The sequence below is a fragment of the Rattus norvegicus genome, chromosome 5 (genome assembly GCF_036323735.1).
Source record: "Rattus norvegicus strain BN/NHsdMcwi chromosome 5, GRCr8, whole genome shotgun sequence".
In the NCBI taxonomy this organism is placed as follows: domain Eukaryota; kingdom Metazoa; phylum Chordata; class Mammalia; order Rodentia; family Muridae; genus Rattus; species Rattus norvegicus.
The window spans coordinates 152,286,809-152,429,742 of NC_086023.1; the positions used below are offsets into that span (position 1 = coordinate 152,286,809).

The 142,934-nt window shown below is 46.8% G+C and overlaps 3 protein-coding genes and 1 long non-coding RNA gene across 10 annotated transcripts; 1 reads left to right on the top strand and 3 right to left on the bottom strand.

The window, feature by feature from the left end:
* Nucleotides 1-9,298: 9,298 nt before the first annotated feature.
* Nucleotides 9,299-71,876, bottom strand: Maco1 (macoilin 1). Of its 2 annotated transcripts, none has more exons than XM_039110045.2 (11): nt 53,911-54,032; nt 52,821-53,087; nt 52,372-52,498; nt 48,771-48,894; nt 46,734-46,912; nt 44,935-45,436; nt 21,439-21,597; nt 20,034-20,216; nt 17,940-18,060; nt 14,921-15,095; nt 9,299-11,190 (listed from the first exon to the last, which is right to left on the bottom strand). In XM_039110045.2, the coding sequence occupies exons 2-11, from the start codon at nt 52,887-52,889 to the stop codon at nt 10,988-10,990; spliced, it is 1,842 nt and encodes a 613-aa protein (XP_038965973.1). In that variant the 5' UTR covers nt 52,890-53,087; nt 53,911-54,032; the 3' UTR covers nt 9,299-10,987.
* A 12,475-nt stretch (nt 71,877-84,351) lies between these two features.
* On the top strand, nt 84,352-118,588 carry Rhd (Rh blood group, D antigen). 4 transcript variants are annotated; one of them, NM_022505.2, is given in 10 exon segments: nt 84,392-84,571; nt 93,959-94,145; nt 97,586-97,748; nt 103,219-103,381; nt 104,835-104,998; nt 107,730-107,867; nt 112,942-113,069; nt 114,695-114,774; nt 116,593-116,666; nt 118,374-118,588. In NM_022505.2, coding segments are annotated over 10 exon segments (1,269 nt in total). In that variant the 5' UTR covers nt 84,392-84,426; the 3' UTR covers nt 118,401-118,588.
* LOC134487008 (uncharacterized) lies at nt 93,679-96,844 on the bottom strand. The gene is made up of 2 exons (XR_010066676.1): nt 96,460-96,844; nt 93,679-94,233 (listed from the first exon to the last, which is right to left on the bottom strand). It is a non-coding gene; the product is annotated as an uncharacterized LOC134487008 (long non-coding RNA).
* A 1,955-nt stretch (nt 118,589-120,543) lies between the features above and the next one.
* Tmem50a (transmembrane protein 50A) lies at nt 120,544-135,731 on the bottom strand. Of its 3 annotated transcripts, none has more exons than NM_001127525.1 (7): nt 135,621-135,731; nt 133,718-133,822; nt 130,616-130,728; nt 127,765-127,832; nt 126,004-126,096; nt 123,744-123,804; nt 120,544-121,011 (listed from the first exon to the last, which is right to left on the bottom strand). In NM_001127525.1, exons 2-7 carry the CDS (start codon nt 133,808-133,810, stop codon nt 120,966-120,968), a joined length of 474 nt encoding a protein of 157 aa, NP_001120997.1. In that variant the 5' UTR covers nt 133,811-133,822; nt 135,621-135,731; the 3' UTR covers nt 120,544-120,965. The 3 variants fall into 3 exon arrangements, with proteins under 3 accessions (NP_001120997.1, XP_038965568.1, XP_063143524.1); XM_039109640.2 differs by lacking the exon at nt 135,621-135,731 and adding an exon at nt 131,888-131,916 and having other exon boundaries at nt 133,718-133,828; XM_063287454.1 differs by lacking the exons at nt 133,718-133,822; nt 135,621-135,731 and adding an exon at nt 128,095-128,165 and having other exon boundaries at nt 130,616-130,717.
* Between the last annotated feature and the right edge of the window lie 7,203 nt (nt 135,732-142,934).

Below are 142,934 nucleotides of genomic sequence, written 5' to 3' on the forward strand. Positions count from 1 at the left end.
GATGGGTTCCTGACTGTGGCTCGGAAACAAAGAAAGCAGCTGTGTACCTGGGAGCTCGTTTAGGGAAGTGGGCTTTAGCAACGGGGTGAAGGACTGGCCCTGATACCTCTAGTCACGTCCAAAACTGGGGCTTTGCAACGTTTGTTCATCCCGATGCAAATCAAACCTGTGACTTTGGTATGCTGCCACCAGGTGGCGGTATAATGTGGCTACTCGGAAACTTGTTAAAAAGAAAATTTTTCACTTAGTGTTTAAGATAAAGTCTTTAAAGACTTTCTGACTGGGGAGATGGCCCAGTGGGTAACATGATTGCTTTACATGAAGTTTGATTCCCCAGAGCCAAATGGGCTAGTGTGCCTCTGTAATCCCAGAGTTGTTACAGCTAGTTGGGAAGCAGGAGACTCCAGATGCTTATGGGCCAGCTAGCCTGGTATACACGGATTGTCCTCTGACCTCCTCAGGTACACTGTGACATGGGCACATCCACAGTCACATACAAGATCATGCATGTGCACACATACACATATACATGATTTTAAAGGATTATTTGATGTCTCTCTGGGTGTGTGATGGAGATGGGGGAGTAATATGTGTGTAGGTATCTATCTGCATTGGCCAGAAGAGGGTGTAAGATCCCCTTGAGCTGAAGAGACAAGTGGCTGTGAGCTGCCCTGAGTGGATGCTGAGAACTGAACTCAGGTCCTCTGTAAGAACAGCCAGTGTTCTTAACCATTGAGCCATCTTGCCAGCTCTGCACTGAAACATGTTGGTTTTTTTTTTAAAAACTAAACCTATATAATTCTTATTGCTTAATTTTTAAAGATTTAAAATTTTTACATGTATGAGTGTTTTGCATGCCCAGTATCCATGGAGATCAGAGGAGAGCACGGGATCTGCTGCACTGGGGTTACAGACAGCTGCAAGCTACCACCGTTTAGTTGCTGGGAATCAAACTCAGGTCTTCTGCAATTGGGACATTTTTAAGGGAATCCCCTGTGATACAAATGCTTCATTCTTCCCATTATTTTTTTAAGGATTTATTTTACTGGGGTGGGGGTGGGGGTGGGGCTGGAGAGAGGGCTCAACAGGTTCAAGTGCCATCACTCCCGGGGGGGGGGGGGGGGCTCACAACTGTCTGTAACTCAGTTCTAGGGAATCTGGTGCCCTCTTCTGGGATCCACGAACATCAGACACACATGGGGTCCATAGACCGACACACAGACAAAACACCCATATACATAAAATAAAAATGGTAAAAGTTTTGTGTTTTTAATTTAATGTATGTGAGTACACTGTCGCTGTCTTCAGACACACCAGAAGAGGGCATCAGATCTCATTACAGATGGTTGTGAGCCACCATGTGGTTGCTGGGAATTGAACTCAGGACCTCTGGAGGAACAGTCAGTGCTCTTTTTTTTTTTTTTTTAAGATTTATTTATTTTGTATATGATTACACTATAGCTGTCTTCAGACACACCAGAAGAGGGCATCGGATTCCATTACAGATGGTTGTGAGCCACCATGTGGTTGCTGGGAATTGAACTCAGGACCTCTGGAAGAGCAGTCGGTGCTCTTAACCACTGAGCCATCTCTCCAGCCCCAAGTTTTTTTTTTTTAAGAATGTCATTATTTCTCTCTCTCTCTCTCTCTCTCTCTCTCTCTCTCTCTCTCTCTCTCTCTCTCTCTCTGTGTGTGTGTGTGTGTGTGTGTGTTTATGCCATGTATGTGAAGGTGCCCACGGAGGCCAGAAGAGGGTAACAGATCCCCTGGAGTTACAGAGGCTGAAAGCTGCCACATAGGAGCTGGAAATGGGACTTGGAACCTCTGAAGAGCAACCAGTGCACTTAACCACTGGGCCATCTCTCCACTCCATAACCTGAGGTAACATCTGTCTTCCTGTTTCTGACTGAGCCTGGTCAATACCTGGTAACTCATCTCGACTGGCAACCTGACAGGCAGCCTCTGTCCCTCACTTGTCACCTGAGGTTGTACCCCTCCCCTACTCGCCCTCCGACCCTGGCTCTGACAGGCTTTACAGCTGAGGGTCTTCCCCATGGCCTTACTAGTGGCCTGCTCTTGTTACAGTTAAAGACTGAACCAGAGCCTCACACATGTAGGGCAAATGCTCTGCCACTAGGATTACCTCCCCAGCCTCCCTTCCCTTTTTAAGTCGCCGGTCACTCGAAGCTGCCTGGGCTGGCTGAGAACTCAATCTGTAGCCCAGGCAGGCCTTGAGATGGCATCTTCCCCCTGCCTCAGCTTCCTCCCAGTAGCTGGGATCATGAGCCCTCCAGCCTGCCTGTGAGAGGCCCTCTCTTTTGTAAAACTCCTAGTTTCTGGATGCTTTAGACTCTCCCCTCCAGGAAGCTGAAGTGTTTGGGTCCCGCCCCCTCCCTCCGCCCAGACTGCCTGACACATGGAGAGTCCAGGAGGAAAACATCCCAGATCTGGTGTCTGGTTAGAGCAGTCCTGTCCCCACCACCCCCTGTCACTCCCCCTGCTGTCCTGAGAACAGGGCAAGTAGGTCCAGACTTACTCACCTATTGAATACCCCTGGCGATGCCATCACTTGGGGGCTGGATGCCACCATAGGAACTAGGCAGAGACATGCATATTAGGACCTTGGCAAGGACCTCCCTAGGTTCCTGATCTCTAGCCTGGAGTTCAGAGGGAGCAGGGGATCCGAGCAGGCACTTTCTCTGTATAAGTCCTTTTTGCTGTAGTAACAAGCAGCCCCAGATCTTACTGACACAGGAAGACAGTCTCACCACCAGACCCGAGAGCTGGCTTTGACTTACTTCCCCAAACTGTTGCTCCTCTTGACTGGGGCTACTGTCCTCTTAACTGGGACTACTGTCTTAACTGGGACTACTGTCTTAACTGGGACTACTGTCCTCTTAACTGGGACTACTGTCCTCTTTTTTTTTTTTTTTTTTTTGGTTCTTTTTTTCGGAGCTGGGGACCGAACCCAGGGCCTTGCACTTCCTAGGTAAGCGCTCTACCACTGAGCTAAATCCCCAGCCCCGGACTACTGTCCTCTTAACTGGGACTACAGTTCTTACTGAAGAAAGCGAGAAGCCAATTTGACACTTCTGCTCTGGGCCTCGAATCATGTTACACCCCACAGCTAGTACAGGTCACAGTAGGGAGGGGTAGAGCTATTATCCCAGCCTGGTAGGATTGAGCCTGCCGCGGTCCCTGCAGGGAGCCACACCCATCTATTTGGGCCTCAGAGGCGGCTCTGACTCTCAACAGCTCCTGCACAGCAAACGGCTCTGCTGGCTGCTGGCTGCTCTCTCTCTCTGTCCCTCTGAGCTTCTCCTGGCCCCGGTCCCCATGATTTATTATGGGAGAACTTGAGATGAGCCAGTTAAGGTGATGTGTGCTTGTGGTCCCACTACTTCAGAGTCTGAGGCAGGAGAGTCACTTGAACCCAGGAATTTGAGGCCAGCCTGGGCATAGCAAAGGAGACCGAGCCTCAGATGAGACGCCGAACACCAAATCAGGTGATGTTCACGGAACTTCTTTGAAGAAATTCTGGGGTTAACTGACATTGGTAAACTTCAGTGTAAGAGATAGGACCAGGAGAAACTGAGGCAGAGGCCTGGAGAGAAGCCCAGTGGTCACAGGGAAATGAGACTGAGTCTGACTCTAACTTCTCCAGCTCCAGCCACCAGAATTGATCTTCTCCGAGGCCCCAAGTCATTCGGATAGAAGGTCCCTCTGAAGCCATGTCCCCTATTCCCAGTTTTCTAAACCTGCTGCCAAAAACCAAACAGCTCAGTTCAGCCAAGACGTCTGGGTGGCCAGAAACTGGCATGTTGCCAGGACCTCGGTAATCCAATATGCAGGGAGGGTGGGAGCCATGGCCCCGCCTGTTCCAGGGCCTGCAGGGAGTACAGAAGGTGCTGGAAATGCAAAGACTTCCAAATCCTTGGCGGGTATGGTACGAGAGCCTATGGTGCTAGCACTCAAAGGCAGAGGAATGGGGATTGTGGCTAGCCTGCTCTAACACAGAGACCCAGTTTCAAAAACAAAACAAATCAGGTATCATGTATCAAATCAGGTATCAATGGCTCAAGACTGTCATCCCAGACGTTGAGATGCTAAGGCCATGGATGACAGAGTTCATGGCCAGCATGGGCTACATGGCAAGACCCTGTTTCTGAATGGATTACAGATAGATAGACAGACAGTAGACAGACAGATGATAATTAATACATAACAAATACATAGTTGACAGATACATGATTGATGATGATGGTGGTGGTGGTGGTGATGTTGGTGATGATGGTGATGATGGTGGTGGTGATGATGGTGGTAGTGGTGGTGATGATGGTGGTGGTGGTGATGTTGGTGATGATGGTGGTGGTGATGATGGTGGTGATGATGTTGGTGATGGTGGTGATGATGGTGATGATGGTGGTGATAATTTTTGGTTATTTTAAGACAGGCTTTCTCTGTACAACAGCCCTGGTTGTCCTGGAACCTGCTCTGTAGACAAGGCTGGCCTAGAACTCACAGAGCTCTCCCTACCTTTGCCTCCCAAGTGCTAGGATTAGAGGCACTTGCCACCACCACCCGGACATTTTTAAATGTCTGAGATTCTATGCAACTCAAACAGTACATCCACAGCCACAGGAGCCTGGGCCAGGACGCCCCTGAGGTTAAATACCTTGGCCAGCTCCCGGCCACTTGGCTGTGGTTGCTCCCAGTATTTCAGAACAGCCATGTCTGCACAGGATTGGATCGCTGTCCCTGGGCTGGGAAGCCTGAACCCAAACACTCTGGACTCCAACTCTAGGGAGTCTGCTGAAGCGATGGGACAAATCTTCAACTATCTTGAGCACTCAGACAACTGTGACCCCACTAACCCTCCTCCCTCAGGCAGACACCTCAGGAGAACCAACAACTGGGGCTAAATACCAGGGAGGCTTTCCTGAAGGTGTGCAAGCTCCTGAGTCTACTTTCTTTCCCTTTTCATCCCCCTCCTTCTTCTTCCTTCTCCTTCTCCTCTTCCCCTCCTCCCATCATGTGACCGCAAGTGCACAGGCGCCATGGCAGGCATGCAGGTCAGAGGACAACAGTCCGGAGTCCATTCTCTGCTTCTACCATGGAATTTGGGGGATCAAACTCAGGTCCTCAAGGCTCGCATAGCAAGTACTTTCACCCCCCGAATCATCTTACCACTTTCTTTTCTTCCCTTGATTTGTCTTTCAATTACATTTAAAATGTCTTAAAATTTATTTCTTGTAAAAGTAATCAGAATTACTGTTGGAAAATTGGGGATATATACAAGGGCCCAGAGAAGAAAGCAAAAAATCACCTACCGTTTTAACTAGAGGAATTCCGAACAAAGGTCTCCGTCTAATGGGAGGGAGGCCAGGGAGTCCTTCCCCACTAGTATCCAGAGCCTGGCCACTGGCACCCTAGGAGGTGACGTGGTGCTTGTCAGTGACAGATTCTGAAAGCCATGCGGACAGGGGGTACATCTTTAGGGAAGAGCCTCCTGTGCCCTGTGGTGCTGGTGGTTGGGGAGAAGCCAGGGCCTCCGGCTGAGATGGCCTGTGCCCTCTGCTGGCAGCTGGTGGGCATGGCCTCAGGCAGCGGTTCAGGTCAGCTCTCAGAGGTCCTCAGCCTCACCTGGAGTGTGTTCAGGATGCATTTTGAGGTCTATCCCCTGAACCTTGTGTGAGAGGGGATGGAACTTGGGAGTGTTTCAGTGGACTATATCAGGCTGTTCCCATGAACTCTACATTTGAGAAGCACCTTTCTAAGTCAGCATGGGCCCAACACAGGCTTTGGAGAGTAAAGCGCCATCTCCGACTGAGACTACGAAGCAATGGGAGTGGGGGATGGGGCTGAAGGGGAATGGAAGAACTAAGCTGTATCAGCACAGGTTTAGAGACCAGCCCTGGTTCCATAGGCAAAGAGCCTGTGCCAAACCTGGTTGGTACCTTGAGTTGACTCCTGCAGCCCATTGGTGGAGGTGGGAAGGGACTCCCGCAGGTTGTTCTCTGACCTCTACACATTTGCTGTGGCACACTTCCTTCTGCCCCATCACAGAAAATAAATGTGAAGGGAAACTAAAGGAAAGTACAGGTTCCAGGTCAAACTCACTAAAGGTCCTGCTACCCTCAGCTCCACATCCCTGTCAGCTCCAACGTATCCAGCCTGCACCGCAGCTAAAGAGGACAGAGCAGCTTCCAGAGGATGTACATCTTGGCTTCTTGGACAGAGAGCAACTCCAGGTCTAGAGATCCCAATCCAAGGAGTCCTGAGCTTGAACGGCAAGCCAGGGCAGAGGAGCCGAGATGGGGGAGAGCCAGCCAAGGAAGGAGGGAGACAAGAAAAGTGTGGTACTCTTGGGAGAATGAAGATCTCTGGGTTGTGTCAGCCAGAGCTCTTCCTGGATGAAGGAACAGGAAAAGCCCCCAGAAGACAATGGCTTCCCAGCCTGAGTTGTCCTCCGAGCACCCAGCTGTCGAAGGAATCTTTGCGCCTGGCTAGAACAAGGTGACACTTGTGGAGGAAATCTGACAAGAAACATGAGGTTTCAGCAGAAAGCAGACAGGCAGATGGGAGACGTCATGATAATAGCTCCTTCTGCTCTCTGCCTGTCCTGAGGCAGTCTGTTTAGACTTGTCTAAAATCCCTCAGAACAGCACTGTTACAAGATGCTCTGATGGGACAACACGCACTTCAGATCACACTTGCTGGCGATTACCTGACCTGGGTCAGTTGGTGATGCTGACCTGCTTTGATCAGCCATTGCTGTGTAGCAAAGGAGACTCCATCCTCCTAGCCTGGGATCCCAGCCAGAGGGAGGGAGGGAGGGGGCAGACATGGAGGGAGACAGAGGCAGGAACTCTGTGTTCCACTTTGGTCTACATAGCCAGTTCCACGGGCCCGTCAGCGCTACATGGTGAGGCTCTTACCTCAAAACAAGAAGCAGGGTTTAGAGGTCTTCACCTCCGTCACCCATCAGCGGCTAAGCTCTTCATTCTAAAATTCCAAAAGCCTGAACTAGAAGCGAGGGGATGACACAGTCTTCGGGTTGGGAATGCCACTCAGGATGGGCTATGCAGCGGACCTTATTAAAACACAGGGTCAGGGGGTTGGGGCTTTAGCTCAGTGGTAGAGCGCTTGCCTAGGAAGCGCAAGGCCCTGGGTTCAGTCCCCAGCTCCAAAAAAAAGAACCAAAAAAAAAAAAAAAAACAAAAAAAACAAAAACAAAAACAAAACAAAAACACAGGGTCAGATGACTGTAAGAGCCTGAGCCGAGGAGGCTGTGAGTGGGGCTGAGCTCATCTGAGTCCCTGTCACACACACAGCTGTCAGGCCTGTCTTTCAGCGACTCCTTGCTGATGTCAGGTCAAGACATTGCAAGGAGGCCCTGGAGAGTCCGAGCACTCTGAATTTTGTCACAGATTCAAGAAGCAACACCCAGAGGGCTCAGGGCAGGGCCAGCAGCAAAGCGGGGGGCTAACGCCCACCATGTGGTGGGCATAGCCAGACCACAGGGCTCTCGGTGGACTACAGCGGAACAGGGCCACTGGACAGAGATGGTTTTCTTTGGCAAGTGCTTGAGAGCTGGGGATGGCTCAGTAAAGTAGTTACAATACAAACTCTTGTTAGATCAAGAGTTGGGGTCCCCAGAATCTATAAATACCATGCGGACATCTTCAGTTTCAGCCTCTGAAGGCAAGGACAGGGAATACCCCAGAGGAAGCTGGCTAGCCATGGTGAGTTATCAACTCTTCCTCAATAAGGTAGTACGACTGAAGATAATTCTGGGCCTCAACTTCTGGCTTTCGGATGCACGTATGTGCAGGTGCAGACACAGAGACACAAAACAGACAGACATAGACACACACACACACACACACACACAGAGGATCAGGGATAAAAACAGAACAGCGAGGAGAGAACCTGAGGAACGCGTACCCCAGCCCTAAAGGCCAAGCATTTCAGGTCTAAGACCCTTAACCCTGGTTCCCATCCTTCCCCGAGTTCATCCTGAAAACATCTTAACTAGTTCACCTCTGGGGCAGTGTGCGTTGTCTCCCTTAGTTCCCTCCACGTAATCTGAATCATTTGTTTCTTTGAAGCAGGGTTTTACAGTATAGCTGGCCTCCAACTCACCGGACTTGGGCCTGCAGTCCTCCTCAGCGCTGGGTCACAGGCAGCAAACAGACAGCAGCTGTTCTGGGTGGCATGGGGCAAGGGGATGACAGGGTGAAGGACAGCCCCTCCCCACAGGTTTGAGCACCAGCAACTGTTCTTTCTCGATTTTAGGATCTCTTGGAAGGACTGCCGAGGGGAGGAGGGACACGGAACAGCCATTTGGAGGATATCAATCCAAGAGGGTTCTTGGCCAGTCACAACACATTCAGCCCATCCTTCCTGTAAATACTGAACCCTCTAGAATGGCAAACATTGCTTTATGACATGTGATAAACCAGAAGTCCTAGGACGTCGGGCTGCTTTAGGCTAGGCAGACAAGACAACTGATTACTAGCAGTGAAGACGCCAGCGAGAGCACCGTGGGCAGAAACTCTGTCAGGGGAGGCGAAGGCTGGCCAAGCCAGGGGTTTCCCTGGGGAACTGTGCTTACGGTAGTTAAGTGTGACGTGCATACACCTTACTGGCCAAGATTCAGATGCCTCTCTGGATAGGCAACAAGGATAGAAGGTAAGAGGCCAAGAGTAGAATTCTTTAGAAACTTGAGCCAAGATCAATTGTAATAATGGCAAGATGGGAGAGCATGGGCCACCAGAGGCCGCTGGTTCTCAGATGAAGACAGACAAATCTCTATGACAAGCATGCAGTGGTGGCTGTGGGGCTTTGGTGGAAATGCTCACCTTGGAGGCTGGCTAAGCATCCATAGAGTGGAAAACTAACAGGGCATTGGTCACTAAGTAGCCAAAGTAGCCTCTAGAAAGTGTGAGAGGGCAAAGTACTGGGAAGAAAGCTTGCCCTCAGGATTCTCCTCCTCAAGCAGTCACCCCTCGGCCCACTCTGGCTGGGGCTTGGGAAAGGAGGTTACACAGAAAGATGGCTTTGGTTTGGAAGCTGGAGAAGGGAGTAGGGAAGTGGATGAGGGTGGACCACTGGAGCTCCCGGATGTGCACCTCTCTGACCCTGTGCCTGTTTCCCTGCCCGGTGCCATGTGTGTGGCCACCATCCCACCTGGGGCCGAGACAGTTGAAAACAAACTGGCAGCCATCACAGCGGCACCAGCAGAAGCATCTACTTCGCTGTGCCCTCCAGGAATGTTGAAAAGGCGGGAAACTGGTTTCATCAGTAAGAAAATGTTTATTCTTTTGAACCCCACAGGGGAAAAAAAAGAATGCAGCCAAGACCAAGTTTAACGAAAACAGTGTCCCAAAGGCAGCAGAATGGGGGAAACCTCATCAACATAGTGACAATTTTCCATGTTTTAGCACAAAGATGGAGAAAAAAACCCTCTGACAATTCTGAGTAACACTTTCATGGTGACATTTACACAAGATGACTCAAAAGTGCAAACGGCAGCAACATGCACGCACACCTGGCACGCACACCTGGCACGCACACCTGGCTAAGCTAGAAGTCGCTTACTCCAAAATAAGCTCTGTGATTAAAGGGATGACTGTAACACTTCTAATTGTACTGACTGGTTTGTCCTACCTAATTTGCTTTAAATGAGATATACATGCCAATCAACAGGAAATTTTAGAGCCATGACCTTCCAGAACACACAGTATGGAAGCCAAGCCAATCGATTTGGTTTAATATCCCCAGCTTTCAAAACACAACTCTGCTTTGCCCCTCCTCTCCCCTGCCCTCCCACTCCCTGATTCTTAACACACTTTCAAAGGTCTGTGCAGACACTTTCTACCAACGTATAATACAGTTGAACCGGTATCTTTGCGCAGAGTTTAAATCTTCAAAACAAACAAACAAACAAACAAAAAAAAACCAACAACCACTCCTCCTTGGCACAAGAGCTGAGGAACTGTCAGGCATCTGTAAACCATCGGACACGAGATGAGGAGGGCGAAGAAAGCAGCAAATGGCACGTGGGGGCCACTCCTAGACCACGGCTTCCATCAGCCATCGTTTGGCCTCTCTCACACCCACCAGGCTGCCACCTAAGGTGCCTGACTGGCGGCAAGCGCAGAACCCTGTGTGCTTCCCATGGAAAACCCAAGTGGTGGCGTGGTGACCAGCAGCCGAGCCACCAACCAGCTGAGCAAAGGCTCAGCAGTGACCGGGACAAATAGAAGACAGATGACAGGGGGGAGGGGACAGAGTTGACAATGATCAAGCTTCCTCTTGCAACATCTTTTCTCACGGTAATGCAAAGACTGCCCTGGGTGTGCTCTGGAGCTAACAGCAATGGGAATGTCAATACTCCAAACACACGGCCACACGCCTGCAAGCCAGCCTCACCCTTAAGTCTCTCTCAGCTTAAGTGACATTCTCTCAATCTGTCTGGTTCTTGGAGGGGCAATCGCTCTTTTTTCTGTAATGGAGACAATCATCTTTAATGCAGCTATGGAACCAGAGCTGCTGGGCTACTCCGCCCTCTCGCACTAGAAACTACGCCTTTGTTGTCGTCCGTGAATACAACGTGCAATTTTCTTGCTTATTTAAGAACAAAATAGGGTTGAAAAGCAAAAAAAACTCTGCTTTTTTTTTCTTCAAGAGGAAACTATGTAAAAATACATAAAAAGGCAAAATTGGCTACTTGAAATCCAAGAATGGTTTTAATGTGTTGGCCAAGAAAAATAAACTGCAAAGTCCTGTGAGGTCTTCTAAAAACTTCCAAGAACAACTGATGGGCGGTTCTAATCAGACTTGGATGTTATTTCCCCCCTTTAAAAATGACAACATATACAGTCCCACAAAACACAATATCAACTTTTTTATCTTGACTGCCAGAGACGCTGCTTTTCGAAGCCTTCTGGTTCCAAATGTTGGGCAAACACACAGTTGGCCTTCATTTCTTCAGGGGCTGATAGACAGAGGCATTAGGATCAAGTCCAGAGGGGCTGGTCTCCACAAACTTGGAAGAGTAGTGGGGGGACACAGGGCTCAGGGGACTGGTGGCGGCACTGTATGTTATGCTGGGCATGACGGCCATGACTTCAGCTATCTTCTGTTTTAGGTCCTTGATTTCCTGGTCTTTCTGAAGGATTTGCCCTGCAAGATCAAAGACCTAGCATTAGTGAGGAGGGAGAGCTCGCGTGATACCCCCAGGCCAGCCATAACCTCACCATTTGGTAAGAGCAGACAAACTTCCTAAGTACCTAACAACAGGGCACTTTTAGGCACATTTGGTCATTTTTACTTTCTAACAATGGAAATTCTGATCTGCTCTAAGCAGGTGTGAGAAAGTGGCAGTGACCCAGCAGTCTGAGGCGGGGTTTTAAAGCTCTACCTCCTGAGCTGAGGCTCCCTTCTGGGACACTGGGCTCTGAAGGTTAAACCAAGGAACACAGGACCAGGACCTTCGATCGGTCACAACAGGTTCTCAGACAGAAAACAGATCACTTTCTGGGACTGGTGCCTAGCTTGCTGGCACGATGCCCTCTGACCTCTGTCCAGAACTCAACTGGCTACATCAGCCAACTCAGCCCTTCAAGCCCACCGTGTCACTGTGTGAAGCTAAGTTTTCCTGATCAATCGCAATGTACAAGGGCCTAGATTTTCAACACACCCCAAGTGTCCCCTTTCATTCTGTATCTTATGACAGCAACTAAGGCCCAGTGTAGCACAGCGGTTCTCAGTGCCTACAGACACTAACCCTCTTCTTCCTCACAACCAGAAGAGGTGAGTATTCTCACCACCCACTTTACCATGAGAGAATAGGGTATAGGAAGCAGTACCACACGCTTAAGGTATCCTGACAGTTTCAGAGCTGGGAGTTGACTCCATGAGCTCTGGGAACAGCATCTACACATACTCCCCATGGCACTCTTCCACTTCCTTGGGTGATGGACCCATCATCTACTGCTGGATCACGGGCTCTGTGAGGGCAGAGACTGACTCCTAACTTCCCATTGCTAAGTCCCTGCATCCAGCCCAGGGGAGAGGCAAGGCTTCACAGATTATGCATGTTCAGGTCATCTGTTATTAGGACACAGAGCAGGACTGAAGCCAGGACCACCCTGTTCCAGTCCATGAAGTCTTCCTCCAGGCTCTGCGCCTCCTTGACCTCCAAGGAAGAGGCTGTGTGTGTGTGAGTAGCTCTCACTGTGTAGACAGCAGTCTGTCTGTGAGGGAAAGCTGGGTGGCATGTCTCAGAAGGGTGTGGTGGAGATGAAGAATCAATTTGGAATCAGGATGAGTAACCAACAGCATAGGAAGGAACAGGTGTGGATTTAAGTTATGAAGTTGGACCGGATCTGGAGGGAGACAGTGAAAAACCAGGAGCCATGAACCGTGCTTTCACTTCCTTAGGGCCCCCAAATTTCAGGTAAGCACCAAAGAGCCACAGTCTCTTTGAACGCAAGGTGCTTCAAATGAATTAAGTCCTTAGTGGCACCTGATACAGAGCCACTGTGTTTTCCCCAACAGACGTCAGTTTGATTTTTTAAATTAGTAACAGGAAAACACCTCAAGAGTTTCAGGATGAACCTTTCTGTCTTCCCGAACATTTGTGGGCTAAGAGTGGAGTGCAGCCATGCCAGAAGGCCCAACACCCTGGCCCCAGGGAGCAGGTGCTGTTTCCATGCCAGGATGTTTCCATGGATCTTCTCCAAGTGTCCAGGTCCCAGCAGAGCGGGTTGGTTAAGCAGAGGTGTCCATTCCTCAGTGCTGAGCCAGACAGGAAAAAGGGCCAGTGGGAGGTGTGCAGTTTCAAGGCAGGATCCCCAGAAACCTTTTCAAGCACCTGTCCCTGAGCCCACAGACAAGGGAGCCTCTGCTCAGTCACCTGGGTCACCCCAAGCCTCTTGGGTGGCTTTCACCAACTCCTTAAGTTCTCTATTTTCTAAACATCTCCAGGCCAGGCTGAAGTTCTCAGTGACTAAAGGTCGTGCCTCACCTGGGTGTCTGAGGAGCACCTACCAATCAGTGCCCCAGAGAGATTCTTCCTCCTCATACCCAGGCCCTCTTTGCCCCTCTGCCTTGGTTCCAGTACCCTGACCTCAGCTCTTCTCCATACGCCACCCTGCCTTTCTTGTTGACAGAAGACAACACCAGTTTCCGAGCTGGCCTCTCTGCCTCTGGTCCACTGTCCTTGTCTCTCATGCTGCCATTGGAAAAGCCGCTCTCCCTGAAGACCTGGGAACCGACACACTTCAGAACACTACATTCACAGTGCCTTTTAACTTCCCCTCTTTTCTTCTAAGGCCTCCAGGCCTAGGGCTACCAAATCACTGGCCTGGACAGCCCCAGTGCTTTCTCTCCCCACTATGTTCTGATCTCAGGTATCACCATCCCGCCAGCTACTCACTCCTGCTGGCATCACATGCTCTCTGGTCTCCCATCCCTGCCGTCCTTTCTCCCTGGTCTGCCCGCCCTAGTGCAGTTATCCTCCAACGAGGCAGCCTCCACAGGTTCACTGTGCATAAGAGTACCAGAGCAGCACTGCCCTCTGCAGTAAGCACTGTGGGGCCTTCGGTAAACTCTGCGTACAGTGTAAGTCTCACAAGATGAACGGCAACACAGAGGAGGATGCAAACATTTTCTATTAAGTCAAAAAGTAAATAAATACAAGACAATGACACTTTTCTCGCTATTTGAAGATAGTTACTTTCATAAAATGACATTATGTTAGTATGTAATATTTTACCTCATTTTAAATAGATTACCAGATGTTTTAAGTTTTAATTTACAGTTAGGTATCACAGCTATATAATCTATGTGAATAAGTTCTCCCAGCATGCTCAGTAATCTTAAGCATCTAGGCTGCAATACCCGAGTAGACTCTGGGCTTTCGAGGATGTCAGTTTCCAGAGCTTGGCTGCTTGGTGAGTCCCTGCTCAAGAACCCTTTCCATGCACTAGGCCAATAGTGCAAAGGTTTCCTCAGTGTTAGTCACTTAAGTGACTAATCAGTTCTATGGACAAAATCCAATTTTCTCTTCATCAGGTTACGGCACCCTCTTTGAGAACTCCCCCACACGCCTCCACGTCAGTTAGAATCAAGTCTGAGCTTTTCTCCTGGGGTACTACTACAGAACCTGGCCGCTGCTGCTGCGATCCCTGTCTCACCTGGGCCAGCAGACCGGCGAGCATCTTTCATGCCATGGGCTTTGCCTTCATTCACTGCTCCTGGCCTCAGTCTCTGCTCAAACTCTTTGTATTCAAGGATGTCTTCTCTTCCCGTCTCCTCCCCATTTTGCCTACTGACCTTTCCCATCTTATAAATACAATAATAACTTGCTCACTGTTTGTCCCTGCCAGGGTGTCTATTGGTTATCAGAGATACTAGCAGGTCCCAGCAACTCTCTGCTGAGTGGATGGCCTGGTTCTCCAGACTCCTTTGTTGCACTGCCCAAGCCACTCCCAGCCTGCTGCAACTTGGGAGAGCCCTGCACCTTCTGCAAGGAGGCTTCTCAGCCCTCACCTCATGCTCCCAGTCCATCTCACTGCTCAAATACCAGCTCCTGTGATGGGACCCAGCCTCCTGTGATGGGACCCAGCCTCCTAGCTTGCTCTAGAGTCTCCACAGGCTGCCTCTCTCTGTCTCCACAGGCTGCATACGCATCGTAAAGCAGTTTAGACTCTTCAACACTATGCAACTTCTCTTGTCTTTAAGTCCAACACACTCTCATCTCAAAATACTCCTGTAGCACCAACTGATTTGACTTAGAATCTCAACACTAGTCAAGCACCAAACAACATAAGGAAAACTCTGAGGTGCCCTCTGGTTCATCACTGTGGTCTCTAGGTCCTGCCATCCCACGTGGGCCCGTGCTTCCTACCCTGGGCAATCTCGAGCTGCCGCTTTGCATCACCGAGTGCAGAGAACAGGTCCAGCTTGATCCTCGTCTCTGCACTGAGGCTGTTCTCTAGGTGTTGCGTTTTGTCTTGCATGGCAGAGAGGGCTGACATCAACACCTCAGTGTCCTTCTCGTTTTCTTTGTACTTCCGAAGCTCCTGTCAACAGGGGACAGTGATGTTATGGGGCATCAATATAAACTGGCTTCAGCTCACAAAGTGAACTCTCATCCTCCTGACCTGGCCATCAGAACAGAGAACCCTGATACCTTGTGTGTTTACATCTGTTCTTGGAGAATGTACATGTAATGCCCAGACACGATCCAGATCCTCAGAGGTGTCCCGTGGGCTGCATGGGCACATGGCTGGAAAACAGTGGTATCTGCTTCCAGGTCTCTCTTGCGAGACTTATTCAGAGCAGACAGCTCTTCTCAGCTCCTTGCAAATGGTGCCTTATACTATAGTTACATTTGTATAAACTGTCATGGTTGTTATTTTGACAAGGCAAACTGTAGGGAAGCCCATTTATAGTATTTGTTAATACAGTAAGTCAGGGAAGATTGAACTTGGTTTGTTTGCTTTTCCTTTTAAAATATGGTTTCCCAGCGTAAACAAGGCTGGCTTGCATCTCACTGTGTAGCTCTGGCTGGCCTTGAGGTCACAGAGACCTGCCTGCCTCTACCTCTAAGTGCTGAGGTGGAAAGCATATGCAACCATGCCTGGCCTACACTGTTTTTAAAGACAGAATCCAAACTTATTCCAGAGAATTAAAAAATACAGAACAACTGAAAGTTACCCAGAATCCTTTAATATAGATGAAGTGTTTTAAAAAACTAAAACAGACCATTTCAACTATTCAGTTTCCCAAGGGCTGGGTTACAGGCAGGTGCCACTATACCAGTCTGAAAACAGACCTTCTCATGGCTCGATGATATTCCTGTTTTGTGTAGATTGTACCTTAAGTAAATGCCCGCCCCGTTACTAACTAAGACTGTTTCCAGTTGGTGGTGGTGGCGGCTGCAGCACATGCTTCTAATCCCAGCACTGGGGAGGTATAGGGAGGCTGACTTCTGTGAGTTTGAGGCCAGCCAGGACTACAGAGTGAGTTCTAGGACAATCAGGGCTACACAGAGAAACCTGTCGCTTAAAAAAAAAAAAAAAAAAAAAAGACTTTTTTTGTTTGTTTGTTTGTTTTTATTTTACATCCCTAGACCACTGCACTGAACATGGTATCAGGCGCTGATGAGATCTTGTCTCTTGGCTGGCTTCCTAAAGAGGAATACTCCAAAAGTGTGTGATCTTCTGTACTCCCGGCAATGCTATTTTAAATGATTGCTAATTTTTATATCCATGCCATTTCTTAGCAATAAGAGTACACTTAAAATTTTTACATTCATTTTAATTTTTAAAAGTATTTGAGGGGGCTGGAGAGATGGCTCAGGGGTTAAGAGCAACCCATGGTGGCTCACAACCATCTGTAATGGGATCTCATGTCCTCTTTGGTGTGTCTGAAGACAGCTACAGTGTACTCACATACATTTAAAAAAAAGTATTTGCTTTTATTTAAATGTATGTGTGTCTGAGTATATGTGTGTGGTGTATGTGCTTGCAAGGAGCATGTGGAATGAGAAGAGGGGTCAGATTATTTAGAACTAGAGTTACAGGCAATTATGAGACACCATATGGATGCTGAGAATGAAACCTGGCTCTTCCGAAACAGCAGTAAGAGCTCCGAACCACTGAGCTGTCTCCAGCTGCTACTTTGACTGTGTATGTTGTTATGAACCTGGGAGTCAGAGAACATGAGAGTTGGTTCTCCTGATTACCAGGTGGGTAACTGAGGTCATCAGGCTTGTCGGTGAGCATCGCTCCCTGTTAGTCCCACTGTCACTGGTCCTAAAGATCCATTTTTAGCCCTTGTTTCTCTTCTGTAAATGATCTGTTTGTACACTTTACTTCACTTTACCAGCTATTTATATCCTAAAAGTGTGTTTTTGAAATTCTTTGATATCTATATTTTTTTGTTCGTTTTAGACAGGGTCTCACTCTATAGTTTTGGAACTCATAACAGAGATCCCCCTGCCTCTGTCTCCCCAGTGCTGGGATCCAAGGTGTGGACCAGCACACTCAGTAGGTATCTATCTCTCTTTTTAAATTTTTTAAAAAGATTTATCTATTTATTTTATGTACAGCATTCTGCCTGCATATGTGACTGCAGACCAGAAGAGGGCACCAGATCTCATTACAGATGGTTGTGAGCCACCATGTGGTTGCTGGGAATTGAACTCATGACCTCTGGAAGAGCAGTCAGTGCTCTTAACCACTGAGCCATCTCTCCAGCCCTCTCTTTTTAAATTTTATATCTCTCTTTTTATTGTGTAAATGTTTTGCCTGTGTGTGTATCTGTTTGCTACATGTGAGCCTGGTCCCTGTAGGGGTTAGAAGGAGCCAGACTCTCTGGAACAGGAGGCATCTGTGGGCCACCTTGTGGGTGCTGAGAATTGAACCCAGTCCTCTGCCAGAGCAGTCAACACTCCACTGCTGGGCTGTCTCTGCAGCGCTGCAGCCCCCACTCCAAGTTCTCTACCTTAGTCACTTCTTGGTTGTTCTCTGTGACTTTGTGTACTGATTTTATGCTTAGAAACTCTCCTTGTATCTCAGGATGAAATATCAGGGGATATTTTATTCCCCTAATCTTTTATTTTTGCATTCCCCTTCCTATGTTACTAAACTCTACTTTTCTTTCCTCCCATTTATCTGTTCAGGATTCCAAACCCTCTGACTGCTTATCCTCCCCTTGCCTGCTGACCCCTGAAACCACCTCTACATCACCACTTGCAGCCTGAGTTAGAGCCTGGCTCCATCAGACAGGAGACAGGATTGAATCCCCTTCCCTTTGGATAAGGAAGCGTAGAGGCTTGGTGTGGAGCTGCTGTTCCACACTGGAGCACAGCATGGCACTGAAGGTGCCCCGTGGTGGGACCTCCCCAAGCCACTCCTCACCTGCACCTTCAGCTCCAGTTCCCTGATCTGCTCCTCCTTCACCTTCAGGTCCATTGTGAGCTTCTTGCCCTCAGCTTCTAGCTCTCTGATCCGACTCCGTAAGGTTTCGGTGCACTCTCCCCTTTTGAAAAAAGACAGGAAATAAGGTTTATAGTTCTCCTTCCATCGTGGGAGATTGGTTGGAAGACCACAGTGCAAACAGAATCTGCATATGCTCAAATTCCTCAGACAGAGTCGTAGCTTTTGCATCAACTTTACATAAAGCCATCTCTCATCACTAATGGGCAGTGAGTGCCCTCACGCTTTATGTAGTTTCCGGACTGATAACAAAAACTGTCTGTGCATGCTCAGTACTTGTAATTTAGGTTTTTAAATGTTTTATTTTCTTTTCCATTTTTACTTTTCAAGACAGGGTTTAATCTCTGTAGTCCTGTCTGTCCTGAAATGCCATCTTTAGATCAGGCTGGCCCCAACTCAGAAATCCACCTGCCTCTGCTTCCTGAGTGCTGGGATTAAAGGCATGTGCCACCACCATGAAGCTTCATTTAGCTCTTTCTGAGACAGAATTTTAGTATGTAGCCCAGGCTGGCCTTTGATCTTGCAATCCTCCTGTCTCAGCCTCTTATTACAGTCATACCTGTGACGTCCAGCTTTTAAATACTCTGTGTAGTTGGTTGCACCTGAGAGCTGACGCATAGGCCCCGTATGCTTCCCGCAGGTGTACACTCTCTTCTTAGGTTCCAGGGTCTGCCTGAGCGTAGCACCTGTCTCAATATGCCTCTCACTACTCCTTGAAATTTTCAACAACAATCTAAAATTGTTTGTTTGTTTGTTTGTTTGTTTTGAGACAACTCTGTAGTTCTGACTTGAAACTCTATTTAAACCAGACTGGCCTTAAATGTATAGAGATCTGTCTGCATCTGCCACCTGAGTGCTGGAATTAAAGGCACGGCCACCAGCTATTTTTAGATTTATATTTGTCTACAACGCTACAGAGGCTAGTGGTCAACCTCAGGTGCTCTACTCAAGAGTCACCCAACTTGTTTTCTTAGACAGCATCTCTGGGAAGCTGGTTAGTGAGCCCTAGGAATCTACTAGTTCTGGACTCCCTCCCCAGGGCTGAGGTCAGAGGCACGCTCTACCACACCTGCTTTTACACAGGTGCTGGGCACCACCAGACCCTATGTTCACACTTCAAGCACTGTGCCAACTGAGCCATCTCTTCAGCCTCTAAAAGAAGCAGGGGTTGGAGCTGGGGAGATGGCTCACGGGTTAAGAGCACTGACTGCTCTTCCAGAGGTCATGAGTTCAATTCCCAGCAACCACACGGTGGCTCACAACCATCTGTAATGGGATCCGGTGCCCTTTTCTGGTGTGTCTGTCTAGTATATATGTCAGTGTACTCACATACATAAAATAAATACAATCTTTAAAATTCATAACAACAATCGAGTTGAGAAGATGGCTTAGCATAAGAGCCCTTGGTTCCCAGCACCCACACGAAAGCTTTTTTTTTTTTTTTTTTTTTTTTTTGGTTCTTTTTTCCGGAGCTGGGGACCGAACCCAGGGCCTTGCGCTTCCTAGGTAAGCGCTCTACCACTGAGCTAAATCCCCAGCCCCACACGAAAGCTTTTAACCATCCATCACTGCAGTCCGAGGAACACTAATGCCGTCTTGCTTCCATGGCTATTGCACACATGGAGCACAGAGACATACAGGCACACGAAATATTTATGATCAAATATTAAATAAATTAATCTAAAAAATATTTTAAAGGCCCTTAAGGCCACCCAATCTGTGTTGGAAGCACGGAGAGCTTTGTGAGGACTGACCGCGGAGGGAGGGAGACCTCAAAGCACTTAGAACTCAGGTGGACAGTGGGGTACGGTGACCCCTCTGCTCTGTGGGTGGGGTTGCTGAGAGACACGCTGCATGCAGGGCAGTGTGAGCTGCCTCAAGTGGAGCGGAAACAACTAATCAGCAATCCAGAAAGCAGACCACCCACCCTGATCACTCTGCCTATCCCCCCACATCCATCCCGGGACAAGGAAAGCCCACCATGGCTATTTCAATACTCTAGTGGCAGGGACATACCTAGATGCAGCAGCAAAGGCAACAGCCCGTGCAGCCGTGGCTTCTTCTAGCTTCTTCCTTTTTTTCTCCTCCATGAGCTGCTTTTCTACAAAGCCTCGGGCCTCCTGCTCAGCTTTCAGCCTCTTCTCCAGCTGGCTGATGTTCTGTTTGTCTTTTTGCTTCATTTGCACAGCATTGTGTAGCCTGTATGGAAATAGTTGTGATGCAGTCTTCTCATTAGACAGATTCACTATAAGCCCTGAGAAACACAGCCTCCATGCAGCCTTTCTGTTAGGCAGGTGTAAATGGGAGGTCCGAACAGCCAGGTATCAGCCTCTGGTGTGCCAGAGAAAACACGCGGCCATTACCGCACTTAATAGTTCCTAAATACAAATTAGCCACCGGCTTTGTGTAACTCAGAGTCAGCCCTGCCCTCTGTTCTGTTAAGTGATCCACAGCAGGCAGAAGACATGGGTCAGAAAGCTAAGGGACAGGGTAGGTAGACGGTGGCTGTAGAGTTAATTGTAGTGCCCTAGAACACTGAAAAACAAAAACAAAAACAAAAACACAGACCAAGGAACCGTTGACTGGACCAGTCCTATTGAATCTAAAATCGGTGGGAGGGAAGGTCTGTGTTCTTCATCCTTTCAGTTGTTTTCTTAGGTAAGGTCTCACCATGTAGTCTAGGGCATCCGTGAACTTGTGGCCATTCCCTTGGCTTAGCCCCTGCCACACTGGGCTTCTGAATCCCAGTCATGGTGCAGCCTTTCTTTCTCAGGTGTAAGGAAGGCCTTTTCTCACAGCCCTAAGATGAGCTCTCTACAGCTTCACACGGCAAGGCCGAGGCCATTAGACTGTCTCCCCGAGGCTAACGCTAACAACTGCACAAGCTGCTTAGAGTGATGGCCAGGGTTCTTGCATGCTGGACTCTAGCAGACAGGAACTATAGTGAGAATCTTCTTTGGGGGAAGTCTGTGGGATAGAGGTATCGCTGCCACAGACATTAGAGACGAGCAACTAACTTCAGAATGAATGAAAGTTTAAAGGAATTCACACAGAAGAGCCAGCCTCTGCCTGTCTCTTCAAACGAAACCAAAGCTCAATGTCATTTTTTAGTTCTGAGATTCAAAGTAAATATGGCCTAATCCTCAGGAAAAGATCATGATTTTCGAAGAGTAGCAAAACTCATTATCAGTGTTACTTATCACAAAAGCTTAGTAACTAATATTATAGTTAAACTACATCATTAGAGCAAAGATATTACTAAACTCTTGTTGGAATGAAGCAAGTGTAGATTTGATGAGAACACTGAGAACCAAACATCCATGAATAGGAAAGGTTGGGCCATGTCTCCTGGTCAGCCTGAGATCATCTGTCCTCCCCTGGTGACAGGAGGCCCTGCCCAAGGCCCATAAGGCGCACGTACTTGTTCTGCAGCAGCTCGTTCTCCTGCCGGAGCTGGCCCATTTCTGAGCGGATCCCTCGCTCTGTGCTTGAGAGGGAGCTGATCTGACTGCGCAGCTCTTGCTCCACTTGCCGGCTGGCTTGCAGGTCAGCCTTTAGCTTTTTAATATCTTGTTCCAGCCTAGAAAAGGGGAAAAGGTGGCATTTTCATCTGGGAGAGGCCTTAGGGCTTGGCCACGGTCCCCACTGGACACCCAGGATGTGTTTAGTTCTCTGGCATGGCTGCCTCCACAGGAGGGCTAACTTTTGATTGTCCCCAATGTCTGTGACACTGCAAGTACCTACCTACCTGAGTAGTGTACAACGGCGAGAAAAGCAGAAGAGCTAAACATTAAAGTCCCCTCCCTCCCTCCCTCCCTCCCTCCCTCCCGACGACCTCCTCAGCAGGTAAAGCCTGCCAGAGCAACAAACCCAGGGCCCCGGCACTGACTCTGCTTCTGACATTCTCCTATATCAGACTGCACTGTCTCCCCCATCGTGGGTACCCGAAAACAGGATCTCCATTCACTTGTGGAAACTGCTAGCATTCTTGCTAAGTAGCATTCACACTTCTGCTATGGTGGAAGAGCTTACCAAAGCTCAAGAAAAGGGACATAAAAAAGAAAACTGAGCTAAAACCTACCTTAGGGTGCCATTCCTTACTGCTTGCTCCATCTAGCCCATTATAACGCCAGTTTAAGTGATGTGCACTAGGGGCTCTATACATAAATAAGCAGTAAAAGGAACAAAAGGGCAAAACCAAATCTCTTTTTCATGGGAAGGCTCTATAATTTCAATGGGGGTCAAAACCTGGATGACTAAAGTGCTTAGATAGTAACACAAGAAAGGCTACAACCAAATACACCAGGAAGAACAGTGCACACACTCCTCAGTGACTGACACACTACTCCGTAGGTTACAGCAATGGGAGCTCATTTAATCAGCAGAGCTAAGGGCCAACGGCAATGATTATTCTTATTTTTCCCAGATGCAGCCCACGGCGATCCCCAGGTAGAATCCCCAGGACACATTCTCTTCCCTAACAGCCCACCCCAGCACAGCAATCTGGGGAAGGCTATGCCAAGGATGGGAAACAGGGAAGGAGGAACATTCTAAATGGAGTCTGGCACACTTAAAACCTCAGAGTATAAGCAGCCATGGTACCTGGGCAAGTCCTCAGTTTGGTGCCTGAGAAAGGCTATACTAGAAACAGTAGGAAGGGGCAGCTGGACCTTGACAGCAGGGTTAAAGATCAGGCCTACTGATCTACAAGTGAAGCAGCTCTGAGAAGAAACAGTATTCTACACGACACAAATGGTCACAGGAGCAAACATCAGTTTGCTTGAGTTTCTGTGTGTAGAAACCCCATCCCTGCCCAGGTGTTAAGGACAATCCAGGGCTCACTCATTCTAAGCCACACTTAATCTCTCAACTACCACCCCAATCCGAGAAAACTCTTCAGCACCTCTAGTCCAGCATACTGACAGAAGCAAGGCTTCCTCTGAAGGGCGATGGGGATCTCTTTTTGGAACTGCCAGATCCACAGACTAAAGCTCATACATGTTTTATTGCGTACAAAGTCCTCAGGGCCTACTACAGAAATCGACACTCACTCAGCAATGTTCCCTGGCCTCTTAGAGAAAACCCAGTGCTTTCCTTCTATCCACCATTAGACAACTTTAAAACAAGCCTCGAGCCCCCAGCCATGCTGTAGGCGCTGTCACCAGTGTTCCCTTCGGGAGTGAAAGCACAGCCTAGAGACTGTGAGTTCCAGTAGCACTACTTGGTCTCCTGCCAGCGCTCATTCCCTAGGGAAGGGTCACAGGTCCACATCACACCACACTGTCCCTATCACCAGGGTCATTTCAGTTCAGTGTACTCACAGATCAGTATTTAGATCATGGCTATGCTGTCCTTCATTCACCTGAAGTAACCCAAGAGCTACAGTCCAGACAGACTGCACAGGATTCATGCCATTAACAAGCACACGCTCACGTTCCTCTCTTAGGAGCCTAGCCACACAGAGAAGAACTGCATGTAAAATGAAGGGGCAGGCTCCGCCATGAGGACAGAGGCTTGTGGTCTGTAGAGGGCTCTGTCATCAGGGTCCTAAGCAGCTCTGGGGACAACTTTGCACGTAGCCTTGCAGTTTCCTCATCTGCAGCCGACCATTTCTAAGGCTCCTCCTACTTGCTCTAGGATTTCGGGGCCTGACACACTTATAAATGGCTGCTGATTTGCTGTTGACCAGCAGCTTAAGCTGCACCAGATGCAGACACGGGAATCTGGTTCCACAGCATAGCTGACCAGCACAGCCAAGGAAGAAGGAAAAGCCCCTTCTTAGATGCTGCATTTCAGTAACTTTGTAGTTATCGCTTTCTTTCATTCTAAAAATCTTCTGTTGTGGTTTTAGTTTTGTTGTTGTTGGTTGTGTTTTATGTTTTTTGAGACAGGGTCTCTGTGTAGTCCTGGCTGTCCTAGAACTCAAGAGATCTGCCTGCCTCTGTCTCTTCAGTGCTGGGATTAAAGGCGTGTACCACCACTGCCTGGTGTTCAGTCTTCCATTTTAAGTGACATGTTTTAAGTGACATGTTTCTCTGATACAATGACCATAGTAGCTGGGCCTTCAGTGTATGCACAGTCAGGAGACACAGTCAGGGGAGATTCTATGAGTTGCAGGCCAGTCTGCTTTACAAAATGAGTCCAGGATACCCAGAACTCTGTTATACAGAGAAACCCTGTTTCAAAAAACAATACTTACTCTGAGTAAAGTTTTGAATTTCTTGAAATTTGCAATAATCTAAAGAGTTTTGAGAACAAAAGGTACAAACATAATTTTTGTAAAGCACAGAACGCAATGCTTTAAAAAGTTTGTTTCCCCTTATCTAGTTAGTGTACGCATTTACATGTGTGCATACTTGTGGTCAGAGGACAAGTTTTGAGTATGCTCTCTCCTTCCACAGTGTGAGAACCACTACTTTTTAAAAAAAAGATTTATTTATTTATTATATATAAGTAAGAAGGCAACTGATTGAGAAGAGGCTCCCTTGTCTGTGGGTTCAGGGACAGGTGCTTGAAAAAATTTCTGGGGATCCTGCCTTGAAATTGAACATCTCACCTCCTTTTTCCTGTCTGGCTCAGCACTGAGGAATGGACACCTCTGCTTAACCAACCCGCTCTGCTGGGACCTGGACACTTGGAGAAGATCCATGGAAACATCCTGGCATGGAAACAACACCTGCTCTCTGGGGCCAGGGTGTTGGGCCTTCTGGCATGGCTGCACTCCACTCTTTAAAGATTTATTTTTTTTTTTTATCGTACATAAGTACACTATAGCTATCTTCAGACACACCAGAAGAGGGCATCAGATCCCATTACAGATGGTTGTGAGCCACCACGTGGTTGCGGGGATTTGAACTCAGAACCTCTGGAAGAGCAGTCAGTGAGCCATCTCCAGCCTCGCCAGCCTTTAAGTCAGTGGGCTTGGTGCAAGTGCCTTTTCCCGCTAAGCCATCTTCCTGGTCTCCCACAATGCTTTTTAGAAGTGGAATTCTATGAGAATATTGTCAAAGCCAAACCAGCAGTACTATATAGCAAGAAGGAAGTTACAAAAGTATGTTTCCTTTGTTAAAAAAAAGTATACTTCTTCTGAAGTATACATCCAACATCTGTATACTCTAGTGTGCACATGCTCAGAAGTGTACATCTAAGATCTGTATACTCTAGTGTGCACATGCTTAGAAGTGTACATCTAAGATCTGTATACTCTAGTGTGCACATGCTTAGAAGTGTACATCCAACATCTATATATTCTAGTATGTACATGCTCAGAAGTATACATCCAACATCTGTATACTCTAGTGTGCACATGCTCAGAAGTGTACATCTAAGATCTGTATACTCTAGTGTGCACATGTTTAGAAGTGTACATCCAACATCTGTATACTCTAGTGTGTACGTGCTCAGAAGTGTACATCCAACATCTGTATACTCCAGTGTGGATAAGTCATACCGCAGTAGGAAACTGCTTGCTTTTGTTACTGGGGTTGAATCTAGAGCTTCCTGCATACTAGACTCTCCCACTGAGCTACATTTCCAGCCCTGGAAACTGTTTTCATTTACCCCTGTACCTTCCACCCCTGCCTCTCTCTGGGACAGGGTCTTACTATGTAGCCCTGGGTAGCCTGAAACTTAACATGTAGAGCAGGTTGGCCTCAGAGATCCACCTGCTTCTGCCTCCAGAGAAATGGTTTGTTTTGAAAATACAATACAATTTACTCTCTCATAAAAAACAGGACTAAAGTGCTTCAGGCTCTTCCTAAGCTCTTCCTAACTACGGTCATTAGCTCCACCAACTCCCCCCCCACGCCCCCCCCCCCCCGAAGCTGAGGACCGAACCCAGGGCCTTGTGCTTGCTAGGCAAGCGCTCTTCCACTGAGCTAAATCCCCAACCCCGCTCCACCAACTCTTAATTACTGCTTTCCAAACTGTGACAGTCCCTGCCTGAGAAACCCTGGGCTTCAGGGTCACTACCTAATGACATTAGTTGAGTGTGCTAAGAGAAATTCTCAGTAACCCCAGAAATTCATAATCTAAGCATTTCAAATGCTGACAGAAGAAACTTCTACTAGCTAAGAGTGAGCTGTGCAGAAGAACGGAGCCTTACAAGTCAAAACATAGTCAGTAATCTCCACAGGCCCCGGAGAAGACTTTGGCCTTGAAGGCCTACTACACAGTTCAAGTCTTTACTGAAATAGGGGGTAAAATGATTTGTAATCTCTCACTGGGTTTAACTTTTTACTCTAAGAATGAAATCCGCTCAGCATAAAAAAAAAAAAAAAACAAAAAAAACAAAACCTAACCAAAAAAAAAAAAAAAAATCCAAAATGTAAACAACTCACGCCTCTCTCTCATTTGGGCTTTCATGGATGCACTTCTTTCTCATGAGCCTTCTCCCCACTTTCCACACATGTAACTACATATATCATAAGGAGGGGGGCAACACATACACAGCCTGCATATCACAGGCACCTTCCCCTCCTCAGACATTTCCCTTAAACTACTGAGCAGTGCGCCACCGTCTGCACAGACCCACTGTGTGGTGCTAGCAAGATGGCGCAGTGGGTGAAGGCACTTTCTATAACCCACACCATGGAAGGAAAGAACCCACTTGCAGAAGTTGTCCTCTACCTTCACATGTCCTATCATGCACATTCCCTCACATACACACAATAAATATATAAGGAAATGCTGCTCTATAATGTACTTACAGAGCCTCTCCTCCCCTTCTTTTTAGATATAATCCTGGCTGCCCTTGAAATCACAGAGATCTGTCTGCCTCTGTCTCCTGAGTGCTGGGATTAATGACGGGTATCATGATGCCTGGCAACTCTATTTTCTAATTTGTAAGATATGGCTCAATTGTTGTATCTGCTTGATAGGATGATGGATGCTGGGAATTTTAGGAGAACTATGTGAATTAGTAAGCTGAACTGAATCAAGACAGTCAGGTGCTAGGGACATTTATCAAGCAGATATGATTACTTGTGTTAATGGTACACTTAACCCCCTTGGTGATGATGGTTAATACTTCCCTAGGTAAAATACACATGTATAACTTATTAATGCAAAGAAAACTCTGATTAAATAGTATTAAGAGGCTAATGCAACATCTTCAAATATATGCATAAGACTCTATGCAACTGCCAATAGCAGCTACCTACACTGGAAGCAAGTCACTACAGAGAAAACCAGATACAAACACAGGTTTACAACCCTCAAAAGAAAAAACACCCAGTAAGGATGAGAGGGGGGAGGAAAGCACTTCCCTACCGTTGTGGGCTCCATTTCTCAAAGCTAAGCCTGCTCCGCCCACCACAGTTCCTTAGGGATGAAGGAACTCAGGGCTGGGGATTTAGCTCAGTGGTAGAGCGCTAGCCTAGCAAGCGCAAGGCCCTGGGTTTGGTCCCCAGCTCCAAAAAAAAAAAAAAAAAAGAAAAAAAGAAAAAAAGAAAAAAAGAAAAAAAAAGGGAGGGGGGAGGATGAAGGAACTCTTCCTACAGTGTTACAACATCATTAAGTTTTGAGAGGAAGCAAATGTACTTCCTGCTTGCCCGGCTCCTGTGGGCCACCCAGTGGGATCACCACTCTGGACAGACAGGGGTGGCAGTAAGTTCTGTGTACTTCTGTCTAGTTCTAACCAGTTACAAGTCATAGGACTTGACAGTCACTCCAAAGCTGTGAAGTACACACCTAGCTCCTCAGAGCTGGGACCCACCCACAGAAGCACTCCCACAGGTTTCCAGGTCTGGCTGCAGGGCACCTAGGAAGTGGATTTGTCAAGCTAAGAGCCTCTCTTTCTTACATACTCTAATCCTTATCTCTTCCTCTAATCTCACTTATTCCCCAATCCTATCCAGGAAGCCAAGCTCTTATGTAGTTGATAACTGTTTAAATTCAAGAGGAAAAGATTTACATGTTAATAAGGGGAATCTCCAAACTGACTGAAGGAAGTGCAGGTGACTGCCTTAGGCAGGCAGATAAGAAAAACTTCACCACGGTTCTCAAGTGCCAGCCTGCACTTGATATTTTAAATATCAGAAGGTAGGGAGACCCAGATCTCAATGTTTGTATTTCTCTGGTGAGTGCCTTGAATCACAGACCCCAGCAAAGAATTCTCAGAGGCTTAAAGGTTTAGTGGGGCTGTCAATTACCTCAGGCTTTTATAAAGCCTGTGGGCACAGGGGATACGTAAGGCACACATGGGAAGTGAGTTTTGACAAGATGAAGATCTGTGAGAAACAAGCTGATCTTTCTTGAACAGGAATTCACTCAGGGAAAACTAGGCTCTGGGGCCTCTCTAGGAGTCGTGCATTGCCATGTGTCTCTGTGGGCTACTGGCTGGACCCCTGATGGAGTCAGGACCCATGGCTCTGCAAATTTCCTGTTTCTAGACTATAGCCTGCTTCTAGTGGCAAAGCAAAGGGGAGTCTGAAAACCAGGTCTCAGTTACACAGACATGTGAGAGAGGCAGGTTTCCTAATGAACCCTGCTACAGATCTGACTCCTGCCTGTAACTGTACTGTGGGAACAGAGAATCCTACCTACCCATTTGTCAAGGCCTAGTCATGAAAAGAACAAAAATCAAGCACATTCTAGCACCACGTGCCACAGTGCCTTCTGGAGGAGCCCTTATGCTCTCAAGGTAATGCAGTGCTCACTGCTTTGTGCTGGCTTCAGCCATTCTGGCGTTGAATCTGCTCGTGTGCACGTCTCAGGAACTGGTAATACAGTTGGAAACAGAGACGACATTCCTAAAGTGTCATTGAATTCTTACACATCGTGTCACTAATCCTCACACTGTGTTCTTCAATGCCCTTACTCAGTACTCGGAATAGATCAGGCCAGTGTCATAAGTGCAGAAGCAACAAACACCCACAGCTAGTGGCCAGAGTTTACATTGAGCTTTAAGAGATAGGGTGATGGGGGTTGGGGATTTAGCTCAGTGGTAGAGCACTTGCTTAGCAAGCTCAAGGCCCTGGGTTCGGTCTCCAGCTCCGGGGGGAAAAAAAAAAACAGATAGGGTGAGGGGCTGGAGAGACGGCTCAGCGGTTAAGAGCACTGACTGCTCTTCCAGAGGTCCTGAGTTCAATTCCCAGCAACCACATGGTGGTTCACAACCATCTGTAATGAGATCTGATGCCCTCTTCTGGTGTGCCTGGAGACAGTGATAATGTACTCATCATATATAAAATGAATAAATAAAATCTTAAAAAAAAAAAAGAGATAGGGTGAATGTGTGTGCTCTGAAGCGGGGAGGTACACGTGAAGAAAGCAAATGAAGGGCCTCATCAAGGTAAGTATCTAATTCCACCAGTAGTCTGTGCACTTTAACTGAAGACATGGCGTGTTCTAGGTAAACCAAAGATCTAACCCCAGAAGAAATACTGATAATCCTCCATACCAACTTCCACTCCCTGCCAGGTCACCCACACCGGCAGCATGAGTAGCATGGGTCAGTCAGGGCAAAGTGTATGACACACACCTGACGGGTGGACATGCCCTCCTTATGTGAGACTCACACTGACAGGAGGCTGTTCTAATCCAGTCTATCAACCACGCTTAGCAAATACCAACTGTAGGACAATGCTTACCAGACACAAATGTCCAAAAAAACGACAGCCAGATGACCTGATTACTAGGTGAAACTGTATTACAAAATATCTTCTATATCTGCTCTATCTTCTGTCAAACACTGTGGAGGTTGGAATAGATATGGCCCCCATAGACTCATGTGTTTAAATGTCTGGCCTGAGAGAGTGGCAACTATCAGGAGGTGTGGCTCTGTTGGAGTAGGTGTAGCCTTGCTGAAGGAGGTATATTGCTATGGAGGAGGGCTTTGAGGCCATATATACTCAAGCTACACCCAGTGTGATGTTGTTTCCTTCTGATAACCACAGATTGAGATACAGAACTCTCAGCCCCTCCAGGACCGTGTCCGCAGACCGCATGCCTGCAGTCACAATGATAAGGAACTAATAGCCTTTAAACCTTTGGTCAGTCTCAATTAAATGCTTTCCCGGATAAGAGTTGCCCTGGTCTCTACGCAGCAATAAAACCCACACTAATACAAACACAAAGGGTGAACACATTAATTTTCCTTAAAGAATATAGAGGGACATCACACACCACAATCTTGGTCTGTGATGTTTTGATTTATAATGAAGCTAACGAAAAAATTAATATTAGAAAAAGAAGGGGCTGGGGATTTAGCTCAGTGGTAGAGCGCTTACCTAGGAAGCGCAAGGCCCTGGGTTCGGTCCCCAGCTCCGAAAAAAAGAACCAAAAAAAAAAAAAAAAAAAAAGAAAAGAAAAAAAAAAAAAGAAAAAGAATATCCAGAGACAAAGAAAGAACTCCAGGGTCTTTTATACAGCTGGTCATGTAGGGAAACATGGTGCTGACTTTCTAAGCTCGTCAAGAAGAAAGCCGTGCCTGCCCCAAATGAGCATCTTGCTGGATACAGTGACGCTTTCAATCCCAGCACTTGGGAAGAGGAGCACGCAGCTCTCTCTAAGTTTGAGGCTGGTGTGGTCTACAGAGTAAGTTCCAGGCCAGTTTGGGTTGCGCTGTAAGAGCCTGTCTCAAAAACAAACAAACAAACAAACAAACAAACAACCCACAACACACACACTCGCCCCTCCAAACACTAGCATCATAAAGAAATGTGACTGAACATGAATTCATATGAAAAATCTTTTAAAATGGGCTGGCAAGATGCAATGACTCAATAGACAAAAGTGCTTGCTGCCTACCCGATGAGCTGAGTCTGATTCCTAGAAGCACACTAGCAGAGAACCACTTCATGCAAGAATTCTGACCTTAACATGTACATGGCATATACACATAGTAATAACCTCGTCTTTATGATGCCATGCCTACTACTGCAGCAACTGGGATGGACAGAGATTATACTAAAGTGAGCCTTCTGTTATCGGACAGGATAACGCGTCAGGCCCTACCACTCCCAGACTCCTCATACGAATACCCACCAGGCACAGGTCACTTCTATGCGCTGGGGCTACTAGATGGTGACCAGCACGTTTAGTTTCATTTCTGCCTAGTTTCTAATATGCTGCATGGTGCTCACATCATGAAGTAGCCCTACTTAAGTATAAATCATGTTCCTATTACCACAATTATATTTTTATATAGTTTTAAAATTCCTTCAATGGTTAAAATAAGTACAATCTGTCTTGTGAACTAGTTAGTATAAACAAGACCAACCAAGTAAACCATAGCAGCCTAAAATATTACGGACAGAGCGGGAAATGAAAATAAATCAGGTCTGCCAAAGTACACTTGCTCAGACAGAGTGCCAGACAAATATAAATTAAGTTTGTTTCCAAAGAGACAAATAAACAAAACCCACTAAACTTTAAAAATAGACTCATGAATCTACTACTTACTTCCCACTTAGTGCTTTCCAAATAATTCAGTAGTCACACTTCCTCCAACCCATTTAATCGAATCTGACCAGTGTCACTAAGGGTCTGACTTTCACAGTCCTCATTCGAAGACCACACACTTCTATCTCTTAGCTAGGAAAGATGACATCTGAAATAACCACTAATGCATCCCACTGAAAACAGAGAGGCCTGTTCTGGCGGGGTCAGCAGGTCAGTCTGCAGAGCGCTTGGTGTGTAGGGAGCACACTTCTTCCCCAGGATCAAATTTTCTTCTGCTGACTACTCCTGGCACTCAGGCAAAGTGTATTCAAGCACAAACCACATAAGCAAATGTAGACTCTCCTTCTGGGGCTGGGGATAACGTTCCCCACCTAGGGCAGGAGCTTCCTGGGAGAGAAAGACAGACAGAAAAGTGGAGCCTGAGTTCCTGTCAGCAGACACAAAGCAGAGGCTGGTCCTGGGCTGATAGAAGGGCAGGCCCAGCAGGACAGAGAAGGAAGACAAGGTAGATTTCTCCCTTTGTTGCTGAGCGATGGCCTGCAACAAAATCCTTTGGCCCTAGACATAACCAATTGAACAGGTGGTGTGACTGGCTGGCTGGACAGCAGTCTCCAAGAGGATTCTGCCCTGGTCCTCTCTCTGCAACTTGCAGGTTCCCTCACCTCCCATATCACCTCTAGAAAAAGTAGGGACAGATGCCCAACTGTAAAACTTCCTAGAATCCAGAATGAAAGGAGATGGCAGCACAAAGATTTTCTTTCCCTTTTTCCTTTTTATTAAATAAAATTGTTATCAACTTCCCCAAAAGCAACAAGCTCTTATCCTAGGTACTGTCAAGGTTCCCTAACCCCAGAGACCTTGAAAAGCTGTGATGTGGCTCTATTAGTGTTCAGCTTGCAGAAAACCTTGAGTTCCATGAAATATGCAGAACAGGTATGGCAGCACTGCCTGTAACCCAGCACTCAGTCCACAGGTAGAGGCCTATGGGGAGTTCAATTGCATCCCCAGTTATAGCCTTAGCCACATGAAAACTGACTAAAAATTTAAAAGCAAAGCCTTGAGTTGCAATATGATCAATTAGGAGACTCCAGTTCACATGCCTCCTCTGTACCAAGGACAAATACAAAAGAAGCTTCTATCCTCACTGACCTTACATTTTATTACTATGGGCATTAGGATGTTGCAAACCAATGATCCTCCACCTGTGAGAAGCGACCTCTTTGTGAAGTAAAGGACCCTATCACAGGGCTCCCAAGATCAGAGGAAAATGCATGGGGTCACAACATGAGGAACTGTATTAAAGGGTCCCAGCATTAGAAAGGTAGAGAACCACTGCTGTAAAGAGTCTGCAACACAGAAAGTCACAATGCAGAAGCATCCCTACAAACTATATGACCTCAGGTAATGTTTAAGTATTTTCTTTGTACCTGAGAAACACATCAGGCTTCAAACTTCAGTTTCCTTTCCTCCCTAACCCCTGCTTCCATATAGTATTTTGTAGGAGTCCCAGACTTCCTGTGGGAGAAGAGTGCTGTCGTCAGTAAAAGTCCCTCCCCTGAGAAGATAAGTGACACTAGATCAACCGGCCGTTTAGCTTCATCCGTGCCTAGTTTCTAAGACAGAAACAGCTCCTGACCTGAGTGCATCTGGCCTCCTCGTGCCAAGAAAGGCTGTGGCTCCAGTTCTACTCTTGCTTTGTCCCTAACCTATAGCTGGAGTTCAGAACCTTCTGTGTTTCTCTGGTGCATCTTGGACCAGGACCTTCCTTCTTTACTCCTAATGCTAAGAGTCAGCCTCACTGACTGTCAACATACATCCAGGCCTGGCTCCCTAAAAGGAATAAGAAAGATGGAGTGATATAGAGTTACAAGGGGCTGGAGAGATGGCTCAGTGGTTAAGAGCACTGACTGCTCTTCCAGAGGTCCTGAGTTCAATTCCCAGCAACCACATGGTGCCTCACAGCCATCTGTAATGGGATCTGATGCCCTCTTCTGGTGTGCCTGGAGTCAGGAACAGTGTACCACATACATGAAATAAATCTTTGAGAAAAAAAAAAAAGAGTTACAAAGAAGTCAGGTCTTTCTGTTTTTCCAGGAAAGAGTACAAGCCTCTAATTTTTGCTACTTTGAAAACTTCTCTAGGAACACAAAGAGAGGCTTCTTGGATTTTCTTTTCCACTACATTTTGTTCCACAGCTATTCAAAGAGAACTATACTGGATCCACTATTAGTATCTAAAACAATGCATCTTCCCTTCCAAAGAATGTGTACTTTATTATTGTTATGATCAATTTATCTGCTTGTTTGTTTTGTGAGACAGGGTTTCTTTGTGTAGCCTTGGATGTTCTGCAGCTGGCTCTGCATATTAGGCTGTCCTTCAACTCAGAGATCTGACTGCTTCTGCGTCTTGAGTGTGCCACCACTGCCTGCCATGTTTACATTTTTAGGCTGTTATCCCTTGGTAGAGCACAGCACAGCACTGTGTGGAGGTTAGAGAGAACTTGGTGAAGTCCCTCCTCTCTTCCCATCATGTGGGTCCAATGCTGAGCTATTCTGCCAGCTGTATTTTGCATAACTTACTTCGTATTTCTGTACGTGTGTGAACGATATGCACCATGTCTTATGCAGCAGCAGACACAACCTTGAAGCTTGCTCTCTCAACCCACCTTTATCTGGGTTCTAGGCCACAGGCTTGAGGTAAGTGCTTTCTTTCTTTACTCACTGAGCCATCTAATCAGCCTAGGATATGTTATTTGAAGTTGTGTGTAGACATCTCACAAATGTGAGGAAATTAAAAATAGCGAGTTCAATAACTGTTCCAAAGAACAAGACCATACATACTAAGGAATCTTCTAGAAGTCAGAGATCACATGCCATTCTAGAAGCTTTTTTTTAAAATTTTTTAAAGTATTTATTTATTTAATGTATATTACAGATGGTTGTGAGCCACCATGTGGTTGCTGGGAATTGAACTCAGGACCTCTGGAAGAGCAGTCAGTGCTCTTAACCACTGAGCCACCTCTCCAGCCCCTATTCTAGAAGCTTAATACCTAGAAGATGAGGCCAGAAGTCTTTGGAGATCAAACCACACTGAGTGACGTTCTACTGTCATGTCTGAATCAGAAAGTAAAGTGAGCCTTCTTTTTTTAAAAAAAGATTTTGTCATCTTCATCCCTCTATTTTATTGTACACGTGTAAGTGTTGTGATTGCATGTGTGTATGTATGCCAGGTCTGCACCTAGTGACCATGGGGTCAGAGAAGTGTGTAGGATCTCCTGAAACCGGAGGTACAGGTGGTTGTAAGCACTGAGAACCAAGCCTGGGTCCTCTGCATGAGCAACGGGAGCTCCCACTGGCTGAACCATCTCTTTAGCCCTAGTCCTCTATTTTATGAAAAAAACTAGTCCTAAAACATAATAAATATAAGGTTCCCATGGACTACAACAAAGGACTTACAACTGTAAATATAAAGTTAAATGTAAGGATTTACACAATAAATAGAAGGTCCTGTGGAGTACAAAGGACAATGGCTGTAAGTCCATTCTAACTCCTTGCTGGTGAACCCCAGGCACTGAGAAACTACAACAGCACCAAGTCTCTTTACCAACTGTGTTGCCCCAACTCAAATGCTCTGAAAATGTGTCCTGCAGACCCTGAAGCTTTAATCAAAACTGGTTCTTAGGGGTTGGGGATTTAGCTCAGTGGCAGAGCGCTTGCCTAGCAAGCGCAAGGCCCTGGGTTTGGTCCCCAGCTGTGAAAAAACAAGAAAAGAAAAGAAAAGAAAAGAAAAGAAAAGAAAAGAAAAGAAAAGAAAAGAGAAGAAAAGAGAAGAAAAGAGAAGAAAAGAAAAGAAAAGAGGAAAGGAAAGAAAAGAAAAAAACAAAACAAACAAACAAACAAACAAACAAAAAAACCCAAAAAATCTTGAATCTAAGTTACACACTCTGTTATGGTTTGTATATGCTCGGTCCGGGGAGTGGCACTACTAGAAGGTGTGGTCCTATTGAGTAGGTGTGGCCTTATTGGAGTAGGTGAGTCACTGTGGGTGTGGGCTTTCAGACCCTCATCCTAGTTGCCTGGAAGCCAGTATTCTGCTAGCAGCTTTCAGGTGAAGATGTGGAACTCTCAGCTCCTCCAGCACGATGCCTGCCTGGATGCTGCCATGTTCCTGCCTTGATGATAATGGACTGAACCTCTGAACCTGCAAACCAGCCCAATTAAATGTTGACCTTATAAGAGTTGCCTTGGTCATGATGTCTGTTCACAGAAGTAAACCCTAACCAAGACACACTCCTTAGTGTAAATAAACTAATGGAAACATCTCAAGTGTTTCCCTATGAGGCATAGCATTTGTTGTTTAAAGATATGGGGAAAATCTTGAGACAGGTTTTTCACATTCCTCCTTCCCTGGATCTCAGGTCAACAAAGAAACAGAATTAATTACAGGAGAAACTAAGTTTTAAATTATTATGTTTTACTGTAGCTAAAAGAGCCCCATAAATTTAGAAAGGAAGGGGCTAAAGAGATAGCTCAGTGGTTAAGAGCACTGACTGCTCTTGCAGAGGACCTGGGTTCAATTCCCAGCAACCACATGGCAGTTCATAAATGCCTTTAATTCCAGTTTCAGAGATCTGACACCTTAACATAACATATATGCAAGTAAAACACCAATGCACATGAAATAAGTCTTTTCTCACTTAGGAGTAAAGGAGGTAGTCGGCATGTTAGTGTGACCTAGTTTCCCATCTCCCCCTTTTAAAGGCTTTCCCCTTCTAAATCTTCAACTCCCAGGACCTGCCTCTGAGCGGTGCCCACACTCAGGACAGCAGCCTCCTATGCAGGAGGAGGTGCAAGCACCTCCTGTACTGCCCCTCCTCCTGTTTGCTGCTGTCTAGGTAGGGCCTATTCAACACACACGGTCGATCCCATGCCGGTAGCTCTTGGCCCTCACTAGAGCTGACTTTCAGGAATTACAGAAGCTCAAGGGCACAAGCAATCAGCTCCCTTCTACTAAAGTACTAGGATGTGTTTTTTTTTTAAAGAGTAAGGCATTTTAAATACCCAGAACGAGACAGTAAAAAAAATCTGAAGTTTTATGTATTCTTTTTATAGATTTTTAGCATTAAGACCAAAACATCTAATTCTGGTGGCAGCTGTATTTAAATTTAAAAAACAGAAAACAAGGGGTTTGGGGATTTAGCTCAGTGGTAGAGCGCTTGCCTAGCAAGCACAAGGCCCTGGGTTCGGTCCCCAGCTCCGGAAAAAAAAAAAAACAAAAAACCAGAAAACAAGATTAAGAACAAAAATAAGCCAGGCACACCATTAATCCAAGCAAAGAAGAGGTAGAGGTATATGGTTCTCTGTGAAGCCTGGTCTACAAAGAGAGTTCAGGACATGCAGGGCTACACAGAGAAACCCTGTCTTCAGGAGAGGGGAGGGAATAAGAAGATGAGAAGGAGGAGGAAAAAGAGGAAGAGGAGGAATACAGCAGGCTGACCCACATTTTTCAAGGTTCCCAGAAATGTCAGCCTGGTCCTGCCATGGCCACTCTGGCTAGATGACCTGCGCCAGTCTCAGTCCTCATCTCTGGGCCTCATTTACTTAACTGATAAGGACTGGTCCAGAGAAGCTGGTGTACACACCTCTTAGATCTTTTCTAACAGTGAAAAATAACTATTCTCAACCCCATATGGTCGTGCTATTCTGTCAACCATAGCATCTGGATATATATTTACTTATTTAATGCTTTCTCTGTTTTGTCCTGGCTATCGGAGAACTCACTCTATAGATGAGTCTGGCCTCACACTCAGTGCTTTGCCTGCCTCTGCCCCTGAGTGCTGGGATTAAAGGCGTGCTGCCCAGATGGAAACTTGTGACTTAATCTATAATTCAACTACTTTAGTAAGTTTATGTCATATTAAAAATAATAATTTTTTTAAAAAACGAGGCTTCTAGCCAGACATGATGGTACATGCCTTAAATTTAAATCCAGCAATCTGGAGGCAAAGGCAGGTGGATTTGAGTTCAAGGCTGGCCTGGTCTACATAGAGTTCCAGGACAGCCAGGGCTACACAGAGAAACTTGCTCTCAAACAAAACAAACAAAGCCTTCCTTCCATTTTTGATGCATAAGAGGCAGAGGGACAGAAAAATACTTAAAGGAGACTTTTGTTTCATCCTTTCTACAGAATATGGAGCAGTTTACATGGTTAAGGCCTCTTCCTTAACTATGGAACTTAAAACAAGTAACAGTCACCAACAAGAACTCTCAGTCTTGGGCTGTACTTGAGAAGAAACCCTTGCCGAATGTTCCAGGACAACAGCAGCTCAGGTGTCACACACACCCTGGCCTGCCGGATCTCAGACAGGGACTTCTGACAACCAGAGACTACAAAGGACTATTTTATTCACCAGGAAAACAAGGTGAGGATAAGTGGACGAAGTGATTTTGATATATTTTAAGTAGAAAACAGAAGAGCGTAAGAGCTACACAGTTTAAAGCAACAAGGCAAGAAAGAAGCTCGGCTACACTAAAACTTCACATTTCTGGGGTTACGAATACAACTCCGGGGTAGACCCCTGGCCTAGCATAAGCAAGGGCCTACATCCAATCCCGGCATGAGGGTTGAATGGGAGAAGATGTGCTCTATTAAGAAAAACAGTCAAGGAAGGCTGAAAGGATGGTTAAGAGTGCTCACTGCTCTTCCAGAGAACCCAAGTTCAGTTCCCAGGCCAGGCAGCTTATAACCACCTGTTAACTCTTATGCCGGAAGTTCCAATACCCAGATGTGTGACACAGGCACACAAATTAAAATAACAAAACAAACAAAAATCCAAAACCAACCCCCCTCCCCCCAAAAAAAGACCGTCAAAAGTATCAGACAGCCCAGCTGTGATGATGCACCCTTTAATCCCAATGCGTGGGAGGGTGAGGGGACTGATCTCTGTGAGTCTGAGGCCAGCCTGGTCTACCAAGGGACTTCCAGGCCAGCCTGGAGCTACCCAGTAAGATCCTGCTTAATAACAAACAGACAGACAGACAAACAGACACCACTGGGGCTGGAGCGAAGGCCCCGCAGTTAAAGGCACTGCAGAAGACCTGGGTACAATGCCCAGCATCTACGCTTACACCCATCCCCAACTCCAGTTCCAAGTGATCCCATGCCCTCCCATTCTTGCCACGGACACCAACCATGCACTTGGTGCACGGGCTTAATACATACAGACAAAACACTCATACATATAAAATATCTGGAAAAAAAAAAGAAAGGAAGGAAGGCTGGAGAAATGATTCATCGAAGACAAAAAAGTTGCAAAAAAGATGTCTAATAAAAATCTATTACCTAGCTCAGTATGGCAGCATATCTCGGCAATTTTAGTATTTTGAAGCTGAAGAGGGTTTCATATTCAAAGGAGACCCTGTCTCAAATGAAAAAAAAAAAAGATCTAGATATACAAAAAAAATTCTTAAAACTCAACAGTAAGAAAACCTGATTAAAAACTGGGACTAATAAAAACAAACAAAACCCCACCTCTCAAAGAAGATAATAATATAAAGAGCAAATGAGCTAGAATACACTTTCCATCATGGCCCCTGGTCACTGTGGCCTCACTCCCCTCGCAAATCCTGGAAGCACTGAGCTATGTTGCAGCAGACAAAGGCTCACAGGAAACTGGTACATCTACCCAGACAGTCAGCCTTAAACAGAAACGCTACCAAGAAAACGAACCTGAGACCCATTTACTAAATGAATCGTGATATGCTGAGAGGCAAAACTATAGCCAGTAAGAAAGGCACAGTGTTGGCATCACATGAGGAGACAAACTGCTTGTATGAGGCTTTAGTGGTGGCTGCCTGTTATGAATTTGTCTAAGCCTACAGAACACAGCCCACCAAGAGTGATACATGTGGGGCTGGAGAGATGGCTCAGAGGTTAAGAGCACTGACTGCTCTTCCAGAGGTCCTGAGTTCAAATCCCAGCAACCGCGTGGTGGCTCACAACCATTGTAATGGGATCTGACGTGTCTGAAGACTGATTGTGTACTCACATACATAAACTAAATAAATCTTGAAAAAAAAAAAAAGAACAAGATTGATATGTCTCACCCCTAAGGACAGGCCTGTAGCAGTGTGTCAGCACAAGTCGTCAGCTGCAACAGAGGGTATGTGTGAGGAATCTCGGTAGCTCCTGCTCAATTTTTCTATGAACTTAAAAACTGCTCTGAGGGGTTGGGGATTTAGCTCAGTGGTAGAGCGCTTGCCTAGCAAGCTCAAGGCCCTGGGTTCGGTCCCCAGCTCCGGGGAAGAAAAAAAAAAAAAAAGCTGCTCTGAAATAGTTTTGTTTTTTTTTTTTAAAGTCTCAAAAATACTGACCACAATTATCAATTAGAATTAGCTAATAAGAAGAAAACACAATAAAAATGTCAGGACGTGTTCATGGCAGTAGGGTAATTCCTCTTTATTTCTTTTATCTTTGGGAGAGTGGAGGCTATCAGAGCAGGGTTCCTTAGAACTCTTGCTGTCCCGGAACTCAGAGATCTGCCTGACTACCTCCCAAGTGCTGGGACTAAAGGTGTGTCCCACCACCACTTAGCTTCTTTTTATTTTTAAAAAGATGTTTTTCTTATTGAGAGAGAGACAGAGACAGAGACAGAGAGACACAGAGACAGAGACTGAGAACCCCAATGGATCATAGCAGCTGGAATTACAGACATTATTAGCTACACACTGGAAACTGAATGGAAACTGAACTCTGGTCCTCTGGAAAAGTAATAAAAGCTCTAACTGTTGAACCACCAGCCCAGTGGTTTTTATTAAGTTTTCACAGGAATCGCTCTGCAGCACTAGAAAGACTAACATGCTTTGAACTAGCCACTGAGAACTAACAGGCTTCTTTCTTGATTTACCTTCTTCCTTCCCAGCACAGCACTTGGCTGACATAGATGACCTCACTGCTTTCTGGCTTAACTAGAGTTTTTCCCACATTAGGAATAAAAACATGTTTGGCTACTAACATTTTAAGTCTATTTTTAAACACCCTGAGCTAAGAATTCACAACTTACTGGGAATGGAGCATGCCTTTAACCCCACCCAATGAACCGCCACTGATCTACACAGCAAGCTCCATGATAGCAGGACTATATAGAGAGACGTTTAAAAAACAAAAACTTACAAAAGGAACAAAACAAACAAACAAAAAAAGAATTCAGGGGCTGGAGAGATGGCTCAGCAGTTAAGAGCACTAACTGTTGTTTCTGAGGTCGAGTTCAGCTCCCAGCAACCACATGGTGGCTCACAGCCATCTGTAATGAGATCTGATGCCCTCTTCTGGTGTGTCTGAAGACAGCGACAGTGTACTCACATACATAAAATAAATAAATCTTTGAAAAAAATTCACAGAATCAAGTTGGGACAGAGTCCTTCAGTTAGATAATGTATTTCTCAAATCAAAAGAGGACTTTGGACTGGCCTTGGCAAGTTCCCCAAGGTTTCTGGAAAAAGCCCATAGGCAACATTTATTATTCCCAAGTTCCCAGCCTCCCTTGCTCTCCCTAGCGTGGTTTCCTGTGTCTCACACCTAGTGTCTTCTTCATTCACTCAGCTCCTTGCTCTCAGGTTACTCTCTTAGCTAACATGTCCATTCACGAAGAACCTTCCTTTTACAAAGGCACAAAGATGAAGACTTTCTGAAATTCACAATCTATTAGAAGGAAAGAACAGGCAAGTGCTGTACAAAGCAGGCCAACACGTCTTCTGAATAGGGCCAAAAGGTCAGTATTTGTGGCTCTGAAGCTACAGAGTCTGCCACAGCTACTCAGCTACTTGACTCTGCCACAAAGGCAGCCACTGGAATCGTATAAACAAGCGAGCTGTGCTCCAACTAATGCTTAAGTACAACAGTGGTGTGAGGCTGGAGGGGACTCAGCCGGGCAGCGCATACTGTTCTCGTGCAGATCTGGTCCCAACACCCACGTGGGTGGCTCACAATTGGCCGTAACTCTAGTTCCAAGGCGATGCTCACACTTCTTCCCAGCAATGTATTCACATGCAGAAAACAACACACTCAGGAGCAGCATGCACACGCGCAGCAGACACACAAATACCTAAGAAATAAAAGCAACCTTGGCAAGGTAGCACGCAAATTTAATCTCAGAACTTGGAGGCAGAGGCAGGTTGATTTCTGTGAAATTGAGGCTAGCCAGGTCTACATGCTTTGAGTTCCTGGCCAACCAGGATGACAGAGTGAGACCTTTTCTCTAACAAACAAACAATATGTAATATTTTCAAAATCAAATATCAGGCCGTGCAAAGGTGGTGAATGACTTTAACCCCAGCACTTGGGAGGCAGAGGCTGAGCCCGGCCGATTTCTGAGTTGGAGGCCAGCCTGGTCTACAGAGATATGGGTACCAAGGCTACGTAGAGAAACCCAGTCTCAAATAAATGAAGAAAACTAAAACTAAAACCTTAAATAAACAACAAAACTGTCAGTGGGCTGCCTGTCTGCTAAGGAATACAGATTCCTAGGGCACACCCAGGGAGCCGGTGGAACTTAAGAAAAGACTCACAGGCATGCTGGCCCTGCAGAGTGCTAGCAAGTCTTAGCTCAACCACTCCCCCCAAGAAGTCTCTTTGAAAGTTGTTAACTGCTAGTCCACACAAACACCCAACAGAATTCATTCTTCAAAAATTATTTTCAACTACGATCCTGAAAAGAGATAGCTGAAGATTATAATTAATTTATCACTATAAAATAACTACAGGTTAGTTTATTGGTAAATGTAATTCTGGCTTTCAGCTTTTTGCAAATATTTGAAAATGGTGGAGAGCATCCCTGTGGGGTTAGAGTTAGAGCCAGGTCATGCCATGCACACTATGCCCTGCCTGAAGAAGGAGCGTGCACAGTGGGCCTGCAGGCACTGGGAACCTTAGAGTCCATGCTGGCTAACTCTATGCCAACTTAACTCGATGTACTCATGTGAATGAGAGAACTGCAGTTAAGAAAATCCCTCCAGGGCTGGAGAGATGGCTCAGTGGTTAAGAGCACTAAATGCGGGGCTGGGGATTTAGCTCAGTGGTAGAGCGCTTACCTAGGAAGCGCAAGGCCCTGGGTTCGGTCCCCAGCTCCGGAAAAAAGAACCAAAAAAAAAAAAAAAAAAAAAAAAAGCACTAAATGCTCTTCCAGAGAGAGGACCTAGGTTCAATTCCCAGCACCCACCTGGCAGCTCACAACTGTAACTCCAATTCTAGGTGGTCCAACACCTAATACACACACACATGCAGGTAAAGCACCATGTATACAAAAAATTTTGAAAATTTTTACTCCTTTCAAATGCTTTCATTATTCTCTTCTTTATGGAGCGTCATATTGGGAAGTTTCTAAAATTCTTTAACAAAGTATGATTTTTACAATAGCTGTATTAGAAGACAGGTGCAGGGGCACATGCTAATCCCAGCGCTCCAGAGGCAGAGACAGGCGGATCTCTTGAACTTGAGTCCAGCCAGGTCTACAGAGTAAGCTCCAGGACAGCAAGAGCTACACAGAGAGACCCTGTCTCCAGAGTAAATAGAGCACACACCTTTAATCCCAGCAGAGGCAGGTGGATCAAGGACTATTTGTATACATTTCTCCCACTGTTGGATAGTTGGGTTACTTTCTTGTTTTAAGACAGGGTTCTCACTATGTAGCTCTTGTTTTGAACTCACAGAGATCCGGGTCCTAGAATTAAGGGTGTCCCTTTATTTTCACAGTCCATTAAAAGTTGAAAATAATTCCACAGGAGTTATAAAACTACTTAAATATATTTTCTATTAACTTACTGACAGCAAGTACTTCTCTAAACTAGAAACTTACTCTGGGGGGCCTACAGGTGAAGATACAGTCCACACTGGTGACAACAGGAGGCAGCAGTCCCCAGGAGCAGGCAAGGGGCACAAATGCTAGGCCTAGGTCAGTGGCCATTTGGGTCCTCAATCTTCTATAGCAAAGGCAGAGCAGGAGCCAACCAGCATCACAATGAGCTGGGAGCCTGAGCAGGCAGTTTCCCCTCATTTGCAACACCAAACAAACACAGGAAACCTGTTTTGGTACTAAAATCATGTAAAGATGTTAAATAACTTTGTGGCAAAGGTTTCACCTGCTTCATTTAGTCAATGTTGGGGAATTCCTTCTGAAATAAGACACATACCAACTGGTCTCTCCTCTGGACATGTGGAAGAACTCTCTTCACTTGGCAGGATAGTGGGGAACCTGTGGACTCCTGCCTGACACAGGTGTGCTTCCACAGTGGCACGCAGAGGCCTGCTCAGGAGTGAGAGGTGCTATATAGATCCCATTTCTCTTATCCGGCTGCTGTCACTCACAATATTAAAACCAATCAATACTCTGGTTCACGCTTTTTACAATGATAAAAACTCTTCCTCGAAGAAAAAAAAAAGTCCATGGCCTTTAGAAAAGCCAAAGAAAGTGGAATATAAAAAATCTTACTGGGGGGCTGGAGAGATGGCTCAGCGGTTAAGAGCACCGACTGCTCTTCCGGAGATCCTGAGTTCAAATCCCAGCAACCACATGATGGCTCACAACCATCTGTAATGGGATCTGATGCCCTCTTCTGGTGTGTCTGAAGACAGCTACAGTGTACTCATATATAATAAATAAATCTTTAAAAAAAAAAAATCTTACTGAACTGAGTTACATACAGCAAAAACAAAAAACAAAATACCTCCAGTTCAGCTCTCAGCTGAAGACCACAGCTAAAAACCACACCTGTTTGCCAATTTAATCAAATGAAGCTTGAGTTAGTCAGTGTCACATAACAGTGTTTCTCTTTTAATTAAGGTTGAGAAAAGGAATGTTCCTGATCAAAATCTGCATCTAGCATTGTGTTTCCATATGGAATTTTTATCAAGAGATTTATTTCTTTTTTCTTTTCTTTTTAAAATTTATGTTTTGGGTGTGCAGGTGTCGTGTGTGTGGAGGTCAGAGGACAACTAGTCAGCATCCGTTTTCTCCTTCTACCATGCGGTCCCAGGGATCATCAGGCCTGACAGCAATCATCTTTACCCACTGAGCCACCCTGTCAGCACAAGAGATTGCTTTTCAAAGCTGAGTATCCCAGACTTCGTCTAAATTCTAATTACAGAAAAAGAAACTAACCAATAAAACAAGCTCAGGGTAAAAGGACAACTTTCCTACTCCTCCCCATCTGTCAGCTTGATTACAGAGAAATTTGCACCAACAAGGCACAAACTCTTCTCGTCTTTTTGCCAAAAAGAACTTCCTTTCGATAGACAAACATATGGACAGGATGGACACAGCATCTTTGAGAGCACCAGTCAGGCAGCACGTCAAGCTGTCACCTCTTATTCGGAATACAGAACCGGTTAAGGCGTTTTTCACTGTGCTGACCACACACAAGTGCTCTCGGTCTCAGCACCGGTCAGGAGCAGCCCCAGCAGCCCCACCAAAGTCTTCCTTTTGGAGTCCCCTCCAGAGGCAGGGAGTCCGCACACTTACCTTACCAGAGCGTCGGGTTTGCTGAGCTGGTTGTTAGGAATACAGTTCTCCATTAAGTCCTTGTGTGCACTCGGGCCCTTGCTGGTGCACCTCTGCTTCTTCTCGTTTTTACTGGACGAGGAAGGAATGCTTCCATTTGTAGCGCTGTGACTTCGAGGCGAGGAGTTCACAACTCCACTGGCATTTTTGTAATTTTTTGAGGAAGCAGTGCATGAGTCCTCTTTTAAGAGATTTTCTGTACTTCCCACAAGATCATTGTTTAATCTTTTACTATTGATATGGTTTTCCATATACTCAATCTCTTGTATCTTAGAGTCTACAGGCTGTAGAATGTTGTTGTTATTTATTCCGAGGTTGTGTTTCTTGGCATCCTTGTCCTTCTCTTTCCCCTTTTCTCGATATTCTATCTCTGGCAACGCTGTGGAAAGTTTTTTGTTGGCTGGGATGCCTCCGTTGTGGTGTATAAGGATCGAGGAGTCCATGTCCGGCAATCCTTTGGCTGCTACAGTACCAAAAACAAACCAACAAACAAACAAAAACCCATACTGGAATATTTAGCTTTTAAAAACAGATACTAGCTTGACTTAGTAAAATGTATTAACTAGGCCTAGAAATTCACTACACTAATCACAGTAGAAACTTAGAAGCAATAAATACAATATATATTACACTAACTCTAAGAATAAATACAATATATATTACACTAACTCTAAGAATAAATACAATATATACTACACTAACTCTAAGAAGTAATGCCTGACACATTTGAGAAAAATCACCAAAATATGAACTTCAGGGGCTGGAGAGGTGGCTCAGCGGTTAAGAGCACTGACTGCTCTTCCAGAGGTCTTGAGTTCAATTCCCAGCAACCACATGGTGGTTCACAACCATCTGTAGTGGGATTCAATGTCCCTTTCTGGTATGTGTTAAGAGAGCAACAGTGTACAAAAAGTAAATAAATAAATCTCTTTAAAAAAAAAAATATGAACTTCAAACCATAATGCCAAAACATATGGCATTAAAGTGATTAAAATTTTACAATTAATCCACATATCGAGTAAACTAAGTCTGTCGTAAGAGTAAGCGCTAAAGCGGGTCACTGTTAAGAGAACCTATTTTTTATGAAAAAGGATTTACGATATTGGCTTATGCTACGGCAGGGTAGTCCCCCAATGGCTACCTTCCTAAGAAGTTCTATTTCAAAAGAGGCCTAAATTGGAACTGGGTGAGGGCTCAGTATGTAAAAAGGTTTGTCCCACAAGCCTAGGTCCCCAAGCTCAACCTTCAAGACCTAAGTAGACACCACAAACCTATGCTCCTCTAACTTGGCATGTGGGCGCGTGCACACGTACACACACACACACACACACACACACACACACACACACACACACACACACACACACACCCCTCTTATCTCTCCAGAGACAGGGACTGGTGAGATGGCTCGACAGTTAAAAAGCATTCCTTGCTCTTACAAAGGACCGGAGTTCAGGTCCCAGTGCCACATGATGGCTCAGAACAAGCCGTAACCCCAGATCCAGGGCTCCAGATCAACAATGCGGTACACAGACAAACATACAGGAAGAAAATCATACACATAAAACAAAAATATATGAAAATCAAGCACCTTATTTAGAAGCTGATGGCCCTCAAAGACACATTCTGTATTTTATGGCCAAACAATGGCCCGAGGAGGAACATCAGAAAAACTGAAAATCTAAAATCTCAGTAAAATTCTTTTACTGAGCCAAAATGTGACCGGCCTCTTAGGCCACAGCTTCAGAGTAGAGACATACCTTCCTCGGCCTCCTTCTCCTGCTTCTGCAACATCTGCTGCTCTGGAGGGAGGGCCTGCTGAAGAAGCTGCATGTAAAACTCGTTCTCCTTCTGAACCTCCTTCTGCTTTCTTAACCGCATTTTGTAGCTCACATAACTTTTGAAGCCAAAGCCCAAAGTCACCACAGGGTACCCAATACTAGAAGGAAGACAGTGCAGCCAATAACTGCAAGCTTAAAACAACATGTGTAGCAAGCACATAGGCTACTAAGACTGAAAATTAGAAAATCAAGTCTAGTTGATAACCCATGCAAACAGAACAAGCCCTTGCGGAAAGGTCTGCTGGACTATAGGAAAATACTTTCCAGCACACTCCAGGGAGAGTCTTTAACTCTAGGAGTTACCAGAGGGACTGACAGATACAGCAAGTAATGTTTTTGAGGAAACAATGACTCTTATACATTAGAATTTAGGCATATTTATGATTTTAAGAATTAAAGGTATCTGGACATGACGGGGCTCAAAAGAGCTCACAGAGGCTATGGCTGCACAACACCAAGCCAGACTTCCAGCACAGCCTGAGTCCACTTCTAGCTGGTAACAGACATCAGTAAATGGCTCTATACCCAGGCACACACTGGCAGCATTGAGTAGATTCAGTGGGATTTTAAAAAAAGAATACAAGTGGGCTGAAGAGATGGCTCAGTGGTTAAGGGCACTGACTGCTCTTCCAGAGGTCCTGAGTTCAAATCCCAGCAACCACATGGTGACTCACAACCATCTGTGATGGGATCTGATACACTCTTCTGGTGTGTCTGAAGAGTACATTTATTTAGATGTACTCATATAAATAAATAAACCTTAAAAAAAAAAAAAGAATAAATCTAGCTAGAAGGGATAAGTGTGTGTGTGTGTGTGTGTGTGTGTGTGTGTGTGTGTGTGTGATAATAGAAAGAGTTTAAGGGGAAGGAATAGGGATTAGATTTGATCAAACTATATTATATACATGTATGAAATTCTCAATAAAATTTTTAAACAGAATTGAAGGCAGAGATTTTTATGGCTATCCACAAATAACCATGCTAAGTGTTGTGAAAGGGCAAAAGGGCACAGGTAGTGGCTTTAATCTCAGCACTGGGAGACAGAGGCAGATGGATCTCTGAATGACGACAAACTATAGAGAAGTTCCAGGACAGTCAGGGCTACACAGAGAAACCCTGTCTCAAAAAAAAAAAAAAAGAACAAAAACAAAACCACAAAACAAAAACAGTCAAAAGGACATTATCTTTAACTTTTAACAAGGTAGAGTCAAATTTGGACAATTATGCATTACTCTCTGTGTTTCTAAGAATAAGAGCAGTAGTTCCTTTGGTAAAATTAATCCATAATCACAGACACAGTGATTCCAAAGTCACATTTGTGCCAGCTACCCTTTAAACAAGTATCACTGGGCCGGGCTTCCAGGTTAAAGCGAGTCTTACAGTGCTAAGACGGACAGATGGTAACTCTGTCTCTGGCCACTTAGACTGCCTATCGCTTTTCTAAAGCTTCTACAGATACCGTCAAAGCCATATTAAGGCTTATAAATGTTAAAATGTATATTTTTGATTAGTCTAAATGTGGTTTCACTACAGACTTAAAGTGACAAGGTTTATTTCATTAGTTTGTAAAAACTAAAAATACCAGAAATATAATGCCTGTTTATCTGGAGGGTTGTACTTTCTCACAACTGATGTAAACAGAAATCAAGCTTATTTTTTAACATTTTTAGTTAATATTAAATGAAATGTACCTCAATATTCACTTATGTTTCATAAGAAGACATGTTCCCTTTAGAAGTGTCAGTAGTCTTGTTACTTCTGTAAAAGACTACGGAAGCTTTAAAAACAGTCATAGCCCATTTAGATTGTTTTGCATCATCATCATAACCATGTGTCAGATGCTTCCTAAGGTAAACACCTGACACACCGCACCTCCCTGCCACACAGATGCTGGGACAGAGCTGGGACTCCGCCCATCTACACTGAAATGTGGACTAAGAATAAAGTAATACTCACCAGTGAGCAGCAAATGGCCGACAAAGGTCTACATGAAAATTTTTCAGATCTTTAAATCTAATTGCGGCTTCAATATAAACAAAGAGTATCCAGAGGGACACTGTAGGCAAACACACTCCCCGTTCTGTAGGAGACAACAGAAAGGACCGTCAATGAGACAGTGGCTGACAACAGAGGGGTTGTCTGGGAGACCCAGTCAAGGACAGCCACTTTCATTAAGACTTTTCAACTAAAGTAAAAAAGCAATCTGCTCTGAACTGAAGGATTCTCTAGGACAAATAAGCCCACAAAGTCACTGATTAAAAACAATAGGTAAACAACTGTTGGGAAAGACTCATAATATATGTCAAACAAAAGATTCACAATCTTGACTGAAGAGCTCTGAAAACTCAATTAAAAAAAAAAAAAAAAAAAAAGTCAACCAAAGCTGGGTATGGCACTATGTGCCTACAGCAGTCCCAGCACTAGGAAGACTGAGGCAGGGAGATGGCTTGAGCTCAGACTTGAGGGCAGCTTGGGCAAATACTAATATCCTGATTCAATACGCAAACAAAACCAATCAAAACTACAGAGGCTGTGGCCCAGTGGCAGAGCACATGCTTAGCATGTGCAAAGCCATGGGTTCAATTCCAATGTCCCTACCACAAACAAGAAACAAAAAACTAAAGAAAAGCACTGTGGGGTTGGGGATTTAGCTCAGTGGTAGAGCGCTTGCCTAGCAAGCTCAAGGCCCTGGGTTCGGTCCCCAGCTCTGAAAAAAAAAAAAAAAAAAAAAAAAAGAAAAGAAAAAGAAAAAGAAAAAAAAAGAAAAAGAAAAGCACTGTGTGCATTAGTGTGCGCCTTTAATCCCAGCACTCAGTAGACAGAAGCAAGTAGGTGGGTTTTTTTTTTTTTAGTTCAAGATCAGCCTGGCGTGCAGAGTTCCAAGCCAACTAGGACCACACAGTAAAACCCTGTCTAGAGAAGGCTCAGTGGTTAAGAGCACTGACTGCTCTTCCAGAGGTCCTGAGTTCAATTCCCAGCAACCACATGGTGGCTTCTAACCATCTATAATGGAATCTGATGCCCTCTTCTGGCTTGTAGGCATATATGCATATAGAACATTGTATACATAATAAATAATTTTTTTTTAAAAAAAGTGTGAATGAAGAAAAATTTTAAGTCGTACTCTACTTTACCAAAATGTTATTAAGGGAACTACAACCAAAGCAATAAGATCCCAATTTAATTCATTATTTAAAAAAAAAAAAAAAAAAAAAGAGGGGTTGGGGATTTAGCTCAGTGGTAGAGCGCTTGCCTAGGAAGCGCAAGGCCCTGGGTTCGGTCCCCAGCTCCGAAAAAAAGAACAAAAAAAAAAAAAAAAAAGAATGCCAGGCAGTGGTAGCCAACACCTTTAATCCCAGCATTGGAGAGGCAGAGACAGGCCAATCACTGAGGCCAGCCAGTCTACAGAGCCCAAGAGAGCCAAGGCTACAGAGGAAGATGCTGTCTGGGAAAAAATGTAAGACAGATAATGAACAGTGTAGGGCATGGGTAGTTTTGCTCTCAAAGCAGACATAGTACACTCTATGGAGACTTTCTGGCAGTATACGGAAGCTTTGAGGACCTGTACTTTTAACCCAGAGATCTCACTGTTAGATCTTACCCTAAAGAAATACACAAAATATGCACTGAAACGTACAATAACAAAGATGAACTTAAATGTCCACTAAGAGAAGACTGTAATCATGACAGTTATACAATACAATGCAGACAGTCTTCTAAAGGATGCAGATCCAGATATGGCAGACCATGCTTTTGCTCAACGCTTGGATAGCAAAGGCAGGCAGTCTCTGAGCTCCAGGCCGGCCAGGGGCTGAGCTGTTTTCCTGACAGTAAGAAGCACTAAGCCTTCATTTCCAGGAGCAGATGCTCATTTAAGCGTGAAAATACCCGGAAGGTGAAAGCAACTTGCAGCAGAATAAATAAAATATTCTGGTTTATTGTATTAAAATAAAAGAAGCAGAAAACATCTACAAGTTGCATCGGTCAGTGTTAGGAAAAGACAGGTAGTGGAGAGTTTGTGAACATGGATGACAAGCCCACGGCCACAGACAGTGGAAAGTCAGCTTCTAAGAAAAACCCCAGCAGCCACCTAGAGCCCAAGCTAAGGTAGAAACCTGTGACGGCAGCTGGCAAGCTCCGCTCGCTGCCTTACAGATCCCCCATGCCCAGCAGAGGCATTTTCACAATTACAGATCTTCAAAATAATTTCAAATTTTATTTCCAGCTGGGTGGGGTGGGACATATCTGTAATCCAAACACTAGGGAGATAGAGGCAGGCCGACTTGAACGCTAGCTTGTTGCTACACAGAAAGTTCTAGGCCAGCTAGAGATGCACAGTGAAACATCTCAAAACAATGATCTTTTAAATATGTCCTACCTGGTACATTAATCTATTAAGTTAAAATAAATATAAAAATATTACTGAAAAATAGTAAAGATTGAACAACACAGGTTATTCCTCCATCTATGAAATGAAGAACCACCCTAAAAACCTTTTAAGTAAGCGTGGGACGGTATCAGAGATTGCATCTTAAGAGCTCCCTGGCTTTAACATCATGGGGAAAGGTTTATAAAAGTTGGATGTGGTGGCACAGACCCATAATTCCAACACTTGGAAAGCAAAAGGATCAAGAGTTCAAGGCCACCTTAAAAAATAAAAAGGTTGCAGGCTGGAAAGATAGCTCAGCGGTTAAGAACACTGACTGCTCTTCCAAAGGTCCTGAGTTCAAATCCCAGCAACCACATGGTGGCTCACAACCATCTGTAATGAGACCTGATGTCCTCTTCTGGTGTGTCTGAAGACAGTGTACTAGCATACACAAATTTTTTTTTTTTTTTTTGGTTTTTTTTGAGCTGGGGACCGAACCCAGGGCCTTGCGCTTCCTAGGTAAGCGCTCTACCACTGAGCTAAATCCCCAGCCCCACAAATTTTTTTAAAAAAAGTGCAAGGAGGACTTGTGTGTGACTCAATGTAGAGAGATGTCTACATCTTCCTACACAGCCAAAGTGAGGGGAAACGGCAGGAGTCCATGCGGCTGCACATTTCCAACTGTATAAGGGCCACGGAGTGTCTGGGATCCTGGCAAGATGGTTTTCTGTTTTGTTTCTGTCAAATTATTGGGTTCGCTTAAATGACTCTAGCATTCCTTTCAATAATGAAATGTTGTAAACAGTCTTGTGTGGTACATGAATGTCTTCAAGGACTCCTAACAGAAACCATGTGACACCCCCTCCCTTAAACTGGCATCTTTGCAACAGAAGCTGCCAACCAGAATACCTGAGCATGTAGAGCAAGGTACACCTACAATCCCAGAACTCAGGAGGCAAAGGCAGGACTTCCAGGCTGGCCAGATCTACATGGTGAGTTAAGGGACAGACAACCAGGATTACCTACTAAGACCCTGCCTCAAATAACCAGACCTACAACCAAATAACAAAACCCCACAAACCAACAATCACAAGATGTATTATTGGGGAAAGAAGCTTTAAAATATCAATCTAAATAATTCATTAACTTGCATCTAAAATTTCTAACCAAGAAGTCATTAAGACTCACCTGTGTGCCATACGTACTGGACCCATACATATGTGCTAGCAGCAAAAAAAAGCCATTGTATGGGAATGAAGAGGAGACATATGATATTTGAAGTGAATGCTACACAAACAAAAAATACTGAGAAGGCCTAAAGACAGAGAGAGAAAAAGGCAAGTTAAAAGCCACATTTCAGGATGTTATTTTCAAGTACGCTATTAAAAGCTTTGTGGGACACAACTGCTGAACAGTTAACCAGAGGCCATGTGGGCACAGGCCGGGGCGGTGGTCATGAGCTCAGCACAGGCCGGGGCAGTGGTCAGGAGTGCTCCAGCAGCACATACACTAACGCAGTGGCTGACTCAACATGAAAGAGTGCTCTTGCTCATGGCTCTTAAGTCAAGGACATGAACTGGGCTGAAACCAAGGTTGGGCCACAGTGAACTCATTGGGATTCTATAGGCAGGTTTTACCTGAATGAACAACAACTTTAACACTGAAAAGCTTCCTGTTTCCTCATAAACCATTCCTAAGAGCTTCATTCTTAAAGCTTGCTGGAATGCAGATGAACCAAAATATTGGCAAGAAATATGCTGGTGGTAATATTAATAATGCTGCCTTCCTCTGGACACCACTATTCATTACCAATAAGACATAAGCTTGAAGCCATCTTTTGGAAGCATGGGTTTGCTCTGACCAAAGCGCCAGGCCTGGACTGGAGAGTTAGCTGTAAGGTGTAGCTATGGAACACAATAGAAATAACATGTAAGTCAAAGGAATTCAGCTCAGGCTATGCCCAGGCTCTAACTGGATAATTTAAAACCTGTAGTCTACAGACTCCTGAAGTAGCCCTGAGATCCTTCCAGAGAGCTCCAAAAACCAGAGCCACCCTTCTATTTATTTTTGGGTAAATGGTTATTTTCAGTGAATTAATAAATATATTTTACTTTTTGATTTATTTTCTCTTTTGTTTTTACAATTGTTATTTGATGGATTGATTTTTATTAAAAACAGAGTCTCTAATAGCCCTAACTGGCCTAGAAACTCACTGTGTAAACCAGGCTGGCTGGAACTCAGAGACCCTTCTACTTCTGCCTCCTGGGGGCTGGGACCAAAGGTGTGCCTCACCACCCCTGTTTTATTTTGTAACCTACATTAACAGAAGCTCTGTGGAGTTCTCAAGAATTTTTAATTACTTAAAAAGGAGTCTTAAGTCCCATGAGAACCACTGCTTTGTTCAATGACAACTCAGTTCCAGAGCACTCCAGGGTAAGACTAGGCATCCATTGCTACCTCCCTCTTGTAATCCTCCACCCAATCCCTTCTCTCCACTCAAATGGGGAGGAGGACAAAACAGAACCATTCACCAGTGGGTTTACAACAGTCAAGCTTTATCTACAGGCTCAATTAACTCATCGCAAACAGGCACTTCCACTGCTAACAGCTAGTTTATTCCTAATAAAATCCATTTAAAACAGGCCACCATCGGCCACTTTAGATAGTCTCTTATTTAGAAGGGCAACTAAATCCCTCACAATTGGAGAACATGCAACAGAAACATACCAGTCCCTGGTATCTGAAGGAATCATAGACGCTTCTGATGAAAAGCCAAAATGGCCACAGGTATTCAAATCGGAACTCCAGGACAAAGTCGGCCAGGAGGACAAGTGCCCACACTACCAGGAATTTCAGGTATAAAAAGGTACTGCAAAATAAAAACAAGGGATTCAAGGTCATGCATGAAGAATCCAAAATAGGAATGCATCGTTTATGTTTAAAGTAGATAAAAATAACTTAATTTACCATAAGCCCATTAAGATAAATCTCAGGGCCACCTCTGGCCACCTGGATTGTAAAAAGGCTGTCGCTCGGAACCTCATAACTGTCAACACAAGGTGACAACCCAACGTGCTCAGTTACTGTTAAGATGGAGGAAAACCCTCGAGTCTCAGCACTGATTTTTAAGATGTGCCATGTCTGACTTTAAAATACTGCAACCCTCTCAGAATGACAGCCTTCGAGCTGCTCCTTAGAGAAAACGTCGTGGCTGAAGTGTGCTGCTTCCTCGCCTCCACACCTGCCTGAGAGTTGCAAATTCTTGCTATGCACCTCTGCATGCTTCAAGAGTCTGTGCTTCTCGCTCTTCTTTTGCTTCTCTACACAGCATTCATGATCAAACAAAATGTAACTGACTTCCCAAAATATGACAAAGCTAATTGATGGGGCAGACACCAGTCACTCCCAAACACTGTGGGCACAGAAATATCTTTTAAAGGAAAAGGCGGGGTTGGGGATTTAGCTCAGCGGTAGAGCGCTTGCCTAGCAAGTGCAAGGCCCTGGGTTTGGTCCCCAGCTCTGAAAAAAAGGAAAAAAAAAAAAAAAAAAAAAAAAAGGAAAAGGCTTCAAACATCCAGGACTTGAGATGAAAACGTGTCTTTTGAGTTCCCTCCTATTCATGTTAAAGAGACATGTACATGCTTTGAGAAGCCAGTTAGCATACATATGTAGTGACTGTACTGAGCTTAATAAGACAGTTTTCTTTAAAAAAAATTATCTTTCATATAATCTGAAACTCCATTTTCCAGTCATTATTCCCATCAAGAGTTTACCTACTAATAAACCTCTATTTCTATATTCCTAATTCTGTCAATTCCAGAGCAGTACAAATTCAGCTACTAAAAAGATTTCTAAACCAGGCACAAGGGCATACACTTACAATCCCAGCACAAAGCTGGGTCAGAAAGTTTGAGGCCAGCCAGAGCTACACAGCAAGTTCCAACCAATCGTGGGCTAGAAAGATCCTAAACTAAAAGTTTAAACTTTAAAAACTGACCACACATGAGTACCTATAAGAATGTAACCAGCTGAATGAACGTTTACACTGGGGAGGGATGGTTCCCGAGGGAAATGCACACTGCCTCCAGACTCACAGGGTGTCACCACTGACCTGCCATCTTGTTACTAGCAGCCAGCTACAAACCAAAAGTAAATTAACATAGAGAAACACAATTTTAGAGTTCTACACCAAGTAAATGTACTCAGCAATGAGCCACTCAGGAGAAAGCAAAAAACTATCCCCGAAAAGCTCAGCAGAAACACAGCTAAAACTTCAGAAAGTTAACTGATCTAGAGAGCAAGAAAGCTCAGGAACAGAGAGACAATGAAAAAGAGAAGAGCCAGGCATGGTGGCACACCCCTTTATCCTCAGTACAGGCCAATCTCTGTGGGTTTGAGGCCAGCCTGGTATACTTAGAGAGACCCTGTCTCAAAATTTAAAAAGAAAAAGCAGCAGTAAGAGGTCAGGAGGTAGTGAGTCAGACAAAAAGCCTGAGAACTTTGGCACTGGACAGGACACCTTACCAAGAGACCTCACGTTTGACCTGGGACAAAGAATTGCATCACATCTGGCTGCAGTGGTGAAAGGCTGGCTGGTGTCTCCTTAGAGTAACCAGTTCACCCAAGCCCTGAACAGCCAGGCAGGCAGGCAGACAGGCAGCCTCCCAACTGTTTGAGCCACTCCACAATACAGACCAAAGACACTGTAGGACACTGCTAACTTATGCTAAGAAAGCTGCTGTCGAGAGACATCCCGCTTGGAGACCACCTCTCCATTGAGTGGGGTCAATACTGTCACTCACTGTCTTGGTAGAAAACAGGAATGCTTAGCCAGGGGCAATTATACATTACAGACTCAGTGGAACTAGTGTCCCTGCCTTGTGTCCAAGAGAGGAGGTCCCTATCGCATCAGGGGCAGGCAGGGTCGGGTAGCTGGGTCACAGGAAGACACAAAGACAAAGCCCCTGGCTGGGCTGGTGGAAGCTACAAGGGCCAATGAAAACACATTTCATTGGGAACTGTTGCCATTGGAAAGGTAATGTCCTAGGTCCAATCTCTGTGGCTCCACTGCCAAAGCTGGAAAAAGTAAAGAACAAAGAACTGTCACCAAAATGGGTTAAATGATGTACACTGTTGAGTTTCCTGTAGATAATATAACTTAAAAGTTGCCCTTCGGGGCTGGGGATTTAGCTCAGTGGTAGAGCGCTTACCTAGGAAGCGCAAGGCCCTGGGTTCGGTCCCCAGCTCCGGAAAAAAGAACCAAAAAAAAAAAAAAAAAAAAAAAGTTGCCCTTCAGTGCTGAAGAGATGGCCCAGTGGTTAGGAGCACTTGTCTATGCAGAGGACCTGGGTGTGAGTCCCAGCACTCAGATGGCAGCTCACAACTGACCAAAATTCCAATTCTAGAGATCCGGCATCCTCTTCTGGCCTCCAAGGGAGTTAGGCATGTACATGGTACAGACATACATACAAGCAAAACACTCATACACACAAAATATTAAAAATATTTAGTTGCTCTCTTTTGGGGGCAGGAGGAAGGGATGATTCAAGACAAGGTTTCTTTGTAAAGCTCTGGCTGTCCTGGAACACTATATAGACCAGGCTAGCCTTGAACTCAGAGATTCACCTGCCTCTGCTACTCAAGTGCTGAGATTAAAGGCTTGGATCAGCAAATGGTACAGAAGAAGAAAAACCATAAAAACATCTTACCCCAAAGACCCAAGTTTCACAGTAGAAGGAGAATGTTGTTCTCTGACTACCCCCCCACACTCATCATCATCACCATCATTATTGTCATCATAATGATTATACTTTTTAAAAAATATTTATTTGGGGCTGGGGATTTAGCTCAGTGGTAGAGCCCTTGCCTAGGAAGCGCAAGGCCCTGGGTTTGGTCCCCAGCTCCAAAAAAAAAAGAACCAAAAAAAAAATATATATATATATATATTTATTTTATATATGTGAGTACACTGTAGCTGTCTTCAGACACACCAGAAGAGGGCATAGGATCTCACTACAGAAGGCTGTGAGCCACCATGTGGTTGCTGGGAATTGAACTCAGGACCTCTGGAAGAGCAGTCAGTGCTCTTAACCACTGAGCCATCTCTCCAGATCCCTGATGATGATTTCTTAAAAAATACTTTGCAATGCAAACATTCCTACGTTGATGTGATCACATTAACTATTTGAATAAATACATACCAAACACAAGCAAGCAAGCAAGCAAGCAAAACAAAGTATTTTCCCTCCTGGGGCTGGGGATTGAATCCAGGGTTGTATACACAGTAAGTATGTGCTCTACCACGTAGTTAATACTCTCAGCACAAATAAAGATTTGTAATAATTAAGAAACATATCAGTAAGATACAGAGAGGTTTATATGTTTGAGGACAAAAACAAAATTCAGCCTGAAAATTCTCTGTGCCCTACGGAGCCACACAGGTAGACAACAGCAAGAACAGGCATACCAGGCACCAGTGATGTGCTATTTATAATGACATGAAATTTGCCATCCAGTGTTCATTTCTTTTATTTTAAATTTTTGTAATAATTATTTTAGGGGCAGGAGTGGTTTTTTTGCACACATGTATGTGCACTATATGTGTGACTGACACGCAAGGAAGTTAGAAGAGGGCATCGCATCCTCTGAAACCTGAGGGGCTGGTGGTTGTGAGAAGACATGAGGGTGCTGAGATCTGAACTCCCTGCAAGAGCAAGAAATGTTCTTCATCACTGAGCCATCTCTCCAGGCCCCTAGTGCTAACCTCTAACATTAATTCTTAGAACCTGAGTGAGTGAATCTGTGTAGTAAATTCTAGAAAGTCTGATGTAGAAATCAAGCAGCTCAGGTATACACAGTGCCACTCCATCTGCAGTCCTGTGTGCAGCTCATGGCACTACAACTTTGTTGGGCAGTTAAAGGCAGAGCCCACACTCTCCTCAAACTCACAACTGACTGTGGACAGCCATGAACGTGAAGTAGGAAAAAAACAAGTCCTGTAGATACTTAGAATTATAAATGACTTCAAATTTTTCCTATGGTCCAGAACTGTTTCTAGGAACTAAAAAAGGAAAGCCAGTCTCTTGGCCATGTTTTAAAAGCATTTAAAAATGGCATGTGGCTAGCTGGAGGGGTGGAGCACGTGGAAGACATTAGGGTCCATCCCTAGCATCACACACACAAAATAGGCATGAAAATGTATTTCTGTGTTATATAAATTGGTAAGCATACACTCAATGGCTTCCAGCTCCTTAAACATGCACCAGTCCTGTGGCCCAGAAACTAACTCTAGGTGCCGCAGAGTCTCATGGGAATGCTGGGTTGGCCTACTGTCACCTGCATTCTTCTTTCTTGTTTAGCCATCTTCAAATGGGAACTCTCTCTCCTCCTCTACCTCCATCCCCACCTCCCTTCCTTCCATCCCTCTGTTGCTTGGTTTGGTTTGAGACAGGTTTTCTTTGTGTGACCCACGCTGTCCAGGAACTCACTCTGTAGACCAGGTTGGCCCTGAAACAGAGATCTGCCTGTTTCTGCCTCCCAAGTGCTAGAATTAAAGGCATGTGTCACAATCACCTGGCCTAAATCTATACCTGAGTTCTGGATCCTACCTCTCCTTGTCTTTCAATGTAGGATATTTTGTTTTGGGGTTTTCAATTTACTTTAATTACATGTATACAGCTGTGTTTGTTTGAGAGCAGGTAGGTATGTGTATGTGACTGCAATGATGTCTGAGAACACCAAAAAAGGACATTGGACTCCCTGGAGCTAGAGGTACAGGCAGCTGTGATCTGCTCAGAGTAGGTTCTGGAAACCAAACTTGGGTCTCTGGAAGAGCAGTATATACTCTTAAACACAGAATCATCTCTCTAGCCCTGTTTTGTTTGCTGGGACAAGAGTCTCATTTACTCATGTGTCCAAGGCTGGCCTCAAATTCACATCATAGCCATGGATGACCCTGAACTTCTCATCATTCTGCCTCCAATCCCCAAGTGCTATAATTATAGGTGTGCCCCACCACACTCAGTATATGATGTGCTGGAGATCTGAGTCAGGCCAATGTAGCTGAGTTACATGCACATTCTGACAGAATAACCGCTGGAGCTGTCCCTGCCATCTGGCTGAAGGGGTGTGGTTTATCCCCAGGTGGGACATGAACAGCACTATCAAACGCTCTCAGGCCAAGGGCACCTAAGGCAGGGCAGAATCCCAAGTCAGCTGGTAAGACTGCTTCAACATCAGGACACTGTCCACAGAACAGCAGCCTGAACAATTTCTGATATTCTAATCATTTAAAAGTAGGGCAGCAGAGACATGGTCTTTAATTACCGTCTTTTTTTTCCAATTCTGCAGTTTCTGGCTGGGGGTGGGGGTCCACGTTTAGTACTTTGATCTTATATTCTTTGACAATCACTTTTTGCCGAGTCTCAGTTTAGAAGTAAAGACAGTTTTCCTCAGGTTCCCTTTTCCGGAAGGTCTCTTTTAAAATGTAGAGATGGGCTAATTAACAAAGCTGATTTCCCCTAGACCCAGTCTTGAATCCTACCAAGTTGCTTCAGTCTTCTGGGTTCTAGAGTTTATAAGAGCCACCTGGGGGGCTGGGGATTTAGCTCAGTGGTAGAGCGCTTACCTAGGAAGCGCAAGGCCCTGGGTTCGGTCCCCAGCTCCGGAAAAAAAAAAAAAAAAAAAAAAAAAAAGAGCCACCTGGCTCAGCTGCCCTCAGCCTTACTACATCACCCCTTATCCTTAAAGGACAGCAGAAAAAGCACACCCTTATTAGTCACTGTCCTTTGGTCCTGAGATTTCTGTCAAATTAAAAGAGATGCTATCCTAAGGGCATTTCAAGACATTTCTTTTCAACCATGAAGAAAATAGAATACATTTTTACATATAAAGCTCTTTACATAACTTGTGGCTAATTTGATGATATTCTGATTCTCTGAATGACATTTACTGGCTAATAATTATAAAAAATTATAAATAAAATTTTTTTCTTTTTTTCTTTTTTTTTCGGAGCTGGGAACCAAACCCAGGGCCTTGCAAGCGCTATACCACTGAGCTAAATCCCTAACCCCTATAAATAAAATTTAGAGCATAACTGCAAAATATTTTCTAAAATTCTAATATTTGATAGCATTGTATGCTTCTATTAAAGTTGCCAGTGAAATTAAGAAAAAATAATGCTATTACTTAGCTTAAGCATAGTGAATCTTTAAAGCTAGAGCATAACGACAAGATTTTTCCCTCTCTCTACTCCCACCAGTGTCCTTTACAGCCATTTGTCTGGGGCTCCACCATCTCACTAGTGAGGAGTGGTGAACCTTCTTCCTTCCTGAGGAGAGCACCTTCCACTGTCACTAGCTCTGGTCTGGGGTATACATAATCACCACAGATGAGCCGTCCATCCTCAGTCCCTGACCTTTTCCTTAGCCAAACCAGTGTTCTGCTGGCTGCCATCTGTCCCAGTCCAGGCTTCCTGTCTTTTCACAATGGCAATTATGAATCACCTTTCGCTCTCAATGCACGGCATCTGTCCTGCCACCCACTTTGCCCTCTCTGCTGCCAGAGCACTGCCAGAATCCTCATCTACCCTGCATCTGATTCCCTGAGTATCTCACTGGCCAGCTGTGACTGAGCCTTGCTGTTCATTACAGCACAGCAGTATCAGTATCATATGTAAACTTTGTGGAAAAGCCACCCAGTCAGACCTATTTATCCTAATCCTGTATTTTCACAGCTCCCTAGGCCTGTGCCGATGTTAACATTTGAGAAGCACTGGCAGCATGGCATGCATGGTGTCCCCTCTGGAACTCAGGTTGAAACTCACATTGAGTGGTTCAAAATCACCTCTAACTCTAGCTCCAAGGGATCTGACGTCTTCTTCTGGCTTCTATGGCACCTGCACTCACTTGCACAGACACATTAAAATAATAAAATAAATCTTTAACAGAGAGGAAAGGCAGCAACAGCCAGGCACGGCAGCACATGCATGCCTGTAATCCTAGATGCTCAGAAGGCCAAGGCAAGAGCTCGCATGTGCAAAGACAACCTGGAACACTATCAAGACCTTATGAAAGAAGGGAAAGACACCTCCAGGAACTTAATAGTACATATTTATTTATTGGGTGGGTGTGGTAGCAAATGCATTCTGAAGGCAGAAGTTGAAGGTTCTCTGTGAGTTCAAGGCCTGCCTGGTCTACAGAGTGAGAGTTTCAGGACAGTCAGGGCTACACAAAGAAACGTGTCTCAAAAAAATACCAAAAACCAAAACCAAACAAACAGAAGGAATTGTACATTCACTTATACAATATTCATTTATACAGTGAGAGGAGATCTCTAGCCAAGGCTGGTCTAAAACTTCCTATATATCCGAGGACGTTGTTAACTTCTTTTTTTTTTTAGTTTTTATTGGTTATTTTATTTACTGACATTTCGAATGTTATCCCCCTTCCCAGTTTCCCTTCCACAAACCATGCTAACTTCTATCTTCCTGTTTCTATCTTCTTTTTTATTAATTAATAATTTATTCACTTTACGTTCCAATCGTACCCTCTCACCCCTGCCATTTCTAACTTCTCAATGCTGGGATTGCAGGCAAGTACCAGAGCCTGGTTTATGCCGTGCTAAGGATCAGAGCTTCCTGAATGCCAGACAAGCACTCTACCAACTGAGCAACATCCCCAGGCCATGACACACATTTCTAAATAAATTACAGTCTCAAGTATTCAGTCACACACACACATGCACACACACACACACACACACACACACACACACACACACACACACACACACAGATGGACAGACAGACACGCAGGAAGGCAGGCTTAAGAAAGCTAATCCAGGGCTGGAGAGATGGCTCAGTGGTCAAGAGCACTGACTGCTCTTCCAGAGGTCCCGAGTTCAAGTCCCAGCAACCACATGGTGGCTCACAACCATCTGTAATGGGATCTGATGCCCTCTTCTGGTGTGTCTGAGGACAGCTACAGTGTACTCATATATACAAAATAAAGAAGCTGTATTACAACAGAAAAAAAGAAAGCTAGTCCATCACTGAGGCAAGAGGATGACAGTTTTATCCCGACCTGGTGGATTCAGGAGACTTAGCTAGATCCTGTCTCAGAAAGAAAACCCAACCTACCCAAACCTGCCAAAAAGAAAAATGAACTGAGACAAGAGATGGTCATGTTCTTTCAGAAGAGTCTGTCCACAGAGATAAGCAGCTCTGCTCCAGACTGTTAACCAGCTTCCCCTCACTAAGAAACACTGACGCTGTCCAGAGCTGACTCCCATATCCCCACCTAAGTAAACCACCCAAAGCACTTCTATTCCAGCCCACAGCATAATCACCACACCACTTCCTCAAAAGAGCACCCATGCCTAAAGGGCAACATGCCTTTAAGAAGCAAAGGCAAGCAGACCTCTGTGAGTTAAAGGCCAGCCTGGCCTACATAAAAAGTTCCAGGCCAGCCATAACTACATAATGAAGACCTGTCTAAATAAATAAATAAATAAATAAATAAATAAATAAATAAATAAATATGAAGGAAGGAAGGAAGGAAGTCAGAAAGAAAGGGAAAGAGTCTAGAATGGAAGTCACTAAAATAAACTCTTATAAGTTTAGGCGTATGATACATTTATAAATAACTGAACAGACCACAATGCTATCAAGAACGGATTCTGTAACCTAATTCAAGCAGACTTTGAAATTCTAAAATTTCTGCTTCAAAAACACTTTGAAGGTGTGTGTATGCATGTTGCATATGTGTGTGAATCTCTGTGCACACATGGAGGTCAGAGGATGCCTGGTATGGTGCTCTTGCTGTCTTGAGACAGTCTTTCGCTGAACCCACAGCCAGTAAACCCCTAAGCCTCCTGTCTTAACACTCCACGGCATCAGGGTTGCAGGACCACTGTGACCACGCCTGGCTCTAATGCAGGTGGAGGTGTTCACACTCAGGGCCTCGAGCTTACACAAGTTCCTCTACCCACTGAGCAATGGCCTTCCTCCTAAAACACTTTGAACAGCAGAGAATTTTTATATAAAAGATATATGGGCTGGGGATAAAAAGAAAAGAAGTGAAATAGGAAAGAGAAGACAGTACACAGCCTCTTTAAAAAAAAAATCGGGGCTGGTAGAGCGCTTGCCTAGCAAGCATAAGGCCCTGGGTTTGGTCCCCAGCTCCAAAAAAAAAAAAAAAGAAAAAAAAATCACTGAGGCAGCAACACACACAATAAAAATTTTAAATAACTCTATAACCACTGTGTTGACATTGGATGGCAGAAGCAATCTACTTACTTCTAAGTAAATCTACTGTTTCACAGCCAGACACAATGATCTACCTAATCACACCCGGCCTGCATCTATATCACGCTTGTCAGTTTTCTAAATGTGTACATATTAACCATCTCATTTTTCCTAACTGTGAGGTAGGCAGGACACACATTGTTTTTTACAGGAAAGAAACCTGAGTAACAGGAAGGGAACTAACAGGTTAGGGCACCACTGAAAGAGAATAGAAAGCAGAAAACTGTTCATTCAGCATGGCTGTGGCTAAAATGAATACCAGAAATACCTATGCCAAAGTGAGCACACGGGGCTGGAGAGATGGTTCAGTGGTAAGAGATCTTGCAGAAGACCTGGGTTCTGTTCGAAGCTCCCACATGGTGGTTCCCAATTATCCCTAACTTCAGTCAGGAAATCTAATGACTTTTTCTGAACTCTGCAGGCACCAAACCCACACATGGTGCACATACATATATGCAAGCAAAACATACATAAAATGAATAAATCTGATACAATTTTTTTCTAAGAGAACACAGTTTGGGGTTCTCCTCCTCTGGACACAGTTTCTCTGTGTAGCTCAGCTAGAACCAAATTTTTTTAAAATGAGCAAATATGCTTTATTCAAGATAAAAACTCAGATCTTTAAATTTCCAGTTGATAAATTGTAAACGCTCTTTAAAATTACAGAAAATAATTAAAATGAAAGGTTCTTTATAAAGTAACTGTCACAAAAAGATGAGTTTCTTTAATAGCCATCTTTTCTTTTTTTTTTTTTTTTTTTTTTGAGCTAGGGTTTCACTATGTAGCCCTGGCTGCCCTGAAACTCTGTGCGGCCCAGCTAATATGGTTACTATGCCAGAGAAAAATGACACTTAAAAAATAAAGTGGGGGAGTGTGTGAGGGGGTTGGAGAGATGGCCCAGAGGTTAAGAGCACTGACTGCAGGGTTGGGGATTTAGCTCAATGGTAGAGCGCGTGCCTAGCAAGCGCAAGGCCCTGGGTTCGGTCCCCAGCTGCGAAAAAAAGAAAAAAAAAGAAAGAAAGAAAGAAAAAAAGAGCACTGACTGCTCTGCCAGAGTTCAATTCCCGGTAACCACACGGTGGTTCACAACTTCCACAACTCCAGCTCCAAGAAATCTGACATCCACAGCCTTATAGTCCCTCAGCTACCAGTCACATACATGCAGGGATGCAGTCAAACACATAAAATAAAATTTAAAATGTTTTAAAACATGTTTGAATACAGAACCTTTTTAAAATTTTTATTCTATGTGTATGGATATTTTGCCTGCAAGTATGTCTGTGTACCAGATACATGCCCATAGAGACCAGAAAGGCCACCAGATCTCCTGGAACTGTGCTGGGAACTGAAGCCTGGTCCTCTGGAACCACCCAGTTCCCTCAACTACTGAGCCATTTCTTAGCCCCAGAACCTCTTTTTTTTTTTTTTTTTTTTTTTTGGTTCTTTTTTTCGGAGCTGGGGACCGAACCGAACCCAGGGCCTTGCGCTTCCTAGGTAAGCGCTCTACCACTGAGCTAAATCCCCAGCCCTGAACCTCTTTTTTTAAATGAAGTCTGGTGAATAATGGACCACAAGCAGCGCCTTGCTAAACGCAAAACAGAAAACAACTCATCATGTGTAAGAAAGCCTTGTCTCATCTAAAGTAGAAATCTGTTTTTAAGATTTATTTTATTTGATGTATATGAGGCTTTTTGTTTGTTTCTAAGACAAGGTTTCTCTGTGTAGCCCTGAGTGTCCTGGAACTCACACTATCACCAGTTCCAGGCTGATCTGGAACTTGAGACCCACTTTCCTCTGTCTCCCAAGTGCTAGGACTAAAGGCATGCACCAGCACTGCCAACTATGAGTCTTCTGTGTGAATGTACGTCTATGCTACGTGTGTGCCCCTGCTACCTACAGAGCAGAAGAGGGCATCGGACCCCCTAGAACTAGAGTAACTGATGGTTGTGAGCCACCATTGGCTTCTGAACACCCAACACAGGTCCTGTGCAAGGACAGCCAGTGCTTTTAGCCATGATTCCATCTCTCCAGTCTGAGATTGAAATTCTTGCTCTGACCATCACCGTGGTGTTCATTCCCTCTAGTGCTCAAGTGTTCTCCCCACAGGACAGGCTAAGAATTGATTTTAGTACAGCGGCAGTTTTCTTGTTTTTTTAAAGGTGTTTTGAAAGTGAGCAAAGTAGTAATATAATCTATAGACGAGCAAGGTCATTCCCAGTCACCTCCTCTGTGCTGGGATCACAAGTGCTCAAATGCACCAGTGACACGAACCTTCTAAGACGGTGAGTTCCACCACTTCAATTCACTATATGCAAAGCCTCTGATTTCTCACAGAGGGGATGGCAGTGAGGGGCAAACTCCTTCTGAATTTATAATCTTAGTACTTAAAGTGAGCACGGTGTCCTTAGTGGCAGCAGCTAAGAAACTATAAAGGAAAGAAGGCAATGCCATGAAAGTGTCTTGGAAGGTCTGATGAACTGAACGGAGACCCAGTTGATGTCAGGTAAAGTGATTGTCAAGTTAAAAATACAAAGCCCCCCAAAAGTATCCTAAAAGTTGTTAAGCCTGTCTTTGTTTCCACTGCCAAGACATGAGCTCAAAGGCAAGGTCCTGAGGAACCAGTCATCAAAAGGTTTGAAGACATCCATGATGGAAAGTCTAGCAAAGCTGTGCGTGCTCTTGCCTGTGTGCTGCACAGACAGCTTTTTCCTCAGAACCCAACTCCTGAAATCTGTCCAAGTAAAATAATTACACCCAAACTGAGTAAGCCCAGAGAACAATCAGTATAGCTCAATTACAGTATTTCACCTAATGAAGTTTGTGGGGTTAATTCTGACTTTATTCTGTGTGCACACAGTGATGGATGTGTGGAGATCAGAGGACAACTGTGGAGTCAGTTCTCTCCTTCTACCAGGTGAGTCTTGAGGCTGAAGTCAAGTTGTGGGGGGCTTGGTGCCCATCTTGCTGGCCTTATGTTTCTGAGATTTTTGCCTGATCCTCTGGACTCCACAGGATGCTAGCAGCCTAGAAAATAAAAGCCCACACACGCAGACACACAAACCCAGTAGGCAAGTCTGAAAGAACTGGCCCTAGAAAAAGTCTCTGGAAATGTTCAAAGAACACCAAGTAAGTCCACAGCAGAGAGGGTACACAGTAAGAGTAAGAAATTAGAACTATCAGGTTCCTAAGCTCACGGTTACATCAATCTCTAAGATTGTGGAGGTTAAAAGAAGGTCCCTAAGCAAGGCTCACAGAGGCAAAGGGAGAGCAGCTCCTACAACAGAGAAGGTTTTGTAATAGGCTGAACTAAATCATGTCCCCTTCTCCACTACTCAGCCCAGCAGCAACAACTTGAAGGACTTTTCTTTTCTTATTATTTTTATTTTATTTTGGGGGGGATACAGGAGGATGGGAAGGGTGTTCTACCTGTATGGCTATACAACCACATATGCCTGTTGCTGTTCACAGAGGCCGGAAGAGAGCAATGGATCCCCCGGCCCTGGAGTTACAGATGGTTATGAGCTACCATGTAGGTGCTGAGAATCAAACCCAGGTCCTCTGTCAAGAGTAGCTAGAGGGGTTGGGGATTTAGCTCAGCGGTAGAGCGCTTGCCTAGCTAGAGCAAGGCCCTGGGTTCGGTCCCCAGCTCTGAAAAAAAGAAAAAAGAAAAAAAAAAAAAAAAAAGAGTAGCTAGAACTCTGAGCCACTGAGCCATCTCTCCTATCGAAGGGCTTTTCAAAACACCTAATAAAACTAACCTATCAAAACTACTAAGAAAATAAGAATCATACTGGAAGTTGGAGGAAAGTTCTTATTTTTTCTAATATTCCACAAGCAAAAAATTAAGACACAAACACTTGAACGTGACAAATTGTTTAATTGTAGTTTATAAAAATAGTGAACCTAAGTGTTTATCTGAACACTGATTTATTCATTACACTCACCCCTTCCCAACAGGCCTCTAAAACATACAAAGCCTGTGTCTAGGTCCTTTATGACAGGTCCAGCCTGTTGAAGTCAATGCCTACCAAGATTACAGAAATGCTTGCAGGCTGGGAGATTGCAACACTGGAATCTGGAGTTCCAGTTGCAGAACACATGTACAATCAAGGCAGCTAGCCTCCAGTGACTTTAATAAACATAGCCCAAAGGAATCTAAAGCCAGGCTTAGAACACATCATTAAAGAGACAGGAACAACAACCAAGTGAATCCTCCGGGGACAGCGCTGTGTAGACAAGGGTCTGGAAAAGGAAACTGGAAAGGAAAGGAGTGCACAGGACTGATGGCTTCTAACAGCGACTCTGGAGGAGGCTGGAAGACCAGGGGGCTATTCCTGAGAAACAGGTAGGAAAGTCTCATGTAGGGCAGTCCTAAAGCCCTATGCTGTCAGGTCCAGTACTGCACTGTAAGCTTCAGGTATCACTTCAAGTGGAGCCCCATACAGGAAGTGTCGTAAGTTTACAATGAAGAGGTGCGAGCTTCAACTATGAGAAACAGAGGCAGGAAACATTTCCTAAAAGCTGGACATACACGTGTAAATTAAAATTCTTATTCTACTTCACTCTTTTAAGGAACAATTTTAAATATAGAGGCTTGAAATAAACGTTAATATGTTTCTGTCTATGTCTTATAATTAACACATTTTTACCTAAATACCTTTCTCTTTTAAAGTCTTGGAAGAGAGGGAGTGTGGTATAGGAGACATAGGGAGACCTACACAGAACCCCTGAGTTAGACACCACATGAAAGGCAGCCCACCTCCAAGAGAATCAGCACCTGCAATGAGATGCAGTTCCTTGGATATATGTGTAAATATATATATATATATATGTGTGTGTGTGTACGTATGTATGATATTATATATATATATATATATAATATCATACACACACACACAGCATTAATACTTTAGATTAACACTCCAGGGGTTGGGGATTTAGCTCAGTGGTAAAGCGCTTGCCTAGCAAGCCCAAGGCCCTGGGTTCGGTCCCCAGCTCCAGAAAACAAACAAACAAACAAACCACTCCGGAGCATCTTGGCCCTCAAAAAACATTCCATGATACCGACAATGAGTGATCTCTGACAATCACCTCAGTAATGGCTGCCCATGATTAAAGCACCAGGATTTTTAAGGCAGCAGTTCTCAACATGTGGGTTGCACCTGTTTGGGGGTTGAATAACCCTTTCACAGGGGTGCCCTAAGACCACCTAAGCAACGTCAAAAAGCACAAATATTTACATCATGATTCATATTAGTAGCAAAATTGGTTATGAAGTAGCAGCAAAAATAAATTTATGGTTGGGGGTCACCACAACATGAGGAACTATATTGAAGGGTTGCAGCACTAAGAAGGTTGAAAACCACTATTTTAAAACTATGCTGGGGCTGGGGATTTAGCTCAGTGGTAGAGCGCTTACCTAGGAAGCACAAGGCCCTGGGTTCAGTCCCCAGCTCAGAAAAAAAAAAAAGAACAAAAAAAAAAAAAAAAAAAAAAAAACTATGCTGAGCAGTAAGAGCTGAGCGGTAAGTGGCCGCTGAGTTATGATTAGTCAACTATGGCTTTTGGTTGGATCAAATCTAATGGCCTTTCATGCCTCCTTAAAGAATAGGCTGTAATGGCAATAATATGGTAAACAATGCCTGAATAAGGGACTGGAATTTATAAGGAGTTCCACAAACTATATTTGTACGTGTATATGTACATATGTCTTCAAATGTCGATTACCAGATGGGAGAAGTGAGCTTCAAAGCAGTGGATATTCCACTGGTCCAAAGCATCGGGGCTGGGACTTTGAGCCTGACCCAGGTCTCTGGTAGGCTGCAATCTAGGGCTTTTCATCTCAGCTGCTCCCTCACATACAGAGAAGTGAGCAGACTACCAACCAGAACACAGTGCTCCACGAAAGGTTAGGCCATGAAACAGGAGACTAGACCGTGGATATCAAAACTGTCAACATAGCCCTTGGAGAGAGGGCTCCTTTTTAATGAGATGAAATTGGCCAGATGTTCAGAAACAACAGACATGAAACAGAATTGAATACAGACTTTAATTTGATGATCAACAGAAATTTGATATGTATGAATCCTCTAATGTCCTAATTTATAACTAGCCCACTCATTCTGTTTTCTTAAGAAAATATTGGAAGTTTTCCAATGTGGTCCTTAAAAACGAAAAGGGGGTAAAACACTATATGACTTTCCCATTGCAGTACTCCATAACACTAAGAAACAGAGACGGAACTGAAATACTCTTTGCCTCAAACAAGAAAGACAGGTAGACATATATTTATGCTCTTTTATTGACATTTAACAAAGAAAGCCCAACAGAGTTGAGAGCAGACAGAATTGGAAGCTGAAGCACCATTTAGTTTTTTTGAAGTTTTACACAGGAAACCGAATGACAGACATAGTGTATTCACTATTAACCTTTAGGGTAAGAAAACTCAAAGTCTAAAACCCATTAGTGTAACAATAGCTCTTCATTAAAAGAGGAACTCCGTGTCAACTGCTAGGCTGCTGAGGTACAAGTCATAAACCAGGTATTTAAATAGGAAAAAAAGCTAAAATACACCAGAAATCAGGCAAACAACACAGCTGTTTCCAATCTTGTCATAGGGGGGGCTGGGGGGAGGCGCTCATCTTTCTTATGTGACTGTGAATAGAAATTCAAATACCACGGGGTCCTGACCTGCCAACTTTAACGCACTTTTTCTATTTTCTATTCTTGCGCGGCTATTAATGGGAAGTTCTTCTAATGTTTTCAATAGCTAAGGAAAAAAGCCTGCCTTCATTCAAGAATTTATAGTACGCAGGCTTGCCTCCACCCATTCAATCTGCCGGAAATTTTGGGTTAGCTTATTCGGTTTTACTTATTGTCACATCTGATTCAGCAACAATGTTCATCCGTTTTACTAACAGCTGTGTCCTGACTCCAACACCATTAAGCAAATAGTATTCACGCTTGTTGAATGAATGAATGAATGAATGAATGAATGAATGAATATGATCGATGGCTCCTTACATAGCGTCTATCCTAGGACTTTTGACTTCTTACTCCTTTTAAACTTGAAGAATCCCCCTTCATAGAGAGCAGCCACTTCACACGTGTAAACAACCGCATGTGCAAGGTGTACGGGTATGCTACAACTTGGCTGTCATCAGCTACCTCCTACATCTCTCCAAGATTCACAGCAAGAACTAAACCGTAAGGCGCCAAGAGGACTCAAGCAAAGCCTACAGCCACACGCTGAGCACTCTCTTTTGTAAACTAATTACTTCGCCACAGAAATCAGCATTCCCAGAAAATAACCGCCACACGCAAATTGGGCTTGGGGAAGCTGTGACAGTCACCGAAATGCCCCGTGAACCTGTTGTCCGACTCTCCAGGAGTGGATTCAATTTCTATTTAAAGGGACACAACTCTCCTTCATGAACAGGGGATTTAAAAAAAATAATAATAAATAAAAATCCCCAAACCTGAGTTGGGAGAGAATCCCTGCTAAAGGTTCTGAGCAATGTATCTGCTTGCAATTGTCAAAATGTTTGCTGAGGAACTGAGAGAAGCCTTGGTCTAGAGCGGGATCCCGGCATGATTTGGGGGTATTGGCCTTGGCGCTCTGAGTCAAGGTAGGAATCCCATGAGGTAGCAAAGGGCAGAAGAGTAGTCGGCGTGGCCCCGCCCCATGCCCGAGGGTCCCGGGCCCCTGGCAGCTCCTAACTTTGGCGGCTCGCTCTCCCCGTCGCACGCGTCCACGAGCCTCGGGCAGCCAACTCCTGAGCTCAGCGTGACCCGGGCTCAGTAGGGGGCAGGGCGCACAGCCTGCTGGGGACCCCCGGGCTTCTGGGCTCCGGGCCGCGGGGGTGCCGCCCCTCCCCCCGGCACACTACCGCCAACGGCGGCCCCGTGGCTCCCGCCCGCGCCCGCCGCGCCCTCCGCCTGGCCCTCGCCACACCCCGTGGCCCGGGGCGGACCCTCGGCTGGCTGGCCCTGCGCTCCGCGGGCGGCGCGCCTCAGGAGAGCCCCCGGCGCGGGCATGCGGCCTAGTCGGGGGGTTACATAACGGGGCCGGGCCCCTTCAGAGCGGCTCCCAGGACCCGCTGGCCCACGCCGGGCGCCGCCGCTCACCTGCCGTAGATACCCTCGGTGATCCGGTTCCGCTTCAGGGGGCGGCGGAGCTTACTGCAGTCGGCGTTCCGCCGCTTCATCCTCCCACTGGGGGGCCGGTGCCCGAGCCGCGCCGCCGCCGCCTCTCACCTCAGCCGCCGCCGCCCGCCCGCCCCGCGTCGGGCCTGGAATCTACCCCTGCGGCCGGTCACACAGACATGGAGCCAGCACCGGGGGGGGGGGGGGGAGGGGGGCCAGGAGGGGGGCGCCGAGCCTCCTCCGCCTTCGGAAACAAAGAAATGACAATTCCGGGGCCCGCCCGCCCCGCACCAGCCAGCCGCCCGCCCCGCCTCCTTTGCCACGACGGACGGCCCGCGTAGCCAATCGAAGGCGCCGCCGCGCCGCGCACGGCCAATCCCGGAGCCCGCTGAGGCAACACTGACCCTTAGACCCGCCTCTTTGAAGGACATAAGGGCACACCAATCAGGATAAGGCCTAGACGCGTGGCTGGGCCTATCAGAAAAGAGTTAAATAGAGGCTTATAAATAGGCCCTATAAATATAACATCCTATATTATGCCTTGTTGCGAAGGTGCGCTTCGCGGTTATTGGGTTGCGCCTCGCTGTGGGGAGGCCCACGTCGGAGTACACCGTGTGGTGCGGTGCCGCGGGCTCCCGCCTGGCGTGTGAGAACCAAACGGCGTGGTGTGCGGCGTGTGGGGACTCTGCGCTGACATGTGCTTCAGTCAGCCGCGTCCTTATGTAAGAAGGCGTCCCGGGAACGCCGCCGCGGCCCCTGCTGCGGGCAGTCGAGCATGCAGCCATACCGGCCGCGTCAGCCGGGGTACGAATGACAAAGCAAACCCCACACACATACACACACACACACACCCTGCCAGCTTCCCGCGACGTGGTGACAGCGCGCCGACCAATCGGAGGCTGTGGGGCGGGGCCTGGGCGGTTCCGCCCCTAGCGCGTCACGAGGGGGGGCGGGACCTAGGGTGCGCGCGACGCTGCTCTGGGCTGCCGGGGGCGTGTGCGGCGGCGTGGCTGAGCTCCACGTCCGCAGGTTTGTGCATGCTGAGGGTTCCACGGGTGTCTCTCGTCCTCCGAGTCTGTCTGGGGCTGTTCGCTGCTCCTCGCGTTCACCCTGTTTGCTCCTTCAGCCCATTAGCTCTCTGGCTTACAGGTGAAGGCAAAACGGCCAAGCACAAACGAGATGCTCAGCGGGGCAAGGCGTTTGCTGCCAAGTTCGATGACCGAGTTCGAACCCAGGAATCCACGTGGTGGACTGATGGAACGAACTCCCCTACAAGTTGCCGCCTCACCTCCCACACGCGGGCCCACACAAACACAGTTACTAAATAAGTTTATTTTTTAAAAGCAACAAAGCCGGGCGTGGTGGCGCACCCCTTTGATCCCAACACTGCAGAGGCAGACGCTTGTGGATCACTGAGCTCCAGCCCAGCCTGGTCTACAAAGTGAAGACAGCCAGGGCTGTAACATGTACCAATCCTAGGGAAGTGTAGGAAAGTAGCCATAGTGGCAAGGCACTGGTGGGTCGTGATAACTGGTAGAAGAAGCATTTTACTGTACATCTACCACAATTTTCTTGTTTGGTTGATATTATTGCTATAAAATAGAATAGAGCTCATGCTGGACATTCGATTTCATATCTTAGTCTTCATTTTACGTGTTGTTATGACCCTTTACGAATATTTCTTTAAAAGGTTGCAGAATGTCCTAGCAAGTGGCATTGCCACCTTAGCCCCTAGTCATCTAACACAACTTCCTTTTTTATATTACCCTGAGACCATGTGCACTTCTCCCAGCCTGCAGTCACCCATCTTAGTCAACATCACTCCAAATCTTTTTTTTTTTTTTTTTTTTTTTTTGCTTTTCTTTTTTTCGGAGCTGGGGACCGAACCCAGGGCCTTGCACTTGCTAGGCAAGCGCTCTACCACTGAGCCAAATCCCCAACCCCACCACTCCAAATCTTTTAAGTTCCTATCAGCGCCTTCAAAGATCCCCAGTACCTAAAGGGAAACCCAATGTTGATAGTACCCAGAGTTTAGCATGAGAACTTACTCTCCCCTTGCAGGCTACTAAAACAAGCAATCCTTTTCTGCTCTGGTTTTTGGGTTTGTTTCTTTCTTTGTTTAAGACAGGGTTTTTTTTTGTTTTGTTTTTTTTTGTTTTTTTTTTTTTTTTGTGTGTGTTCCCTTGGCTGTCCTGGAAATCTGTACACCAGGATCACAGAGATCCACCTGCCTCTGCCTCCCCAGTGCTAGGATTAAAGGTGAGCCACCACCACCCACCTTTTTTCCCATGTGGATCCAAGTCCTCTATAAAAGAGTAGCCAGACTAAGCACTAACCACTGAACAATCTCTCCAGCCCTTTATTTTGTTTTATTAGTGTGTGTGTGTGTGTGTGTGTGTGTGTGTGTGTGTGTGTTTCTTTGTTTTTCATGATAGGGTTTTTCTGTGTAGCTCTGGCTGCCCTGTAACTTGCTTTATAGACCCGACAGACCTCAACTTCACAGCGATCTGCCTTCTTCTGCCTCCCCAGCTAGGATAAAAGGTGTTTGCCACCATGCAGGCTTCTGTGCTGTGTTTTTAACCCAGCTACAGTTTCCTCTTCCCTCCTTCCCTTGGTCTCCCACTCATAGCATCTGACAGTTCATTAAAGTGTCTAGGGTGAAGCTTGTCTGTCCACCATTGGGAATCAAATCTATACCCTGTGGAGGTGCGGGTTTTTTGTTTTATTTTTTTGAAAAAATGGCAAGGATTCCTGCCATTTTAGACCAAGCTTGAAATTCCAGTTTGGCCACTTACTAGCTTGGGCAAGTTCCTGAATCTCTCAGAGCCTCTGATTACACTCAGGCCTGCTTTAAGGCTGAAGGATAATGAACCCTCAGAGCCCAGCATCAGGCCTCTGCTGAAGCAACCGACTGCTCTCTCCTTTTTTGCTTACCCAGCCCTTTCTGTTCTTTGCTTTCCTTGTTTGTTTGTTTTGTTTGGGGCCCTGAAGTTTGAAACAAGGTCTCATTTTATAGCCCAGGCTGACCTTGAACTTGCAACATACCCCCTTGTCTCAGCCTCCAAAGTACCAACCAGTATTTTCAGCACAAGCTAACACACCCAGGTCTGTTCTTTTTCTTTTCTTTCCCCTTTAGACACAGGGTCTCCTTGTGTAGCCCAGGCTGGCGTCTGAACTGCTGAGTTCCTGCCTCAACTTCCCCAGGGCAGGCATTACAGGTGTGCACCACCATGCCTCCCTCAAGTAACTTCAATTTGTACTTGTGCCTCTTTCACCTCTACTCCAACGTGGTAATCCTGGATGGCCAGCATAAGGAACCCTGAGCCCTGAGCTCTTCTTGCTGTCTTGCTCATGCTCAGTCCTATTGCGCTCTCTCTCTCTCTCTCTCTCTCTCTCTCTCTCTCTCTCTCTCTCCATTCCCATCCCCTAGTGCTCATGGTGGGCCTCCTCTCCTCTCCTCCTCATCCCTTCCCTTCCCTTCTCTCATCTCTTCTCCTCCTCCTCTTCTTCTCCTTCTCTCTCTCTCTCTCTGTCTCTCTGTCTCTCTGTCTCTCTGTCTCTCTCTCTCTCTCTCTTCTTCCTCAACTCCCCTCCCCATGCCTTGAATAAACTCTATTCTATTACTAAACATAAGAAAGAAAGAAAGAAAGAAAGAAAGAAAGAAAGAAAGGAAGGAAGGAAGGAAGAAAGAAAGAAAGAAAGAAAGAAAGAAAGAAAGAAAGAAAAAACCTTTGAGCTCCAAGCTTTGCTCAGGTTTGCCCATCATCCAGAAAGGAAAGAAACAGAATGTCTGGAGTAGCCAAGACTTCAGCTGCAGACTGGTTCACAAAGGACGTCCAGGCAGTTGGAGGCGCGTGTGCATTGAGGGGAGCAGAGAGTTGTTTAAGTCCTGGCTGTAGACACTGTGGTCATAACCATGCTGAAAAACATCCTTCCTCCCTGTGACTAGAAGGTTCTGGATTTGGGGGCCCAGAAATTGCACTTTCTTCTGCTCAGCTTGTCTTCCCTAGGCTTGCACAGTAGATTAGACAGATGAGCAATTCAGAGGAACAGCAACACAAGTACTGGGGACACATCAGTTCCCTGAGCTCACAGTCCAGCCTGCCACTAGGTCCCCAACAAGGGTGCTCTGTAGGTGTCAGAACCGTGCAGGAAAAAGTGTGCTGTTGCTAGGAGAAGTAGGAAGGTGTGGCCAAGAGTTACTGTGGAGATCTTAAATCAAGCAGAGAAAGGTTGGAGAGACTCCAGGGTGATGACCTGGAGGTGTGGCAGGGGTGGGGATATTCTGAAGGGTCACTCAGACTGCTAAATCAGTAGACTCCCAAGAAACTGGAATCCCACAGGAATAAATCGGGCTGGGAGAAAAAAGCCTGGGGCAGCCAGAACAGGGGCTTCAAGGAAGCGTTTACAAGTTCACAGACCATACTGTAGGAGAGCCTAGGGCTGAGACAGTCCTGGGTCCATAGTGGGCAGGACCACACCTTGACCCAGGCTGTGTATGTCATGTACACCTCTGACTCTCTGTAGGACTTCGTGTTAGGACTGGCTTTGCACCTGTGGAGGGGTCCGGGGGTCACTGGATAGCTTTGTCCCTTTCCTCAGTGTGGCCAGATAAATACATCTGCCTTTTCTCTATTGATGTGTCTGCCTATTGGCTTACTGAGGACAGGTGACCCAACTGGAGTTCTGAGCTCTAGTGACGCCCCTTATTCAGATGACAACTCTGTGTCCTTGTCTACTCTGTCTACTCCTTGCCAGAATCCACCCTGGAGCCGCTTCTAGCATTAGCTCCATTTTACAGAAGACTGAGATCCCTGACCATCCTAACTCATGGAGCAGTTAGCTCAGCACCAGCCTACAGGGCACGGACAAACATCCGAGCCTGTCACACCTAATGGTAGCCAGAGTTGGTGCCACATGTCTGGGATAAGAAGATAAGAATTGTATTTTAGATTTAGATTTATTTATTTTTATTTATATGAATACACTGTAGCTGACTTCAGACCCACCAGAAAAGGGCATTGGCTCCGTTACACATGGTTGTGATGTGGTTGCTGGGATTTGAACTCAGGACCTCTGGAAGAGCAGTCAGTGCTCTTAACCACTGAGCCATCTCTCCAGCCCCCAAGAATTATATTCTTATTACATATTTATTTGGGAGGGGGCTGTGCACAGCATGTATAGAAGTACTTTCCTCCTTCTACTGTATAGGTTACAGTTTTCGAACTCAGGTTGTCAAGCTTGGTGGCAAGCGCCTTGTTGCCCACAGAGCCATGTTATCAACCCAAGAGAATGGTCTTCTTGGTATTGCACAGGGCCAGGCCACAGGTGGGAAGAAGATTGCCTTCTCCAAGTCCTTCCTTTATGCTTCTCTGACCAACACGTCCCTTGGACTTTAGCCAAGTGCCTCTCTTTCCTCCAAGCCCTGAGATCCACAGAGCACAGAAGTAAACCGACTAATGGAACCTCTTTCCAGAACATATCCTACCCCTTCTCCCTTGCTTCACCACCCTTCTGGAAGCAGAGGGGGTCAGCAGTGGCAGTCTCACAGATGATCAAGAGGGGATTGCTCTCAATTAGAAGGTTAGGGGTTGGGTTGTAGCTCAATGGGTAGAGTGCTGCCCCTCCAAAGTCAGGTGTTCTGGTGTGCTCCTATGGAAGCAGGGAGTGATGGAAGTAGGAGGGTCAGAAGTTCAAGGCCAGCCTGGGCTACAAGAGTTTGCCACTGTGATAGTTAATGTTTTTTTTTTTTTTTTTTTTTTTTGATTCTTTTTTTCGGAGCTGGGGACCGAACCCAGGGCCTTGCGCTTCCTAGGTAAGCGCTCTACCACTGAGCTAAATCCCCAGCCCGTGATAGTTAATGTTGACCATCAACTTGATGGGACTTCGAATCACCATTTGCGTACGAGGAAGTTTCTAGATTTGGTTAACTGAGATAGAAAGACTGACCCTAACTGTGGGCAGTACCATTCCGTGGCTTGGAGTCCCAGGCAGAATAAAAAGGAGAAAGTGAGCCAACCAGGATTCACGACTCTGCCTCTTGACTGTGAGAAGGTTCGATGTGACCAGAGGCCTCCAGCATCTGACGTCATCGCATCTCTATCATCATGACCGTACCACAGACTGTGGGCCACCATAAGAAGCTGGCCCTTTCTTCCTTCCTCCCTCCTTCCCCCCTTTCCCCTCCTTTCCCTTCCCCTCCCCCCTCCCCTTCTTCCTTCCCCCACTTTTATTGGGTATTTTGTTGTTGTCACAGCAACTAGAGAAGTAACCAATAATATCTGTCTAAACTCAAAACCGAGGTGCAATGTCAGATGGGAAGTTAGGCGTGTGCTTCCTGACACATTATGAGAACGAGATGCAGGGACGTGCATTTGGGCCTCAGCTGAGCTCAGAACAGAGCTGGACTGATCCTGTTTCCCGAATAAGAAGAGGCCTTGCCCCCCTCCCCGCACAGCGTCTCTCCCTGCAGCTTCCGTTGGGTACTGCTGGCCCAGCTGCCAGGAGCCTTGTGCCCACAGGCTCCCAGCAAAGCCCAGACTGACGCTGACTTACACACGCCTACCCTTCTCCCCAGAGAACCTATGGAGTTAGGGAGCTCCCCGTGGCATTCCGAGCCAGACAGTGTGGCAAGGATGGTGGCTCAAGCCTGTAATCAGAGCACGTGGGAGGTGGAGGCAGGAAGATCGATCGGGAGATTGAGGCCATCCTTGACAACGGAGAATCTGAGAGCCATCTGGGTTATATGAGATCCTGTCTGGTGGGAAATGGGAAAGGAACTAAGACCGGAAGCAGCCCAGATGTCCTACAGAGCCTATCAGTGAAATGTATTGCCACAGGGAAGTCTGTGCAGTGTGGAGCACGGTTCTCCGCGGCGCTTAGATTACATTTATTTTTTTGAAATTGGGATTGAGTAAGGGTCAGAGGACAAAGCGGAAGGAATCGGTTCTCTCCTTCTGCCATGTGGGTCGTGGGGTATCAAACTTGGGTCATCAGTCTCAGGGCAAACAACTTAACCCATGCCGAGCCATCGTGCTGCCCAAGCACTTCCTCCTGAAGCTCTATGGGTTATACACATCCCACCCTAATTCTCACGACAGTGCTGTGAAGCGGAAATTTTTACGGATACCGTAATGAAGGTTAGAGGCTTTAAGCACAGAGAGATGAAGTCTCTTGGCCACTTACTTTCACACACTATGTGAAAGAGTTGGATTCAAACCCATGCCGTCTGTCCCTACAGACTGGACCCTTTATTTTATTTTTTAAAATTTTCCATGGCGTAGTCTTTTAAAGAATTTATTTATTTTATATTTATGAGTAGACCGTAGCTGTCTTCAGAAATTTTTCAGAGAAAAAAATAAATTTTTCTAAAATAAAATAATTTTAGAAAAAAAATTTAAATTTTTAAAGAGTTATTTATTTATTTAATGAGTTCACTGTAGCTGTCTTCAGACACACCAGAAGAGGGCATCACATCCCATTACGGATGGTTGTTGAGTTACCATGGGGTTGCTGGGATTTGAACTCAGGACCTCTGGAAAAGCAGTCAGTGCTCTTTTTTTTTTTCTTTTTTTTTTTTTTTTGGTTCTTTTTTTCGAAAGCTGGGGACCGAACCCAGGGCCTTGCGCTTCCTAGGCAAGCGCTCTGCCACTGAGCCAAATCCCCAAACCCCAGTCAGTGCTCTTACTAACTGTTGAGCCACCTCTCGGGCCCCAGCCTGGACTCTTAGTCACCATGCTAAAAAGCTGTAGAAAGAATTTTCTGCTTGGAAACTGCTTTGACAAACAGGCCCCCAACTGTGTGCTATAGAATTCTGTTTCTTTTTTTTTTTAGACTTATTTTATTTTATATGAGTACACTGTAGCTGTCCTCAGACACACAGAAGAGGGCATCAGATTCCATTACAGATGGTTATGAGCCACGATGTGGTTGCTGGGAATTGAACTCATGACCTCTGGAAGAGCAGATAGTGCTCTTAACCACTGAGCCACCTCTCCAGCCCTAGAATTCTGTTTCTATTGGGGTAGTTACATACATTTGTGCGAATTATGTTTTTTTTAATTTTTATTTTGGTATTGGGGGTCAGACCTAGGTAAACATGAGGCACACCCCGAACTCTCACCTCATTTCATCTTCTCATCAACTTTATGAAACTGACACTTTACAGAGACAAAAAAAAAAAAAAAAAAAAAAAACAACAGAGAGACTCAGAGAGACTTATTGTCTTGCCCAAGGTCACACAGCTAATAAATTCCAGAGTCAGGATTTGAACCCAGACTGCTTGGCTCCAAAGCTCATAGGTGTTGAATGAAAGACCATACCCAATGCCCAGAGCAAGCTCGCACACTGGTGGTGTGGTCAAAGAATGGAGGCCCTACCTACCTCACGGTCATTATGTGTGTTAGTGACCTCAACCATTACTGTTCAAGGGAACAACCTGAAGGGAAGAAGCATCATTTTGGCTTTGTGGGTTTTTCACTCCATGGTTATTGGCTCTGCTGATTCTGGGTCTGTGATACGGCGAGCTTCACCATACTGGGAGCGCCAGCACGGTAGCAGGGTTGGCTCGCCTCTTGGTAAGCAAGAAGCAGAGGGAAAGAAAATACAAGAGAGGCCCACTGGGAGACAGAGCGCCCAAGGACATGCCCCCACTGACCTGTGTTACTTCCTACCCTGCCATTCTAGAGTGAATCTGTCACAGGAGGAATCCTCGACTCTGTACCGGCTCCTTCCCCATTGCCGTGGTAAAGCACCCAGCAAAGCAGCTATTGGAAGGACGGGTTGACTTTGCCCAGTTTGGAGTCCTCCTGGTAAGGAAAACATGGCACCAGGACATCAGGGTGCTGCCCACATTCACAGTCAAGAAACAAAGGAAGGGGCTGGGCAAACCGCTCTGCTGTTAACGCTACTCACTGCTGTTCCCAGAGGACCCAGCTCCCACATGGAGGCTCACAACCATCCCTAGCTCCTGTTGTAGGGGATCCAATGCCCACTTCTTACGTCCTTGGGCACCTGGCCCACATGGTACGTAAACATACATGTGGGCAAAACACTCACACACATAAAATAAATACACCCTGAAGAGAAGGTGTTGTGCTTCATACAAACAGAGAAAGAGAAGGAATATGTTTGGTCGATATGAGGTCAGGTGTGGTGGAACGGACGCCTCTGGGGGGCCATGCTGAGGCATCCCTTCCCCGCTGAGGGACCAGTGTGGATTAGGGTTTATTCGGGGCATGGGTAGGGGAGTTGAGATGGTAGTAGAGATGGAGAAAGGGGGGAGAGAGAGAGAGAGAGAGAGAGAAAGAGAGAGAGAGAGAGAGAGAGGAGAGAGGCTGGCCATGAGCACATAAAGAGAGAGGGGGGAGGGGAATGTAGAGAGTGGGGGTATGGGGCAAGAGGACAGAGCAAGAATAAGAGAGCAAGAGAGAGGGGTTGGGGATTTAGCTCAGTGGTAGAGCGCTTGCCTAGGAAGCGCAAGGCCCTGGGTTCTGTCCCCAGCTCCAAAGAAAAGAAAAGAAAAGAGAGCAAGAGAGAGAGGAGGGGCAAGCAGGCCACCCTTTTTTTTTTTCCGGAGCTGCAAGCAGCCCCTTTTGCAGTGAGTCAGGCACACCTGGCTATTGCCAGGTAACTGTGGGGCGGAGCCTAGACAAAATGCCAATAGAAGGAAGGTGGATGCTGACCTTTTCCCTCTGTCCAGGATCCCAGCCTGTGGAATTGTGCCACCCACACTTAGGTTGGTCTTCCTACCTCTATTAGCCTGATCTACAAACTCTCTCGCATGCACACCGAGGCTTGTTTCCAAGGTAATTCTACGTCCCATCAATAAAGACTGATCATCACAACGTCCTAGCCAAGCCAGGCTGAGGTGCCACACACACTGTTAACCCAAACACTCAGGAGGCAGAGGCAGGTGAATATCTGTGAGTTTGAGCCCAGCCTGTTCTACAGAGTGAGTTCCAGGACAGCCAGGGCTACACAAAGAAAAGTTGTCTCAAGGGGGGAAAGGGAAGGTGGGAAGTCCCAGTCTCCAGAACTCAGTCATTTCCCAAAAGGTCCATCATCCAACAGCCAAGTCCCAGTACATGAGCCTTTCGGGAACATGTCACACGCAAGCCGGAACACCGACCATGCTGTGGTAAGGGAAGGGGTCCTGCGTTCTCACAGGACAGAAAACACATGACTGCATATGAAGACGTTGAGCTCCCACTTGCTTCCACCTTCCTGGGGAAGGCCTGGCCAATAGACCAGCATGCCACAAACACAGTGCATATGCCCATCCTCCTTTCTAGAAGCTATACCGGGCCTGCTTGAGCGCCTTCGGATTCCCAAGAATCCTGCCAGCAGGGCAGAGAAGGTTTCCTTATTTGGTTTCTAGGGAAATAGAGACAGTGGTTTGGGAACCTGGGAGGCTGAAATGCAAAGTTCACAGCAGGTGTCTGTTGGGGTGGGGCCCAGCCCTGCCCTTCAGTAGCTGTGCAACTTTGGTAGGGACAGCATCTCTGTAAGAAGCCTTTTCCTCGGGAGAGATGGCTCAGCGGTTAAGAGCACTGACTGCTCTTCCAGAGGTCCTGAGTTCAAATCCCACATGGTGGCTCACAACCATCTGTAATGGGATCTGATGCCCTCTTCTGGTGTGTCTGAAGAGAGTGACAGTGTACTCATATAAATAAGTAAATCGAAGAAGAAGAAGAAGAAGAAGAAGAAGAAGAAGAAGAAGAAGAAGAAGAAGAAGAAGAAGAAGAAGAAGAAGAAGAAGAAGAAGAAGAAGAAGAAGAAGAAGAAGAAGAAGAAGACCTTTCCTCACCAGTAAAGCAGAGGCAATGACAGCTATACTCAGAGGCTTGGAGGGAAGATTAAACAACAATGTATAATGCCCAGCAGTGGTGCAACAGGCCTTTAATCCCACAAATGGGAGGCAGAGGCAGAAGCAGGTCCAATCTTCCATCTGAGGCTAGCCTGGTCTACAGACCAAGTTTTAGGACAGCAGGGCTATGCAGAGAAATCCTATCTCGATTGAAACCAAACAGCAAGCAGGCAGGTCAACTGTGTAACCTCGCCTGGGCTGCCCCGCAGCACAGCTGCACAGCCTGTTTTGCTCTCTTCATTTGTGCCTCACCAGAACTTCCTAGGTGCCCTCTGTGGTTTACGGGGCAGGGCTTATTTCTCTGCTCGACGGCGTGGAATATGGACAGGCGCATGCGCACATGCACGGAGGTCTGAGGAGGATGTGGGATGTCCCGATTTACCAGTCTTTGTATTTTTCCCTGGAGACGGGGTCTCTCAATGAACCCAGAACTTCGTTGGCAGCCAGCAAACTCCAGGGATTCTCCTGCCTATAGCACAACTAGTACGAGTCCAAGAGGCCCTGCCTGGCTTTTTGTGTGGATGGTGGGGATTTGAACTCTGGTCTGAATGCCCAACCCACAATGGGGTAAATTTTAAAGATAAGTTTTGTGAAGCTAAAGTCACTTCTGAGCCTCAGTTTCTCATTTTGAGAAATCAAGACATTGGTCCATCCTTTCTGTGATAGTGATGTCAACTTGACAAAAATCTAGAATCTCTTGGGCTCGAACCTTGCCTGTGGGGGATTATCCTGATAATGTAACTTAGCGTGAGAAGACAGGTCTCCATTGTCTTTTTTTTTTTTTTTTTCTTTCTGTTTTTCGGAGCTGGGGACCGAACCCAGGGCCTTGCTAGGCAAGCGCTCTACTGCTGAGCTAAATCCCCAACCCCAGGTCTCCATTGTCTTGATTGTGGGCGGAGTAGCCTGTGTAAGGAAAGAGCATGAGCTGAACACTAGCCCACACGATGTGACCAGCTGCTCGAAGCTGCCTCGCCTTCCTGGTCACGAACTGGGCGCCAAAACTTCCTCTCTCCCCTAAGTTGCCTTTGGCAGAGAATTTTACCACAGCAACAATTATAGAAACCAAGACACAGCCAGGCAAGCCTTTAATATTAGCACTTGAGAGGCAGAGGCAGGTGGCTGGATCTCTGTGAGTTTGAGGCCAGCCTGGTCTACAGAGTGAGTTCAAGGACAGCCAGGGCTACACAGAGAAACCCTGTCTTAAAAAACAAAACAAAACAAAACAAAACAAAACAAAACACAAGAGAGAAGAAGAAGAGGAGGAGGAAGGAGGAGGAAGAGGAAGAGGAGGAGGAAGAAAGGAAGGAAGGGAGAAAGGGGGGAGAGAGAGAGAGAGAGAGAGAGAGAGAGAGAGAGAGAGAGAGAGAGAGAGACCAACACCCCTTCACCCTTTCTGGGACCCAAACCTGAGCCTGGTTCATGCTCTACCACAGAACTCCAGAATCAGCTCTAACCCTAGACCCTGCCTTTCTTACAGGGTAGGCCAAAGGAACAAGACTAAAGATGGATGGATGTCAAACAAAGAGAGTGCTTTCCTTCAAACTGAGCACAAAGCCAGGTGCTTGCCTGTATTCCTAGCACTCAGGACACAGAAGCAGGAGAATTGCTGTAAGGCCAAAATCAGTCTAGTCTACACAGTGAGTTCTAAGTCAGCGCCATATAGAAATACCCTAGCTCGGGAAATAAACTGAATAAAACCAAGCCCAGTAGGAGCTCTCAACAGGAATCCAGCCAAGACTGGCTGAATGAACCACCATATTGAATAAGTGTTGCTCTTCCTCCAGTGACATCCCTCTGTGCAAGGCCAGCCCTGCTGCCTCAGATAAGGCCTTTGGCGGGTGTCTCTCCTATCACTCCTTCAAGTGGGTGTGGGGGACACCGGTGAAGCCTGCAGCTGACAGAACTTGGGCACAGCGGCAGACACAAGATGGGCTCTAAGTACCCAAGGTCCCTCCGCTGCTGCCTGCCCCTGTGGGCCTTCGGGCTACAGGTGACTTTTATCCTCCTCTTCTATTTTCTCATCGGCCAAGACCCTATCCAGGCAGATCACAAGTTCATGGCGATCTATCAAGGTGAGAGGCATGGGGGAAGATGGTCCGAGGTAGGGGAGGTCTGCCGCTCCCCACTGCCCCAGGGCACAGACCTTTCAAAGGTATTCCCAAGGAAAGAGGTTTCCAGCCCTTTCACTGATTGCACCGAGACAGTGCGGGAGGGCAAGCTTTAGGAGTGGCCTGGGATTTCTCTCCTCCAAGAGCCCCACCTGGATTTGCGGGCACAGAACGGAGGATCTGCTTGTCTGTGGTCCTGAATTCCCTGTTGCAATGGTCTTTACAGTGTTCTATTTCTCTGCCCCTTGCTCTCTCCTTTGTGGCAATGACTGTCATGTTGTGTTGTATTACATTGTGTTCTGGGGTCTCTGTTACGCCTTCCTTTTTTTAATTTATTTATTTTTCTTTCTTTTTTTCGGAGCTGAGGACCGAACCCAGGGCCTTGCGCTTACTAGGGCAGCGCTCTACCACTGAGCTAAATCCCCAACCCCTATTTTTATGTAATATCTTAATTAGATATATGTGTCCGTGTGTGGGTGAATATAAATGTAGGCCCCCAGGGGAGGGGTCCCTCTCAGAGGCACTGCATCCCCTGGGAACTGATGTTACAATGGTGGGATACTGGAAACCAAACACTGATCCCGGGCAAAAAAAAGCCCTTCTCCTGCCCCGCTCCCACCCCATCCTACCCCGCTAGCTGACTCTTTTCCATACTCCATGTCCCCTCTTTCCTGCCTCCTCTCCAGGGCTGGAGAGCCTGCTTTGGGTTCAAATCCAGAGCCAAAGAATGGCTGACTGCCGGGGAATGTGGGATGATGGTTTATTCTGTGTGGCTGTGGTGAGAACAACCAAACAAGTCTCGTGTCCACAGTGGTGTGTGTTTGCTCCTGTAGAAAACATCCCAACATGTCTGAAGCCTCTCCTCTCCCAGGCTGACAGAATGCTCATGATAAATAGATGGGTGTCCCTGAGGGGCTTCCCCGAGAGATGTCCCCAAGACAGAACTGCAGGTTGAGCCAGTTAGCTAGCGGGAAGAAGAGGAACCATCCGGTGGCTCCTGCACAGTTCTAATTCCTTTCCTTTGTGTGGGCATATTTTTCGAGACAGGGTTTCTCTGTGCTGCTCTGGCTGTCCTAGAACTCATTCTGTGCACCAGGCAGGCTTTGAACTCAGAGATCTACTTGCTTCTGTCTCCACCGTGCTGGGATTAAAGGTGTGTGCCCCTATCATCAGGTTCATTCCGTCTTTTATATCCGACTGGATGTTCGTTTAACTTCGTTCCTTCCGGTTTCTCCACTAAGCTGAGTATTGTGTGCACGGTGAGGTCTGGACACGTGGTAGAGCCTGCAGCTGGTCTTTATTGAGCACTTGCTGTATACGCCACTATCCAACCAGCTTCCCGTTGGTCCATCACAACAACCCAGTGAGACAGGCTGCTTTGTCCTCTGTTTCTCATTGAGGAACTAGGTACTCTGAGGTTGTCACTGGCCCAGTGTCACCTAGCAGCACATCAGGCTGACAGTCAGGCACGCCGGTTTTAATTGCATGGACCTACCATGGTGTCTCCTGGCCCCTGTCACATTTAGCCCCTAACCAATAGGTATGGTTGTGGAAACCACCTAGGCCAACCCAATCTCTGTATGTTCCAAACGAACGAACGAACAAATGAACGAACGAATGAGTGTAATTCCTAAAAGTTCTGTAATGCAACGGAAATGGTTAAAAATTAGCAAGTAGGGAAGCAGAGGTGGCACCGGGGTTAAAAGCCAGAGGAGCCAAGTTCAGTTCCTACCACGGACATTTTTGGTTCTTTTTTTTTTTGGAGCTGGGGACCGAACCCAGGGCCTTGCGCTTCCTAGGCAAGCGCTCTGCCACTGAGCCAAATCCCCAACCCCCACCACGGACATTTTTAACTCCAGCTCTAGGGCATTTAAACCCTCTGATGGTCTCCTTCTAAACCTGTGTGCCCCACCCCCACAAGTAATAATGATAATAGTGTTCATAAATGAATAAATAAAAAGGATTGAAAGAATTATCACGTAAAAAAAAAAATTCAAAGCAGGACAAAATGGCTCATCCCTTTAAAACCAGCCCTCAGGAGGCAGAGGCAGGATCTCTGTGAGTTCAAGGCCAGCCTGGTCTACAAAGAGAGTTCCCAGACAGTCAGGGCTATTATACAGAAAAACACTATTTAAAGAAGAAGAAGGGCTGGAGAGATGGCTCAGTGGTTAAGAACACTGGCTGCTCTTCCAGAGGTCCTGAGTTCAATTCCCAGCAACCACATGGTGACTCACGACCATCTGTAATGAGGTCTGATGCCCTCCTCTTCTGATGTGTCTGAAGACAGTGACAGTGTACTCATATAAAATAAAATAAATAAATAAATAAAAAGAGGAAGAAGAGGAAGAAGGAAGGAAAGAATTAGCATGTATAGATAGATAAGCCCATCAGCTTTTAGATAAAAAATGAACTGGAGGTGCTGATGCTTTCTTCCAGCAACCTCTAAGAACTGCCCTGGGCATCTTCCAAGCTGTGTGTGCCTTACTCTGCTGACCACGTCTGAGTCATTTGTAATGGAGCCAAACGGGGTGGGGGGGAGGTGGGGGGGGGAGCAGGAGTAAGGAGTCAGATTCAAGACCCATTTAGGAGATAAAATCACCTACACTTGGTGAAAAAGAGGGGGGCGGGGATGATGGCAGACAGGTGATTGGGTGATAGCTATGCACATCAGTTCCTATTATGGTGATGAAACACCATTCTGGAGGCAACTTAGACTGGGCTACCGTTCCAGACAACCGTCCACGTTGGTGGGATGAGGGCACAGAGGCGGGAAGAGTTGGGAGCTCAGGTCTCAGACCTCAAACAGGAGGCCAAGAGTAGGTTAGGGTTGGCAAGAGACTTTTGAAGCCTCAAAGTCTGCCATTGTAACACACCTCCTCCAACAAGGCCACACTCCCTAAGCATTCTCCTGCAGTCCACCAATGAAGGACGAAGACTCAAATGTAGGAGCACACAGAGGCTCTTCTCATTCAAACCACCACACTCCACCAGTTCTTTTTTTTTTTTTTCCGGAGAACCCAGGGCCTTGTGCTTCCTAGGCAAGCGCTCTACCACTGAGCTAAATCCCCAACCCCACTCGACCAGTTCTTAAAGAAACACAAAAACAGCGACCTGATGTCTAAGCCAACTGTGTTTTGTTCCTCCTGGGCTAAGGGTGGGGATGTCCCTGAGATGCTTAAGGGAAGCAGAATCTATCAGTCACCTACAGCTGTGTAACAAACATCTCCAACTTTAGTGCTTTTAAAAAAGCAACCAAGGGCTGGGGATTTAGCTCAGTGGTAGAGCGCTTACCTAGGAAGCGCAAGGCCCTGGGTTCGGTCCCCAGCTCCGGGGGGGGGGGGGGGGGGGAAGCAACCATGTCATCGAACCAGGTGATGATAGGGTGCTCTATCCCTCTCATCCCAGCACTTGGGAGGCAGAGGCAGGTGGATCTCTGAGTTCGAGGCCAGCCTGGTCTACAGATGAGTTCTAGGCTAGGCAGGGGAGGGGGAGGGGGAGGGGGAGGGGGAGGGGGGAGGGAGCAACCATGTCATTTACCCACCCCCATGATTCTGTGGCTCAGCAAGTGGGTATCATTCAGTTGGCAGCTTCACCGAGGATCACTCATCTATCTAAAAACCTAGGAGTTTAGCTGGGCCAAGATGGCTGGTGCCAGCTGGGAACGTCAGGCCACCTCGGGCTTCACCTGGCAAGTGAGAACAGAGTGGAGGGAAGCATTTATACAATGTCTACTGATACCCCATTGTCTAAGACTAATTACAAGGTTGAACTCCCAGGGGAGCAACCTATGCCCAGAGGCATGCTCCAGCGGGAGGCCATCTGGAATAGTTTGCCAGAGACAGCCCCTCCTGTGACTGCCAAACTGGGGAACTATCTCTTGGGATCTTTGCTTAGTTAGCCATCATTGGTCCCTGCTCTCCTCAGGGGCAGCGTTATGGGGAAACAAGAGGGGTTCTCTAGTGATGAGTCAGCACCCCACACCTGGTACCTCCATCTCAGGAAAAGATGTTTCTATTCCCAGACTGCTGCTGGGATGGAAGGGTGGGAGGGAACAGAGGCTTTGGGGAGGGGGGACAGTGCAGAGGGGCGTGGCCCCCAAGGCTGAAGAGCTCCTCCCCCATGCTTTGTTTCCTTGAACTATCAGGAGGAGGGGCTAGAATGGGTGGGCAGGTCCCCGAAGGGGAAAAGGGAAGATGTCTGCGTGGACATACCCAAGGGCTGATCTTCTGTGATCCAAAGGGGTCTTCATAGAGAGGGACCTGTCATCTAATGTATGACAGGCGTGTGTGCTCCTGTCATAGCACCAGACCTTTCAGGAGCCAGTGAGTAGGTGTCGCCACCCATTTTACAGATTAGGGAGACTGAGAGAACCGGGGCCTTAACCCTGACATGCTAACTCACTGCACAGGAAGAGGCAAGAGGGTATATGAGGTTCGAATCTCTTTGTCATCATTCAGCCGCTGTGTCACCTGTGCTAGTCACAGCAGCCCTCTGTGCCTCCCTTCCGCCCTCTGTAAAATCGGAAAGATAACCGGTGATTATCTGAGACTGTGAGGTGGAGTCGTGGGTCCTGCCAGCCATCATGAGGATGCTGGAGACTACCTCCAATGCTTTGCCGCTGTGCTCAGAGGTACTGTTTTTACCTCCCAGTAGGCCTGAAATTTCACTCCCAGAACGCAGTGAAATCCCTCCCCCCCCCGCCCCCGCCCCCGCCCCCGCCCAGTCCTCTCGGCTCCTTATCAAACCCCAAACACCTTGCAGCCCACCAGTTTATCAGCCCCAGCTGGTGTGGCGGTGTGAGGGGCTGAGGCTACCGCCCATGTGGGTGCCCAAGCCTCTGAGCAGGGCTCAGCCCTGGGGTGAGGGTGGGAAGGGGGGATGTGAGCCCTGAAAAGAGTGAGTGCGAGCCTGGAGCCTCTGGAGAGGAAATAGGAAAAGCTGGGCTTGGGGGGTTAGGGGGGCAGGGAGGGCGCCTGAGGCCAGATTGTTATTACTAAAGAACTGGACTGACTGCACAGGTTCCAAAAACAGCGACAGAGCATCTGGGAACTGTTTCCCTCAGTCTCTTCTTCCAGCCTAAGGCACCCTTTTCTGCCTTGGGACCCTGTGGGGCCTATAGGGAGTGGGGGGTCGGGGGCGGGGAAGAAAGCCGCGATGGCAGCTGAGCCAGGAAATGCTTCGCCCTACCCCCACTCTCTCATTTTCCAACCTTCAGGTTCAACTCTACCCTCTTCCTCTCTACCCTCCCCTAACCCAGTCTTCAGAATGTTCCTGGGTTTTAAGGGCGCGGAGACTATCAAGCCCAATCCTATGATTTCCAGAGAGGGGAACTGAGGCTCAGAAAGCCCGAGATCCTTCTGCCTAATGAGGCACACACCAGAGCGAGAGCCTGCCTACCTGGCAGAAAAGCCCTCACTGTAACAGCCCAGAGCGGAGTTCAGTACAGGGTGATCTGTGTGGCCCCAAGAAAGTCAGGAAGGCACTTGCTGCTAGTCCCCCTCCAACCTGCAGTGGCACTGCCTTGATGCAAAGGGACAGACAGGTTGTGTTTCAAAGCACGGTGCAAACAAAGGCTGGACATGTTTCCAGGGAAATGGTTTTCCATTGGCCACAGTTCTCAGTCCCAAATAGACATCAGACTTCACACAACACTTTTCAGGCTTGGCTCCGGAAGATTTTGAGCCTTGTTCCTTGATTCACCCAGTAGGACTGCCAAGAAGATGGACAGGGGAAAAGGGATCCCACACTGCACCCTCCCTCCCACATCAGTGGAGAAGGTAGGGTCTCCTGAATGCACACCAGATCACAGGGCCGCCTCCTGCATCCCAGGGCTGTCATCGACCACTGACGGCATACATCATAGGTGAAACACTGTGCGTTCTCCAGTGTCAGTGATTTCCATGGTTTCCGACACCAAAGGAACTTTCCAGTAATAAGAGTTGTCTACCTTGTGTGCAGAGCCAGGACTGAGACCAGGTGATTTCTTCCTGTGGTGATCGATTGGTAAATAGCTCTCTCCACGGGCCAGTTCCTGGTCAGAAACACCTTCATTACACTGGCCCAAATTCCCTCATAGATTCGAGGCACACACAGAAGGTGGAAAAATATGTCTCACCACAGATCCCATTTGTTGGCATTCTGCTGGCTAGGATTTGGGAAAGAAACTGCCAAAAGCTCAGTTAAGCAGGTTGTCATGTGTCTGAGTACCTCCAGGGCTCTGCCTGTACACAAGGCTGGAGTGGTCCACACACCCTTTACACGGTGGTTATCCTAGTAATAACTGATAGGTTATTTTTAGGCCGGTGAAATGAACCGATTCAAACCAGATTAGAATATATTAAAGGCAGGTTTATTGGGAAGCTGCTCTTGGGTGAGATCACTGGCCCCCAAAGATGGAGGCCAGGGAAGTCACCATGGGGAGAGAGAATGGGGGGGGGGGAGGTGTGAGCAGAAAGAGAGGGAGGAGGAAGAAGAAAGAGAAAAACCAAAATGTCTGGATTATATGGGGAAGAACCTCTGGGGGAAGGGCAGCCCAGCCCCTGGGCTGGAAAATGCCCAGAAGAGGGCATCGGATCCCATTATAGATGGTTGTGAGTCACCATGTGGTTGCTGGGAATTGAACTTGGGACCTCTGGAAGAGCAGTCAGTGCTCTTAACCGCTGAGCCATCTCTCCCACACCAGGCATGAGTTCTTTTATGGTAGGGAAATGAGTACGCAACTAGAGGCAATTGTAAACTGTGGGCACGAATTCATACTGATAGAAGAAGATGGCAAAAAACTGAGTTGTTAGTATTTCCTAATAAACCTCACCAAGTTGCAAAGCGGGAACAAATCTGTGCAGGTGTCATGAATATGGAGAATGGTCAACATCTGACGGTAAAACTGCCTTTCCATGCATGGGCCCATCTCATCACAGGCGTCCGATGAAAGGCTGGAATTAGTGTTGCTATCACACTGGAAGAGGGTAGTGTTAAAGCTAGGGGTGAAGGCTCAACCAATGGGATGGTAGGACCCAGCTCCACTTTTACTTCCGGTTGAGCTTCTACTTCCGGTTGGACTTTTTCACTGCCGTGGCCAAAGTGGAAAAAGATCGGGTTTTTTTTGTTTGTTTGTTTTGTTTGTTTGTTTTTTTCAGAGCTGGGGACCGAACCCAGGGCCTTTCACTTGCTAGGCAAGCGCTCTACCACTGAGCTAAATCTCCAACCCCGTAAAAGATCGTTTTTGAGTTTGTGAGCAACTGGCTTCTGTTGCTTTTCAGGCTGTGGTGGGAAGGTGCACTGGAGTGGGGAGGGATACCTCACGGCAGCTAGAAAGCAAAGAGGAGCAGCTGGCTAGATGGGGCACTGAGCAAAGATACATTGTTCATTGTCCAGAGACATTTTGCTGGTCTCCTGGACACCTCTCAGTCCAGTCAGCTTGATGGTCAAGATCAGCCAGCACTGGCTGTTAGCGAATGTTAAACTCTTAGCATGGACTCCCCAAGACCACACGGCTGGAAAGTACACAGTCTCACCGAAGCCATGTTTATCTGGTTCTGGCATACATGTGCTAATTATTAAAAACTGGAATCACATTAAAGTATCCTCGTCATCCTCTGCTGGGGCCTTAGGGTGATTTTGGGACTCACAGATTCAGCAGATCCTCCCAGGCTAGAAAAGGCATTTTCTGCTGGCCCACCAGGTCCTTCACAAGAACTGAGAAAGAGCCAATTCACTTCCCTCCCTCCTGATCCTTCCTTCCTTCCTTTCTTTTTTCCATCCTCCCTTTTTCCCTTCCTTCCTTCCCTCTGAGACAGGGTTTCTCTTTGTACCTCTGGCTGTCCTGGAACTCGATCTGTAGACTAGCCTCCAACTCAGAAATCTGCCTGCCTCTGCCTCCCAAGTGCTGGGATTAGAGGCCTATGCTACCACCATCCAGCTTTTTTCTTCTTTTAAACGTTGATCATTTGTATGCATGTGTGCCTACAAATGCACCTATGTGCATATAGGCCTGTGAGTGCCAACCCATGTGGAGGTCAGAGGACAACTTTCAGGCGTCCATTCATTAATTCATTCAGAGTTTATTCAGGGCATGGGGAGGGGAATTAAGAGGGTAGTAGGGACAGAGAAAGGCAGAGAGAGAGGAGTAGAGAAGAAGAGGGGTAGAGGAGTAGAGACTGGCCATGAGCACATGGAGGGGTCAGGGAATGGGGAGAGAATGGGGTCAGGAAGGCAGGAGAAAGAGAGGAGCAAGAGAGCAAGAGGCCACTCGTTCCTTCCACCATGGACTCAGGAGGGCCCAGGCAGTCCCCAGGATCATGAGATAAGTACCTTTTCCTACTGACCCATCTCACCAGCCCTTCCTGCTGCCTCTCATGAGTTGCCAGCACCCAGCGTTGTTTTGTCTTGTTTTATAATTTCTTTCTGACCTGCTTCTTTTTTTTAAAAAAGATGAATTTATGTTATTTATATGAGTACACTGTAGCTGTACTCATTACAGATGGTCGTGAGCCACCATGTGGTTGCTGGGAATTGAACTCAGGACCTCTGGAAGAACAGCCAGTGCTCTAACCGCTGAGCCATCTCTCCAGCCCCACAAGTGTAATTTTGATAGTGCTCTCTGAAAGCTTCTAGAAGGCTCTCCCTCGAAAGTCCCGGCAATGATTGATTTCCTCTTGCGTCTGATGTGTGTCCATGAATTCTGCTCTCACCGTAACTCCCCAGGTGTTGCCTCCATACTACAGGCGGAGTCATCCAAGGTCCCACACACCAGAAGAGGGCATCAGATCTCCTTACAGATGGTTGTGAGCCACCATGTGGTTGCTGGGATTTGAACTCAGGACCTCTGGAAGAGCAGCCGGTGCTCTTAACCACTGAGCCATCTCTCCAGCCCCCTGACCTGCTTCTTTTGAAGATGATTTGGCTCCTGCCACAGGAATTCTGAGCCACCTCTGCCTTCTCTTTTCTGTCACACCTGGACTGATCAACTGCAGAGGCCTTAGCATGTATGACCATGGTGGATCCCTGCCCACAATCCCAGAGCAATTTTACCTTCACTGAATGCCAATGACACAAGGACCCTGAGTCTGAGCTTGCCCACGCCATGCTGTTTATTTCTCATAACGGTTGATCATGTCCTGTGCACTCATACCTACTGGAATCACTTCACCAGCTCTCACTCATCTACCCACACCACGCCCCTGCCTGCTCAGTAGTCATTATCCCATTATTCAGATGGGAAAGTTGAGGCCCAAAGAGGAGGGGCAATTTGGCCAAGTTCTCTTAAATGATCTCAGAAGTCCCTTCCAGTGGCCACTGTGTCTCACCCTTTCTCCCTTTGTCCCCACCTACTCTACCCCTCCCCACTCACAGTCATCCAGGATTTGACCCTTGTGGCAGCCTTGGGTTTCGGCTTCCTGTCCTCATCCTTTCGGAGACACGGCTGGAGCAGTGTGGCCTTCAGCTTCTTCATGTTGGCCCTTGGGGTACAGGGGACAATCTTGCTGGACTATTTCCTGAATTGGGTCCTCGACTGGAACATGATCAAGAATCCGTTCAGGTAACTGAAAGGAACTGGGTCACATGGGCACTTCGAATGTGGAGGTGGAAGGTTCTAGAAGATCATGACCTCTTGACCCCTCTTCTCTCTGGCATACGAAATACGTAGGATACACTGTTTTTTTGTTTTTTTTTTTTGTTGTTGTTGTTTTTTGTTTTTACAAGATTTTCATTGCTTATACAAAATTTTGACTTAATTGGCCCTACTGGGTATGGTTATGCCAACCCTGTGGTACCCGAGGGATCTGGAGCTGTAGCCCTCCCTGGGTTCTCCCTATTTTGTTATTAATGACTTGGATTGTCATGAACAATGGAAAGAGGTTAGAAGGGAAAGTAAGAAGAGGAGTAAACAAACAACAGAGCAAAAGGAAACAGAACTGTCACACAGAGAGGCACCATTTTAAAGACAAAGACCAGCACTGGGTGACCATTATGCATGCCTTTCATCCCAGCACTCAGGAGCCCTAGGTAGGAAGTCAACCTGGTCTACAGTGAGTTCCAGGACATCCAGGGCTATACTGAGAAACCCTGGGGGTGGGGAGGAGGGTCACCTGGGTGATACTTATATAAGGGAATATCAGATTAATTAATAAATATAGCTTAGTCGGGGTTCTCTAGAGGAACAGAACCAACAGGACATGTATTTCTATATTAGAGGACTTTATCGAGCTGAGTGTGATGCGCACGCCTTTAATCCCAGCACTCAGGAGGCAGAGGCCGGTGGATATCTGAGTTCAAGGTCAGCCTGGTCTACAGACTGAGTTCCAGGCCAGCTGGGGCCACACAGAGAAACCTAGTCTCAGAAAATTTTTAAAAAGAATTTATCGAATTAGGTTACATTAAAATAGTGATAATGGACACCTCACACCTAACAGCAGAGACCACTGCAGGTATTTGGCCTCGAGGCTGTGTACTTCAGCAGGTGGCACAGCCCCACAGTAGCTGTCACACTTGAGGCCGATGACCTTGCTCAGTCTAGGGTGGGGTGCCTGGTCCTTAGTCCACAGTGGAAGACTGGGAATGTTGGTTCTTCTCCCAGCAAATGACTTAGCAGAAGCAGACCTGGTGGGCAGGATGCTAGCAAGCTTCTTCCCGCCTTTTCCCTTCTTATCTCGGTTAATTCCAGTAGGAGGCGCCACACTCAGTGGCGGGTCTTCCCACATCAATTAACAACTAAGAAAATGCCCCACAGACACACCCACAGGTCCATCTGAATGGGGACAATTCCTAGTTGAGGATCTCCTCTTACAAGATGATCTCATGATCCTCCTGCCTCAGCCTTCTGAGGGTGGAGACTACAAGTGCAGAGTGAGGTACTGGGGGTCAGACTCAGGGCCTTGTGCACACCAGGCAAGCACTGTGTCAACTAAGCTACACCCACTCCACAAGTGTAAATTTTTTTTTAAGATTTATTTATTTATTACATATAAGTACATTGTAGCTGTCTTCAGACACACCAGAAGAGGTCATCAGATCTCATTACAGATGGTCGTGAGCCACCATGTGGTTGCTGGGAATTGAACTCAGGACCTCTGGAAGAGCAGCCGGTGCTCTAACCGCTGAGCCATCTCTCCAGCCCCACAAGTGTAATTTTGATAGTGCTCTCTGAAAGCTTCTAGAAGGCTCTCCCTCGAAAGTCCCGGCAATGATTGATTTCCTCTTGCGTCTGATGTGTGTCCATGAATTCTGCTCTCACCGTAACTCCCCAGGTGTTGCCTCCATACTACAGGCGGAGTCATCCAAGGTCCCACAGTCCCACAATCTCATAGTCCCGACATTGCTTAATCAGCCTTCCCCCCCAATCCCCTTCCTTTTTTTGAGACAGTTTCATTTGCTGTGTAGCCCTGGCTGTTCTGGAACTCACTCTGTAGACCAGGCTGGCCTTGAACTCACAGAGATCCCCTGTTTCCCCAGTGCTAGGATTAAAGGCTTGTGCCACCACTGCCAGGTTTTTTCTTTCTTTTTTTTTTTTTTTTTGTTTTTGTTTTTGTTTTTGTTTTTGAGCTGGGGACCGAACCCAGGGCCTTGCGCTTGCTAGGCAAGAGCTCTTACCACTGAGCTAAATCCCCAACCCCCACTGCCAGGTTGAATCAAGCTCTCTAACCATCCTATGTAAGGGTCTTGCCACCTCTTGCTGTAACCCGCTGCAAGGTCTGAAATCCCACACTGCCCGGTGATTTCTGTACTTGGTGGAGCAGTAAGCACTCATTCACTAAACATAGCTCGTGTGGTTGCAGTGACCACCGAGTCACTCCATATACTGAGTCACTCCTGGTCCACACAGGACCTCTTCCTTCCCCATGTCCTTCTCTTACCTTCCCCTCACACCTTTGAGCCTCATGAACAATGGTGAGCGCTGGGGAGGCTGCATGCGGACTGGTGGACTCTGGCTTTAGATCTAGGCTGGCTGGGACCTGAATCTCAGGTTTGTAATCAGTGGGTAGTGGCCTTCCTTCCAACTTCCTGGCCTTTCATATTCTATGGGTAACACAGTGGTAACCTAGCAACCTCTGCCGATGGAGGGCTGACCTTTAACCTTGGGCATCTGGGTAGCCTCTCAACAGCATCTGGATGGATGCCAGCTTCCTTAAATCCCTAGGCTTCAGAGGAAAGCTCAGTGCCACCTCTCTCAGGAAGCCCACCATGATAAGCCCAGTTGGCACAGCTGTCTCAGGAAACCCCGTGTCTCCCCAGCCAATCAAAATCACTTTGAAAACAAAATAAAACAACAAAAAAAGTTTTTCTCTACCGGAATCCCCACACTGAGCATGCACATTTGTGCAAGGGAGGAAGGATTTGACAGTCTTCATAATGCCAGCCTCCATTTACGAGTTCCCTCTTCAAGTGCTTGCCAGTCTTTTGGTATTATATACCCACGTACAATGTCTTCCTTCCCTGCCAGGGCCCCGGGAAACAAATGTGGTCATTCTTTTTTTTTTTTTTTTTGGTTCTTTTTTTCGGAGCTGGGGACTGAACCCAGGGCCTTGCGCTTCCTAGGCAAGCGCTTTACCACTGAGCTAAATCCCCAACCCCTGGTTGGAGGCTCCTTGAGATTAACTAGCGGCCTGAGTGGTGGGCCAGCAGGCACACAGCGCCCTCTACCGAGCGTCTGAGTGGCCACAGCAGAAAGTTAGTGTGAGGTTGCCGTGGAGTCCAGGCAGCTGTGTCACTGGGGAGGAAAAAGCCACTTCGAGTCACAGTGACCTTTGTAGGAGAGGCTCAGAGACTCCAAACCTCCCTGTACCATGGGTGTGGGCAAAGAAAAATCAGACCACACGTGCCGCCCTGGTGGGCACGAGAGCCCCGCTTGTGCTCAATAGCCCTTCTGTGGGCGGGGCCTGATGAGAGATACTCTTCCTCACTCTCTCTCTCCCTCCCCCAAACCCCTTTCCTTCTTCCTCTCCCTTTCCCTCTCCCTCCACTTCCTACTTCCCTCTCTAGTCCGTTTCTCAGCATCCAGAGAGCTACCATAAGCACCTTACCGCTGCTGATCTCAGCGGGCGCTGTCTTGGGGAAGGTCAACTTGGTGCAGCTGGCCGTGATGGTGCTGGTGGAAGCTATGACCTTTGGTGCCATCAGAGTCGCTGACAAGAAGGTCTTCAGAGTGAGTTCCTGGGGCTGTGAGAGGGACCTTGGAGAAGGTGGGAGGTAGGATAGCATCCCAACTGGAGCTACAAGTGGTTAGACTCCACTGAAGGCCAAACACAGTGAGGGCCTGGAGCCTCACAAGGTTTTTTTTTTTTTTTTAAAGATTTATTTATTAGCTATCTTCAGACACACCAGAAGAGGACATCAGATCTCATTACAGATGGTTGTGAGCCACCATGTGGTTGCTGGGGTTTGAACTCAGGACCTCTGGAAGAGCAGTCAGTGCTTTTAACCACTGAGCCATCTCTCCAGCCCTTTTGTTTTGTTTTTAAAGATTTATTTATTTTATGTATCTGAGTGCTCTATCTATATGCACACCTGCCCACCAGAAGAGGGCATCAGATCCCATTACAGATGGTTGTGAGCCACCATGTGGTTGCTGAGAACCGAACTCAGGACTTTGGAAGAGCAGTCAGTGCTCTTAACCACTGAGCCATCTCTTCAGCCACTTCATAAGGTTATATTATGGGATACATAAGATGAATTCCCAGAATGCACTAGTCAGGGTTCTCTAGAGAAAGAACTGATGAAATGTGTGTGTGTGTGTGTGTGTGTGTGTGTGTGTGCGTGCGTGTATGTGCATGTGTATGATTTATCAGAGTGACTAACAGGTTGGAGTCTGACAATGGCTGTCTCCCAGTGGACAGTCCAAGCACCCAGTAGCTGAGCAGTCCATGAGGTGGGATGTCTCAGGTGGTCTTCAGTAGACACTGTGATTGATCCCAAAGGAATAGGCTCTAGGGCCTGTGAAGGACAAACTTGCCAGCAAGTGAGGGTCGCAGGCAAAGAGCAAATGCTTTTTTCTTCCACATCTAGAAGGCGTGACCCAGACTTAAGGTGGATCTTTCCACCTCAAAAGATTGGGACTTAAGGTGGGTCTTTCCATTTCAAAAGATTCAATCAAGAAAAATTGCCCATGGGAGTACCCAGTCTCTTGGGTTTCAGTTCATTCTAGAAATAGTGGACAACCAAGAATAGTCATCATACACAGTCACCTGGCAGTGGTCCAGCGAGTTATAGGTCTTATTTTATGTTGATGGGTTTTTGTTGTTATTGTTGTTGTTATTATTGTTGTTTTATTGAGACAGGATCTCTGTAGCCCTGACCAGCCTGGAACTTGCTATGTAGACCCCATCTCAAGGAAGTAAGGTAGAGAAACTGAGCAGGACACAAATGGCCCACTTGCATTAACTTGAACACATATATGTATATGCCAGACACACACATAAACACACACACACACATGCACGCACAGATCAAGAGAGAGGGAGGGAGAGAGAGAAAGAGAGAGAGAGAGAGAGAGAGAGAGAGAGAGAGAGAGAGAGAGAGGCTGGTGAGATGGCTCAGAGGTTAAGAACACTGGCTGCTCTTCCAGAGGTCCTGAGTTCAATTCCCAGCAACCACACGGTGGCTCACAACCATCTGTAATGGGATCTGATGCCCTCTTCAGGAAAGCAGATGTATGTGCAACAGAGCACTCATACATTAAATAAAATTTAAAAAGAAAGAAAGAAAGAAAAAGTATCTTAGTTATGGTTCCATTGCTGGATAAACACCATAAGCAAAGCAACAGGGAGGGGCTTGTTTCAGTTTACAGACTGCCGTTCATCAGGAAGGCAAATTGGGACAGGAATGCAAGGCAGGAACTAAGGCAGAAGCCATGGAGACTGGATGCTTACTGGCTTGTTTAGCTTGCTTTCCTATGTAACCCTGCCTAGGTGTAGCACCACCCACAGTGGGATGGCCCCTCCCACATCAATTCACAGCAGCTGTGTTCCCTAGGCACGCCTCAACTCCCCTCCCCCCGCAGGGTTTCTTTATACTTTCTTAGTTTGTACACCACGAGCCTTGCCTATAATTCACAGACATTAAATGTGGCAAAGGCAAGTAGGAAATGCCACAAAATTCCATTGACAACCTTTGAATTTTTATCGACTGCCTGAAGCATTGAGGTGTCCTCCAGCAGACGAGACTGGTGAGACATTACTGCTATCTGTTGTTCAGATTCACAGTTCTATAGACATGGAGTTAATATGCTTTTGCATAGGTGGTTGCATATTATTAAAAAGATACCATGGGGTTGGGGATTTAGCTCAGTGGCAGAGCGCTTGCCTAGCAACCGCAAGGCCCTGCCTGGGTTCGGTCCCCAGCTCCGGAAAAAAGAAAAGAAAAAAAAAAATACCATAACAGGAAAATTAGATTTCAAAGAAAAAAATTAATTCCGATAACGCTCCTTTAAAAGAGTTAACATTGAAAATGTACATTAAACCTCCCCCATAGAATATTTATGCACTTTCTCTTTCTTCCTTCCTTCCTTCCTTTCTTTCTTTCTTTCTTTCTTTCTTTCTCTCTCTCTCTCTCTCTCTCTTTCTTTCTTTCTTTCTTTCTTTCTTTCTTTCTTTCTCTTTCGTTTGAGAAAGGGTTTCTCTGTGTAGCCCTGGCTGTCCTAGAACTCACTTTGTAGCCCAGGCTAGCCTCAAACTCAGAGATCCTCTTGTCTTTGCTTCTCAAGGGCTGGGATTAAAAGGGGTGCACCCTCACCCCCACCGAACCATATCTATGCATTTAACCATTGATGTTGGTGGCACAGTTGAGTCCAACGAATCGGAAGTAATTCTACTGAGAAGAATCAATAGGAAGCTTAGGACGTGTGGAGTGTGCTCGGTGGAGAAGGCTTCTGTGGCTCTCATTCATCAAGAGAATGTGCAGAACAATCTGGGGCGTGGCATTTTCTCAGTTGAGGTTCCCTGCTTTCAACTTGACCCAGGCTAAAGTCAGTTCACACACACACACACACACACACACACACACACACACACACACACACAGAGAGAGAGAGAGAGAGACAGAGAGACAGAGAGACAGAGAGACAGAGACAGAGACAGACAGAGAGACAGAAAGACAGACAATGAGAAAGAGAGAGAATGAGAATGTTGGTGGCCTTGTCTAGGGAGAGAGGAGGGTGATGTGGGGGGAGGGGAAAAGAGAAGAGGGGAAGAGAAATGGAGCAGATGTTGGGATGTAGAATGAGGGAAACTCCACTTACTTAGGATGGGCGATGCCTGCATAGCAGTTAGAACAATCTGGAAAAACTGACAACACAGAAAGACAAACCCCGTAAGCGTCACAGCTCTGAGGCAGAGAGGGAAAAGCGTTCTTTCATGGGCAAGGTAACAGGGGACACGGGGTGGTCTGCCAGCTCACTTGGATGTCCTCAGGGAGACGCAGCGTCAAGGCAGCTGCAGGGTGAGGAGGGTGCGGAGGAGGGGGAGCAATTCTCCACAAGTATGGACGAGCTGGCTGGAGAGGTGCCCTGAGACGGCAGGTCACCTTCTGTGGCCCCGGAGGGACTGGTAGTCAGAGCGGAGGCCATGTGCCGCTTCTCTGTGGCATGTGTGGAAGAAGGAGAGGGTTGGGGTGCTGCCAAGAGAGAACCCAGAGTCCAAGAGCAATGACAGATGGAGCTGTCTGCAGGGCCAAGAGCGTAACAGGGAGCCATGGACAGAAAGATGTCGAAGGAAGGAGAGTCCTCCAGAGTCAGCAGCCATCAGCTTGGGTCTAACCTCGGCTCAGCCTGCAGCAGCTGAATCACTGATGGTTCCTAGGCAGAAGGAGGGGACTTAGTACAAGAATCTTCAGGTCCATGACATTTAACTGGACTCAGAAAGTGACTAGAAGCCTCCGAGGCCCCAGGTGTCCTCATCGGTTGGGCATATTCCTCTTTTCCCTCAGTTTCTAGAGATTGTGGGGCAGGGCATGTGTTATGGTAGCCTCGGATCCAGCCAGCTGCAACTGACAGAACACAGTCCTCACAGTAAATTGTGGTCATCAGGACAGGGTAAGACCAGAGGTTGGGCCACACACCTGTATTCCCAGGACTAGGGCAGTGGAGACGAAAGGATCAGAGGTTCAAGGTCATCTTTAGCTGGGCAGCAAATATGAAGCTAACCTGAGCTACAGGGACCTCGTCTCAGAAACACAACAAACCCGGCTGTGCTGGTACCAGCCTTTAGTGCCAGCACTCGGGAGGCAGAGGCAGGCGGATCTCTGAGCTCGAGGCCAGCCTGGTCTACAGAGTGAGTTCCAGGACAGCCAGGATGACACAAAGAAACCCTATCTTGAAAAAACAAAAACAAAACAAACCCCCAACCCCAAAACATGTAGCAAACAAACAAACAAACAAACAAAGGGAAAACAGAGCTAGGGAGATGGCTCAGTACATTAAAGTGTTTGCCGTACAAGCCTGATGACCTGAGTTTAAACCTTGGAAACTGCTGGAGGGCTACAGAGATGGCTCAGTGGTTAGAGCACTTGCTGCTCTTCCAGAGGTCCTGAGTTCAAATCCCAGCAACCACATAGTGGCTCACAACCATCCGTAATGGGATCTGATGCCATTTTCTAGTGTGTCTGAAGACGGCAACACTGAACTCATATACATAAAATAAATAAATCTTAAAAAAGAAAAGAAAATCATAGTGTGGTCCAGAACTATGAGGGGCGGGTAAGACAGCAGACACCAGTTGGGGAGCTCCACTAAGCAGTTTTCAAAGCCAGCCCTGCAGTGTCTGGCAGCAGCAGCTGGCCCTGGGAGCCTGTACAGAGATTGTGTCTATTCAGAGGCCCTCACCCATCTTACTCTTTGGTCATCCTAGAAAGCAGACAGAGATGTACCTGCTTGTTGCTTATCCCTAAGAGCTGACCACTGCTTCCTCCCTGCCCATCCCCCCTCTGCCCATCCCCCCTCTGCCCATCAAACATTTCAAGCTGGTGTAGTGAGAGCCAGCAGGGGGAGGTGTGAGGAGTTGGAATCAGGCAGAGTGGAGGTGTGGAGGGGGAGAGGTGAGGCAGGAGCAAGAGCAGAGCTCACAGGGTCTCCCTGCGGGTCACGGAGAGGAGACTTTGAGGGGAGCAAAAACCCCTGGAGGATTCTGAGCAGGCAAGTGGCAGGTTTCTACAGATGTTTGGAGAACATTCCACAGGGACAAGGATGGAAACAGGAAGCTCTGTTGGAAGGTTATGGCAGAAATTTGAAGTAGCCCTGAAGGTGGCTTTGGCCAAGGCGGCAGCAGCAGTGGGGAGTGAAGAGCCCATCAGTCCTGAGTGGGTTTTTTGGAAGACCCTGAAAACAGCCTTTACTGGAAATCCACTAAGAATGAGACCCAAGGCTTATAAAACTTACTGTGCATGAGGCCTGATCAGAGTGCACCCAGAGTCTAGCCAGCTGTGTGGCATGCTGTTACAGGACAGGCTGTGTTACTTGTCACCCCGGGCTTAGCTGCCCACTGGCTCTGCTGAGGTGGAAGCCGGGGCTGGGCTGGATAAGCTCAAGTCATACCTCCCTCAGGAAGCTCAGGACTGTCTCAGGTAGGCAGCAGCCTCTTTGCCTAGAACGTGGACACTTACCGCACTGCTGCGACCTGTTGCAGATTGAAGACCACATAATCATGATGTACGGACACGTGTTTGGGGCCTATTTTGGGCTGACTGTGGCATGGTGGCTTTCCAAGTCTCTGCCCAGGAGAAGGCATGAGAACGCCCAGACAGAAAAGGTTCAGATGACCACGAGCTCCAGTCTGTTTGCCATGCTGGGTAAGGACCAGAGGGCTGGGTAGTCCACCTGAACAGAGTCCAGATGCTCTACACAAGCCCTGCTGAGAAAACGTCCCTTGGCCTCTGACCCCGGATGTCCCTCTCCCTTCCATAAAGTCCCTTAGTGTCTAATAATGTTGCTGACTCCATAGCTTTGGGTTAAGCCTTTCCTTTTAGGGAACCTCTCTCCAATAAGATTCGGCAGAGACTTGCGTGTGGCGATGCACCCCTGGACTACAGTACTCGGGAAGCTGAGGCAGGAGGATTGAAAGTTCAGTGAGGCTTGTTTCATTGGACTTTTTTTTTTTTTTTTTTTTTGGTTCTTTTTTTTTCGGAGCTGGGGACCGAACTCAGGGCCTTGCGCTTCCTAGGTAAGCGCTCTACCACTGAGCTAAATCCCCAACCCCTCCATTGGACTTCTAAGTGTTCATCTAACATTTTTGTCTCTAACAAGAGGAAGTCCATTGACAAGTTAACATCGTGAAGAAAAGCAAGAATTGAGAATAAGAAATGCAAGGGGGTGGGGGAGCTGGGGAGATGGCACAGTGGTTAGAGCCCTGGCTGCTCTTGCAGGGGAACTGGATTCTGCTATCTGCACCCACAAGGTGGCTCACAAGTGCCTATAACTCCATTTCCAGATGGTTCTATGCCTTCTTCTAGTATGTATATGCATGTGTATACATACATGCAAGCAAAACACTAGTGCATGAAAAACACTTTTAAAAGATTACATATTTAAAAAATCTGGGGAGTTATGGGTCAGTGAGATGCCTCATGGGTAAAGATTCTTGCCATCAAAACTGATGATGACCTGCATTCATCCTTGTGACATACTGCAGGAGGAAGATTTTTGTTTTGAGACAATCTCACATAGCTGCCTAGGCTAGCTTGTACCTTACTATGTAGCTCAGGCTGGCTTTGAACTCACTGTAATTTCCTTCCTTTATGTCCTAAGAACTGAGGTAACAGAACAAAACACCTGCCTTGTATTTTTATAAAAAATAGATTTGTGTATGCCTGCATGCATGCATGTACACCATGTGTGTGGCTTTTGAATCCCCCAGAACTGGGGTGACAGATGGTTGTGAGTCACCACGTGGTTGCTGGGAGAAAAATCCAGGACCTCTGTAAGAGCAGCCAGTGCTCTTAACCACTGAGCTGTCTCTAGCCTCCAGCACTGCATGTTAAAAGAAAGCACTTGGCCTTCAAAGACTAGAGTGAGAGCTGGTGTTTGTAGATTTCAGCTTTCTGGGCCTTAGATCTCTGGTCTGAAAAATGTGTTGTCTGCTTCCCACCAACCTGGGACTTCAAGGGGCAAGGGGGAGGTGACTAGTCACCAAACTGGAGAGTGACCGGCTTCACTTGCTAGTTTCTGGCCATTCCTCTGTTACCCTGGAAGACTGTGATTTCAGAGTCGGGACTTGGTTCTAGCTAATGGCCCTCTGCCCTCCAGGCACCCTCTTCTTGTGGATATTCTGGCCAAGTATCAACTCTGCTCTCCTGGAAGGGACAAAGAAAAAGAACGCAGTGTTCAACACCTACTACGCCCTGGCAGTCAGCACAGTGACAGCCACCTCCATGTCCGCCCTGAGTCACCCCAAAGGGAAGATCAACATGGTAAGAAGGGAGGCTGCCTCTTGGGCAGCTTGTATGTCCCTGGGCATAACACCTATGTTTATGGCCCTTATCCAAAGGGCCAGGCTATGGGTGAGACTGCTCCAGTAATAGGCCCTTCCATGTTCGTCATGCAGGGACCATCAGGGTACCAGAGATGGGACAGGCCATCTGGGGGTTGGTGTGTGTGTTTAAATCAATCAATATTGGGGCTGGAGTTAAGAGCCCTGGCTGCTTTTCCAGAGGACCTGGGTTCAATTCCCAGGACCCACATGGTAGCTCACAACTGTCTATAACTGTTCCAGGGGTCCTACACCCTCTCACAGACATACATGCAGGCAAAACACTACTGCACATATAAAAGATCAATATTAATCCTATAGACCTGATTGTAGACCCCATTTCTGCTAGTTGTTGAAGCCAATCACCAGGAGTAAGAGCCAGCAGAACAAACTGGAATACGATTAGCTAGTCTTGGAGCTGGAGAGATGGCTCAGCGGTTAAGAGCACAGACTGCTCTTCCAGAGGTCCTGAGTTCAAATCCCAGCAGACACATGGTGGCTCACAACCATCTGTAATGAGATCTGATGCCCTCTTTGGGTGTGCAAGTAAGTGTACATGCAGGCAGAACTCTATACATAATAAATAAATCTTTAAAAAATTAAATAAAGGGCTGGAGAGATGGCTCAGTGGTTAAGAGCACTGACTGCTCTTATAGAGGTCCTGAGTTCAATTCCCAGCAACCAGATGGTGGTTCACAACCATCTGTCCTGGGGATCCAATGCCCTCTTCTGTTGTCTGAAGACAGTGACAATGCACCCACATACATGAATTAAATAAATAAATTTTTAAAAAATTAAATAAAAAAAGATTAGCCAGCCTTTCTTTCTCCCCTCAAGAAATTTCACTGGGAGATGGTGGAGAATGCCTTTAATCCCAGCACTGGGGAGGAAGTGGCAGGTGGATCTCTGTGAGTTCGAGGTCAGCCTGGTCTACAGAGTGAGTTCCAGGACAGCCGGGGCTACATAGAGAAAAGCCTGTCTCAAAAAACACAAACAAATAAACAAAGAAAGAAGGAAAGCAGGAAGGAAGGAGAGAGAGAGAGGCGAGACAGGTAATATATGAACAGTACCTAGTGTGTAGTGGGTCCTGGTACGGGTACTGATACACTGGGAGACAGCTTGTAGAGAGGGATGGATGAGAGGAGAAAGGCAGGCTCAGCTAGCCAGAGGCACAAAGAGCTGACAGATGGAGTAGGAGTGGGGGAGGGATGGGGTTGAGGGAACCTGGCCACAATGACAGGCTCCCAGCACAATCCAACCATAGGGAGGTTGGTGTGCCCACAGGTGAACGAGGTGGTGACAGGAATTCTAGCAGACAAGGCAGGGTTGCTGAGGAAGGCTAAGAAGTAGGTGTCAGGTAAAAGCCCAGAGCTCTAAGGCTGCGAGATCTGAGGGGCACAGATGACAATGGAGGTGTGACCCAGGAGCCAGGGACAGCATCCTGGAGCTGAGTGTGGGCACAGGGACCCAAGCAGCAGTAGCTATTACCAATGAGCATAGTAACAGTGGCTTTGGAGATCTGAGCCAGATCTAGGGCTAAGTCAGCGTTTATTTATTTATTATATACAGACACACCACACGAGGACATCAGATCTCTTTACAGATGGTTGTGAGCCACCATGTGGTTGCTGGGAATTAAACTCGGGACCCCTTAAAAAGAGCAGTCAGGGGCTGGGGATTTAGCTCAGTGGTAGAGCGCTTGCCTAGGAAGCGCAAGGCCCTGGGTTCGATCCCCAGCTCCGAAAAAAAGAACCAAAAAAAAAAAAAAAAAAAAAAAGAGCAGTCAGGAGCTCTTAACCGCTGAGCCATCTCTCCAGCCCCAGCCCTCTATTTTTTAAAAGATCAATTTATTTATTTTATTTATATAAGTACACTGTAACTGTCTTCAGACACACCAGAAGGGGGCATCAGATCTCATTACAGATGGTTGTGAGCCACCATGTGGTTGCTGGGAATTGAACTTGGGACCTCTGGAAGAACAGTCGGGGCTCTTCTCCAGCCCTTATAAGAACTCTTGAGGCACCAGGCAGTGGTGGCGAACTCTGTTGTTAGAGATCTGACGCCCTCTTCTGGCCTCTGCAGGCACAATTTATGCATATAGTGCACAGACACGCAGTAAAACATCTATCCAGAAAAATAAAAATAAATACATCTTTTTAAAGTTTAAAAAACGATGGGCTGGAGAGATGGCTCAGAGAGTTTAATCTCAGCACTAGGGAAGCAGAGGCAGGTGGATTGCTGAATTTGAGGCCAGCCTGGTCTACAGAGTGAGTTGCATGGCATACAGGAGGACATAGAGGAACCCCTTCTTAAACAACAAAACAAAACACTCCCAAAACAAACAAACAAACAAAAAACAAACAAACAAAAAAGAAAAGTCAGGATCTTACCGTACAGCCTAGGCTGTCCTGGCCTCCTGAGTGTTGAGATTAGGTCATAGCTCATTATATCACGCCCTGGTCTTTTAAGTGCTCAAGGGTGCCCAGTCAGGGGGCGACTCCCTGAGCCCGAGGGAGCCTGTGGATGCAGGTCATTGGGGCGATGGACAGGAAGGGATGACTTCCGGGTCCGGGAGCCTGGGTTACTAGGAGGCTGCTCGTGACCAGTGCGCTGCAAGGCTGTGAGTGAGCTCGGAGCTCTGCTTCTCCCACGCATAAGCTCTCGTTCTGCAGGTTCACATCCACAACGCAGTGCTGGCTGGGGGTGTGGCTGTCGGTGCCCCGAGTTGCCTGATTTCTTCTCCTTGGATTGCTATGGTCCTGGGCCTCACAGCTGGGTTGATCTCCATCTGGGGAGCCAAGTGTCCACAGGTAAGGAACGGAGAAGGTACCACTCTCTGCTCGGCCTCAATCCAGTTGGTATGCAGCAACTATGGACACTTTCTTAGGGCAGATACAAGGCTGGTCATGCCCAGAGACATTTCTATCTATGATTTTACTTTTACTCATTTTACTTTTTAAAGATTTATTTATTTTACAGGTTATATATATATACACACACATATATATATGTGTGTGTATATATATATGTAAATATATACATATTATTCTGTCTTCAGGCACACCAGAAGAGGGCATCAGATCCCATTGCAGATGGTTGTGAGCCACCATGTGGTTGCTGGGATTTGAACTCAGGACCTCTGGAAGAGCAGTCAGTGCTCTTAACCAGTGAGCCATCTCTCCAGCCCTCATTTTAATTTTTAAATAAATTAAATTGTAGCTGGGCAGTGGTGGCACACACCTTTAATCCCAGTACTTGGGAGGCAGAGGCAGGTGGATGTCTAAGTTTGAGGCCAGCCTGGTCTACAGTGAGAGTTCCAGTATAGCCTGGGCTATATAGAAAAACCCTGTCTCACACAAACAAAAAAAATTAAACAACTAAATTATATTTATCTGTTCGTTTTTATTATTTATTTACTGTAAGTACCAGTAGAAGTCAGAGGATAACTTGTATAAGTCTGTCCTCTACTTCTACCGTGTGGTTCCTCGGATTTGAACTCAGGACCTCAGGTTAGGGAGCAAGCGCCCTTCCCACTGAGCCACCTTCCAATCTAGGTGTAGGCTTTTTTTTTTTTTTAATTTAATCATTATGTACACAGTGCTGCCTGCATATATGCCTGCATACAAGAAGAGGGCACCAGATCTCGTTATAGATGGTTGTGAGCCACCATATAGTTTCTGGGAATTGAACTCAGGACCTCTGGAAGAGCAGTCCGTGCTCTCAACCTCTGAGCCCCCTAGGTGTAGGTTTTTGAAGACTGAATCTAGATAACATTTCTATTCAAAGAAGGATTTACCAACAGTTTGATTTGATCAAAGCTATATTCCTCTGCTTTTCTTTTTTCTTTTTCTTTCTTTTTTTTTTTTTTTTAAGAGGTTTCTCTGTGTAGCCCTGGCTGTCTTGGAACTCACTTTGTAGACCAGGCTAGCCTCAAACTCACAGAGGTCTGCTTGCCTCAGCCTCCTGGGTGCTGGGAATAACTAAAGCTGTGCATCACCACAGCCCAGCCTTTTCTTTTCTTTTTTTTTTAATTTTTTTTTTTCCGGAGCTGGGGACCGAACCCAGGGCCTTGCGCTTGCTAGGCAAGCACTCTGCCACTGAGCTAAATCCCCAACCCCCTTTTCTTTCTTGTTAACAGCTTCTTTCATCGGTGTGAGGGCGTCAGATACATTGAAACTGGAGTTACAGACAGTTGTGAACCACCATGTGGGGGTTGGGAATTGAACCTGGGTCCTTTGGAATGGCAGCCAGTGCTCTAACCACTGACCCATCTCTCCTGCCTGTCTGCTTTTCATCTGCAGTAGGAACAAATGTCTCTTATCTCTTCTGACTGTGATACCCTGAGATGAGAGCAGTTGTCACACAGTAGAGATGGCTCAGAAGGCGACAGACACCATTGGGCTTGGGTCCTGTCATCGTTATTGTTTTCATTGCTGTGATAGAATACCATGACCAAGAGCAACCCCGGGGGGAAAAGGGTTTATTTCCTTACAGTTGGTGAACTGTGGCAGCGCCTAATTAATTACTTGAATGAATACGAACTGACGGTGGTGTGCTCCTTGCTACCTGCCCCAGTATTCTGGGTTCCCAAATGAAAGACACACAGGCACGCACGCACGCACGCACGTGCGCGTGCACACACACACACACACATACACACATACATGCAGATACACACACGCACATACATGCACATACACACACATACACACACATACACACATACACACATACACATACACACATATACACACACAATCATACACACAAATACATGCACATACACACACATACACGCACATACACACACATACACACATACACACATACACACATACACACACATACACGCACATACACACACATACACACATACGCACATATACACACAATAAGCATACACACACATACATACATACACGCATACACACACATACACACATACACATACACACATACACACACAATCATACACACACATACACACACATACACGCACACACACACATACACACACATACACATACACAGACAGAGTCTTATTATATTTTGACATGTCTAGAACAGCTCAGTGGCTGGGCCACTTTCTAACCTTCACATGACTAATCCACCGCCCTCCAATATTTCCAAGTCATTATTTACTAAATCCAATATTCTATCTTTACTGCCGTGGATTCAGTCGGGGAACCCTCTGGGACCACTATCTCCCCTTCCCCCAGCTCTTACATGGCTGCTATGTTCTCTGTCCCCCACTTTCTCAGACATGACATCTTTCCTCTCCTCCCAGCATGGCAGATCCCTCCTTCCTCCTCCTCCTCTTGGTCCCACACCCGAGAAAATCCTAAGGTTTCACCTCTATCTACCCTGCTCAGCCATTGGCCGCTGACATTTTTATTTACCAAAGAAAACCAACTGGGGACAGGGTCCCTCTATGTCTTATAGGTGGATATGTGGATTCCTGTACAATCTATTTTGGGAACCCAAATTAACACAAGAAGACAGACAGCCACAGAAGAAGTCAGGAATAGGAGGCAGGAACTGGTGTATAGACAGTGCTGCTCCCATGGCTGGCTCCCCATGGCTGGCTCCCCATGGCTGGCTCCCCATGGCTGGCTCCCCATGGCTGGCTCAGCTTTCATTCTTTTAAAGCCCAGGACCACGGAGAGGTGGCACCATCCGCAGTGAGCCGGGCCCTCTCACATCAATCACCAATCAAGACAATGCCCCCACAAGCATTTTCTCAGCTGAGGTTCTCACCTCCAAAACAACTCTAGCTTGTGTCAAGTCGACATAAGACAAACCAGCACCAGTCCCTGGGTGTCCTGGTGCCTCAGTTCCCTTGACTCTTTCGCCCGGTCGGGGTGGCTCTGTCACTTTGAAGATGAGTCATTTGCTTATTCATCCTGTCAGCCCTTCGCCGTGCACACTTTAATCTTCCTTTTACCCCAGATAGACACAATGCACTGATAAACACCAGAAGCTGGCCTAGGACGGGTCGGAGTAGAAGCTTGTACTTCCAGAGGGGAAGTGGCCTTGGATGAGCAGTGGGCAGGAAGTGGGCTTAGCCAGGCAAAGGGGGAAGGCATTCCATGCAGGGACAGTGCCTTCAAATGCTCAGTGGGAAGAGTGTGTGACCCAGAATTGGGTATGATCACAGCAGGAGGTTTGTGTTAGCCAGGACTTTGGTGAGACCAGCATCCCAAGAGGTAGGAATTGCTGGGATATCTCTTGGAATAACCAGGGGCCTGGATGTTTCCTCTAGAGACAGAGGGGACAATAAGGAGAGAAGACGCCTAAGGAAATTCGTGTCTTCTCAGACTTGCTGAGGGCAGAAATGGGGGGATGGTGGGACAGACAGCCATTCAGACAGATGCTGTCATCCTGACACCTCCTCTCCTGTTGTCCTGTGGATGGGAAACATTTGGCAAGAACAAGAGACATTCTTGGTTGGCATGCTGCTGAACTGTAGAAACTAGAAGCCAGGGCTATCGCCTAACACTCTACAGTATTGGTTCCCTGTCCCAATATAGAATTGTCAGCCTCAAAGATGAGTGGCATCTGGGTCAGACCTTCTTCTACTCGAAATGGGACACGAGACAGCGCTGGCAACTAAGTGTGTCGGCTGTTTTCCTTGGCTCTGTCACTGAGTATCACCCAGAAGCAACTTAAGGGGGAAATGTTTTTGTTTTGGCTCCTGGTTTTCAGGGATACCATGCCACGGTGGGAAAAGCGTGGTCGTGGTCGGCAGCAGCTCTCCGGCGGCAGGAATCTGTAGCGACTGCCTGTTCACATGTCAGTGGACCATGAAGTCGAAAGCTTGGAAAAGGAGCTAGCTTGGAACGTATAAGACCTAACTCCTAGGAACTTACTTCTAGCAGATGGCTCCTCCTAAAAGGGTCTACAATTTCCTAGACCAGGACCATTGGGGAGGGGGCAGATATTCAACCCCATAAGCCCGTGGAGGCTGTGTCACATTCCAACTGTGACAACATCACCTGAGAGTTTGTCAGAATAGCAGAATCCCAGTCCTCATCCCATAGCCACAGCCACTAAATCATCTGCATGTGTGTGTGTGTGTGTGTGTGTGTGTGTGTGTGTGTGTGTGTGTGTGTGTGCGCGCACGTCTACTCATGCCTGTGGATGGAACCCAGATTCTTGTATCTTGTAGGCAGGCATTCTCCCATTGACCTACATCCTCAGCTTTTCTTGCACAAAACATCATGACCAAGAAGCAAGTTGGAGAGGAAAGGGTTTATTCAGCTTACACTCCCACATTACTGTTCATCACCAAAGGAAGTCAGGACTGGAACTCACACAGGGTAGGAACCTGGAGGCAGGAGCTGTCGCAGAAGCCATGGAGGGATGCTGCTTACTGTATTGCTTCCCCTGGCTTGCCCAGCTTGCTTTCTTATAGACCAGGCCAGGGACAGCACCACCCACAAGGGGTCCTCCCATCCTTGCTCACTAATTGAGAAAATACCTTACAGCCAGATCTCGTGGAGGCATTTCCTCACGGGAGGCTCCTTTCTCTGTGATAACTCCAGCTTGTGTCAGGTTGACACACAAAACCAGCCAGTACAGTATTTGTGTGCACCACATGGGCTGAGTCCAGAGAGCGTGCCACCACGTGAGTCCTGGGAGCTGAGCCTGAAGTTCAGGAGGCCCTTTTCTAGAAGGTCCTAACTGCTGAGCCATCTGTCCAGGCCCCTCTTCTTGGCGTTTTAAATGTTTCCTGGGGAGATGTGAATGTACCTTTAAGACATGTTTAGGTGAGCCTCTGCGTCCACTCCCTTTGGTGCCCCTGAGGTCAAGGAACCGTGGAAGAGTTGGGAGGGACTGTGGGTCTTACTTCTAGGTTTATTTATAATGCCATTTTGGTCCCAGGTGTGTTTGAGCGACTTGCTGCTGAACCCCAGTGGGATCCACTACACCTTCGGCTTGCCCGGCCTGCTCGGAGCACTCACCTACTACTGCCTCCATATAATAGCCGAGTCCAGGCCCTCCAATCTCTGGTGGGTTGCTTGGCATCGTCTCTTAACCTTCATGCAACTTGGGAGGAAATGTAGCAATTTATTCAGAGAACCTTTTGTTTGTTGTTGGTGGTGGTGTTTTGTTTGTTTGTTTGTTTGTTTGTTTTTCAAGACTTTTTTTCTGGGTAGCCTGACTGTCCTGGAACTCGCTCTGTAGACCAGGCTAGTCTTGAACTCAGAGATCGATCCACCTGCCTCTGCTTCCCAAGTGCTGGGATTAAAGGTGCGCACCACCACTGCCCGGCTTTTTCTTCTTCTTTTTAAAATGTATACAGGGTCTTACACTGAAGCTCAGACTGGCCTGGAACTCACTCATGCCTCAGCTCGGATATGAGTTACCATACCCGGCTTCAGAAACGTTCCTAGTCTTTATCTTGTTTGGGGCAATGAGTTCTGTGCACATCTGAGAAAGGTGCAGCTTAGGAGTGAGACCCAGGTACACAAGTTTGGAGGTGCCACAAATCTAGACAGTGCAGGCCAGAGGCAGGAGGATCTCCAGGAGTTCAAGGTCAGCTTGGTCTATGGAGCGAGTTCCAGGACAACCAGGGCTACACGGAGAAAACCCTGTCTCGAAAAATCAAAAACCAACCGACCCAAACAGAGAGTGGTCACGGAGCCATTTCTTTGGGTGGTTGTGAAGGCTTTGGGGGTGGGGTTCTTGAAAACCGTACCCAGTGTTTCCAAGTTCTCGTAATTGTCATAGGGTTCAGAGAGGGGGCTAAGCCAGGAACGCACTTTTATTAGAAATGGAAGTACTCGTCGGGCAAGGGCAATGCCCCAGTAGGCTGTGAGATTAGCCTCCTCTTTTCTTGTATTCCTACTTGCCCGTGGAGTGGGGGATGAGAAAGAGGAGTTTCCAACAAGGCTTGCTTAGGGGGAGGGGAGTGGCTCAGCCCAGAGCGTGCTTCCCATCCTTTAGCACCGTACAAGCTGGGTGTTGTGGTGTATGGGAGTCCCAGAACGGGTGTAGGAGCCAAGAGGATCAGGAATTCAAAGTCATTCTCTGCCTGGTAAGGTAGAGTCTACCACATAGTGTGTTTGAGGCCAACCTGGACTCAATGAGATGTGAGGAGAAAAAAAAAGCAGGGTTGATTAACGCCTCTGACTAGTAAACCCACTGAAAAGCCAGCGGCGGTCCTGCTGAGTCTGATCCCAGCCATGGTCGGGTTCCAGCGATACACAGAGCCTGGGAAATAATAATTATTATTATTATTATTATTATTATTATTATTATTATTATTATTATTATTATTATTAAATGTTCATAAGTACACTGTAGCTGTCTTCAGACACACCAGAAGAGGGCATCAACTCCCATTATAGATGGTTGTGAGCCACCATATGGTTTCTGGGATTTGAACTCAGGACCTCTGGAAGAGCAGTCAGTGCTCTTAACGGCTGAGCCATCTCTCCAGCCCCAGCCTGGGAATTTTTAGTCTGCAGAGCTCTACTGGACCATGGCAGTCATGTGTCAGCTGGGAGAAGGCCACTTTGTTTCTCTACAGCCCTTGTTGGCAATGTCACCACTAAGGAATGCCATTTGTCATGTTTGTCCGTGATGCCTGTAGCCTGATACCTGAGTGACTTCTCTGCTTTGTGGATTCTAGGATTGTCACCCAAACGATCACTGACGTCGGGGCTCTCAGCTTTGCTATGGCGATGGGAATGGTGACTGGACTGCTGACAGGTGAGTGCAGTACCAGTTTCCAACCACTAGAGTGTGCCCTAGTACACATGTTGAGGCCTGGCCCCTTCCTGAACTCAGAGGCAGCTCAGCAAAGTAGACTGCTCGAATGATGATTTTTAAAGTTATTTTATTTTATTTTATTTTATTTTATTTTATTTTATTTTATTTTATTTTATTTTATTTTATGTGTATGGGTGTTTCACCTGCATGTATGCTTATGTAACACTTGTATGTTTGCTACCTGTGGAGGCCAGAGAGGAAGATGGATCTCTGAAACAGGAGCTACGAACAATTGTGAGCCACCATGTTGGTGCTGTGAGTTGAACCTGAGTCCTCTGGAAGAACAAGTACTCTGAACTGTTGTTGAGGCATCCCTTCAGCCCCTCATATGCTGATTTTTAAATATCAAAACAATCAGGGCTGGAGAGATGGCTCAGCCCTAGTTAAGAGCACTGACTGCTTTTCCAGAGGTCCTGAGTTCAAATCCCAGCCCCCACATGGGGGTTCACAACCATTTGTAAAGGGATCTGATGCCGTCTTCTGGTGTGTCTGAAGACAGTGACAATGTACTCACATACATACACTGAATAAATATTTATTAGAAATTATTTTAAAAAAATCAAAGAATCAACCTTTAAGAGTAGTGGGGCATGCGCGCAGCAGATCTCTAGGAGTTCAAGGACAGCCTGGTCTACAAGGTGAGTTGCAGGCAAACCAGAGCTATACAGTGAGACCCTATCACCACCACCTCCTCCACTACAAAAGACCCAACGCAAAATCCAAGGAACACTTAATTTCAGAACTAGAAAGACTTCCAGAGGTCAACTGCTGCCAGCCAGGCCAGAGAAGACAAGGACCTCCCTGGAGTTCTAACTGGGGCCGGTGGTATCCTTAAGCCCAGGGTGGAGTAACTGTGCCAGCTTTTGCAGAGAATCCCGAGGAACCTTCAGGCCTCGAGCTTGCCTTCCATTCCCTGATAGCATCTTTGAACTACGTTACACAGCAGATGCACATCCGGGCTCTACTCTGAGCCAGTCTCTCTGTTCAACAGGACAGAACATTCTCCAGCCTCCCAGAGCGGACATGGTAGTCAGTAAGCGCCCTCTAAGCATCCAATTTAACACAGGAGGTCCCTGCTCCCTTCTCTCCCCGTTTCTCTTCTGTTTTTCTGAGACAGTAGCCAGGGCTGGTCTTAAAATCTCCACTCTCCTGCCTCCCTCTGGCATCCCTTGTTGGGATGTTGGGATTACAAATGTCACCATACCCGACTTTCTGTTTTGCTGGAATCAAAAGAGCACAGCGGAAAAGTGACGGGTGATCCTCCTGCCTCTGCCTCTTGAGTGCTGGGTGGCAGGCGTGTGCCACCTTCCCCGGTTTGCTAGGGCCCCTCTAGTTTATGTTAGGGAAGGGTGTCAGATCCAAGACCAGTTTTGCCTTCATGCTTCCTTACCAAAGTCTATATAATGAACAAAGCTACCAGAACCCACTGAGCTTTGGTTTATCCGTCTCAAAATTATGGGGAGGGCAGATTTCTCTTGAGATATTGTCACTTACATAGAGTATTTCAGTGATCTCTCCTTATTTTAATATTATTTTCGGGTTTTTTTTTGTTTGTTTGTTTTTTTAAGACATGGTTCCTCTATGTATAGCTAGCTCTGGCTGTCCTGAAACTCACTCTGTAGATTAGGCTGGCCTTGAACTCGCCCTGCCTCTGCTTCCCAAGTGTTGGAATTAAAGGGGTGCACCACCCCTGCCCAGGTTCTTTCTTGAGGTAACAAAAGAGCTCTGCATATTGTAATGTTTAATTATTTGTTTAAGGTTGTCTCCTAAGTGTCAAAGTGTGGAGGGCTCCCCATGCAGTCAAGTACTTTGATGATCAGGCTTTCTGGGAGGTAAGTTTTTTTTTTTTTTTTGTTCTTTTTTTCGGAGCTGGGGCCCGAACCCAGGGCCTTGCGCTTCCTAGGTAAGCGCTCTACCACTGAGCTAAAACCCCAGCCCCGGGAGGTAAGATTTTAAAGCTATTAACGTGATAGATGTGTGTGTGTGTGTGTGTGTGTGTGTGTGTGTGTGTGTGTGTGTGTGCGCGCATGCGTGCCTTCACTTGCAATAAAGACAACAGTCTGCAAGACCTGGATGCTACCATGCAGCCATCTTACCTATTTCTTGTCACTGTGGTGTAGGAAAACAGACCAGGGGCTGCCAACACTTCCAGTCACGTAAGCACCAGAGCCAAGGGGCTGCTGTGACTCCTCAGTGTCATAAGCACCATATAGAAAACACCAAACAGAATGGGCTGTTGTTTATGAAGCAGCGAGTCCTTGACACTGAAGGTATTCAAATAAACGATCCATGTGAATCCACGATCCACGAAGCTAGGCGAGCTGGCTCCGGCCTGTATTCCCAGGACGGCAGGTTGGGGCAGGGGCAGCGCTGGTTAAGAGCATTCGCTTATCTAAACGGAGAATCTGGCTTCAGTGTTACCAGTGGTTACCGGTTCCTGGAACTCCTACCCTCTAACTTCAGTTCCAAGGGTTTCAGTGTCACCGCTGGCCTCTTCTGACACTGCGCACGGACAGGCATGCACACGGGACTATACAAATGTGAAAACAAGTATAGGATGGAGGGATGGCCCAGTGGTCTAGAGTCCTGGTGTCTCCCACAGGACCTGGTTTGGATTCCTAGACCCCGCCTGGCAGCTCACCATTTGCAACTTAGGTTCTAGGTCCTGCACATCCTCTTTTTTCTTTCTTTCTTTCTTTTTTTTTCCGGAGCTGAGGACCGAACCCAGGGCCTTGCGCTTCCTAGGCAAGCGCTCTACCACTGAGCTAAATCCCCAACCCCTCTGCACGTCCTCTTATAGCCACAGCAGGAACCATGCACGTGCACAGTGCACAGAAATATACGCAAGCGGGGCTGGGGATTTAGCTCAGTGGTAGAGCGCTTACCTAGGAAGCGCAAGGCCCTGGGTTCGGTCCCCAGCTCCGGAAAAAAAGAACCAAAAAAAAAAAAATATATATATATATATATATACGCAAGCAAATCCTCCACACACATTTTTTTTCTTTTTTTTTTCCGGAGCTGGGGACTGAACCCAGGGCCTTGCGCTTGCTAGGCAAGCGCTCTACTGCTGAGCTAAATTCCCAACCCCAACATTTTTTTTTTTTAATTAAAAGTAATTAAAGCTGTGTGCACTTGCACACATCTTTAGTCCTAGCATTGGAGAAGCAGAGGCAGGTGAACCTCTCTGAGTTTGAGGCCAGCCTGGTCTACAGAGTGACTTCCAGGGCAGCCAGGGCTACGCAGAGAAACCCTGTCTCAAAAAAAAAAAAAAAAAAAAAAAAAAAAAAAAAAAAAAAAAGAGGAAAACAAAAAGTAAAAATAATTTAAAAAACACAGAGAAATATACAGGTAAGATCTCGCCTAATTTAAGATTTTGATAGTGACAGCCAGGTGTGGTGGTTCCCTTTAATCCCAACCCAGTCTACATAGTCTACATAGTGAGTTCCAGGACAATCAGAGCTACATAGACAAACTCTTGGTTTCAAAAATAAAATAAATAAAATAAAATAAAATAAAACAAACAAGTCTTGCCTTCACAGTTCCCCCACTTGGCTGTCGAATTTTAAGCAAAACCATCTGAGAACGAGGCTGAGCACGGCGAGCCCTTCCTTCACCTTCCATTTGTCTGCATCATGTGTTACAAGAAAGGCTTCCGAGTGATGGTCGAAGTTTAAATATGTTCGCTTTCATGACAGATACGATCAATACTTTTGGCTGAAGACACCTCATTAAAGTTCTGGTCTAATTCTACGCACAACGGCCTCGTTCTTCTCACACTGGATAAAGCCGCAGCCCGGGTGGCTGACTCCTTAGCAGGGAAATTAAGAACCCTCACATCTGGTCACTGCACACAGGTTTGGATCCAGCGAGGTCCTCAGCCTTCCTCAGTCTGTGCTGTGGACCAAGAGTAGGGCTGGCTGGGGAGTGAGGGAGCAGTACCGAGTTCCTAAGAGGTAGACTCACCTGAGACCCCTGCTAAGTTCTACCCTCTGTCATGTGTGATATCATGGAGGAACAGCAAAGCAGTCGTTTCCATGTCCTGAAGAGCCAACATTATTCAAAGCCACTGACGGGTGATCGCGGCTCCCAGAGGGCAAATGCAGAAGGCCAAGGCTTCAGGCTTAGCTTTGAAGTTTGTAGTATTGTGTGAGGTGGGAGCCTGGGGGTGGCACAAGCGCTCCCTCCACTGGGACTCTCAGAGTCCCCAACTGCTGCTCTGTGCTAACAGACCCTGTGGTGTGCAGAGTTTAGGTTGGCTAGCTGTTTAGAAGTGAAAGGGGGGGCTGGAGAGATGGCTCAGCGGTTAAGAGCACCCGACTGCTCTTCCAGAGGTCATGAGTTCAATTCCCAGCAACCACATGGTGGCTCACAACCATCTGTAAAGAGATCCAATGCCCTCTTCTGGTGTATCTGAAGACAGCTACAGTGTACTTACATATAATAACTAAATAACTAACTAACTAAATAAATAAAAAAAAAAAAAAAAAAAAAGAAGTGAAAGGGGGTTGGGGATTTAGCTCAGCAGGGTTGGGGATTTAGCTCAGTGGTAGAGCCGCTTGACTAGCAAGCACAAGGCCCTGGGTTTGGTCCTCAACTTGGGGCGTGGCGTGGCGTGGCGTGGCGTGGCGGGTTGGGGCGGGGCGGGGCGGGGCGGGCGGGGGAAGGAAACACAAAATTCAGGCCATTATCAAACAAATTATCACCCGAGTCAGACTCCAGTCCTAGAAATTGTCACCTAAGATACTGTCAAGTGTGTGGCCTCTCCTCTTTCCATCCATGGCCAAGTGTGGAGTGAACCATCTGTATCTACCGGGACCCTGTGCCACAGCTGGTCACGTGTTGTGTTCCTGCTCCTGACGTCCACATTAGGGATGGAGCCTGGCGTAGCCCCGGCTTCTCTAGCATGTTCTTACTTTCTCTTGGAGGCCCTGGAAGCACTACTCACACCGAAATGTTTCCCAGTTTCTCTTTTACCTTTGCTTGTGTTTCATTTTGTTCGGTCTCTTCCGGGCTGGTGTTCTCTACGCTGCCTTGCCCGCTGGCTTCAGGAAGTTTGTTCCTTCTCAGCAAGGAGCATCACCACACATCACCTGAGGAGCTGGTGTGCCGCTCAGACATCTAAGTCTGGTGCATCTTGGGTCCTCAGTTCTCCCGGAAATCTCCAACAATAGAAGGAGCTACACTCGAACCCTTCAGTTCCACAGTACTGTTTTGGTTTTTTTTTGTTTTTTTTGTTTTTTTTTGTTTTTTTTTTTTTTTGGAGCTGGGGACTGAACTCAGGGCCTTGCACTTGCTAGGCAAGCGCTCTACCACTGAGCTAAATCCCCCAACCCCAGTACTCTGTTTTTAAATACGCAAGCAAAAAGTTTGGGCCGCCAGCTGTGCCCAGAGCACTGACCGTGTTCAGCTTCACTGTTTGGCCTGGGCACACCTACCAAGTCCACCATTATACTGCCAGGATGGCACGTCACTCTTTATCCTAAAGTGCCATCTTTCAGGTACTCACTAGTCTGGGCAGCACAGGTATTCTTATGGTGAACATGGAGATTTGAAGTTCTTTACACGCACGTTCTGAACGGTTTTCTGGTCAAGAGAGCCGTAAACTGTGGTCATCGGTTATCTTATCTTAGGCCATTACATGAAAAGGAAGATGCATTTTTTCTAGGAGAACCATATGAACCAAATACAAAGTATAATGAGAAAAAACTCTCACCACCAAATAGTTTTTTAATAACAAGAAAATGTTTACACATTATTCAACACCAGACACGGGAGACGCCGAGTTAGTAAACACTTTGGACCCCAGAGCGAATCCTCACCCCAAAGGCTCCACCATTTCTCCATAACCAACTCTTCAGACCATGACAGAAGCTGGCGGAGTGTCTCCCGCCAGCAATTTCCTTGCCTGTGGTAGAAGCTGATGGGGCTCACGCCACACGAGGCCGTTGCAGTTTACATAGGAGTTCTCAATGATTCTAGCGTTGTACGATTTTAAGCTGAGATTATACTCAGAGGTAAGTTTAGAAAACAGTATTACAAAAGATTGGGCGAGCAGAGAAAAAACATCCCACGCAGGGCGGCCATGCTGCAGAAGTGGGGGTGGGGCGGTTGTGCTGCAGAAGTGGGGGTCCTCATTGCCACAAGTCTTCTGTGCGGCCAAACTTAAAAACCAGGCCCCTGTGGACAGAGCAGGAAGCACAGCATGATGGCCTGGGTTGGGAAACTTCTAGAACGGTAGGAAGCATGTGACAGGGAAACACGCACAGCTGCAGAAAAAGCTCCCAAGATCCACACACACACCGACTGCCCTGGAGACACGAATTGTTCATAATGTTCGACTGCTGTCACTGTCACTGTCCCCAGACCTGAGCTCTTACTGCTGAGGCTTCTGAAAAGTCATCCAGTGTTTGGGAACCCAACAAGGCTTTTTGGGGGTGAGTCGGGGGTGGAACCCAAGGTCTGGGGGTAGGCATGCTAGCCTGGAGCTGCAACTCCACCCCCATCTATGCACCTTATGGGTTGTCTTGGAGTGCAAGGCCCAAACAGACAAGTAAGACTGTCCTTACCCTGCTGGCAGATGATCACCCTGTCACTTACTTTAGCCGGTAGTAGGCACACACACAACACACCAAGGAATCCCAATTCACAAGCTCATTCTCCATGAATGAGTGCAATTTTTTTGTTTTGATGATATGGGGGTCTTACTGCGAAGGCTGTGCTGGCAAGGTGCCAATGATATAAACCAGGCACCTTGTGGCAATCTGTCTGCCTCTGCCTTCCGGTGCTGCCAGAGGTTCCAGGCACAAGTCACTATGCCCTGCTGTCAATTTCTGAATTTGAATGATTCAGACAGGATCAGGGCAGGGGCGTTTGTTGGGAACCCTGACAACCGGAGTTCCCTGGAACCTGCACAAAGGTGGAAAGAGGGAACCAACTGGGGCTGGAGAGATGGCTCAGTGGTTAAGAGCACTGACTGCTCTTCCAGAGGTCCTGAGTTCAATTCCCAGCAACCACATGGTGGCTCCGATGCCCTCTTCTGGTGTGTCTTTTTTTTTTTTTTTTTTTTGCTTCTTTTTTTCGGAGCTGGGGACCGAACCCAGGGCCTTGCGCTTCCTAGGCAAGCACTCTTCCACTGAGCTAAATCCCCAACCCCTCTGGTGTGTCTTAAGATGATGACAGTGGGGGTTGGGGATTTAGCTCAGTGGTAGAGCGCTTGCCTAGCAAGTGCAAGGCCCTGGGTTCGGTCCCCGGCTCCGAAAAAAAGAAAAAAAAAAAAAAAAAAAAGATGATGACAGTGTACAGTGTACAGTGTACTTATATAAAAACAAATAAATCTTTAAAAAATAAATAAATAAATCTTGGGCTGGAGAGGTGTCTCAGTGGTTAAAGAACATTGACTGCTCTTCCAGAGGTCCTGAGTTCAATTCCCAGCAACCACATGGTGGCTCACAACCATCTGTAATGGGATCTGATGCCCTCTTCTGGCCTGCAGTCACATATGCAGGCAGAATGCTATATATAAAATAAATAGATAAATCTTTAAAAGAGTGAACCAACTGTTAAAAGTTGTCCTCTGAGGGGTTGGGAATTTAGCTCAGTGGTAGAGCTAAGTCCTAGGAAGCGCTCTACCACTGAGCTAAATCCCCAACCCCCGAGACAGCTGGTTTTATGTAAACACAAATTCAAGTTGTCAGAGAGGGCAGAGCTTTAGTTAAGAAAATGCATCCCTGTAAGATCCGGGTTGTAAGCAAGTCTGTAGGGCATTTTCTTAATTAGTGATTGATTGGGGAGGACCTAGTCCATCGTGGGCAGGGCCATTCCTGGGTTCTATAAGAAACCAGGTTGAGCAAGCCAGGGGAAGCAATCCAGTAAGCAGCATCCCTCATAGCCTCTGCATCAGCTCCTGCCTCCAGGTTCCTGCCCTGTGTGAGTTCTTGACCTGACTTTCTTTGATGATCAACTGTAATGTGAAAGTGAGAGCTGAATAAACCCTGCCCTCCCTAAACTGCTATTATGACTGAGGCGGCAGGAATAAGGGCCAGGGGCTGGCGGGGAGGGGCAACCAAGGTGTTTTGGTTGTAGAAACAGTACCTCAAAATTCGAATGCCAAGAAGCCAAGGGGTAAGGGCTGGGGATGGAGGTCCACGGTAGTGCTAATACCCAGAATGCATGAGGGGTAAATCCTGCCAGGCCTGGGAGCACACACACACTTGTAGTCCCAGCTACTTAGGAAGCTGAAGGACTGTCTGAGCCCAGGAGTCTGAGTCCAGCCTTAGCTACAGAAAGCAATTCCTTCCTTTAAAGAAAACACACACACACACACACACACACACACACACACACACACACACACACACACACACACAGAGGGAGCGCTCAAAACTACACACACAAACATCAAAACCATGCATACAGAGAACAAAACTACATGTACATGCATGGGACTGGAGAGATGGCTCAGTGGTTAAGAGCACTGATTGCTCTCCCAGAGGTCCTGAGTTCAAATCCCAGCAACCACATGGTGGCTCACAACCATCTGTAATGGGATCTGATGCCCTCTTCTGGTGTGTCTGAAGAGAGTGATGGTGTACTCACATACATAAAATAAATAAATCTTAAAACAAAAACAAAACTACACGCATATAGAACAAAGTACATACACACAGAGTAAGACCATAAACACACAAAGATCAGCGCCCCCAACAAACAAAACAACACACATACAAACACACAGAGAAATATGCATGCACAGCTATGCTCAGAGTTTAAGACACGGTGGAGTGGGAGGATCATGAGTTCAAAACCAGTCTAGGTTAAACAGTGACACTCTTCAAAACAAAACTAAAACACACACGCAGACACAAACAGACACAGACACACAGATGTAAAGAATGAAAATCAGAACATACCCAAAAAAGATGAAGGCATTCTGGAAAAATACAGCAATTCCAGGATACACTATGGCCTTTTCTGTAAAAACAATTGTAATTTTTAGAGGTCTAAGATCTCCAAACAGTTAGGTCCAGATACACCAGCAGACACTAGCTTCCTTGCCTACCCTAACTGACCATTCTGGCAGCCATGATACATGGCCGACAGCACTGGCTTAGTAAGTGACAGCCCCTGCTGTTCAGGTAATGCTACTTCTGGGGGCAATGCACAGTATACCTGAAGAACAGAGCAGAAGGTGCTGGGAAACAGAACTGACAATTGTCTGGTCCTCGGGAGCAGGGGCGTTTGATGCTGGAACAACCCTGGGGGAGAAGACAGAGCAGCTCGGGGCATGGAGCCATTAGACCCAGAGGTCAGGCAGACCCCAGGAAAGGCAGACCCAGGAGCAAGCAAGAGCAGGGCACAAGCAGAACTACAGAGGACAAAGGCGCTGAGGCAGGAGCAGCTGGCACAGTAGAGAAATGGCTGCTGGGTATGAGAAGGAAGAGCGAGGAGGGGAGAGGAAGTCCTGCAGGTCAGGAATTGCGACTGGAGCTGACCTGTCCTGAGGGATCTCACTGAAAGGGAGAGGCAGGAAACAGGCTAGGAAGTCCTTTCAGGAGAGCGGGGAAGAGACTGGTGGGCTGAAGCAGGCGACAGCCATGGAGTTGCTAAGAGGTGGCTGTGAGGTGGGTAGACACAGGATACACTATGCTTAGGGGCAAGAAGGTGCCTCCCTTGACAGGCCTTGGCTGAAGGCAGCAGTGACCGGCTTACACATCTGGAAGGACACAGTTACCTTAGCTGAGAGGTAGACACTGCAGTCCCAGCAGGAGCTCTGAGCACAGAGCTGGGCTCTCCTTGCCGTGTGTCTGCCCCTGGCTGTCAGGAGCACTTGTTATTGGACAACTCAGAGCCCGGAGGCTCAGATGACTGTCAGCTTTTCCTCATCCCAAAATAGCCTGAGGTTTTTGTCTAGGCCTCTGTTATCTCTACTAACAAATGTTACTGCCCCCAGGTCTAGTGGCTCACTCATTAGTCCCAGCACTTGGGAGGCAGAGGCAGGCGGATCTCTGTGAGGTTAGCCTGGTCTACAGAGTAAGACTGAGTCTCATGACAACAGAAACAACTAACCTAAATCAACCAACCAGCCAGCCAGCCAGTCAGCCAGCCAGCCAGCCAACCAACCAAATCAGACTAGGCCAAGTCCAGGTTTGCCAAGCACCAGTGCTATGTTTTTCCTGTGATAGCTATGGTCTATTTTATCTGGAATACTTAAATATGTCTCCCATTTTTCTAGGCTCCCTCAAGTTGGAATTTCAGCCAGGGACACAAGGCCTTAAATTGGTCTTACACCTTAAGTTGGTCTTACACAGCACATGCAATTTTTAACTATTTCTCTGTAAAAACAGGCAACACCATCTTATCAAGGTGCAACTGAATAAATGTGGACCAAGCCGGGGCAATGTGGCAAACCTGTGTATCCGCGGCACTCAGGAGGTGGGAAAGGGAAATCCCCGATTCCCGGCCACCCTAGGCTACATGGCAACAATTTATATAATGTGACAGTCCTGAGAGACAACTAGACTGCAGAGTACCAAGGGCATACATCTCTCAGGACAGGTCACTAAGTGCTCTGACCTCACCCATGAGCTAATCCAACCGTAGACTCAAACTCTGAGACCAGTGGGAGTGGTGGGACTGGGTAAGCAAGCCATCCCTGGAGGTGGGGGTGGGGCTGCTTGAGGACATGCCTATCTTGGCCCTGCCTCATTCCTATTGGTCTTCTCTGTTCCCTGGATGTCAGGAGGTGGGCACTGCTGAGCCATCCATCCCTTTTGCTTCTATCAATGCCAGAGATGTGGGGGCGGCTGTCCCTGAACTACAAGCCCCAGGCTGAGCCAAGACAAAGCCTCTCTTGTTCCAGGGATCCTCTCAGATCACATATATAATATATATAAATATATAAAAAATATAAATACATACATAATATATAAATATATATAAACAAACACATATAATATGTAAAATATATCAAATATATAAATACATACATATATAATACATAAATATATAAATACATACATATATAATACATAAATATATAAATACATATATAAAAATATATATGTGTGTGTATATATATATATGTATATATATAAATATAATGATTCATCTTAAAATAGCCAGTTTGGATGTAAAATCCCAGTATGAAATCAAAGTACAATGTATCCTTACCCTTAGCAACATAACCTCCAAAGAGAATCCACATGGATGCAATCAGGGATCCGAAAGCCAACATGAAGCCGATGAAGAGCCAGATGCGAGCTCCTGAAAAGATACAATGTTACCCCGGCTGGGCCGCAGACAGGGCAATTGACTTCCCACCGCCAGCAAAATCCCAGCTGAATGCGTGTCCAGGTCTGTGATCCGGACAACTGGAGGTAGAGGCAGGAAGGTCTGAAGTTCAAGTCTGGCCTGTGTTACCTAAGACCCTGCCTCAAAATAAAGCCAAAGGGTTGGTAAAGAGCCACCAAGTAGAGGCCCTTGTTGCCAAGACAGACGGCTCGGTTTGATTCCCCGGAGAGACCTAACTGCAACAAGCTGTCCTCTGACCTCCACACAGGCACCTCCGCATGTGTGCGTCCACAATCATAACCCTCACCTCACCCAGATATGGAGGCTGGTGTACAAGGAATGCAAGTCTGATCTACACAGTGAGGTGTAGGCCAGGAAATACTACAGAGATCTTGTTCCAAAAATCACCTAATGCACACACATGTACTCACAGATGTAACATACATACACATGAAAAATAAATATAAAAACCAATGGGCTAGGCGAGGTGGCACATGCCTGTGTCTGTACACTTCAAGGGTTGAAGCAGAAGAATCTATTCTAATTCAAGGCTATCCTTGGCTATATTTGAAGTTAGCCTGGGCTATCTGGGATCCTGTCTCAGATAAAGCCAGGGGCCAGTGAGATGGCTTGGTGGGTAAACATGCTTGCTATGCAAGCCTGTGGCCAGGGGTGCTATCCCTTGAACCATTTTTTTTTTAAGATTTATTTTACATATGTATATACACTGTAGCTACTTCAGACACACCAGAAGAGAGCATCAGATCACATCGTTGTGAGCCACCATGAGGTTGCTGGGACTTGAACTCAGGACCTCTGGAAGAGCAGTAGGTGCTCTTAACCACCGCTGAGCTATCTCTCCAGCCCCCGGCTCTTTAACCTTCTTAAATAGCTAGATGCGGGGCAGGAGAGACGGCTGGATGATCTAATACCTCTTCTGGCTTCTGCGGTCACCAGGCACACATGTGGTGCATAAACATACATGCAGGTAAATCATCCACACACATTCAGAAAAAAAGGTCTAAGATTATAAATTCAAAATGCTGGGGTTGGGGATTTAGCTCAGTGGTAGAGGGCTTGCCTAGCAAGTGCAAGGTCCTGGGTTCGGTCCCCGGCTCCGAAAAAAAGAAAAAAGAGAAAAAAAAAATAAATTCAAAATGCTAATGTGGGCTAAGAGCAGTGGTGCACCTCTATAAGCCTAGCGCTTGGGAAACAGACACTGGTGACTCTCTATGAGCTCAAAACAGACACTGGTGACTCTCTATGAGCTCAAGCCTGGTCTACATAGCGAGTTCCAGGCTAGCCAGGGCTACGTAGTAAGATCCTATCTAGAAAAAGAAACAAACAAAAAAATGTGAATACAACCAAATATACCTGTCAGAACTGACATCATGTCATGGGACTCTGCTTTGCACACTGTCAGTTCCTGCTCTCTGTGGCAGCCTGCAGACACTTTAAGACTACCTACTGTTGCTGAGGTCAGACACTCACGCCTCGTGGGTTTTGTGCTCACAGCCTGCTGTGACGTATGCCTTGGAAACCAGCATCTCCCTGTCCCACGCAGGAACCCAAAAAGCTGGATGCGAAGAAGTCTCGGTTTGGGGAAGAAAGCTCTGTAGTAAGATGTCGACGCCTATTTACCTGTCTGGCCCAGACAGCCTTCGCTGTAGCTGTCACCTCGTACTTGTCCATTCGATACTGCGTTAATCCTGCAGGAGGAAGGAAAGCAAGAAATCAGGGGCTTGCCCTCAAAGAGAAGTTGTCAACAGCATCAGATCATTAAACTCAAGAAGCTATGGTTGCCTAAATTCAAGGTGAGGCCTCAAGAGCCTTGAGCCATGGGTCCACATGACAAGTCACCTAAGGAAGTCCCTTCGAGTGAGACACACCCCGGGATGGAAGTTGTTATGCCAACAGGAGAAATGGCATCGCCTGACAAGTTGTTAGGAAACTCTTGGACTTACCCTAAACCTACTGGAGTAGAATGTCCAGCATGGAGCTCCAAAGCCTAGTTCTAACAAGTTTTTCAGGTGATTTGAATGCTTATTGAAAAGCTAAATATAGGGGCTAGAGAGATGGCTCAGTGGTTAAGAGCTCTGACTGCTCTTCCAGAGGTCCTGAGTTCAAATCCCAGCAACCACATGGTGGTTCACAACCATCTGTAATAGGATCCGATGCCCTCTTCTGGTGTGTCTGAAGACAGCTACAGTGTACTTACATATAATAAATAAATAAATCTTTAGAAAAGCTAAGTATAGGGCTAGAGAGACGGCTTAGGGGTTAAGAGCACTAACCGCATACACAGAGGAGCCAGTTCTGACCCTAACTGACCAACTGTCTGTACTGGAGCTCCTGGGCCTCCAAGGGAACCTACACTTACATACGCACATCCACACACCTAGTTCTTAAAAATTAATCTTAAAGGCTGGGCTGTGGTACTGCATACATTTAATTCTAGCACTTGGGAGGCTGAGGCAGATGGATCTCTGTGAGTTCGAGGCCAGCCTGGTCTACAGAGGGAGTTCTGGGACATCCAAGGCTACACAGAGAATGCTGCCTCGAAGAAAACAATAAATGAATAAATACATACATGCATACTTCTTTGTTTTAAAGAAGTTTCTTGTTTAGCTTAAGAGGCTTGCTAGGTTTCACTGTGACAGCGTCTAGCACAACGACAAAAACGTGAGTTGAAGTCAAAGAGTAAAAGCTAAAGAGACCAAGGTGGGTCTGTGGCCCTCAGGCACTTGAAACGCTGTGGAGAACCCTGCTGTACACCGGCCTCACGTGCCTGTGCGTGGCACCTCCTCCCCCACAGAGGAGCAAGGCAGAAGAGCCCCTGCAATGGAGGATGAACCTGAGGTGATCTGGCACGTGGCTCAAGGGGACAAAGTTACATGACAACTTATCAAAGTAGGAGGACTTCAGATAGGAATGCCAAGAACAGTGACAGAATTATCATTGCACAGCTAGAAGGCCAAAACCAAAAGGAAAACATCAGAGCCACAGCCACAGCTTTGGTGAGCCCGCCTTTGCTCTCCATGACTATCTCCCCCTCCCCACCAGGCTCCTGTCAAATCCCCACTCTTGACTCCCCCTCTGGCTCCTGATACCCCCTCCTCCAGATGTCTGTCTCTGCCTCCCTCTCAGGCTCCTGACAACACCCCACTCTGGCTCCAGTGATTGTCTCTACCTCTCCCTCTAACTCCTGACCCCCTCTGACTCCTTACAACCACCTCTGGCTCCTGACACTCCCCCATCCCCCATTCCGTTCCTGACCCCCTCTGGCTCTGGAGTGACTGTCTCCCCCTCTCTCTCAGGTTCCTTCCCCTCCCAACTCCTGGTTCCCCATCCCCTAGCTCCTGACTCCACTTCTGCTGTCTTAACCTCCCCTGGCTCCTGATTCCTGACTCCCTCCTCCCAGCTCCCCCCAACTCCTAGCCCCCCCTACAGCTCCTGATCCCCTCTCTGACATTCTAACCCCCTCTGAGTCCTCCCTTCCCTCTCCCTGGATCCTGGCCCCCCACCCTGTTCCTAACCCCCTCCAGCTCCTGCCCCACCCTGCTCCCCCATTCCCCACTTGTTTTCCCACTTTTGTGCTTGCAGTCATTTAACACACTGTAAGGGAATCTCGCTGAGTTACCGTGCACCTGATTCACCTCCGGACTGCTCCTGTTTTAGCCACCACTGAATCTCATACTGAGAGCAGAGGCTGGGCTGTGAGCTTAGTAAGTACCTTGGGTGTTAAAAACCTACAGGAAAGTGCACAGCATCCCAGACTCAAGGGGAACTTTCAACTTTGCTAGGACAGAAGAAAGAGGAGCTGAGGAGAGCAGGGAGATGCTATGGGAAAGGGCAGAAGAGAGGGAAAGAGAAAAACAGAACTATCAGTCAGCAATCCTCATGACAGTGTCCTTGCTAGCCTTGAACTCACAGCAATCCTCCTGTCTCAGCCTACACAACAGCTGGGATTTTTGTCTTGTTTCTTTCTTTTGGACTTATTTATATGCATGTGGTGTTTTACCTGCATGTGTATATGAGTTCTGGTGTCTGTAGAGTGGCCATAAGATTCCCCTGGAACCACAGTTACAGGAGGCTATGAGCCACCATTCGGACGTTGGGAACCAAACCCAGGTCTTCTGCCAGAGCAATACACTCTTAACCATTGACTGTTCTTCTAGAGGTCCTGAGTTCAATTCCCAGCAACCACATGGTGGCTCACAACCATCTGTAATGGGATCCTACGTCCAGACCCTTTGTACAATTTCTTGAGACCAAATCCCTTGGCTGGCATGGGACTTCACAAGTAGACTAGGCTGGCCTGAAGCTTGCAGACAATCTTCCAAGTGCTGTCTCTGTTCCAAGTACTGGGATTATAGGTTCCAAGAGTGTCACCATACCCAGGGGTCCTTCTTACCTACCAGAATTTTAAATTGGGTCTAGGATCCTTTTAGTTTGTGACACTCTCGAAGGGGGGGCGACCGCCGTCACTTACATGAGGAAGGCTATGGTTGCTATGACGCCACAAGCATGGTATGAGTGGTTGAATTGCTCCATATTGGGGTACATTACAGCCGCGTCTATGATGATCCACCATCCTGTGAAAAACTGAAAACAGACAGACAAAATGAGGTGTTGTCCGTGAGACCCAACAACAACAGCACATGTGTGACTACAGGGTGTTTGAACCAAGGAACCCCTTCAAAGCTTCACGCTTGTGATTTGTGGGTGGTTCACCAGCCGATTAAATATTAGGTACCCAGGGCTGGAGAGATGGCTCAGCGGTTTGGAGCATTGACTGCTCTTCCAGAGGTCCTGAGTTCAATTCCCAGCAACCACATGGTGGCTCACAGCTGCCTGTAACCCCTACAGGATCCGACACCTTCCTCCGTGGTCACTCACATGTACGTGGTGTACAATCGTACGGGCAAGTAAAACATCCATGCACATAAAAAAAATAAATGAACGTTTAAAAAAAGAATGTAGTAGGTACCCTAAGCCTGTTCCCACTAGTGTAGACTTTACAATCCAAAGTTCTGACACTTCATGAAGAAGGGGAAAGTGGAATCCGGAGGTACTGTTCACACCTGTCAACCACTGTGCCCAGATGGCTCAAGTGGGACAGCAATGAGTTCAAGGTCAACCTCAAACGCCCCACTGCCTGCTGCAATTCTCCGATGGGGCTCTAGACAGCTAATGTGGGGTGTGGTAGCATGGGTCAAGGGAAGAGCAGTTACCACCGGAAGAATCTTAACTACATCTCGGAGTCATGAAACTACATGTCTGCAATATTTATTCCTTTTGATGGTTACAGTATGGCCATTTGATGGTTTTGGATTTGATTTCTTTTTTTTTTAATTTACTGAATTTTATTTTATGTGCATTAGTGTGAAGGTGTCAGATCTCCTGGAAGTAGGGTTACAGATGGTTGTGAGCCACCATGTGGGTGCTCGGAATTGAACCTGAGTCCTCTGAAAGAGCAGCCAGTGCTCTTACCTGCTGAGCCATCTCTCCAGCCCTTCTGATATCTGATTTTTACGTTTAATTTGGACACGAAATTATATATTAACTAACCAAATTTTCTTCTGGTTATTTATTAAAGGAAAATGGATAAAATAGAAATATTGAAATTCGGGGTTGGGGATTTAGCTCAGTGGTAGAGCGCTTGCCTAGCAAACACAAGGCCCTGGGTTCAGTCCCCAGCTCCGAAAAAAAGAAAAAGAAAAAAAAAGAAATATTGAAATTCTATGTAAAAAACTTCCCTTACCTGAAGAGGAATCTACAGGTTGGCATTACCTACGGAGAACAACAGATATAGCCTGGTGGCTGAGCATTGCCTGTGTGCGCAGGCATTCGCTTCCATCCCCAGTATCACACACAAGGAGCCATTAACCAAATCCCGACCACTAGCTTACAGGGATATGAAATGAGCCCCCTTTCCCACCCTCCCTGCAAGGAGCCGGGTATTCTAAGCCATCAAATTGTCTTTACCAGGTAAAGGCAGATCTGTACGTTCACTAATGATGCTTTGATAGGCTAGAACACATAGTGGCCTGGATTTTTCCTCTGTTTAGTGTGTTCAAGATTTTTTAAAAATTTTATTTATGAGTAATACACTGTTGCTGTCTTCAGACACACCAGGAGAGGGCACCAGATCCCATCACAGATGGTTGTGAGTCTTACATTTAAGATATTTCTTCAAAGACCAAAATGTAGAGCTTTCCAAAACACAAGTTTCTAAAGTGGTATTAAATTTTGTGTCTTTGAAAAAGAATGAAAATTTTTATAAAATATGATGAAAATCGGGCTGGAGAGATGGCTCAGTGGTTAAGAGCACTGACTGCTCTTCCAGGGGTCCTGAGTTCAATTCCCAGCAACCACATGCAGCTCATTACTGGGGATCTGAGTCCCTACACACACTAAGTAAATTATTAAAAAAAATAACAGTAATATTCCAAGATGAGGTACAGAAAAGATATTTAAACGTGGTTTCTAGTCATTTATTTGCTTAAAGTTTCTTCCTTCCAGGCTAGAGTTCAGTGACAGAGAACTTATCTACTCTGTGTGAGATCCTGGGTTCAGTGGAGTAAAAGTATTTCTCTCTAGAACAGGAAGCAGGGGCTGGCAAGACGGCTCAGTGGTTAAGAGCACTGAGCATTGTCTGCTCTTCCAAAGGACCCAGGTTCAATTCCAAGCACCCACATGACAGCTTCCAACTGCCTGTAACTCCAATTCCAAGGGACCTGACACCCTCCCACCAATGCACATAAAATAAAATAAAAAATAAAACAAAACAAAACAAAGACAAGAGAATAGGCAACAAGTGATATCCTAAGTCATAAGGTCAGACGGCATGAGGAATGTGGGGTGTAAACTGCTTTACCTGCGAATCCCCTCTGAGCAAGTTATTTTGCATCTCAAGGACCCCAGCACTCGGGAAGTAGAGGCAGGAGGATGGTGAGATCAAGGGCTTCCCTGGCTACACTAGCGAGTTCGAAACCAGCAGTGACCTATAGGAGACCCGTCCAAAAAAACCGAGCGTGTGAGCTACCCAATACTACTCTCTACAAGATTAAGGGAATATGAACTCTGGGCAACCTGAGAAATGGGAATATCTAGCTTGACTGGTTTAAACCTGATTGTCTCTTTAACCCTCTTGCTTTTTCTTTTCTTTCTTTCTTTCTTTCTTTTTTTTTTTTCTTTTCTTTTTTTCGGAGCTGGGGACCGAACCCAGGGCCTTGCGCTTGCTAGGCAAGCGCTCTACCGCTGAGCTAAATCCCCAACCCCCCCCCCCTTTTTTTTTTTTTTTTTTGAGACAGGGTCTTACTATTTGCTCTGGCTGTCCTGGAATTCACTGCGTAGACCAGGCTGGCCTCAAACTCACAGAGATCCACCTGCCTCTGCGTCTAGAGTGCTGGGATCAAACGCGTGAATCAGACCTGGCCTCAGTACCTCACTACTCACCAACCTCACAAGTAAAACATTATGGAGTAAAACAGGTTTGCTGATCAATTTTTTTTTAAAAACGACACACTGGAAAGCATCACACACAACCTATACGGCCACACATCAACATACGGAGGGCGGAGGGACTTACGAGAACGCCAGCGGCGATGGAGGCAACTGTGTTCCGCTTCTCCCCCCAGTCCATGCACTCGGAGCACCTGGAGCCTTCTAGAAATCCAGACATCTTTTCAGGTCACTAAAGCAGAACCAAGGCAGTTAAATAAGGCCCTTTGGTTGATGGTGCTTCAAAGCCAGCTGAGTTTCCACAAAATAACAGCTGGATAACAATCTAATACACGTTACAAACTTACTTCAGAATATCTGACGCTGCCGTGGTGGGCAGGGAAGGACTGGGGGGTGGAGCCTACGTACTCTTAATTTAAGACGTGGTTTTAGCTGGGAATGGTGTGGTGGCTCCTGCCGGCAATCCTAGCATTTGGCAGGCTGAGGCAGGACGACTGCGCTCAGTCAGAGGGCCAGCCAGAGCTACACGGTGAGTTCCAGGCCAGTCTGTCTTAAAAGACAAAACCAGGGGCTGGAGAGATGGCTCAGCAGTTAAGATGTTAAGTTAAGATGGCTGTTCTTCCAGAGGTCCTACAGTTCAATTCTCAGCAACCCCCTGGTGGTTCACAACTATCTTTAAGGGGATCTGATGCCCCCTTCTGGCCTGAGGATGTATAAGCAACAGAGTACTCATTGAAATTTTAATTCCCCCCCCACCCCACCCCCCCGGAGCTGGGGACCGAACCCTGGGCCTTGCGCTTGCTAGGCAAGCGCTCTACCACTGAGCTAAATCCCCAACCCCTCATTGAAATTTTAAAAGACAAAAATGATAAAAATAAGGAAACAAAATTAGGATGGTTTTAGCATATGCATGGAGGTGACTACCCTAACTTTAACAAAAATGTACTCATCTCCTCAAAGATGTCACATTTTATCATTGCAAGTCCACTATTAATTTAAGCAGTCCTTTAAGTGAGCGCCACGATGCTTAGCCCACCACAACTGCTTTCTAAAACTTAAGCTCCGGGTTAAGGTTCCTGTTTGATTTTGCTAAGTAAGTAACAAACGTTGGTTTTAAGTTAAAGACATAGACTTGGATGAAAGATATGTCCCCTAGGAATTTGCACATTTTATCCTGAATATGTTTTTCATGCCCAGATAAAGGAAAGAACCGCTGAACTACCGGCTTTCTTTCGATTTCATTTCTTCTATGTTATTTGTCCCTTCTCCAGGCTTGCCTTCGGATGTCATTACTATGTAAAGGGCACCCATCTTATTTCATTTCCTATCTCTAACTCTGCGACGGATGCTGTTTCAACATCCCCCACACAAAGTGCAGGCCTGAAATTAATTCGGACTTAAAGAGTGAGCTGTCAAATTACCACGGCCAGCCGAAATTGTCTTAAATCACATAAAACCCTCTTCCTTCAGGCTCAACTGTGCAGATCCAGCCCGAGAAACATCACGCATCATTTCACGGATAATGGGAAAACCTGAACTATACACAAGTCGCTCACAGCGAACACCCCAGCTCTCACATGACTCTCTAAGGAAGACGACTTCAGTTTTAGCCGCCTCGAAACAAGCTAAGGGGAAAAACTGATATACGTTCATGATGAGTTCGGGTCTGAAGATTCATTCGTTTATATCTATTGATTGGAAAGAAAAGCAACCCACTATGTGTAATTGTCGGTTCACCCAATGGCCCCACCCGAGTCCATTTTTCGCTGCACAATTACTTGACGTGTTCAAAGGCAGACCCGCCCTGCAGACTGGAGGAACAGGGCGCGGTCACGCGTGGGCTGACCCCGATGCTCCGCCGTCGGATGAGCGTGCCCAACTCCGCAGTTCTGGGGAATTGTCCCCGAGACAGGAAGTGGCCCCGCAGGTCGCGCGATCTCAGCCGCGGCAGCGGCGTCCAGGAGCTGGGACGCGGCCATCGCCGCGAGTTCGAACCCGGCCCGCTGCTTCGCCCTCCCGTCCGCACTCACGTCCAAGTCCGATGTCGCGGCGCGTTTGGCAGCCTCTGTTCACTCCAGTTCTGCAAGAAAACAAAACAGCCACAGGCAACCAGACTCCCGGATGTGGATGTGCCGGTCCGGCCCACCCCACCCCCCCCCAGTCAGTGCGCATGCGGATCTAGAGCGAAGGGCGGATCCCGAGGGTGCAGCTTACGGGCCACGCCCACCGCCCGACAAGACTGCGGGTGCCCAGATACCTTTTTCTAGTCCCTTCTTGTCACTGTGGGAAACGCTAGGGTTGAGCATGTCTGGGATGGAACCGAGGAAGGAAGCAACAGTCCACCTTTTATTTGGTTTTGTCGTTACACTTTTATTTATTTTTGTTATTGTGTAGAGATCCGACAGGTCAACCTCCAGGAGTCCGTTCTTTCTTTCCGCCATATGGGTCCCAGGAATCAAATTCAGGTTATTCGATTTAGCAGCAAGTACCTGCTTCACCTGCTGAGCCATTTTCCCAGCCCGATGGTGATCTTAATAGGACTGGGATTGGCCACACTATAATCTCGGGTCCATGTGGGTGGCAAGTAGTCGGGAGCCTGTGTCACAGAAGGAGGGTGGGTGGCTCACTGCCTTGCAGAACTAGGCACTAGGGAATATATCTCCAGCCCCCTGCGTTGTCCTTTGATGCTTTAAATCTAGGTAACTTTTGTTGGGAGGGGGAATTAGCCGATTAGTATTTTAAACTACGCAACACGCGTAGCGTGCACACACACACTACACACACACACACACACACACACACACAATGCTGTGCCTAAACTCAGGGCTCTACTACTCAGCCCTGGACCTAGACCCATAACCTATTTAATTTTTAAAATTCTTATATGATGAGCATTCTGCCTACACGTACAGCTGTGCGCCACCACACAGTTCTGCTAGAGGCCAGAACTGGTGCCTGGAACTGGAATTACAGCCATTGTGAGCTACCCTGTGGGTGTTGAGAACCGAACCTGAGTGGGTGGAGAGAGCAGCTGATGCTCGTAATCACTAAGCCATCTTTCCAGCCCCTTCGTGGCCCCTCCGTGACCTGTTTTTAAATAGTCACGTTTCTTAGCCCTAGAGATTAAAGGTTTATTGTGATTGGCTAAAGACTGGTTAATGTCTCACACAGGAGAGTCAAGGTCAGGCAGTGTCTCACACCTAAACCCCAGCCTCCCCTCCTGCAACCGTGTGTGTGTGTGTGTGTGTGTGTGTGTGTGTGTGTGTGTGTGTGTAACCAGGGCATCTATTTCTTTAATTCTATCCATGTCCCAGCTGAGGACGTTACTATTCTGGACATCAACATGCTAAGTAGACATTCTACCACTGAGCCATATCTCCAGGTTCAAAGACAGATCTTTATTGTCTGTTTTTGGTTTTCCAGACATGGCGTAGCCTTGGTTTTCCTGGAACTTGTTCTGTGGGCCAGGCTGGTCTTGAACTCAGAGATCTGCCTGCCTCTGTTTCTCAAGTGCCAGGATTAAAGGCAGATTTCTTGGTTCTTTTTTTTTTTTTTTTTCCGGAGCTGGGGACCGAACCCAGGGCCTTGTGCTTCCTAGGTAAGCGCTCTACCACTGAGCTAAATCCCCAGCCCCTAAAGGCAGATTTCTTAATGAAAACTTTTAAATGGCTATTAATATTTTTAACCTGCTCTTACTAAAGCTTCTACGAAGCTAAGTTCTATAATGAAACCCCACTGGCAATCTGCTGGAGCTACTTGGTCCTGGCTGGGCATAACTCAGGGCCCGGTGAGGCTCCTAAGTTAAGATGCAGAACTACTGGAGCCACCGGGGTGGTGGCGGTGAAGCGCATGGACAAACAGGTGATGCTTCTTCCTCTTCGAGCTGTCTCTAATTCTTTACTGGCTACACTTTGCTGTTTTTATGATAAAATGCCAAAATCAAAGCAACTTAGAGGAGGTTATTTGGATTATAGTTCTAGAGGGAAGAGTCCATCATGGAGCTGGAGATGTGACAGCAAGTAACAGGCACAGTGCCTTGAGCAGGAAGCGTGGGGCTTACCTCTTCAATCCCAAGCATGAGGCAGAATCGGAGAACGAGGAATGGGGGGCAAGGATTTGTAATCTCATGCCCTACCCCCAGTCACATACTTCATTCAGCAAGGCTGCACTGCCAAAGCCTTCTGAAGCTGTGCCGCCATCTGGGAACCAAATATCCAAACGTCCAAGAGGACGGGGGAACATTTCTCATTCTGTTATGCAGACTGGTGTAATTAAATGGGTTCAGGCCCTGTGCATGCTATACCATGAGGCTGGGGAGGAAGCTTTGATCTGCAGTACCCAAAAGGAGAGCTGTACCTAGGTCAAACATCCCACAAGCCTGACTGGCAAGCTGGAATGTGGCAGGTCCAGGGCCAAAGTACTCTGGGCTAAATAGTCACTTACTGCCCATCTCTGTTTGATTGGCATTCTTGGGACGAGAAGTTAAAATCCTCTTTAATATACAAACACTAGTTTCAGCTCCCCTTGGTCCCCCCCCCCCCCGTGTTGCCGAGGGAGGAAGACTATTAGAATTGCCTTCTGGGGGCTGGGGATTTAGCTCAGTGGTTAGAGCGCTTACCTAGGAAGCGCAAGGCCCTGGGTTCGGTCCCCAGCTCCGAAAAAAAGAACCAAAAAAAAAAAAAAAAAAAAAAAGAATTGCCTTCTGTCTGTGTGGCTCTGCCATGCATCCACCTGGCTGTTTGTCCATCTGGACCATGTCCTGCCCTTCACCTCCACAACCCCAGTGACCTCAATACAATAGTCCTGTACCTTGACTTGGGAGCTCTGCCGCCTTCTGGGCTTCAGTAGGCCTCCAGCAGGGCCTTATTATCTTATTCCCTCCCACAGAGGTGTTCTCTGCTCACTATCAGCCTTCCGCTTGTCTCTTCTTCAGCGTCTCTCAAAGGCCTTAGGCTCAGCTCTGACCTCTTTAACCCTCTGGAGGCATTCTCTAACCTACACAGAGACATACATAGATTTACTGTGTTCCGTGTGTTGCACGACTGAGAGTTAATATTAGTAGTTAACACCGTCATGAAGGGGGCAGGGAGATGGCTCAGCGGTTAAGAGCACTGGCCGCTCTTTCAGAGGTCATGAGTTCAATTCCCAGCAACCACCATGGTGGCTTACAACCATCTGTAACTCTCTTCTGACACTCTCTTCTGGTGTGTCAAGGACAGTGCGGTTATATACATAAAATAAATAAGTAAATCTTTAAAAAAAAAGAAGAAAAAAGAAACTTGGCATAAAGGAGCCCGTGTTTAGGGCTGGAGAGCTCGCTCAGTGGGTGGTAAATTGCTGCCAGTGAAACTCACAGCTTCTGACTTTTCTATCATTCAACAAGTTCTGAAAGGCCAGAAAGGCCTAATGTGTCTATCTCTGCTTCTGACAGAATGCACTTGTGGTGGCCAGTGTGTTCATCTGAGTGCGACATCAGCCTGGACTACAACCCCTTTCAGAACAGCCTGCGTTTCGGTTGTTGGTTATTTGAGCACACTGTGACCCCTGAGGTTGTGTTATTTACTGGTATAGGTGTGGGGAGTTGGGGGCACATCTGCTTCGCCACAGGGCTTGGGCAGCTTTCAGAGGCAGGACATACAAAGTTTGACAGCACTTCTGCTGCCACCACCTGGCAGGTGGCAGGGTGTGGGAAGCTACAAGGCAGTGCTCTGGGAGGTGGGGAAGCGAAGTCTGAGCGCAGGACACAGGCAGAACTGGCTCAGGGGTCCCGGGGCTGCAAGGAGGCCTGGGCTGTCAGTTCTTAAGCTCTTGGGTGCTGCGGAAGAGCTGAGAACGGAGTGGGGGGACACCCCACCACCACCGCAGGGATGGAGCTAGCCTGGGGTAGAGGGGAAAAGGAGTGGGGAGAGCTCCAGGTCTAGCTAGGAAGAGTCTTTGGCTGGATGGTGGTGGGCTTGAGTTTGGTGGTGGCTCTGCTGGGAACCCAGGGAGGCCTTCTGCGGAAGATTAGATGGTGGCTCTGGAGGCGAAGGTGGATTCCAGTGAAAAGAAGCAGTCCATGGTTTCAAGATGTTTCTTGTCATGGTGGAAAGTGGATGAATAAAACTGTACCCCGCTTCTCAGGGTGGGCCTGAGATGAAATACCTTTTGCAGGGAGGAGTGTCTGGGAAGGAAAAGTGATTGGCTAAGCCTCCAGGCCTTTAGGTACCCCATTATAATGGAGATCTGTCTTCAGCCTACATGACCTGTGGTCATGTCCTCTACCTGTGAAGGGGCCTGGGGCATTGCCCTTACACGACTGATGGTCACAAATCTATGGAGGGCTGTGGGCTAGTGACTGGCCTGGTTTCCTAGAAGTCAGGTGAAACACCTACCGTCCCTTTCAGGGTCACCAGGGTTTCAAACCTCCTCAACCTGGAACTAAAGTTTCTCTTACTGCCCCACATGCTGGAACAACTTGCTTTTAGGTTTGGAGTGGCCCAGCCTTAGTACATACCTTTAATCCAAGACTTTTCTGATTGGCCCTTGTAACAGAATTAAATAAAGTCAACTTTAGTTCAAAAGGCAGAGCAAGTCACCAGTTGACAGAAAGTGAACATGGGATATTAAGAAAAAAAAAAACAACTAGGGGCTGGAGAGATGGCTCGATGGCTCAGTGGTTAAGAGCCCCGACTGCTTTTCCAGAGGTCCTGAGTTCAATTCCCAGCAACCACATGGTGGCTCACAACCATCTGTAATGAGATCTGATGCCCTCTTCTGGTGTGTCTGAAGACAGCTACAGTGTACTTATATATAATAAATGAATAAATCTTAAAAAAAAAAAAAAAGAAAAAACTAGAGAGAGTAAGAGGGAGCCAGGGTGACAGACAGGGATTGCACACAGAAGTAGATGGGAAGGACACTGAGTTTGAAAGAAGTTTTTTGGGTGAGAGAGGGGAGTCTTTCTGGGACGTCCACAGAGGAGGAAGGTTAGCTGGGTGCTTTCTCTGCCTCTCTGAGCTAGCAGGCTTTTGCCCCAGCATTGGGCACCTGCTCTTCATTGGTAAAGTTGAATGATTGAGATTTTTGTTTAAAAAAAAGAAAAGCAGCTTCAGTGTGAGGCCTTGGAGCTCTCTTTTTCTATTTAGAAATGTGTCTGACCCAGGCATGATGGCACATGCCTTTAATCCCAGCACTCAGGAGGCAGAGGCAGACGGATCTCTGTGAGTTCAAGACTATCCTGGTCTGAAGAACAAGCTGCAGGACAACCAGCAGTACACAGAGAAACTGTCCTGAAAAACCCAAAGAGGAAAAAAGAAGAGTAAAGAAAAATGTGTGTCTAGTGCCCTCAGAGGTCAGAAGGTGTCTGATCCCCTGAGCCTGGAGTTACCGATGGTTCCGAGTCTCCCTATGGGTGCTGGAAACTGAACTTGGGTTGTTTGGAAGAGAAACAAGTGATTTTATGTTTTCAAGACAGGGTTTCTTTGTGTAGCCCTGACTGTCCTGAAACTCACTTTGTAGACCGGGCTGGCCTTGAACACCCAGATGTCTCCCAATGCTCTTAACTTGCTGAGCTATCTCTGGTTAGCATTACCTCTGACCCTCCACCTCCATTTTGTCCTTGGTAAAGGCAGTGTGGTGCTCCTCTTAGGTCTGTCACATCCTTTTCCAGAGCACCTAGCATCTCTCCTATGTAAATATGTTAAATTCCCTTTCATAAGCTCCACCTCCCCTTCCAATGGGCTCCTCTGAGAAAAGCTCTTTCCTATGGTAAAGTCAAGTATCCTGTGTGGAGGTCACCCAATAGATCTAGTCAGTCCGCATCGTCTCTGGCTCCTCCTGATACCCCGGGGAAGGGAACATCTGCAGCTTTAACTCCAGTCAATTATGTCAGAAACACAAAGCTTTCTCTATGTCCTGTTTCCCACTGTTTCAAGAGTCTGTTGACATCCAGAATTCTTCTAATAATTCCTTTGTTTGAGACGTAGTCTAATGGCACCCAGGCTGCCTTTGAGCTATGTCTTTGAACTTCTGATTCTTCTATTTCTACCTCCTATACTCTGGGACTATGGGTGTATGCCACCATTCTCAGGAGTTCTCACCACCATTTTTCAGGCATACAACTTGCCAGATATCACGAATTGTCTGCAAAGACTCCCACAGCCTCTTCCACTCATACACAGAAGCCTAGGACTGCATTGTGAGCAGGCTCACTAATTGTCCCTACAGTGCTGCTTCTCCATTTGTAAATGGTGAAACTTAGGTTTCTGTCTACCCACACTGCTTCCTGAGAAGAGTCAGCAAAAGTGCCTCGTGGGAGCCTACTAAGGAACATCCAGAGAATCCTCCTGCTTCTGCCTCAGCTGGGATTACAGGTGGGCTACCACAAGATGAGAAGAAAAAAAGACATTGCTTAAGAACTCAGCTACTGGGATTATACTCCCACTTTAAGGGTCTGAAAATTGCTGAAGGAAGACCCCAGACTCTGTGCAAAAACAGAGAGCATTTAGTCTGCAGAAACAACCAACATGTGGGGGTCAGCCCTTCTCTAAAATGGTGACCCCCAAAGGCATGAAGACCTTCATATAGGGATCCCAGGACACTCTCTAGGATTAGGTAATCTAAAATTTCATTGATGGGTGCTGGCGCTGGTGTGTGTGTGTGTGTGTGTCATAGGCAGTCAGTCATCTACATTCCTGTGTCATGAATGTTTACCCATAGGATGAGATGAGATAGGGCTGTCCAGCACAGATGGCCCATCCTGAGATAAGACATTTCCCCATTCTTGTGATTATCCCTGGGCTGTTCTTTGGGATGGGTTTTATGATCTGTTCTGGATTTTATGGTCTGTTCTTAGAGCCTGTGTTTTATGACTTAGTTTCTGGGTCTTAAGGTCTATTCCTGGAGTTTGTGCCTTATGGCCTTTTTTGATACCAGGCCTTGTCCTTAAATGGAGACATGGGGTCTATGCTGCTCTCTCACCACTGCTACCCACAGCCTCTGTAAAGGGTTTAATTTACGGGTGTTTTGTGTTATGGGGTATCCACCAGAGAAGACAATTTAAGTCAAAGGAAAATCTTTATTAGCTGTCAATTAACTATACTGGGTGTTTGGGATCCCAGGGTAGCCCTGAGCCTTTCTCAGGGTCATCTTTTAGACACACACACACACACACACACACACACACACACACACACACGCACTATACTTCAGTTAACAAGAACAGTTAGCCAGAAGCAGAACTACAGAAGCCAAAAAGCAGTCGGTACATTTACAAGCTTTCCCAGACCTTGTGGACTTCGTTGTGTTTTGGCAGGTAGAATCCCTGTCCCCATGCTGAATTTTATGGCCTGAATGGCACTTCC

Bases quoted from the DNA above. Each gene is read 5' to 3' on its own strand.
- Maco1 (XM_039110045.2), bottom strand. From the start codon at position 52,889: ATGAAGCTCTTAGGAATGGTTTATGAGGAAACAGGAAGCTTTTCAGTG. The intron at 52,499-52,820 runs GTAAAACCTGCC...CTCTGTCTTTAG, and splicing joins TAAAGTTGTTGTTCATTCAG to GCCTTCTCAGTATTTTTTGT. The intron at 21,598-44,934 runs GTAAGTGTGCGG...CCCCTTTTCTAG, and splicing joins AAACCCGACGCTCTGGTAAG to GCTGGAACAAGATATTAAAA.
- Rhd (XM_006239268.4), top strand. From the start codon at position 84,427: ATGGGCTCTAAGTACCCAAGGTCCCTCCGCTGCTGCCTGCCCCTGTGG. The intron at 94,146-97,585 runs GTAACTGAAAGG...TTCCCTCTCTAG, and splicing joins ATGATCAAGAATCCGTTCAG to TCCGTTTCTCAGCATCCAGA. The intron at 104,999-112,941 runs GTAAGAAGGGAG...TTTTGGTCCCAG, and splicing joins CCAAAGGGAAGATCAACATG to GTGTGTTTGAGCGACTTGCT.
- Tmem50a (NM_001127525.1), bottom strand. From the start codon at position 133,810: ATGTCTGGATTTCTAGAAGGCTCCAGGTGCTCCGAGTGCATGGACTGG. The intron at 126,097-127,764 runs GTAAATAGGCGT...GTATCTTTTCAG, and splicing joins AGGCTGTCTGGGCCAGACAG to GAGCTCGCATCTGGCTCTTC. The intron at 121,012-123,743 runs GTATGTTCTGAT...CTCTGTCCACAG, and splicing joins AATGCCTTCATCTTTTTTGG to GGGCCTGGTTTTTAAGTTTG.